This window comes from Sceloporus undulatus, chromosome 1 (genome assembly GCF_019175285.1).
Source record: "Sceloporus undulatus isolate JIND9_A2432 ecotype Alabama chromosome 1, SceUnd_v1.1, whole genome shotgun sequence".
Classification (NCBI taxonomy): Eukaryota; Metazoa; Chordata; class Lepidosauria; order Squamata; family Phrynosomatidae; genus Sceloporus; species Sceloporus undulatus.
In genome coordinates, this window is record NC_056522.1 from 214,883,145 (window position 1) to 215,000,423 (window position 117,279).

The following is a 117,279-nucleotide window of genomic DNA, read 5'->3' on the forward strand; positions in this document are numbered from 1 at the left end:
GGTTGCTTTTAAAGTATGTTATTTCACACACACACACACACACACACACACACACACACACACACACACACACTTCAATTGTTTTAATCATTTGAAATTAGTAAAAATGACTAATTCTCTTAATTATTTTCAAAAGTAAGATACTAAAATAAAATACACATCACAGTTTTGACTAATACTGCTGAGATATGGAGACCAGAGAGTAAATTACAAAAAGGTACTAAATGTCCTTCAAAACGAAATAATTAAAAACACAATTGAGGCAAGCATCCATAAGAACCTGTTTATGGTTCTTTTTAAGAGCAGACTACCATGTAAAAATGTATTTCCAAATTTGCTTCTTTGGGATTTTAAAGGCAGGATAGATTATGAGTAAATAGCAAATGGCATATATGACTACCATTTCTAAAAAGTATTTGTTGGTTAAAAACAGAAAATTAAAGAAATGTTAGCAGGATTTTATAAATGCAGTAGTAAATGTGAGGGTATATTTCAGTTGCTCTGAAGAAATATAATGCATATGTTAGAGAGTTTGCTAACCTTTTGGCCAGTGTTGGCAAGGGATTGATTTTGATAACCCGCAATAGAACCATATTTGATATAATCTGATATAAAGGTCTCATTTGTCTTATGGAATTCTGGAATGAATGGTGTCATTGTTGCCACTGATAAGAAACAAATGGAGCAAACTAATTGCCTACTAAGCATGCAGAAATCAAATTTCTTGAGTTCATTTACACAAGAGGATTAGTATCACACCTGGCTAGTAGGGAATTCAAAACTGAAGGTACAGAGATCTCAAGAAGATATGCTACTTGTGAGGTACAGAGCTGCACGCTCTCTGAATAATGAACCACACAGTCTAAATGTATATCATCTTTGTCCATGGAGGCCCAAATAAGCCTGGTGGCTCAGAACACCTTTTACCAGCATTGGGTGGCACACTGGCTGTAACTTTTCTTGGACTGGAGTAGCATGGCTACATGGAGGCAAAATAGAAAGAGACCTTGCAGTTAGACTACTGAAATGCACCGCACGCAGGCTTCCCCTTATGACTGGTTCAGAAGCTGTTGCTGCAGAATGTTTGGGCTAAGCTATTGAATAGGGTGACCCATCAGCAGTATATCATAGCTTTGCTGAAGGAGCAGTACTGGGGCAGGTTTAAGTTTTTAAATAATAAAATTATCTTTATTTTTTTATGAACTAGCAGAAACTAGCCAGAGTAACAATGAGAGAAAATATTGGGCAGGGAGTTCCACAGTATGCATAATAACATTCTTTGATCTTTCCAGTAGAATTTGCTTCTCTGCAAAAGGAACACAAAATATCTTAGGGGTGAAACACACCGCCCTGAAGTCGCCCCTTCTGAAGATAGATTGGGACTGTGACAACTTCACGCCATGGCCCCAATCCACCTTTTTGCAGGCTGAAAAAGAAGTGGCACAGAAGCCAGCTTTACCCACTCTGTCACAAACGGTAGACACTCTGACAATGTGCAGCATATATACGCCGCCCCACTGGAGCTCGCAGAAGCCAGCCCATGTGTGTGCAGCCAGGCAGCTGGAAGCTGGCTTCTAGGCAGCTTCAGAGTGTATGGCATCAAAACGCTGCACTCTGAAGCCACCCAAATGGCTGAACAAAGGGACAATCTGTTTTGCCCCTACTGTAAACAGGAGACATACTGTATCAGAGAAGGGACTCATTGCGGTACATAGAATTGGGAATCCTGTAAACCAGTGTTCAAATATTAAATGTATTGTGTAATACTGTGAGTTATGATCAATGTCCCCTGGCAGCATCTAAATATATTATAATAAAATTTAATCTTCTTGTGATCTTTTTTGCCTGAGGAAAGCCTATGGAATTCTTGGGATCATTATAAGTCAACAGGCAACTTGAAGGCACATATACACACACATAGAGTACAAAGCAATGGTGGTTCAAAACATTATGGCTCTGACCTCAGTGTGTCAGTCTTCACTTGCCCAACGGCATGAGCACAATTTACCATCAGAGAAATGGGTGCAAATTCCTGTTTGTTTCCCACTCCTTTGCCCCTTGTAACTCAAGAAAAGGGATGCGAGTCTACATATATGCCTCTCTTGTCAAACAGTATGTACAGAAATCCTTGGCTCTGAAAAAAATTCTTATTATATCACTTTTAGGCTCCATTACATTTTGTAATTCATTCAGCTCTAGCATGTCTACGATTAATAAATTCTAGAACCACAATTGTCCTCAGGTTAAATGAAATTTAGTATGCTCTTTCAGAACTTGCTTTTAAACTATTAGTCTTTTTGTTGCTCACTACAAGCCCAAGCAAGCAAATTTTAAATCTTTTCTGAGATTTAAAAGCAATATACTTTGCTTGCATTACTCATTTTGTTGCTGTTATTTGGAAGGCAGAGGGGGGGGGGTTACTGCTTACCTTAACTACACATGTTGTCTGCACACCCTCCAGCACTTCACAAATGAAAATTGGAGCATGTGAGGCCAAGCAACATCAGTACATTGTCAAGATGGCAAACATTGTTGAAGAAAAACATATAAACAGGGAGAGGGTGCAGCAGTTTCCTTGAGCCTAATGGGAAGGCAAGATTTCACTCCCTCCTTGTTCTCCTACACATTAAATGCAAATGACTTCTGTACTTTAAGCTCAGTTTGCATCAATTGAAGTAAGCTGAAAACAAAGGGGAAAAGTTGGAAGAGGAGAGAGAAACTGTTGTTGTTGTTAGCTGCCCTCGAGTTGCTTCCGACTCATGGTGACCCCATGGATGAGGCATCTCCAAGAATCCCTATCCTCCACTGCCCTGCCCAGATCCTCCAAGCCCTTGCCCACAACCCCCCCTGATTGAGTCTATCCATCTGGTTTGCGGTCATCCTCTCTTTCTTCTTTCCTTTACCTTTCCTAGCATTATTGTTTTTTCTAGTGATCCATGCCTTCTCATTATATGGCCAAAGTACGATAGTCTCAAGTTGATCATCTTTGCTTCCAAGGAGAGTCCTGGTCTGATCTGTTCAAGAACCCATTTGTTTGTCTTCTTGGCTGTCCATGGTATCCTAAGTACTCCTCTCCAGCACCACATTTCAAATGAGCTGATTTTCTTTCTGTCTGCTTCCTTCACTATCCAGCTCTCACATTCATACATGGTAATCAGGAATACAATGGCCTGAACGATTCTGACTTTAGTGCTCCGTTGTATGTCTTTGCTCTTCAGTATCTTGTCTAGTTCTTTCATAGCTGCCCTTCCCATCCCTAGTCTTCTTCTTATTTCTTGACGGCAGTCTCCATTCTGATCAATGTTTGATCCTAGATATGGGAATTCTTTAACTATTTCAATTTCCTCATTGTCTAGATTGAATATGTGTATTTCTTCTGTGGTCATTATTTTTGTTTTTGTTTTTTAATGTTCAGCATCAGACCTGCCTTTGCACTTTCATCTTTGACCTTCCTTAGTAACTGTTCCAATTCCTGAATGTCTTCTGCTAATATTATGGTGTCATCTGCATAGCTTAGATTCTTAATGTTGCTTCCTCCTATTGTCACTCCTCCTTTTTCTGATTCTATTTCTGCTTTTCTTATGATAGTTTCAGCATATAAGTTAAATAAATAAATAAATAAATAAATAAATAATATTTTTACCATGCCTCTCTGTCAAAAAGACAATCAAGCCGGCTTACAATTAAGAAGAAAACATAAAAAAGTAAAGTGATAGGATGCAGCCTTGCCTGACCCCTTTGCATATTGGGAACCACTTTGTTTTCCCTTAATTCTGTTCTGACGATGGCTTTTTGTCCTTGGTACAGATTCCTCATCAGGACTATCAGATGTAGTGGCACGCAAAAGTCTTTGAGTGCATTCCATAGCTTTTCATGATCTATACAATCAGATGCTTTGCTGTAATCTATAAAACACGTGCTGATTCTTTTTTTGAATTCTTTGGTGCAGTCCATAAGCCACTGCATGTTTGTAATGTGGTCTCTAGTACCCTTTCCTCTTCTGAATTCTGCTTACACCTCTGGGATTTCTCTCTCCATTTATTGTTGGAGTCTATGCTGCACAATTTTGAGCATGTGAGATTAATGCTATTGTCATATAGTTGCTGCAGTCTTTTGTATCTCCTTTCTTGTGGATTGGTATGTATATTAAGCATTTCCAGTCTGTTGGCCACTGCTTTGTTTTCTATATTTGTTGGCATATTTCAGTTAGCATTAAAGTTGTACCTGTCTGTAGGCACTATAGCAGTTCAATGGGGATATCATCTATTCCTAGGAATTTATTTTCCCCCCATATCCTTTATTTCAGATTCCACTTCACTTCTTAGAATTTGGGGTTTGTCTTCATATGGCTCCTCATTCCAAATATCATTCATTCCATCATCTCTTTTGTATAACTCTTTTGTGTATTGACTCCAGCATCTTTTTATTTCTTCTTTTTCCTGTATAATTTTTTTTTCTGAATAGAGCATCCCTGCCCTTGGTTTAAACTTGGTTTTAATTTCTTGGATCTTTTGATAGAGGTCTCTCATTCATCTCTTTTTGTTGTTACTTCTATTTCTTTGCACTGATCATTGTAGCATTTCTCCTTATCCCTGCATGTCAGACGTTGGACAGTTGTGTTCATACTTCTGGCTTTGTTCGTATCTCTCTTTGCTTTTGCTTTTCTTCTTTCTTTTATTGCATGAAGTGTTTCATTTGTAATCTATTGTTTCTTATTCTATCTTTCTTTTTGGCCACTGTTAGTGGGTTGTTTTTTTGTTTGCTTGTTTGTTTGTTTTTGCATCCATCCTTAATTATTTCTTTGACTTCTGTCAACAGTTCTTCAGGTTCCCTGTCGATTATACTCAATAGTTCAGATCCATTTCTTACATTGTCCTTGAATTCATCTGAAATGTTATTCAGGTCATAATTTGGTGTAATGTTGGTTTTTGCTTTCTTCTTCAGCTTAACTCTGATTTTTGTTATGAGTAATTCATGGTCTGTGCCACAATCAGCTTCTGGTCTAGTTTTGGTCACAAGGATAGAGCTTCTATATCTTCTATTTCTAGTTATGTAGTCTATCTGGTTTTTATCTTTACCATCTGATGATGACCAGGTATATAGTTGTATGAAACAGGTATTTGCAATGGATACATTTTTAGCCTCACAGAATTCTATCAGACATTGTCCTGTTTTATTTCTTATTCCTAATCCAAATCTTTCTACTGTTTTTGATTCTTCTTTGCTGCCAACTTTAGCATTTAAATCTCCAATGATTAGTTTGAAATCTTGTGATGATATGTTGTCAATTTCTTCCTGGATTGCGTAATAAAAATCTCTCAATTTTCTCTTCATCTGCATCTGTGGTTGGCGCATATACATGGATTATTGTGATGTTTATAGGTTTATCCTGAAGCTTGATTGATAATAAATGGTCTGACTTTGAATTGTATAGTATGAAAGCCACCTCATTTCTCGTGTTTTTTTTTTTTCATTTCCTGAATAGATTACTGTATAGTTGTCTGAGTCAAAGTGACCCATTCCTGACCATTTTAACTTACTCACTCCTAGTATTGGTATATTCATGTATTCCATTTCCTTCTTTACTATATAAAGAAACTACTATGTAGAGAAACTGGGACCTTTTAAAAGGAGCTGAAAAGTGAGACAACAGAGGGTTGATTGGAATGGTCTCTGCCAAATTGAGACAGTTGGAAGTTATGTGTCCAGAGGGATTTTCTTTTTTCTTCTTGTTATTTTAAACTTTAAAGCAAAGTTCTTGCATTGCTCAATGAGCACAGGACTTAGGCTGCTACAGGCCAAGTCATTCATCAGCATAGACTAGAGCAGTGGTACTGAAATATTTTACCCTTGGTACCACCCTTTGCATCTACATGCGAACATTGTGCAACCTCTATACTCAACAAAGTAGATGAATAAAAATATGTTGTTTATTTAGTATGTGTCTTTTCATTTGCACATTCATTTATATTCATATTTCAACATTTTATAAGGAAATAGCGGTTCAAATTAGAAGAGTTTTATTTAAGTAAATTCAATATTTAACTCAATGTATATAAAAATTTTACATACAAAAGTGTTTGGGAAGAAGAGGAGGAGGAGGGAACAGGGACTCTGAGTTGCACCCCCGAGCAACTTTCACACACACACACACACACACACACCCATGGGTCCTGCCCTACTGTTTGAGAATCACTGAACTCTTGGATACTCCAAGAGGAGATACTAGCACATAAAGAATCTTCATAGCATCCCCATACAATAGTTGTGATAGATTTTAGCCCTCATCATTGGGACAGGCCTTTAAGCAGAGTGAGGCAGCCACTTCAGGTAGCAAATTTTGAATGTCACAAAAAGGCAGCAAGTAGTAATTTGTTGTTTTACTGCTAGAGAAAGGGAGAGTTGTTCATGGGATTTTCTGGCTTGTGTGGCAAAATAACTTGGACAGTTTTACGTATTGCTCACCTTGACTTGAGTGATTGTGAAATGCCCCTGCTACTCTGCTTCAGGCAGTATAATGGCCTAGACCTGTCCCCAATGAGATTCTGCTCTGTAATATTTCTTATTCTCAAAATTAGATTCTTATTTCACAAGTCTTTTTGGCTCACACTTCTTTATCAGAATGTGCCTATCTCTTTTAAAGTATGGTTGCTTGCTCTGCAAGTTTTCTGGATGTTAGGAATTGTATTTATTGTTTGTGGAGATTTCTCCCTACCCATTGGGGCACCGTTAAAAAACACTGTTCACGCATGCCTTCCATCATGATGGATACATTCTCAGCTTTGGATGTGAAAAAAATAATCAGCTCTACAATGGAAGATATTTTTGAAAAAGAAAATAATTGGCTGCAAGGCGAATGAATGAAGCACAAACCTGTTGAAAGATTTATTGTGACCAAACAGCTAACAATGCTTCCTGTTGGCACTTATAATTTACATGGATATATGATATAGCTTTAAACAGGAAAGCAGCTGCCTCCATGCCAGTGCTCCAGGAACTGGCCTTCATGATGACTGTCAAACAGAAACACAGTATGGGGGTTATAGATAAGCAGTTTGTGGTAGAGGTGTAACACTAACCACAAACTGCTTATCCATGACCCCTATACTGTTTGTGTGTCAGTTCAAATCCCTTGCTTTTAGATTGTGTACTTGGTGCTATCTAGTGAACAAGACATTAACATATTTCTTTTCCTTCTATTATTCTCTCTCTCGCTCTCTCTCTCTCTGTGTGTGCGTGCGCACATGCTTTCAGGTCATCTGTCAACTGACATTGGCCCCATGAATTTCATAGGGTTTTCTCGGGCAAGGAATACTCAGAAGTGGTTTTGTTAGTTCTTCCCTCTGAAATGTACTCTACAGCACCTGATATTCATTGGCAATTTCCCATTCAGGTATTAACCAGGGCTGACCTGCATAGCTTCCAAGAACAGACAGAATCTGGTGCCTTTAGAGTATTTAGGAATTGCCTAAAGCAGGGGGTGGGCACTGCAACCATCCAAATGTTTTGAATAGCAGCTGCCATAATTTTTCACTATTGACTATACAGTTGTCCCTCCATTTTTGTGGACTTCAAATCAGCGTCCCTCACCCGTTCATGGGCAGCAAACAGAGGGGGACAAGATGCGGCACACAGCATCATTCAAGCCAATGGGGCTTGACTAATGGCAATTTTCTGTTTTCGCAGGGGAAGGGGTCCAGAATTGGTTGCAGTTGATGTATTCCTTGTTAATTCTTTGTTTTTAATCTCTGGGTGTTAACACAACTTTTTTGAGTCTAAGCCCTAACCTGGCATTAGCTGGGACCACACACAGTGCACAGACACACCTGGTGCCCTGTCTACTTACTCTACCCACTATACATATCTACAAGTTGGTCAGGGATGTGGGGTGAGTTTAAGTTTTAAGTTTTCTTCCCTGCCCATTGAGACATAGGAATCACTGTGCACACATGAGAGGAGCACTTGGATTCCCATTTTGCCATTCCCTCTTTCTTTCCCACAAATTTGTCAGGGGCTTGCTTTGCTTGTCAACCCCCCCCCCCGTGTGATTTAGACAATCGTACAACAGACCTTGAAATTACTAACTGCAAAAGAGAAACACTCTGAATCCCAAGAGAAGTTACTTTACTGCTGCTAATGGGAGTTTACATTTTACTGCCATTTATCTTGCTCCCCACATGGCCAAAACCGGAGGGGGGGGGGGAGGAGGAGTGGCTTCTTTCTGCATTGAGATCCCTCCAAATCAACTGAAGAGAGACATCATCTGATACAAAATGTAGGCCTGTGTCACTAACACCATCACTTTCCCTCTCCTCTATGGTGTGTGTGTGTGTATATATATAGATAGATAGATAGATAGATAGATAGAGAGAGAGAGAGAGAGAGAGAGAGTGTGTGTGTAATGAAGAAGCCAGTGGAGTTTCAAAAACCTGCATGATGTCTTTTTGGGCATTTTGGTTGGCCAATAAAGGTATTGCTCTTTATTGAACTGTGGCCTTTGCTTTTTAATATTTGTTGCAATTGTTGTGTGCCTTCAGGTCATTTGCTACTAATGGCAACTCCATCAAAGAGAGAAGAAGGAAACTATCATGGAGTTTCCTTGGCAAGATATGTTCAGAGGAGGTTTGTAAAGGGCCTTAGTAAATCAACACTGGCATTAGCTTTGTTGAGTCACTCAAGACTAACAGTTAAATTTAGGCCCTAATGTTGTTAAGAGCAAAAAATTCTTTGCTCAATTGTTACATACCACATGCATAATTGTTTACCCTGCCAGCAATATTTCCCTATTTTGCTAAGAGCACCAAATGTTCTTCACATGTAGAAGAAAGTGTACTCTATGTCCTTTTGTGCACCCAGTGTTTGTCCCAAGCTCTGGCCAGCAGAGATGGACATATCAGCCTGCATCTACCTCAAGTTGATGTTTTTAATTGTTGCCTGCTTATTTTAACCAATTCTATATATACATATTTTGTAGATTGTATGCCATTGGTAGGTTTTATTTTTATGGATTTGATCATTTGTATGTACAGCTTTGTGTACATTTACAGCGCTGCAGAAATAAACAACAACAACAACAATAATAATGTCAAAAGTGTCTAATCATATGTCCTTTCCCTTATTTTCTGCTATTTCCTTTTTTAAAATAAACAGTAAAAATTGCATTTAAAATGTATTTTCCCCTGCCATAATTTCTACATGTAGTATTCCCTAAAATATTCACTTTTTTACACAGTTTTTCAGTCTAAAATTTCATTGCAACATTTTGAGGAGTGCATATTCCACAATTATGTCCTCATGTGTATATTAGGATGTCATCACAGCAGCTTGCTATTTCACTGCAATGATGTTATTGAAGGAAATGGAAACATACCAATTTGGGAATATTCCTTATCACATTTCTCTGCAATAGTGCCAAGGTGCTGCTTTTGGCATCTGTATGGTCCTATGTTCTCTCTTCTGCACAATACTGATAACTCGGGCCTTCCTGTCTTATGACTGGCCCAGCATGCCTTTTGTTTTTTGTTTTTATTTTTACCCCAATTGAACAACTATGGGAAAAGAGAGAGAGAGAGAGAAGAGAAGACAAAATAAACAGAATTGGAAACAGCTTGCTTAGGAATAGCAAGGGGGAGGTGAGAGAGGGGTTGAGGAGCAGAATCACACCTCCTCATACCAGGTGACTACCTGAGAAGTGGAACTGCAGCAGAAGACACTTATCACAAAGAAATCCATAATGGAAAAGCAGTGCAACTGGAAGCATTGACAGGTTTTCCTTGTCAATGAAAAGGAGTGCTCCAGAAACCGATGGAATGCAAAGCAGCAACAGGATAGACCGAATGTTGTGTGATAACTACCAACCAAAGACACTTTTATCCTGTTGAAATTCCAGTTTGCTACCCTGGTGTGATAAAATCCTTAGTCAGAGAAGTCCAAATTGGTTGTAAATAGTTAAAATTGTGTGTATGTGGTTTTTTAAAATCAGCATAATAAAATGTTATTTCATGTGTCTGAAAAAAATACATCAGAGCTGTTTGCAACATAAGTTTTTTAAAAATACATTAAAATATATGGTAACACAGAGATTTCAGCTGAAACATTTATAATCAGGAATTCAAAAATATAAACAGTTTGTAAACTGGGCATCCTGTTCAGTCAGGGAAGGTCTGGGTGAAGAGTTATGTATTAAAGAGGGAAAGAATTCCCAGGGAGAAGGGAATTCCAAAAAATGGAGAAGGCCAGCTTGCTTGTTGTCTCCACAGGGCAACATAATTTAATTAATTTAAAATAATTAATAATTTGTTTTATTTATATACCGCTATTCCAAAGATCATAGCGGTGAACAGCAAGTAAGCTAATTAGCAAGTAAGCTAATTTGCCCCCAACAGTCTGGGTACTCATTTGGGCGACCTCGGAAGGATGCAAGCCTGAGTCAAGCTTGGGCCCTTTTGCTGGTCTTGAACTCGCAACCTTGTGGTTTTGAGTGAATGGCTGCAGTACAGGCATTTAACCACTGCGCCACCAGGACCTGCTACAATTGTATGCCACCAGAGAAGGTGAGGTTCAGTTATAGTGGGACCTGCCACCCTTTAATCTCCCACTAGCTCACTCTTAGTGGATTACTGGTGCCAGCTTCACAAGCAGCCTAATATGTGGAGTTTAAAGGATGGAATATTAAGAGTGTGGGGTGAGTAGGAAGGAAGAGGGCTGGGTGGGAGGGGGACAGCTGGCCAAATTTTGCTTGGCTTACTTCCCAAATGTAGAGGAAATGGCTTGTCTTATTTCTATGTCAATGTAATGTGGAGAGAGGATTTGATCATTTATGTTGCTCATATCTGTTTATACACTTTTTCTCTCTCTAGTTACACATTTTCATATGCAACAGCAAGAACTCTACAGAGCATTATAAATGGAGCTTCACTAAATTATATTCACCAAAATCAGTTATCTATTCTGTGTCTTTTCCCACCCTCCACTCCTGACTCTTAATGCACTATCACATTATACTGAGGCTACAGTCCTGCACACTGATACCTCAGAGCACACTTCATGGAAATCAGTGGGGTTCCTCTCTAAATAGGCATGTACAAGATTCTCTTGGGATGTTGAGCTCAGTGAGCTACCCACTAAACTCCCTGCACTTCCTTTCTGAGTGGTCTTGTGATTACAAACCACATCCTCTCACAGATATTTTGCATATTAAAATATATAGGAGCATCTAGGTCAGCAGTGCGTGGCATGTCGCCTGTTTTGGGTCCCCACACATCCTCTGCAGACCAGACCACCCTTTCTTGGACCAGAAAAAAAAAGTGAATCTCCACTCCGTCTAGGAGAAGCTATCCATCTTTCAAATACATTAGCCCCCTCTCATTGTTTAACATTAAAAAAAAAAAATCTTGATTTTTCGAAACTAGAAGTAGACTTTGGCAGATTTTCTCCCTCCCTCTTGTTTGTTATTTAGCCATGGCAGTTAAAGTGGTGTCAAACTGTATTCATTCTGCAGTGTGGCAGCAGCCCCAGGGTTGCCTGGGGTGAGTGCACACAGATGTGCTACAGAGTGGATCTTTGTGCCCTTTGCAATCCAAAGCTGACTGGCTTCAAATGTGCCAAAAAGCTGTTTCAGGAAAGTACCTCTAAGCATATGCAAAATATTTCCTCTTCACCCCCTGAGAACTGCAGCTGTCCCTCACACTAGGCCATTAGGATTAAGGAGCAGAGCTTCCACATCAGATGTATTATTTCAATTAAGATCTATGCCAGCCCTCTTACAAAAACTTGGGGTGGATGGGAAAAGCAAACAGCTTCAGCGAAAGAGCATTAATTTCATCATTGACAGTGCTCCTGTTTCTGTAGGTACAGAGGAGCAAACCTCATTGAAAGCAGTGGGATTTTCTTTCCTGAGGAAGGAAACATGAAGGTGGCTGGACCTGATAAAGCAACAACATTTTCATTCTATTCTTGTTGCTGAATTGCCACTTTTGTTGTTTTACACTCATCCTAATCTGTGCCCCAAAGACGAGGTAGCCAGCATGTTTTGGAGACTTGGTTTTGTACTAGGGGTGCATCTACAGTGTAGAAATAATGCAGTTTGACACCACTTTCAGTGCTGTCGCTCCATCCTATGGAACCCTGGGATTTGTACTTTTACAAGGTCTTTAGCTTTCTCTGCCATGGAGGGCTGGTGCCTCTCAAAACTACAGATCCCAGGATTCTGTAGGAGCCACAGCAGTGAAAGTGACATCAAACGGCATTATTTCTACATTGTAGATGTGCCCTAGGACTCTGGGAGCTCAGGGATCAAAACCCAGCTCAGCCATGGAAACCCACTGACCGACCTCAGGGTGGCCAAGTCACACACTTTCTCTCAGCTTAAGGATAAGGCAATGCCAAGCCTCCTCTGAAGCAATCTTGCCAAGAGAACTCTGTGAGAGGGGTCAGAAGTTGGGAGCTGACTTGAAGGCATGTGACAATAAGAAGCCATCAAGACCCAGCGTGACCAGTCTTCTTTTTCAGGACATATCCTACATTTCAATCTTGTGTCCAGGAGGAAGTCCAAAATATCCTCCATTTGGAGCGTGACTAAGAACCCCACTAACACAACGTTTGCTTGGCAGCCTGTCCTCAGAGCAAATAGGGAGATAGGATGGCTCCTTCTAAAGTTCTTTTTCCTAGCAGCAGCAGACAAAATTTACCCTCAGAGTTCGGGAGGTGTTTGTTTCTGGGAGGGGAAAAGGACAGCAAATGTCTATTGGCTGCTTTAGGATACAATGTAAATGTTGAAAAGGTTTTCTTATTAATTTCAGCCCAATGGACAAATGAATGGAATAATTTAAATGTAGATTCACTCAAGGGTTTGTTGCTAGCAAAGGAGTTTATCACACAGGAGGAATTTCTCTTAATTTACATGAATTCAAATTGCACTCAAACTGACTTCCCATTGCCTGAAATTGTGTGTGGTAGTCTATCACACAATAATGTTAAACCCCATGATTGCATTCAGATTGCCATTGGATTATACTTCCAATTTTCCTTGTCTGATAAACTCCAAAGTATAATTTTAAGCCTTTGTCTTGTTCAGAGTTCTATAAGTACACTGCAAGCCGAGGCGTTTTAACCAAAGATGAGTTTCTCAGAAAAAATATGGTTAAGAACCTAATAAAGTACATCTCCATGGCTTGGGCCCAACCTACTTAAGGGAGCGCCTCTTTCCGTATAATCTGCCCTGTACCCTCGGATCCTCTGGGAGGAATTTGTTGCAGTCCACAAAGACCAGATTGATGGCAACCTCCCAAAGGACTTTTTCTGCAATCGCTCCCACTTTATTGAGTGGCCTGCTGGACGAGATCCGCCAAATTACCAACCTAGAAAGCATCAAGAAAGCTGTCAAGACGGATCTCTTCCAGCAGGCCTTCCCAGAATAGAACCCGGCCATGTAACGCTCTCCCCACAGACATAGATAAGCGAAGACTCTGCCCACCGTTATTTTATTGTATTATTGTTTTTAGATTTTATTGTTTGTAATTTTAATGGATAGAGCTGTTTAATCCTTTTTTAAGGGAGTGGGAATTGTATAATTGTATTTTTTAAAGATTGTACACCACTTTGATTGTGGTAACAAAAAAGGGATATAAATTAAAGTGTTATTATATTTATTTTATTATAATATAAAACAAACTATGGGCCTGAACAGACAGGCCAAAATAAAGCTGCTTCGGGTCACTTTGGAGGTATGCTGTTTAAATGCTGCATGTATCCTAAGAGGCCAGAAGCCTAAGGACTAGCCCTAAGGACTGGAGCGCAGCTTTGGCGCAGCTTCTGGCCTCATAAGATGCATGTGTAATTTGGAATGTCCTCTCTTTTTCTTGAATGGCTTCCATTTTGTGGTGTCTTGTTCTCCTTTGAGGTCAGGACAGCTGGTCACTCTGGTCAGGCAGGTCTTGCAGTGCTGGTTAAGAAGGAAAAATGCCTAATAGCCTCTCAGGGTGGCATCTCTTTCTAGAGACTGAACACTCCTTGTGCCACCTGTGCAAAAATGGAGCAGGAGGGTTGAGAGAAAGAGTGCTACCTTGTCTCTGGGGCACAGATTAGGAAGAGTGTAAAACAACAAAAGCAACAATTCAGCCACAAGAACAAAATGAAAATTTCCTTGCTTTTTCAGGCTCAGGCACCTTCATGTTTCCTTCCTCAGGAAAGAAAATCCCACTGGTTTCAGTGGGGTTTGCTGCACTACCTACAGAAACAGGAGCACGGTTTCTGACAAAAGTCATGCTCTTTCGCTGAAGCTGTTTGCTTTTGCCACCCACCCCAAGTCTTTGGAAGAGGGCTGGCATAAATCTTAATTGAAATAAGGCATCTGATGTAGAATCTCTGCTCCTTAATCCAAATGGCCTGTAAAGACTTTTTAAAATGTTAAAGTTTAACCAGTTTAAAATCGTATTCTATTTTTTAAATGAAAGATCTTTGCAAGATTGTAATTGTTTAATACCATTTCAATTGTCATTTTGTTTTTGTAGGTTTTTAACTGAGCTCTGTTTTTTTAGACTGTGAAGCTGCTTTGGGTCCCAGTCTTGGGAGGAAGGCAGGATAGAAATAAATATAATAATAATAATAATAATAATAATAATAATAATAATGTGAACATGTGGCAAGATGTGATTTTTTTTTAAAGGGAAAATTTAATTTTTAAAAAGCAAACCAAACCCGAGGCCTCTCTTTTCTCCTTCCACTGAGCCTCGCCCCATTCAAACCATCTCTTCAGCATTTTAAAGGGAGGCAGAGGAGGGCCACAGCCTATTTCTGCCCAAAGGCTGACGTTTGGAGAGCAATGGTGTCACTCCCCACTCAGGGCTTTACCTACTGCTGTCCCCAACCCTTGCACCCTCCTAGTGAAGCCCCTGGCACTTGGGTTTCCAAGGGGGGGAAGAGGAAAGAGAAAGAAAGAAAGAAAGAAAGAAAGAAAGAAAGAAAGAAAGGCGACCTAGCTAGGAGCTCTCTTTCGCTTCCCCTGACAGGCGCGCCAAATGCCAACCCTTCTTCTCTTCTCCCCACACAAGTTCCACCGGCTGAGTGGCGCCCGCCCCACGCCCACGTCCCCCCAAAACTCGGCTCTGCCTGGGCTCCCTCTCTTTCCCCCTCATTTTCCCACTTGACAGAAGCCTCTGGCTCCACTTGACTGACTAGGGACCCCTTCACCGGGGGGGGGGGGCAGAGTCCTCCCCGCTAAATGTAGGCTGTTCCAGGGGGAAAAGGAGGAGGACCTTGCCCAATAAACAAGCTTCAAGCACACTCTCCCTCTCTCTCTCTCACACACACAGATATGACTGACTAGAGACCCCTATATATAGTCAAGTGTGTGTGTGTATATACTTGACTGACCGACTGACTGACTAGAGACGCCTTAATATGTATATCTATATATAAAAACTTGACTGACCGGCCGGCAGACTTGAGGCCTATATATATATATGTATATGTGTGTGTGTGTGTGTGTGTGTATAAAATGGGTCTCTAGTCAGTCAGTCAGTCTATATATATATACACACACACACTTATACAGAGGTCTCTAGTTGGTTGGTCAAGAGTGTTTGTGTGTGTGTGTGTGTGTGTGTGTGTATAACACACACACACACACACACACACACAATTGACTGGCCGATTGACTGACTGGAGGCCCCTTACTCAGGGTGACCAGAGTCCTCACCTCAAAGGAGGACCAGGCACCACCAATTGTAGGCAGTTCCAGAAACAAAAAATGGAGGACACTGCCCACTAAACAAGCTCCAAACCCTGCTATGTCTATATGTATATCTCCATGCTTCTTGGTCCTGCTCCAGGTGGAGGACCTTTCGAAATGCCTTCTGGAGAGAGAGAGAGAGAGAAGGCTGAAAGGTGGAAGGTGTCCTGGAAAAGGCAGGTAGATCGTTTTCGAATCTGGGGAGACCTGGGTTCGAGTCACACTCTCTCAGCCTCCTTAGGGGAAGGCAATGGCTAACCTCCTCTGAAGAAGCCTTGCCAAGAAAACCTCAGGACAGGTTCGCCTTCCCGACCCCCCCTCCCGGCCCATCTCTGGGCTCCTCCTTCCTCCCTTCCCTCCTTTTCTTTCTTTCTTTCTTTCTTTCTTTCTTTCTTTCTTTCTCTCCCCTGCCAGGGTGGCCTCTCTGAGGAGTTTGCCCCCAGCCTTAGCCAGGGCCACCTCTCCAATAATGTTTAACTTGACGCGGGGCTCCTCCTCCTCCTCCTCCTCCTCCTGCTGCTGCTGCTGCTGTTGAGAGGACTCCGGGGCTCAGGCGGGCGAAAAAGGGGGAAAGCAAGCAGCCCCTTCCTCCTGCTGCTGGTGCTGCTTGGCCTCTGGCGGGGCCAGGTGGGCTCCCTGGAAGCTCCTACCATGAAGGTCAGTCCCTGACTTCCTCGCCTCCCCAACTCTGCTGCCTCTGGGCTTTTGGCAAGGACTCGAGGACTTTGTTGGAGGACTCTGGGGACCAGGGCTTAGGCTGGGAATTAGGAAAGCCTCAGAAGAGGGAGCTCATCATAACAAGCCCCCCCCCCCTCGAAGGAACTGGCCAAGAAAACCCAGCCAGCCCTTGCTTGGGGCACCTTACTGGATGCCAAGGAGGCACAGAAGGGCCAGCCTTTGCCCGGGTCTGGGTTTGCCTCTGTTTTGTGTGTCACACCGTGGGAACTCCCTTTTCTCAGGCATGCTGGCTTTCTAATCTCTTTCCCTGTCTAAATGCAGCCCTGCTAAGTTCCTCCAGCTGCCAACTTCTCCCACGTGTGTGAGTGAAGGAGACACCCACTCTGGGCTATCAGGGGGACAGAGAGAGGGGCTGCACACACACACTAAGCCAGGTTGACACCGCTTTAACTCAGGTTAGGCAGACATCCTCCTTCTCCAGGACCTGCCCTACATTTCAGCCAGGAGGAATTCCAGAAGGTCCTCCATTTGGAGCATGGCTTCATTTATTTCTTTAATGGGTGTTTTGAGCATGCTTATTGGGGAGTGTCCTCCATTTTTTGTTTCTGGAACTGCCTGCTATTGGTGGTGCCTGGTCCTCCTTTGAGGTGAGGACCTCTGGTCACCCTGGCTAAGGGGTCTTCAGTCAGTCTCTCAGTCAGACAAGTCCAGCTTTCTGTAAGTGCTTTGAGGTTTTATTTCCTAATGTCCTCTATTTTTCTTGAATGCCCCACATCCTTTGAGGTTACGACTTTAACCCTGCTTTAATTGCCATGGCTCCATGCTATGGCATCCTGGGATTTATTGTTTGGTGAGATATTTAGCCATCTCTTCTGTTAGAGAGCTCTGGTGTCACAAAAACAAAAGGAAACAAAACAAAACAACAACTCCATAGCATGGGCCCATGGCAGTTTAAGGGGTGTCATCCTGGATTATTTCCACAGTGTGGACGCAGCTTTTGGCAGAGCCAGGCTCCAATCCTCACTTAGGTCACATTGGGACAGTTGGTTCATCTCAGCCTGAGCTGCCCCGCAGGGTTGTTGTGAAGAGAAAGTGGAAAGGAGAAGAGCCAGGCCTGTTACCTTGAGCACATTGGGAGGAGATCATCAGTAAATCAATAAATAGGTGATGGGATAATTGAAAGAGAGGTTCCTTTATTGTGAGCATGTGTTACAGCATGGGTTTATCCCATATAGGAGTCAGCTCTAGGGACCTCTCCACTAAAGTATAGTTTTATCTACTGAATACTTACTTTCTTAGATGCTAGATGAATTCTCTATATAACATTGAAGTAAGTCTTACTTTCACCTTACCAATGTATCCTGTTTCTTTACTAGAAGCTCAGATATACACTGCTGGAATGCATGGTGCTGCTATGCTTAATATATAAACTACCAATTTCACTAATGTCCAACAATCCCTACATCTGGAATTAAGGAGATGAGCTGTCAGGCTTGAGTCCCAGCCTATACTTGAAAAACAATACTTTAAAACAATGGCTACAAAACTGCAAAGTTCTTTTTATTGACCTCTTCAAACTCTGTACATCTGGGCTTATATTATTTTCATATGAGTCTTGAAAAACTACCTATAGCTGCTCTCTTGCATAGTGCCTTCTGAGTATGGGCTGTCTTGTAAAGGCAGGATAAGAAGAGGAGGATAAGGATGAATGCAGGATGGGAAAATGGAAATGCAAGATAAGAAAATAAGTGTACACTGTGTAAGATTCTGTTGGAAAATCATTGCATTCTCTCTCCCCCTCCTCAGATAGACAGGATTTTCCCTGCATGCAAACTCAGCTGTCTTCCCTCTTCAAAACATGCCATTTGGTCCTACTGAATCACAGGGGCAATAAATACCTTTGTAAATTGGTAAGCAAATCATGTGATTCAGCTAACTTCCTTTAGGAAGTTTTTCTCACAAAAAGAAATTTTCCTGCTACTCTCCCGGTCTCCCATCTCCCTACTCTGTCAACTTTCTTCCTAAAGATGGTGAGATAAAGATTTCTTCTTTTACCTGAACTATTAATTAGATATCTAGGGGTAGGTGTGTTGGCCATATAGCAAATCCTGTAACATCCAAACAATGATACTTTTATGGGGCCGACAAAAATGCACAATGACATGTAGCAAGCTTTTGAAGTCACACTGGCTGCTTCATCAGGCAAACAGGAGAAAAAAATTGAAGATGTTAGTCGCAGACCTGCATTTCTGTTTCTGGTCTTAGCTCAGATGGTTGGGAGGGCTATTTGCAGGCTGGCTCCTCCCTCTTTGGCCACGGGTGAATTTTCAAAGTCAATGAAATTTAGTGTCCATTTGCAATTCAAGAAAATGTTTCTTGGAATCCAGCATGTCTCCTTCCTTTCTGCTTAATATATAAACTACCAATTTCACTAAATTCCAACAATCCCCACATCTGGAATGTAGGCTCCTTTGTAGGTAGAGAATCTGTCATTAGATAGGTTAGGATGTAGCCTCAATGAATATGTAGATTCAAGCCATTAGTAAAGTTTTGTTTTTAAATTAATAGTTGTTTCTGTTGTCTTTGAGTCAGCCTCAGTCCTTGGGGAGCATTGTTAAATAAAGTCAGGTTTCTGCTGCTCTGCTAATTTAAAAGCTAGACCCTGACAGACTTGGCTTTGATATTTTGATATTTTGGTTGCCTTAACAAAGGCTGAAGTCTTTGGAAACTTGAATCCCCAACAGTTTCACATTCACATTACAGACTGATATGCAGTGAGATCTTAGAGTGAGTTAGGTACACGTTATTGTTTTTGTTGTTGTTATTATCCACCCACCAGTTGATCTGGACTCATGGCAATGCTGTAGATGATACATCTTCAAGACTTCCTATGCTCCACTGCTCTGCTCAGATCCTGCAAATTCATGGCCTTCTTAGTAGAGTCCATCCATCTAGCATGTGGTCTTCCTCTCCTTCTGCTTCCCTCCACCTTTCCTAGCATTGTTTTTTCCACTGTCGGGCCTCCTCATGATGTGGCCAAAGTATGACATCCTCAGTCTTGTCATCATGGCTTCAAGAGAGATTTCTGGTTTGATCTGCTCTAGGACCCATTTGTTTGACTTCTTGGCCCACTGAAATTTGTGGCTTTAGACATTTCCTTTTCTTTATTTATCTAGTGTCTTTGGGATGATTTACAAATGTTAAAAATGGAAATAATGAATAAAATTGCATGTTTTACAATAAAAACAAGTAAAAAATCCAAAGGATGTCAAAATGTTAAAATATTGCAAGTTAACAGCTACTATTAAAACTTAACAATATCGACAAAGGCAGAAAATTTCGACATGGCAATGTCTCGCTCATAGGAGTGCAGAGCTATGTACCAAGTAACTTGAGCCTGATAAGTGGTTATCAGACAAAGTACTGATATGACAGATCAAAGGTCTATGAGTTAATATGGAGACAATTCCCATCAGGCAGATGAAATACCCTTGTAGATTGGTTGCAAAACCAGATTTAAACTTAGAAGGCTCCACCATTCCCACTGAATGCTTTTTTTCAAGTTATGTTTTGTTGTATTACTTATATGTGAGTAAAATCACACCAATTCTAAGGTTACATTTACTCCACAGCGGTTGAAATCAACATGTATATTTGTTCATCAGTCAGACAAAGAATAAAACCCAGTACTGAAACCTCCTCAGTGGAAAAAAGGGGAATGATTTGGATGATGATCATGGTAGTCCTGGTTTTGTACTGTTTCAGGGATAGGCAACTTGTGATCCAGCAGATGTTGTTGAACTGCAGATCCCACAAGCACTATTGGCTAAACTGGCTGGAGCTAATGAGAGTCAGAGTGTAACAGCAGCTGGAAAGCCATACTCATCTGCCATTTTATGGCAGGAATCATCTACTTTAGTTGGTCTTGCACCAATTATGTTGGTTTGATTATTCTTGGATTAGATATTGTTTCCCGGTTTCAGAGATGGTCTAGTACAGGGGTGGGGAATGTATGGCCCTCCAGATGTTATTGGATTGCAACTGTGATCTGCTTTAGCTGATCTGATAAGATGATGGGAGTTGAAATCTAACAGCATCTGGAGGACCACACATTTGCCACCCCTGGTCTAGAACAAAGCACTATTCAAGGCCCCTTTATAAATCTGCCCAAGAACCTGATTAGAAAGGTAGAATATTGTTTTTGTTTTTTTAAAAAATAGCATCACATTTCAAAAATAGAAATATTGTCTAAGATGAGAGGTGAGAAATGCTCTTCAGATACTATGCCAGTGGTAATGATATAATTTTGGAGACAGTGCCATGTGGTTCTTACACACACTGCATGGTTAAACTGAAAATTCACTATGCAAGATGTGGTGGTGGACATCTATCTAGGTACAGATTCAATCCAGTTGTGGATGATAAAGCGATCCATGGCTCATAGTCATGGTGACTGTATACTACTCCTGTAGCTGCATCCGCACTGCAGAAATAATGCAGTTTGACACTACGTTATCTGCTATGGCTCAGTGCTATGGAATTCTGGGAACTATAGTTTTGCAAGACATTTAGCCTTGTCTGTCAGAGAGCTCTGGTGCCACAACAAACTACAGTTCCCAGAATTCCATAACATTGAGCAATGGCAGTTAAAGTGGCACCAGACCTGATTATTTATGCAGTGTGAATGCAGCCAGAATGGCAGTTGCTGGAAAGAAACACCGGGAGTGGAATGTTGGTCCCTCCCATCCCCTGAGACTGGGTCTCCCATTGTGGCATCTGATAGGAAACAGGATGTTGGATTAGAGAGGTTTAATCCAGCAGTACAATTGCAGTGTTTTCACATGCTTCTAACTCATGTCTTCATTTCTTTTTTTCCAGACCACACTGAAATATCTGTTTGGGTTCCTTGCAATTGCCATTGTCATTACAGCCATAGTTCTTTCTATAGTTTTGATGACAAACCAAGGTAAGTTTGGAGTGTTGGCCATCTGTTCATAGGCAGCATTATTTATTTATTTTGTATGCTGCCTTTCTCCCAGAAGGGAACCAAGATGGCTCACCGATTTAAATTTTTTTTAAAAAAATTACAATAAAATTTAAAACAATTAAAGTAATCTAAGAACACCATAAAAGCACATATAATACAAAATGTTAAAAGCATAACTAAAACACACCTCCTTAAAAACCATCCTGATATGATTATATATCAAACACCTGCTTAAATAAAAATGTTTTGATTTGCCACCAAAAAGCAAGCAGGGAGGGGAGCAGCCTAGTCTTCCATGGAAGGGAGTTCCGGAGGGTGGGAGCAGCCACCAAGAAGGCTCTCTCTTGTATCTTCACTAAGTGAGCCTGTGATGGTGGTGGGACTGAGCGAAGCCTTCCTCCAAAGATTCTGGCAGGTTCATATGGGGTGATAAGTTTCTTCAATAAGTCATTTGGGAAACCTGAGATCTGTTCATACTACACAAATATAGATCTTACTATGTTCCACTGGTGTTGATCCTTGGACTTTAATCATGAAAGACACAGGTTCTGTGACTGAACTACAGTAGAGTCAGTGATGTGACAAGGAAGGGAAGTGGGACGGACATTTTTTTTGACAGCAATAACTCTCCTATAACCTGTCATTAACTACTCCAGGCTGTTTTGCTCTCAATTTAGCTACAGTACTACTTTCAATTGGATGGGAGAGAAAACACTTAGATATAGGGACTGTGGGGGCATAGATGGTGTCTAGGGGAAGCATGCTACACTGTTCAGCTGGTTGTCCGTTTAATATTAAAACTGATCCCTCCATCCCTACCTTTCCACAAGACTGGAGTATGCACTCAATTGAACGCACAATGTGCTGCAATTTAATTAGTTTACCTTTCTGACTTACTTATGTCAGTGGAAAACAGATACATCCCAACATGCCTTCAGATGCCCTGGAGGGTTAGGGGACCTTGTGAGGCAGATTTTGGGAAGGTTTGGGGGAGCATCAAGGACAAGGAGAAGAGAAGAAATTCTCATTGCATAACTGTAGGTGGATATTCACTTGCTTTAAGTTGGTTTCAGCTCAGAGATTTAACCCACTGTATCTAGTTAGGAGGGTCGGGGTGTCTCAGCGGTTAAGATGCTGACTCTGATGATCGGCAGGTTGGCAGTTCAAGGTCCAAGTGCTGCATGATGGGGTGAGCTCCCATCAGTAGTCCCAGCTTCTGCCAACCTAGGAGTTTGAAAGCATGCAAAAATACAAGTAGATAAATAGGTACCACTTTGGTGAGAAGGTAACAGCGTTCGACATGACCACGGAAGTAATCTTTGACAACAATTGCTCCCTCAGTGTAGTCATGGAAATTAGCACTGCCCCCTACAGTTGGACACAACTACACAATCTTGTCAAAGGTGAAACCTTTACCTTTATCTTGTTAGAGCTTCGTATGTACTGTGTACTTAAACAGGAAATAAGATTTAAGTTCAGGCTCGGTTACTCAGAGATTTTGTGCTGCATGTTTGATTGAGAAGGAGGACAGTGGCATCCCAAGAACCAATTGATTCATTCTAGCATAGACTTTGTATGGTGAAGAGAGCATACAATGAAAGCAGATTCTTGTTTATCATTCTTGGGTCTTAAGGTGCTATAGATCATTCTTTTATTCTTTTTTTTGGGGGGGGGGCATTTGTGTCAGTGGACAATTCTTCTTTAGACTACATGTATAACCGCATTCCCCAAAGTATGAAATAAAATATGTTACACAGAAATTATAAGTACTTGGGATAGCCCTGAATACATTGCAGGAAAGCATGATCTTTCTTTGTTTCTAAAATGTCAGTGCTTGCAATGCTACTTAATAATAATAATAATAATTTGTTTTATTTATATACGGCTATTCCAAAGATCATAGCGGTGAACAGCAAGTAAGCTAATTAACAAGTAAGCTAATTTGCCCCCAACAGTCTGGGTCCTCATTTTAGCGACCTCGGAAGGATGCAAGCCTGAGTCGAGCTTGGGCCCTTTTGCTGGTCTTGAACTCGCAACCTTGTGGTTTTGAGTGAATGGCTGCAGTACAGGCATTTAACCACTGCGCCACCAGGGTGCCACCAGGGTTCCTTAATTGCAGCCACCTTTTTCTATCACTCCGTTTGGCATTTCAATAGTAATTTGTTATCAGTACCCGTTACTGTGTTTGTAATGTAACTTACTGCATTCATTACTTTTGCATCGTTTTTGTTTTTAAAAAAAGCTCAGGGCTGAGAAGGAAGTATCATAATACTAGAAATGTGCATTGAAAACCCTTTGAATGTCTAAAATGCCAATTAGCTTCCGGGCTCAATACAAGTGTTGGTTATCACCTATAAAGCCCTACGTGGCTTGGGCCCGAGTTACTTGAGGGCGCGCCTCTCCCTACATAATCTGCCCCGCACACTCAGAACAACAGGCAAATATCTATTGGAATATCCTAGGGAGAGATTGTCTGCAACTCACCAACAAGCATTTACATCTACTGCTCCTGCATGTTGAAATGGACTCACTGAGGAGATTCATCTCAGTTCTTCCTTGGAAGCCTTTAAGAAAGCGTTGAAGACTCACCTATTCCGCTTGGCATATCCCCCTGATCCTTCATAGAGATAATTATCCTCCTACCCCACCATCCTCCAATGTTATAAGTATCTGTGATGTTAATTTGTAATTATGAGATTGTTAAGATGTTAGATTGTGAGCTTTCAGTATGTTTTTATAGGATGTTTTTATACGAGGTTTTTAGTGGAATGTTTTTTATTATATATTATGCTGTAATACAATGTGTTGTACATCTGTATTCGCCTGTGAACCGCTTTGATCTCCTAGGAATAGTTGTATAAAAATAAAGATTTATTATTATATATTATTATTATTATTTTAAAGAAACTTCAAAAACTATGGTTATATAGTAATATAATAAAGGATAAATATCATGATAGTGTTTTGATCATTTTGTTTCCACACTTTTATATTAATTTTGAAATTTTATTTTATTATGCTATTGTTATCCCCAGAAGTACTTTTTACATATAACTATGTTATTTTTTTGCTTGCATTCCAAGCTCTGGGTTCTGTAATTTTGTATAGGTAACATTTGTAACAATGCTCTAAAAACAATTGCATAATCAAGTTTTTAGTAGATTAATTTTTCTATATGGAAAAATGAAATGTAGGACTTGAAATTATTGTGCCACCTATAAAATTGTGTTAATGTTGCATTCACAGCTTGTCTATGTTAGAATTTTGCAGCTGCAGAAATGTTAATGCTTCCTTGTAAATCTTCATAGTTTCCACATTCTGGACATTCATTGTACATTATTATTTTCTTCTCTATCTACAAATTTAATATATTTTTAAAAATATAATAACTTCAGCTTCCTTTCTGAAAATTCAGAGCAATTAATAGCAACTACATTGCACGGATAAGTAGAAAATTAATGATGCAGTTAACTGAATCCTGGAATGCATTTCTGCTGAAAGACAAGCAAATTGTGACAGTGCAATATTTGTGTAGCCGAGATATGTCATAATCATACAGAAAGAAAGCTCCACTTTTTGTCAGCAAAAGGCTTGTTCCGAAATATTTAAACAATTGATGTTAATTTAACATTTTTCTAGTTCTGCATTACAGGAGCCCATTCAAATTACATTGACTGCCAAGTATGGTTATTCAAATTATTTTTTAGCCAAAAGACTTGTGTAACTGTTTACTACATTTTTGTCATGCCTCTATATGGATGTCAGAATATTTAATTGTAATACTATATTTTGAGATGTATCCTACATAAGGCAAAAGACAGAAAAGTACCTTCCAAGTACAGAGTACAAACAAGTACAGCACACAACTTGCATGCCAGCTGTTACCCTCTTCAGAGCAATCACACCTTGCTTCTAACATGCAAACTGGACCACTAGATATGGTTTACATAAACGCTTCTTTTGAAGATAGTCCAGAAGCTGCAACTGGTACTAAAAGCAGTATCTTGAATATTAGTGAGACCCAGGAAGCCTGAAAATTGAATCCCAGCCTTGCACTAATTCCTAGTAATTTCCGGGTCCAAATCAAAATACTGATTTTAAATCCCTAAATGTCTTAGGACCAAGTCTGTTGGGTTTTTTTATTCCTGGGGGGAGGGCTGCTTGTATGCTTGCTTGTTTGTTATTTTATTTCTGCCTCACCTTTCTCCCTGCAGATGGCACGAAGGCACTCTTTAGCAATGAAATGAATAAAACAAATATAGTTAAAGCTGATGAATTAAGAAATCTGAGAGAGTGAAAAGGAACTGAAATAATTTTTAAAAAAAAAAACCAAGCTCTTTTTTTTTTTTTTAAAAGAGCCCTGGTGGCACAGTGGTTAAATGCCTGTACTGCAGCCACTCACTCAAAACCATAAGATTGTGAGTCCAAGAACAGTGAAAGGGCTCAAGCTTGACTCAGGCTTGCATCTTCCGAGGTCGCTAAAATGAGTACCCAGATTGTTGGGAGCAATTAGCTTACAGTTGTAAACTGCTTAGACACTGCTTAGGCAGTATGAAGCGGTATAGAAATGAAACTTGTTTGTTTTCCTTTGCCCATAAAATCGAGCATCTTTCTTGAGTGCATACTGTAAAGAAAGATCAGGTTGGTATGCACAAAAGAAAGAGCCTTCTTAGTGGTGGGACCAAAATGGTTGAACTATCTTTCTAGTAATCAGGTAAAATTTGAAGATATTTTTTCCTTTTCAGTTTTGTTTTTTTCTGCATCAAATAGCTTATGTATCGGAAAGCTGCTTCTGAATGTATTTTTGTCTGTGAGTGAGGATGCAGTGGCTCAAGTGGTTAAGATGCTGACTCTGTTGATAAGAGATCGACAGGTTGGCAGTTCAAGGCCTGGGTGCCACATGATGGCGTGAGCTCCCATCACTAGTCCCAGTTTCTGCCAACCTATCAGTTTGAAAGCATGCAAATGCTGGTAGATAAATAGGTACCACTCCAGTGGGAAGGTGAACAGCATTCTGTGCAATCCTCCTGGCCACATGATCATGGAGTAGTCTCTGACAATGCTGGCTCTTTGGCTTAGTAAAGGAGATGAGCACTGCCCCCTATGGGCAGCCACAACTTGACAATCTGGTTAATAGGGAATACCTTTACCTTTACATCAAATAGTTTATGTATCTGAGAGCTGCTTCTGAATGTATTTTGTCTGTGAGTGCTGGAATTTTTATCTTTCATTTTCCTCTTTTTTAAATTATATGGCACTATCTGAAAGTGTAGTTCCAAGATGTAAATAAAAACATTTTAAATAAATAATAGTACAGCCTGTGACGGGATCTAAAGAAAGAGTTTATGTCAGTTTCCCTTGAAGATTTTTGTATGTGTGAGAGAGACAGACAGGGCTTTTTTTGTTTTGGTTTCTGCAACATTTCTGCTCTAATTTCGCATTAAGCAAAGTACACTCACAAAAAAGGCTGAAAAGCTGTAGTGAACATATGACCCTATTATCAGAATGGACTTTGATCCTGCTTAAGATTTGCTTGAGATTGCAGCAGCATTTTAACCCTTTTCATAATGAGGAACTGAATCAGTGTTCAAAAGGATGTGGTGCAAAAAGAAGTTTATTAAAATTACACAGCAATGTTTCAAGTTATCTAGACTGTGTTTAGTAACTTACATTCTTCCTAATCCATATTGCTTCTCCCCCAAGTTTCTGTTTGTTTCATCTTCCATCAGTGAGTGATGGGAGGGCTATTTCCAGGTGAGGTTGTTACTATGGCATCCACCTGCCTCATTCACTGAATTTTATGAGGAGCTTCAGATCTTTTGCTTCTAACCTGACCTTCTTCTGCTTCTGTCATTTTCCATTACTGCAGAAAGTCTATTAGGGAAGAAAAAAAGACAGAAAGCTGTACCATTCCATCCAATAGCTACAGTGAAGGGATTTCTGCAAGCTACAGGAAACGAGATTCCACCTCAACATTAGGAGAAACATCCTGACAGTAAGGGCTGTTCGACAGTGGAACAAACTCCCTCAGAGTGTAGTGGAAACTCCTTCCTTAGAGGTTTTTAAACAGAGGCTGGATGGCCATCTGTTGGGGATGCTTTGATTCAGATTTCCTGCATGGCAGGGAGTTGGACTGGATGGCCCTTGCGGTCTCTTCCAACTCTATGATTCTAAATGTCCTGGGTGTAGTTGTTATTTCAGTGATGCTTTATAAACCAACATGATAAAGAGGGCATCAGTATATTGTAGATGCATATAAAACATTATGCCCCTTGCCTAGCATTCTATGAGCAAACCAGTGTGCAGCTAGCCAAGGGCTATTGCTGTAGATTAGGCAAAAATGTAGTTCAACAAGAGTATAAATGAGTGTTTCCAAAAAAGAGAAAATGTATACTATTTTTAAAATTAATTGGAAGTGAAAACCATGCTTGCAACATAAATGTTTACTTATAGTCTGTATAAGAGCAGAAATACAGCACATTTTTAATGCTGAATCAGGTCACTGAACTTAGTACTGCCTACACTGACTGAGAGTGGTTCCCCCATTTTTCCCGGTCTTCCGATAGACCTACTTGGGTCGATCCTTGGACTTTCATCATGGAAGACATGGTTTTTATGACTGAGCTACAGTGGAATTAATGATGTGATAATGTACACACCTTTATGTTTTTGCATGAGTCAGAAGGTGTGCCTTCTGATTATGAGGAAAACAAACCCAAAGGTGTATATGACAGGCAGTTTCCTTAAGGACATAGGAAAATAATTAATGGAGATTATTTGGAATAATTCAAGTCAGCATATTAACATCCTATACATGTTTATTCAGAGGTAAACCTCATTGAATTCCATGGTATTTAATCCCATGTAAATAAAAACAGGTTATAGCCTTATATATGCAAAACTGTAGATAGTAGCTTTTTCTGTGAGTGGGTGCTTTTGGCTCTCAACAACCCTCTGTTATCTAATTTATTTCTCACAGCACATGTTTTGTATGTAGAGATTTGCTGAGGTGGAGTGGGCTGGGCTACATGATTTGGATCGGCTGTTGAAGATTAGTTGCATCTGGCATACTTGCCCCTGTTTTTAACTGCTAGCCTTTCCTGTTGGTTGTTTATATTTTGAATGGTTGGAAGCTACTCTGAGCACTGCAAATTGTTGCTACTGTTTAACAAGTGGAAGCCTCAGGGGAAGGCAATGACAAACCTCCTCTGAACATATCTTGATAAGAAAACCCCATGATAGTTTCTTCTTAGGGTGGACGTAGGTTTGAAATGACACAAAAACAAAGCTTCAACATACTTTTTAATGGGTTTTTCGGGGTATGTGGCCATATTCTAGAAAAGTTTATTCCTGACGTTTCGCCAGCATCTGTGGCTGGCATCTTTCTCTGAAGATGCCAGTCACAGATGCTGGTGAAACATCAGGAATAAACTCTTCTAGAACATGGCCACATACCCCCCCCTCCAAAACCACAAAATCCATGGATGCCGGCCATGAAAGCCTTCAATTTCACAAAAAAAGTGGCAACTAAAATCCATTCTCACTTTCCTGTGCAAGAGAAGTACAGCTCTCAGAAAATATGTAAGTGTTCCAACCATCACTTCTTTCTCTGTTATGTGGAAGTCTGAACTCAAGCACATTAGTGAAGTCCACTAGCCATAATTCCCCAAACACTTAAATTTCCAGATAGTCAATGTTTCATTTTGCAGGCTGGTGTCTCTGACATGCCCCTGTGACTTTGTCAAGGTGCTGCTTCAATTCAAATTCACAACTAGTAGGCTAGATGGTCCCTTGGTATGACTCATTATAGGGCAAGCGAATGGCACACAGGGACACCATCTACACTTTGCATACAGGATGTTCAAAGTTTGTCCCTGAAATTTCTAAGTAAAGTATCCCAGACAGATGAGCTAGGAAAGGCTGCAGCTGAACCTAGGGTTACAAACAAAAAACCATAGTACAGTAATCATTGCTGAGTTAGATGGATGGCTTAGTATCTGACAATACCTTACTTAGACAACATAGTGCCTCCCCAAGATGTTTTGAATTACAGCCACCATTAGCCAGCATGGCAAAACAATTATTATGAAAGTTGTAGTTCAAAACATCTGGAATAGACCAAGTTGCCGATGCCTTGCATTGGCTTATAATTTTATAATCCTCACCCTCTTCTTAGCATCTTCCATTTTCCAAATGTTTTATATTTCACACCCTCTCACTTATGCAGAAGATAGTGTTCTTCACCAGACATGCTGTTGTTTCACAAAACATTGCTTTTTGTGCAAACATTTTCACCAAAGACGTTCCAAAATGTGAAGAATTATTTTTAAAAAGTGAAAAAAGGCTTGCAATTTTGCTCAGTAGGGAGAAAATGTTTGAAATTTTCATTCTTGTGTAGAAGGGTTAAATAAGTAAAGATTTATCACCCTAATGGTGGTATATGGTAGGGGTTGGAGTCCAGCAACTGAAGTTACACATCTCTATGATGGTTCCATTAATTGTTGACATGGTAAGAAAAAGAAAATTGTGAGCACTAAATATATTGTGTTCATTTACATTTTATTTGTAGAACATGGATATATTATTCTATTTTGTGTGGGGAATTTAATATACTTTTTTTGTTTTGTCTTTTCACCTAAGTAGTTTTAATTTCTGAAAAAGAAGTGAGAAGGGAAAACAGGAAATGAGGAAAAAATGGTGATCAGTGTCCCCTGATGATAGTTGTAATAAAGGAATTGAACACAAACTTAACAATGTTCTCATTTTTTTTTCTTTTTCATTGTATTTTTTTAGTGTGTTAAAAAAGGAAATGCCCCTGATAATGAATTCCATGGAACTGACATGGCCTTCATATGAACATGTTCATTAAAGACAGCTAGGGCATAATTGTTTTTAAAAAGGCATTGAAATGAAGTGAGCGTTAATATGGAAGCCTTTGCTTTACACAACCAAGAGTCCTGCTTAACTGTAGAGGTCTGGAGCTTAGAAGACAAATTTGAGCAATATGTTAGGTCCATGTTTGAATCCATTCAAAATTTATAAATGAAGGAGTGAGAGCACATGTTTCTCCATTGCTTACCTTCTTTTCTCATTCTCCAAGCCACCAGTCACTGGATTAGCTCATGTATTTAGGTAAAGATTTGTGATTATTTTTTTTAATTTATTTTAGCCCACCTTTCTCTCAGTATAGAATCTAAAGCAGCTTACAACAAATAAAAACAAAATGAAGCTAAAATGTTATTAATATAGATGCTAAAAAGCATGTAAACAGGTCTATTAAAAGCACAATGTTAAAACAGTATAAACACATTTTCATGTATTATATAATATAAAATCCAAGAATCAGTCATGTAACATACATTGATTTTATATGTATTTTAAGAGCTCTCCCCTTCCGCCAAAATTTGTTATGATAAAAGAAAGATTTGTACTAAATGGCCAGGAAAGAGGCTGAATCCAAGCAGAAGCATTAATCCAGAAAGCAGAAGAGAAAACAGAACAACTGATAGAAGTGAGAGATAGTGTAAGGAGATTTGGAGCCTGGAGCAGCAATACAGCAGCCAACTAAAATAATTTATTAATTTTATTTAGTGGAAAACTATGTATCCCCCTTTTCCAAAGTCATGATTATAAAAACCAACATAGAAACTAAACAGAAAAATCAGTTGAATAAGAACAGCATTAACAAACATCACGTAGGAACACTTCTAGCTGGACAGCAATGCAGTTTAAATTTGAAAGTGGACTGAAAAAAATGCAGGAGCAGCATAATAAAAACACACAGGACAAGATCTTGTCTTGAAGATACAGTATAAATCTGCATGCAGAGTTAAACTTTAAACGTGCGATCCAAGCCTTGCCCAAGTGGCAGTGTTACAGAACTGGACCAAGACAAGTGTTCATTAAACATTCATGTACATTGTACCATTCACATCCATATACATTATGCATCCATATATGCTGTGTATCCATACACCATTTTATTTATTTATTTATTTCATTTTATTTCATTTCATTTTTATACCGCCTTTCTCCCAAAGGGACCCAAGGTGGCTCAAAAGATAAAAACATTTTTTAAAACTTTACAATAAAAATTTAAAAACAGTTAACATCATCTAATTAAAATAGTATAAAATTAACATAAAAACAAAGTTAAAAATATAATTAAAACTCACACCCCATATAAAAACTACCCTGTTATGATTATTATGTTTAAAAGCCTGACTAATTAAAATGCTTTTACTTGCTGGCAAGAGGCAAGCAAGGACAGGGGCCAGCCTAGCCTAGCCTCCCATGAAAGGGAGTTCTAGTGGGTGGAAGCAGCCACTGAAAAGGCACTCTCCTGTGTCCTCATCAAGCAAGCCTGTGATGGTGGCGGGACCAGGAGAAAGCCTTCTTCTGAAGATCTTTGCAGATGATACCAAATTAGGGGGAATAGCTAATACCCCAGAGGACAGGATCAAGATTCAAAATGACCTGAATAGACTAGAAAGCTGGGCCAAAGCTAACAAAATGAAATTCAACACGGAGAAATGTAAGGTATTGCACTTAGGGCGGAAAAATAAAATGCACAGATATAGGATGGGTGACACCTGGCTGAATGAAACTACGTGTGAAAGGGATCTAGGAGTCCAAGTAGACCACAAGTTGAACATGAGTGAACAGTGTGATGCGGCAGCTAAAAAGGCCAATGCTATTTTAGGGTGCATCAATAGAAGTATAGTGTCTAGATCAAGAGAAGTAATAGTGCCACTGTATTCTGCTCTGGTCAGGCCCCACCTAGAATATTGTGTCCAGTTCTGGGCGCCACAATTCAGAAAGGACATTGAGAAACTGGAGCGTGTCCAAAGGAGGGCGACAAAAATGGTGAAAGGTCTGGAAACCATGCCCTATGAGGAACGACTTAGGGAGCTGGGGATGTTTAGCCTGGAGAAAAGAAGGTTAAGAGGTGATATGATCGCCCTGTTTAAATATTTAAAGGGATGTCATATTGAAGAGGGAGCAAGCTTGTTTTCTGCTGCTCCAGAGAACAGGACCCGGAACAATGGATGCAAGCTGCAGGAAAAGAGATTCCACCTGAACATTAGGAGGAACTTCCTGACAGTTAGGGCTGTTCGACAATGGAATGCACTCCCTCGGAGGGTGATAGAGTCTCCTTCCTTGGAGGTCTTTAAACAGAGGCTGGATGGCCATCTGTCAGGGATGCTTTGATTTGGATTTCCTGCATGGCAGGGGGTTGGACTGGATGGCCCTAGTGGTCTCTTCCAACTCTATGATTCTATGATTCTATGATTCTATGATCTTAGGGCTCTAGCAGGTTCGCTTCCACAAACTGGAAGCATGAGTCCAGATGTTCCACATTAGACAATGGCTTCTGCAGGGAAATTTATGCATGTGTAAAATGCCCACAGGATTCCAGCCACAATGTACTCAACTCAAATATCTTCATACAATTTAGTCTGCTGTTCAGTTAGCTACAAATTTTAATGTACATTGTTACTGGGATGATTTGTGATCCATTTATTCATTCTGGCTTTTTGATGTGCAGTCTCTCTGGAAACCACTTTCAAAGCAGTCTCAGGAGTTTCCAGTTTGGGTAAAATCTGGCTTAGGAGGAGGAGGAAATTGTTCTAGATTGCTCAAACAACAACAAATAAGGAATAGGCCAAAAACATATATGAAAACACAATATCCAGTCAAAGCGGCTAAAGATCTACTGAGGAAATGCACAGACCAGGTGCATTTGGTGAGAGACACCATGCATAGTTGATTCTATGATAATTTTTCATAAGGCTTCAAGTCAGGATGAGAGAGCTGGAGGGCTTTATTTTAATAAAGAACATATGTGTAGTGGGCATAATGGAGACCAGGTAGGATGAAGAGAATTAGTGGGGTATGACCATACTTTGTAGCAGGTTTGAGCAACTGTTGGGAGCTGCTTTGCCTCCCCAGCAGCCCTGGAGGATTGTAGTCCTTGCCATATATTCCTCAACAATTTTTTACTCCTACATGTCCTCCAACCCCTCTAAGGAAAATAAGGGCAATTTTGGTTTTGGAATTCTTGGGGCCATTTTAGTTCTAGGAGAGTCCTTTTTTTCCAATCGGAAGTGTCCTGGGAGTTGAAAGTTAAAGTGGTCTCTGCCTCACCATCATATCACTTGAACAGCTTTTGTCCCTAATCTTCCCCTATGCAGTTTGTAGCACACTATCTATTGTGAGTGGCCAACATGGTCAGTTGCATTGCCTATTCCACCTGGAGATCTTGGAAGTTTAATTCAACATATTTGGAGGGTACCAAGTTGGGAAAATATGTTGCAAACATAATTGTAACTAAGGGGCTGTACAGATGAGAAGAAAGGGGTAGCCCTTTTTCCTCTGGATCATTGCCGTGGTAACCACATGGGCGCAGCAATAATCTGCTCTAAAAAGGAGCAGCGAAATGCAGCTCTTTTCCGTGCCACTGCCAAGGCACCATTAATGTCCTGGAGTGGCCTGGTGATGTATCTTGTACACCACGCCGTTTGGACATGGCACCCAAGGCACATCATTGGCGTGTGCTCTGTGTAAATGTGTGTGCACCAAAATGGCACCAGGAGAAGGCGGAGTATGCGGATGCACTGCTCTCCCAAGCCCTAATTTTGGCCCCAGGCTGCTGCAAAGTGGTGGTCTGTACCAGGCCTAAGTCATTTTATTTGCAGATTTTATATTCAGCATTGAGGTATAAGGCAGAATACTTTGGTGAGATGCCACGCCACAGCAGTCTTACCTTTTCTTTCTTGTTGACAGATATTCCTGATCAACGTAGGAAATTTACTCTACAGGATTATTTGAGTGATAATTTTCAATACAAATCGTACAACTTGCAGTGGATTTCAGGTAACCAGCATTTTATTTCTAGAGTGTATTTTCTGACACATGCAAAAAAAAAAAAAAAAAAAAAAAACAATCTGTATAGCCCCTTGATTACTTAATGAATGACTATTTTCTCTTTTCCCCCCCTTTAGGAAATCAATATCTCCACACAAGGCAAAACAATATCCTTCTCTTTGATGTTGACAAAGGATCAGAGATCACAGTCTTACCAAATATAACATTAGTAGGTTTTAATGAATATTGTATGTTTTAGCCCCTGAGTTTACATCCATGGTTTTCTTATGTAACATTTTTATTCTTATGTCAACAGGCCAGTTATAATAGTACTGAAGCAATTTTGTCATCTGACCAAAAATATGCTCTCCTGCGATACAATTATGAGAAGGTACTTATGAAGTAAACTTTTCTCTTAACATTTTATATTAGTAAAAAGTTCAGGTTTTTTATTTTATTTTACTGTGTTTTGGCCTATTTACCCATTGATTGATATTTTGCAGGATTTCTAGGCCAATTTATTACCCACCAGGATAGCTAAAATGCCACTCAAAGAGATGCTGCCTCTTCTTTATTCAGAATCCAATTTATGTGATATCATCAGCTTAAAAATGTGTATATTTTGCACACGTAATATAAATTATGTAAACATGACCTATTTTTCTAGTTCTTAGTTTGGAAATAGAAGGTTTTGCAATCAATCAACCTCTATATCTTTGCAACATAGCACTGGAATTTTGGAATTTGTGTTCTCTGTGTGTGAGAGAGAGGGAGGTAGGGAGGTATTTGTAAGGACAATTATATTGTGGGGAGGTATGGGTAGGTGATATGCAATGTCATGTGAACTAAGAGGCAAAACAGACAGACGGAAAGGATGGCTTGAAGCCGCCCCTTCTAAAGATGGATTGGGGCTGTGACAAACACACACCACAGCCCAAATCCACTTTGCAGCCAGCCAAAAAAGGAGCGGTAAAAATCCACTCCTTTTTTGGCCAAAGAAAAGGTGGCTTTTCCCACCTCACTATTGCCCCATGGCGGCTTCAAGCACTCTGGCAGCATGTGGCATATAAATGCCATGCTACCAGAGCTCCTTGAAGCCACCCACATCTGGGCAGCTGCCTGATTTCCAGGTGGTTTCGGGGTGGCATGGGAGTGTGCAGCATATAAACACTGCACTCCCAAGCTGCCTGGTTGGTGGCTTTGAAGAGGCATCTGTTCTGCTCTAAGTCTGTCCAGGGGCTGTATGGTTTGCTTGGCCATGCTCTCACTGCAATAGAGCCATCATCTGAGTGTTCTAACTGCCCTGTGAAAGGCTTGATTCGTTGAGCAAATATATTTCCAGCCCCTTGGATCACGGTCTTAGACCCAATAATTGGGGTCTTAATTTGTTATCACTTCTACAGTGACACTGGGGTGAAATGAGGAAATTGAATGCCAGATTGACTTCTTCTTCATCTTGTCCCCCACCCCTTATGTTCAAATGCTTCTCTTGTAGGTGTGGAGGCACTCATACAATGCATCATACCACATCTATGATTTGAGCAGTAGGTCAGTAACACTGCTGTCTTATCAAAGTATCACAGTGACAATATGAATCACAGTACTCTGACTTTTTTCTTTGTGTTTTCCTTTCTCCTTAGTTCCTTAGTACCTGGCAAGGCACTTCCTACAAATATTCAGTACATATCCTGGTCACCTGTTGGTCATAAATTGGTTAGTAAAAATCATGCAGCCCACCCATCTGCCATAGACACATGACCCTTCCTTCTAGTACTAAGTGAGGTCTTCCTGTACGTATGTGTATGCAGCCAGAATTATATCACTCATGCAAGAGAGATACATTGGTAGAAGTGACATTACCCTAAGATCTGTATATATCCAAGAAAGTGGATTTAAGGTTTAAAGAAAATTGGATTTAAGATTTAAAGAAAAATCTAGTGGGAAAACAGCCCAAAACAATCTTTAATGGACTCAGTAACACAGGGTATTGAGTAAGATTTTTTTTTTTAAATTACAACAAAAACCCCAACCAAGCCAAGCCAAAACCAAACAAAAGAGAACAAACCTGAAATTCTAACAGCTGGATAAAATGGGGGAGGGGGTACAAAGATCTTAAAAGGGAGAATGATCTATTTAATTGTCTGGATGGGTAATTTGTAGCTTTATGCTGAACACTAACATTGCTTATTAACTACTGAGCATGAGGAAACCATGGGGAGGATGGTAGCTGGGAAGAACCTTTAAAACAACCTCCAGCACAGAGAACATCTCCAGTTACAGGCTGATATGTAAAATGAATGTACTTGTAAAGTAGCTGAGGGGGAAAAAAGTGATATTGAAGGGCTATAAAACCAGCATTATCTGTTCTGTTTATGGCAGGCCTATGTTTCGAATAACAACATTTACATCAGAGAAATGCCAAATGCTTCTGATATACAGATCACCAAAAATGGCGAAGAAAACAGAATTTTTAATGGATTATCAGATTGGGTATATGAAGGTAACTATTGCATAAGAATACCATTTTGTTGAGAGCCAGTTTGGTGTACTGGCTTGAGTGTTGGACTAAGACTCTGGATGATCATGGTCTGAATCCCCACTCAGCCATGGAATTTCACTGGGAACTGGGCAAGTCACATTCTGTCAGCCTCAGAAAGCAATGACAATCTCTCAGTGAATAATCTTGCCAAGAAAACCTTTTAGAGATTCATTTTTGGGTCACTCTAAGTCAAAAATGTCTTGGAGTGCACAACGACAACAAACCATATTGCCACCTAATATTGAATTTATATAATTTCTGTTGTCTTTTACAGTTAAGAACTCATAAAAAGAGTCCTAATTTCGTAATCACCTGTGAGATTATTATAATCATCTATCACTCATCATTAAATAAAATCAGTCCAGTCCCTAACCTTTCCAGTCTCAGTCTGTTTACAATTTTATCTCTCCCTCTGTTTATATCCTCTTTCTGATCAATCTACCTCTCTATTGAAATGTTAATACAGTCAGCCCTTCTTATACATGGATTTTTTTATACACTTATTCAAGCATCCACGGTTTGAAAATGTATAAATTTCAAATATCAAACCTTGATTTTCCAATTTTTACAAGGGACACCATTTTGCTATGTCATTATATTTAATGGAATTTGAACATCCATGAATTTTTTTATCCATAGGGGATCTTGGAAGCAAACCCCAGCGTATAACAAGGGTCCACTGTATATTAATTGATAGTATCGCTTCTGTTTTATTTTCCAAGATTTTAATTTTAGCCTTGGAAAATTGTTGTTTTTAACTTCCTCCATTTATTTTCCCATAATAGTGTTACATTTTGCCAATCTTTGTTGTTTTTCTTCAGTGTTGTTGTTCAATAACATTGTCAACTTATCCATTTTCATCATCTCAAATAACTTTAAGAGCCAGCTGTCTTATGAGGGTATTCTCTACCGTTCCACATTCTAGCATATACAGTTCTTGTATAACATAATTCTCCAGAATTTCTTTTCTTACTTGTCATTTATCGGGTGTAACATATTCAGTAAATATATTTCTGGCTCCATAGGGTATTGGCAATATTATGATATAGCTGTCATTTGGCATAATGGAAATAACTTCACATGCTTTTCTCCATTCCCTTCTCATTCACATGTAGAAGAGAACTTTAGATAGAAGTGTTTGCTTTTACTTTGTGGCACACCATCATTTGCAACAATAACAAAGAAAGTCTCCCAAGCCATGTTTTGATTGTGGTTTGCGGTCCTGGTTTGTTGGCAATATTTACCAAATTCAGATGAAATTACAAACTATAGTTGCCTCAAATTAAAAAGCAAACTTTCTAATCTGTTCTCCAGGCACATGGAGTAGAAAGGCTTGACACAGTTCATTCATAAACCTCCAAAATACGTTGCAGGCGTGTTTGAAATTATCTTATATAATTTATTTCTGTATAATGTAATGCAATTGTTCCAATGCATTCACCATCTTTCATGCTGACATGGGTTCTTCACTCACTTTGGCCATTATGATAATCTTTCATGTGTTAAGTTTAAAAAGTATTCTTACCACCAAGATTCCCTGGGTTTCCAGTGACAAAGTTGGATTCACAATTAACCCTAAGGTAAACACCTCATTTTGAAATATGTAAAGCACTTACTTACAGGGCCTTCAAGTTTTTGTGATTAAATAGATTATCCATGTGAATTACAGCTACACAGACATGCATGTCCATCTTTTTTTGGGGGAAAGGGGAAATTATTTGCCTATGTTGATGTTCTATGAATGCTGAATATGAATGCTGAATACAACTGCATAGTTGAATTGTTAACATTTTATATAGTATGTCTTACATGCAAGTCATATATTTGGCAGTTGATGTGTGCCTTTAAATGCAGATCTATCCTGATTAAATGCAAAGTATAGGAGATCTGATTGAAAGAGTGAAGTGAGCAATGGGATAATACATAGTGAATTCTTTGATGTTCTGTGTCTTCATATAATTTCTGACTTATGGCAGCCCTTAGGCAAACCTATCATTGGCAAGATTTGGTTAGAGAGGTTTGCCTTTGCCTTTGCCTTCGCCTTCCTCTGAGGCTGAGAGAGTATGGGGATTATCACATGGGGTTAAAAAATGGAAGAAGAGTGGAACAATACCATAGTTACATCATAATTGTGTGAAGATTATTACATGACGTTGCACCTATCCTCTATTTCTCACATCAGGAAACCGTTATTGCCACATAACTTCTTATTAATGATAAAATTCCATGAATAACTAGCCAATAACATTGTAATTGCACAATTAAGGGGTGTGAAAGCAAATAATGATTCATTCACCCTATTGCGGAGCTGACTTCATAGCCATTTCCTCTTCTCCTGCCAATTCCCAAATTCCTGTTTGGCAAATGAACTTCCTCCAAATAATGTGGCATTTGTAAGATCATTGTCATCTTACAGATTTCTGTATTATTTACTGGAATCTTGCACACTCTGTTGTGAGAAATGTTTTTATTCCCCTTGTTTTTATATATTTTGCTTAATAATGCTCCATTGCTGCAACTCTTGCAATAATAAGCATGAGAACAAGAGCAATATTTCTCTTCTAAATATGCGTGCATGGAATTTTGCACTTCCAATGCAGCAATGAAAAGGCTTTTCATGAGTGGAACACAAAAACATTTTCCGTTTTTGTCCTGACATTTACACGTAATTGTGAAACTGTGTGGAAAAATAGAGTTATAGTACTAATGTTCTGTTCATTGCCACTAATGAACCCTGGTCTCCAGAGTAATGGTCCAATGTTCAAACCACTTCACCCTGCTGGCTCTCTAATATGAATTGTACTCTTCTCCTTTTACCTTTCATCACCATGTTCCATTTTGTCACTTTCCCTTTAATTTGTTTTGATATAAATGCAACTGGAAGAAAAAAGAATGAGCAGAAGGGGAGGTCAGTGAAAGTCAAAAAGTGAATTAGCCCTGTTCACCTATACTGTCCTTTTACTTTCTAAAATATATATGGAACAATTACTGTTTTCCCATATTGTTTGGGCCTTGGTGAAGAGGATAAATCTGATATATTTCTAATGTCAGGCTTTCCTTTTACATTTTGAAATGTCTGGATCACTTTTCATATTTGGTGCTAATTCTGTTTTTTTCCTTTTTGACTGTCTCCTTAAGGAGATGTCTGATGATGATGATGATGATGATGATGATGATGATAGTACCAAATCACAATAAATTAGTGTGTTAGAATTTGCTATTCATTATTGAAGCCAGATTTCCATAGCACAGTATTTTCAAAAAAGGGCTTGTGAATCTTCAGTTACTGTATTGATCACAACATAGGGGAAGCATTCTGAATATTAGTAGCTAAACTTCCATTTGAAATGATGTACAGATTAATAAGAACAATGTTTCAGGGCAGAAGCCAGCTTAGCAACCATTGCTTCAAAAGAACACATTTGCATCTCTTTCAGAGGAAATGTTTGGCACTCATTCTGCTCTGTGGTGGTCTCCAAATGGCACTTTTTTAGCATATGCAGAGATTAATGATACTGAAGTTCCAGTTATCGAGTATTCGTTTTATTCAGAAGATACGCTGCAGTATCCAAAGACCATTAAAATCCCATATCCTAAGGTCTGTGTTATTTATTAAACATGATTGTTGAGCAGTTTGATTAAGAGAATAGTCACATTTAATCAGTTGCTGCTAACAAAAATATTGTCTGTCTCTCCTCAACAGCTTGCTGTGATTATTGTGACTTAAGTCAATAGCATCTGGCAGCATTGAAGTATTATATTATCTCTACAGAAACAGGAAATACAAATGCAATTTAGGGCTTTGGAATTTTAAAAGTTTCTGAAATGGCTTATTGAAATCCATTTTGGTGAGGATTGGATGAAGGAGAATCCCCTCTTCTCCCTAGATCATTTATCTGACTGGGTCACTTTTTTCTTTGCACAGGCTACTTCCAGAAATGGAACAGGGTCATATCTGTCTTAACAGAGAAAGAGATGGCTATAAATTCAGATCTCTTTCTGATATAATTTTGCACAGAAAAAGTTGTAATGCTATTCTATTAGGACGTAAACCTGATCAGCTTGAAATGCAAATTCTCTGTTAAAAAACTGTACTGTAATGTGGCCCTTTCTCTTGGCTCTCTCCTTCCATCTCTGTCTCTCAATTTTCATTTGAGCCAGCTATGCCTGAATTGCATGAATACTATCAAAATGTATGTTTTTTTTCCATCTGTGTGCACACAGACATGTGGTTATCTTCTGCAAATAGATGCCACAGAGCAATCTCAAGTCCAGAGAATAGGGTCTTTCCCCATTACTTGAGTAAAAAACAACCTCTTTTGAAAACATCAGTCCAAAATACACTACAGAAATAATCCAGTTTGAGACTGCTTTAACTGCCCTGGCTCGGGGCTAGGGAATTAGGGAAATTTTAGTTTATTGTGACACCAGAGTCTCTGCCCAAGAAGGCTAAATGTCTCACAAAACTACAGTTCCCAGAAATCCCTAGCATTGAGCCAGAGCAGTTAAAGCGGTCTCAAACTGGATTATTTCTGCAGTGTGTTTTGGACCATCATTAGCATTTCACTGGAATCTCCCATACAGTATATACGTATGGTGCATGGTCATATCCTTATGGAATGAAGGTGGATCATGCAAATAGTTTGCCCTAATATAACACAAAACATTACCTCCCTTCATTCTTCAGATGGAAAAATCAAGGCTGAAGCACCATCTGCCTTTTCCTTTCCCTTACTTAACTGAGCTGAGATAAGAGGACCCCAAAAATAATTTTCTCGTGTCATAGGTCTGGAACAGGCAGAGGGATGTGTGTGCATGTGTGTAGATACATGTACACTAATGGGATTTTAGGTAAGCACTACTACGGGTTTTTTGTGTGTATCCTACCTTGAACCCCCCCCCCATAGTCCTCTGAAGCATGAAAGCAGTGAAATAAGTAGCATAATTGCTGTTGGATTGCTCCTCCTTGTAGCTACGTGGGTTTGTCCTTTCTGTGTTGGCTAATTTGCTTAATGGAATGCTCCTTAGTGTCTGAGGTCATAGAACTGTGTGTGTCTGGAATTGTTTTTCATTTTAAAAAACAGTACTTTGCAAAAAATTATGGGGAGAGTATAACATACTCCATCAGTTGCTCCCACACTGATAGAATAGTATTTCCTTTTTAACATAAAATTAAATGTTCTGTGTTGGCTTTGCAGATAGTTTTCAAAGGGTCTGTGTACTTTTTAACAGAATTTGATAACTTTTTTTTCTTTCCTTCATGATGTTTTTATTATTTTTATGTTGTGACTTAAAAGTAAAACTACTTTCAGTTGATTGTACTTTTATAATGGATACATGGCTGTATGTAGAATCTAAATTGTGGTATGAAGTGTTGTAACTTTTTCTAGGCAGGTGCTACGAATCCAACCATAAGGCTGTTTATTGTGAATACCCAATCTCTTCCCAGTGTCAATACCACTGAAATTGTTGCACCATCAAGCATAAAATCTGGGTATGTGCCAAAATTGTAGTAAAATTTGTTTTGTTGATTTGTATAATTGAACAACATTGTAACAATATAAAAGGGTTCAGTTTTTTTAAAGTATTTATTTTATTAAAAGTAGAACAAACAGCTGGTGGTGGGTTGATTATAATGTAACATGATCTTTCTTTTCAATATATATTCAGCTGGAATTAAGATCCATATTAATGCCATAACAAAGCTGGAATTTTGATGTTTGTAATGATTAATATTATAGGAAACTACACACTATGAATTCATATTTAAGTCGGGAAAAGTGACAAAATCAAGATACCACTATAAGAAATTATAAGATCACAATTTGTTGTAGTGGCATCTTGATTTTGTCACTTTCCCCGCCTTAAATATATGTGTAATCTTAGCACTCAAGATTGCCTGTAGCTACATTTTACAAGACATTCAGGGGAAAGGAGAAATGACATAGAATGAGCAGATTGTTGAATTATTGCTACTGGAGTTGTATGACCTACTGCACTTCTTCTGGTCTTGAACTTGTCCCCATCCACAGTAAAGATGTGATTGGTTTGGGACAATGAACTGGACTGAGAGCAATATGTTAAATACCGTAATCTTGTTCAGTTTTTATAGTAAACATTCAGGGCTTAATACAATCTCCTATTTCTTAGTTGTTTAGGCATATGACAGAAGACAAATACTGTATTTGTGGACTTTCCCATTCAGTCTGAGTGGTATGGGGCAGCTTTTACCATTTGTCCCTTTTCACATGAAGCTGTCCCTCTCAATTGAAAACCAAAAGAGGAAACTCTTGCAGACAGTTTTGCTCTGTGTGTGTTCTGGCTTTACTGTTATTTTTATTATTTATTAGGAACAGAAAACATGCAACAGGGAAGAATGTAATTTAATACACATAACACATTCATTTTCAGCTTTTTCTTTTCTTTTCATTTTTGCCTTTTGCATTCAGTGTTAGTTTTAATACTGGCTTTTGGATAATCTGTGTCTGGATTATTAAATTTGGATTATTCAGTTTTTGGAAGAATGAACCTGCATTTAACCCTCGTCCAGGCAGATAAATGACTTCTGTCAAGTTTTTAAAATCTGTCATCTTATCTAACTGCAGTAAGAATCCCAACGTACTGGCGAGTATAAAATGCTTCAAGACCATGGGATTGTCACAATACCCGCATGCCTCAAACTAGAAAAGTTCACATAGAGCCATAGCATTGGAAGGGATCCCAGGGGTCACCTAGTCTAAGCCTTTGTCAGGAATCCACAGCTGAAGCACTCTGACAGATGGCCATCCCACCTCTGTTTAAAAACTTTCACCAAGGAGGTTCCACCACCTGCTGAGGTAGTCTGTTCCACTGTCAAAAAACTCTTACCATTAACATGAAGTGGAATATTTGTTTTGAGTAGCTGTCAGCCCTCCTTATTTGCAAAAATTGTAACAAACACAAATGCAATAGATTTGTTCAGACCATTTCATCCCACCTGCTTTTTACTATTAAAGCAACAACAACAAATGTACATAGCAGGTGGCTGAAACTTGAGGACAGTACTTACAACTTTTTGGGTGACAATGTCATAAAATGCCTACCTGGTAGGTCTAGTTCTTTATGAATTCTATAGTAAAATTCAATTCTGAGGGACTAAAATGTCCCATCTGCCTGTATAAGGGTTAAAATTGAGTCTCATCTTTTGATGCTGAACAATAAAATCCCAAAACATGTTGTTTAGATTTATTTCCTTATGAGGGCAATGTTTGTTTGTGCTGATTAGAGTTGGTATCCCTAGACACTCATATCCATGGCCTAGGAAAAGGGCAAAGCATACTTATAGACAGTTGGAAGTATTTGAAAAGATTTGTGTATTTATTGCAGAGGTAATGAAAGAAGCTAGTTTATCTATTCCACAATTTTAGGGCTACAGTGTAAAAAAAGATGCAAACTATTATATGCAGTTATCCACGATATAATAAACATTTATAAGTTCTTATTCCATGAAGTTAATGACACACAACACAGCATTATAAAATACCAAATGATGTGTAGCAGATATTGTAAGTGTATATGTCAAGTGTTCAGAGAAATATAAATGCAAACCATTGCATTTTAGAATTGAGATTTGAGTGCATTTATAGTTACATACTTAGAATCCTGTTTTTATGTCCAGGGATCACTACTTGAGTGTTGTAACATGGGTGGCGAATGAGAGAATCTGCCTTCAGTGGCTCAGAAGAATTCAGAATTTTTCAGTTCTTGGCATATGTGACTTCGCTAGACAAAATGGAACATGGCAATGCCCTGAGGTATGCAAGGGGTTGTCAACTTTAGGGAGACAATGAAAAAAAGAAAATTCTTTACATATCAGCTTTTGGACTTGGGAAATGGGGCAGAACTAGATAAAATTTTAGTAGTCACTTATAACAGTGGGAATTTAATTTAATTTTTCCCTTTCAGGAAAAGCAGCATATTGAAGAGAGTAAAACTGGTTGGATTGGCAGGGTAAGTGTCCATTCATATATAAGCTGCCTTCTTGGACCAGGTCTGCTAAAAACCCAAATAAATATGTTGCACAGTTCATGTCTACAATGTTAATTTTCCTTTACGAAAGATAGCTGGGAAATGGCATTTTCCAGTGGACAAATGGAAAAAGAGGTACTTAGCTCCAAATGCTCCAGTTCCTCCTTGGGTTCCACTCCAACATATGTGAGGCAAATATTGGTCCATAAAGTGGTAGAGTTAAACACAGTTCTGCGTATTCGTGCATATGCTTACCTGGGAGCATATATCACTGAATATAATAGAGTGTTTGTCTGAGCAGACGTGAATAGACTTGTGGTGTAAGTTCCTTTATTGACTCCACAATCATCCATCTGGAATGAAATCAGATAAAATCTTGTTGAGATGTAATTAAAACAACAAAACTTGTAACAGCAGTGACACTATTGTTCTAAAAAGAGAGGTAGCTGAGTTGCCAGGTTTATTAAGTGTCCACATTCTGTTTCTGAAGAAAAATGGGATAAAATAATGGCATGGTATGATTTTTTTAAAAATGTGTGTCACACTGTTCACTTTTCGCTTGCAAGCCATGTCTTTTTACATTTTTGTTTTCCTGAGGAAAGCTTTCAAAAACACACCAAGTGAGGAAGGAAGCAGCACAGCAGGGATAAAATCTACACCAGAAAGATGGGAGATAATCCCACCTGCTGTCAAGCTTGTTCAGGAAGGGAAAGACCTTACAACTAACACATTTTTGCTTCTACACCATAAAGTCTCAGTCAGCAACATGATGAGCAGACTGTGTATGTTGTGAACAGTTATGCAAAAGAAAAGAAAAAAATGGAAGTGTGAGTGTACTATAAAGTAGCAATAGAGGAGATATTATTCCTCCCCCCCCCTCCTTTTTGATGTATACTCTATGACAGTCCAACCGGCAACTATTCTGTCAACAAACCAAAGCTACATATCATTATTCTGTTGCACAAGGGTCAGAAACTCTTTTTAAAAAATAAAATGTTGACCCATGGGAAAAATCAATCAGAAGCCAGAGCCAGAACTAACAGTAGGCAACCCTTCAGTAAAATACATGAATCTTCAGAAGAGGGCCAATCTAAACATATATTGTGTCAGCTAGAAGGCAAAGAGAAATCTAAGGGGGGTTGTGGAGAAATATAATTTTGATCACTAAAAAAAGGAAATTATTGTAGTGGTATTTCTTAATTCCTTCCTTCCATTTCAGACACTTCTCTGCAGGCTATTCTGAAATGCCCCAAAGCCACTTTGTATCATTCAAAAGACTTGCTCCTCAACCCATTTTCTAGTCTTAACTAGGATTGACCTATTGAATGAATGGGAATTGGCACAAGTGCTGGCTTTACAACTCAGCTACTGATTTGACAGTCCTGTTCTGGTTGAGAGTAGTAGTTGGATTTAGATCATGGATTTCTGCTGTTTTTGTCTTGCCTTTCATTCTGATTTTCAGTGGGTAAAACAATAACCACAATTATGCATATTTACATACCTTTCCCTGAGTCCATTGGAGTGCAGAGGCTTAGAGCCTTGCTGCTGCTGTTATTATTGTTGTTGTGTGCTTTCTTGTCACCTGCAGCTTATGGCAACTCCAAGGCAAATCTATAATGGTGTTTTCTTGGTAAGATTTATTCAGATGGAGTTTGCCTGGTCTCCAGTGTCAAAGTCCAATACTCAAACCACTACACCATGTTGGGTCCTATTAGAGCCTTGAGCTTGCTGTTGTTGTTTGCCTTCAAGTTGTTTCCAACTTAATGGCAACCCTATGGTGGGGTTTTCTTGGCAAGTTTCTTCAGAGAGGGATTGCCATTGCCATCCTCTGAGGCTGAGAGTATATGACTTGCCCAAGGTCACCCAGTGGGTTTTCATCTCCAAGTGAGGATTTCAAGCCTGCATTCTGGAGACACAGTCCATTGTTCAGATCACTAAACTTCACTGGGTCTCCCTTTAGAGCTTTGCTGGCTATTGCAGGCCGTATACACCTGCATGAACTGGCCCAGGCTCTGAGATCTTCAAAAGAGGCCCATCTCTCCATCCCACCACCATCACAAACTTGGTTAGTGGGGACGTGAAAAAGGACCTTTTCGGTGGCTGCCCCTAGACTCTGGAACTCCCTGCTCAGGGAGACCAGAATGGCTCCTTCCTTGTTGGCCTTCTGCTATCAGGCTAAGACCTTCTTGTTCAGATAGGTGTTTAAAATAGAAAGTTTTAAAAGAACATCCTGGAGGTATTGTATTATTTTAAAGTGTATGATTTTAAGTGCTTTTTTCTTTTTCAATTGTATTCTGTTTTTAAACAAATTATCTATTTTAATATTGTAGTAGTTTAATTCCTTTTAAACTGTCATTTTTGTAAGTTTTACAAAAATGACAGTTTAAAAGGAATTAAACTACTACAATATTAAAATAGATAATTTGTTTAAAAACAATTAAATTTGTTCTAATTACATAGCAGCAATCTTGCCCCAGCTAACAGAGGCTTCAGAGCAAGTCAAGAAAGCACCAGCTGAGCACTGCCAATCCTCCCAGCCCTCCCAGTACCAACCAGTTTGCTCTGGTGAAGTGACGGCCCAGCCTCCACCCCGGGGCATCAGGGCAGAAATACAAATGGAACAGGATCCAAAACCAGTATCACTTACATGCATTGGGCGCAGCAATTCTTCCCACACAACACAAGAGAACATAAACATTGCATGTGGGTTTGCTCAAAATGATCTATGCCAACGGAACAAACAACGGAAAGCAGGGAAGGATTATACAGGTGAATCAAGAACAACTGAAGACACTGAAGGAAGCCTACCTGGAACACAAAGTATCATGGATAAAACCCCTCAGTATGAAGTAGCTTCCCTGATTGTCAACCCTGCAAAACCTGAAGGCCCTCACACCCGCTTGCAATACTGGCCTGTCTCCTGCACAGGGAGAGGTGCGTGTGTGAACTGCATTCAAGTAACACAGGCCTCAGTTGCATACTGAGCAGGAAGGAGTCCTTCATCCTCTTGCACATTCCCCTAGAAAGCAAGCACCACGGGGACAGTGGAAGAGGCCCTGTTATTGCTGAGATGCCAAACAGCAACCCTGAGCTTCCTGAACGTGAAAAAGTTTTAAACTGTATTGTGTTGTTAAACTGTACAGCATGTTGACTCTCCATTTTGGAAATAGGATTTTCACTGATTTCCTGCTCCTTTTGTAGCTCTTAGTGCCACTTTTTCCAATGGAGTATATTTTCAATAAATGGAAGGCTAACTTAGGGTTAAACGGCATGTTGCATTAAACATACAGGCTATACTTTTTATGTCCTTTAAAAAAGGCACCTTAAAAGTAAGAGAATGAAAGAACCTGATCAAAAGTGGAAGTGCAACACCACCAGTTAAGGTTAAGCCCCCACTGCCAAAAGACAAATACTCCAGTGTCCCACTGGCTATAGTATTTGTTGTCAATAAAATACTGTACAACTGCAAAGATCAAGTTGTGTTTGCACTGACTGGTCAATACTGCTCTTTTCACTTACCAATTTGAAATAAGAAGTGTTCTGTAACTGAAAACATAGAATCACTGAACACTAGTGTTACTTTTATTTGTTTGTTTGTTTACAAATATCTATAATCTGCTTATGTCTGAAAAAATTCAAAGCAGTGTACAACAATAATCAAACTTACAATATATTTAGGGCTTCATCCTGAAATAATTCTCACATGCTTCCAACTCGGTAGGCAGTGGAATAACCAGCAAAAGCTTCTGGGTCATTTATTTATTTAGTTAAAAAAGGAATTTGTTGTTGTAAAACTGGGAAGAAATGGCTATCCAGTTCAGTGGCCAGTTGCAATTAGTGGCAGCTGATGGATTCCATGTACCGAGGCAGTCCATCCATAATTACCTTGCTATTTTTATCATGATTTTGTTCTGTTGGGCAATATCATACACTTTTCTAGAAATATTATGCCCTTTGAATGGAAAAGTTCAACATTTCCTTCCTGAATCAGAAAAATGTGGTGGTACTTGCATTTCCCCAATACTATTGTATCAATTATTGTCAACATATGAAGCTAAATTGAAAGGACTGCTGAACATTAATTCTTTTTTTCCAGTTTCAGCCATCTGAACCTTACTTTTCATATGACAGAATTAGCTATTACAAAATCATCAGTGACATAAATGGCTATAAACACATCCACTACACTGACAGCACAGGGGTAAGTGACATATGTGTTACTGATTTCTGTTCGCATATCACGAAGATTACATAATCACATTTTATCTACTATTTTATATTTTAGAAGACGATACCTGTTACAAATGGACCATGGGAGGTAATCAGCATAGCCGCTCTAACAAATAATTATATGTGAGTTTCTGTTGAATTGTGTAAGTGTTAGTGTATTGAAATAAGGGTTGTGAGGAGTACTCAAATACTATTTATTTATTTACTTAATGGACTTTTATCCTGTCTTTCTCCCAATATGAGATCTAAAGCAGCTTACAGCGTAAATATAATAATTCATTAGTATTTGCTAAAGAAAGCACTTCATTTAGAAATTAAAACTGTCTTGTCTCTGTTTCAAAAGGTTCAAGCATCATATTAGTTTTCCACATCGATGAATGTACTGTATAGACAATTGTTTTTGCCCTGTACTACTACAGGGAATAGTTGAAAAGTTACAATACAAAATAAATATTAATAGCTCGGGGGTGATGTGCTCTGCCACCTATGCTGATTCTACTATTCCCAAGGATGGACAGGCCAAGACATTTCTCTTGGTCTCACCACCATCACCAGCACATTCCATGAGGACATGGGAGAGGGCCTTCTTGGTGACTGCTCTCATTTGTTAAAATGGAACCAAACTAGTTGTGCAGATTTAATCAATAACTTTTTTGTTTGCTTCACAGATACTTTATCAGTAATGAATTTGAAAGTATGCCAGGAGGGAGAAATCTTTATAAGTAAGCTATTTTAAATCAAAGCTATTGAATGCTAAGAAAAAAATCCAGTTAATTACCATGTTTTCATTTTTAAAAAAGGTTAAAAACTAAAGTTTTAACTCTAACATTTTAAAAAGCATTAAAGATTAAAATACTATGTGTTTTGAGATTTTAAAATTGTCATAAGCCTTTTAATGTGGCCAGGTGAACCAGAAATATGTTGTTGTTGTTAAAGTTTATTTATATAGCGCTGTATATTTACACAGCGCTTTACATAATGAACAATTTAAAGAACAAAACAAAATTATAAATCTTGGCATCTATACAGCACACTGATATGAGTGAGGCTGAGCTTTGCTTAGAATTGGGTATTGCATGATATATTTTTTTGGGTCTGGTCAGGCTGTAGCCTGAATCCTATTAATTAGTCTCAACTAGAATTGGCTTATTGAATTCATTGGTGAATTCCATGGTTTGCCTGGTTTACTCTACTTGCAACTAATTGTAGGATTCAAGCCTATGTGTTGGATCTTAACAGAATAGATTTTGAGGGTAGTACCCCCAAAACACACTATTTAGCAAACTAGTTTGTATTGTGCCTTAAAAATGAAGTGTTACCACATGGTGCATAGTTGTTTAACACAGAGACATGCCTACACACACATACACACAAACACAAAATATTTGACATGAAACAGGGTCACTGTGTCTCTCTCATGATTTATGATTATGTTGTTAAACAAATAAAAAGTGTAAATTTCCTGATACATATAAAACACTCTAGCAAAACTGAAAATAGTAAGGATGACAGATTTTGCACTCCAGCCAGTGCTTATGCTAGCTGGGGAATTCTAGGAGGTGTGTTCCAAAAAGGGAAATATCTCAAGCTCTGAGAATATCAGTATGAAAAGTATATAGAACAGCTTAATAAAGCTCTTAAGGAAAGAAAAATATGCAAATATGAAAAATAGAGATTGTATGACAGCCATGGAAATGATGAGAAGAATTTAGAGATTATAGTGAAACTCCTTTTCTACCAGTTAATCCTTGTCTTTTTTTTTTTTTTAAACAGGACAGAATAGAAAAAGCATTTGTGCTAGTGGAATCCTTTAAAAACAAGTGGCATTTAATCAGAATTAGCTTTGTTTGAACTCTTGATGAAACTGTGATTGGATTAGATATTTATGAAATGTTCTTTTGCCTTTCTCTTTTTCCCATTTGTGCAGAGTGGAGTTAAAAAATGGGTTTCCAAAAACATGCATTAGCTGTAATCTAAACAAAGAAAGGTGTCAGTATTATTCAGCATCCTTCAGCACAGATGCAAGATACTATATACTGAATTGCTATGGTGAGTACAGCTAATTCTATCTGAGAGAAACATGACTCGATATTCAGGATTCTAATAAATTCAGGAAGCTTTCCTCTTATGGTTTGACAGTTACTGAGAGTATTATTGCATATCCCTGTTCCCATTTATGTCTGAAGAGGGCTCCATAGTCTACATTTTTTCAACTACTTATTAGGTAGTCTGAGGTTATCAGGTTTTTGGTTCAAACTCTAGATCTCAGAGATAGGCAATCCATGATCCCTCAGATGTTGTCTTCGTTACCAGCACAGCTAATGGGTGGGGATTATGGGAATTGCAGTTCAGCATCTGACGGACCACATGTTCCTCATCAGTGTCACAGATATTCTTACATGGTTCTCATAAAGCATGAGACGTGCAGCAATAGAGTCTGTGAATGAATGGCTTCATGTGCATGTGCCCAAACTTGCCCTTGTGCTTAATGGAGTTTTCTGGATCACAACGAATAACAGCTTACTTGGTTTTAATTTCATCTGACTTTTAAACACATAATAAACAAGTATGTAATATTTCCTGAGTTTGTGTTGCTGTAGGCACTCATCCAGAAAATCCAGACTTCAATTTCCCTTAAAGAGGTGGAAGAAAAACACTGAAACATACAGCTCCACTTCCTAATCATTTCCTGTTCATTTGAACAGATCGCCACCTAACTATTTAGATGGATACAGTTTGTTCTAGATTGTTTTTTTATTTGTTTGTTTGTTTATTTGCTCATTAAATGCAGAGCTTCCTCCTTAGTTTTCTTCTTTGAGATATTCATTTTTCCCAGGCCCAACCCTCAAACGATTGTACTGGTTTTATCACTGCTGTTCTGATTACTGTTTTAAATGCAGTCATATGTGTATCATGAGCATCTTTTAAAGCTTTCTTTTCGTGGTGTAAAAGGTAGTGAGGGCAATAAGTAGGGTATTCAGAAAAGGGCTGTCATTTTTCTTCTGCCACCTAGAATGAACAGAAGGTCAGACTTTGGGGCGGGGGGGGGGTCCATCTGGGAGTTAAAGGAAGCAGAAGAAGGCTGAAGGGAGGTCACATACTTGAAATGTTAGGTAGTCTGCATAAAGCCTCAAGACAATGGTTTTTTTTCTTCCCATATCTCCCTCAGACTTGGCCTCTGCATGAATTCCTCAATATGGTTTCAAGTAAAATTAGGTGCAAGAGTCAACTGGTATAGTGGTATGACTGTTGGAGTATGACTCTGGAGAACAGGGTTCCAATTCCTGCTTGGCTGTGGATACCCCCTGGGTGCTCTTGAGCAAGTCACACTCTCTCAGCTTCAGAGGAGGGCAAAGTCAAACCTCTCTAAACAAATCTTGCCAAGAAAACCCCATGTCAAGTTTTCCTTAGATCCGACATAGATTGGAAACAACTTGAAGGCAATTGACTCTTTTTAAATTGACTCTATACAGGCATAACAAAATTAAATGCATTTTCTATATGCCTTAGTTAAAAATGAAGAAATCACAATTTTAACACTTTGTTCATAACAGGTCCTGGCCTGCCCTATTTCACCTTGCACAACAGCAGTACAGATCAAGGTATTTTAACTTTATTTTCCTCCTTAAGTCTATAAGTACATAATATTTGTGGATATTTACTGTTTGCAATGCAAATTACAATTCAGCAACATCTAGAAGGCCACAGGTTTACCACCCCATTACAACTTAATTAATTTTAATTTAATTTGTTTTATTTTACTTACTACTGGATATGGCTAGGGATGATGAAAGGCCTGCCCCAACAACATCTTGAAGATCTCAAGTTGGTTTTGAGTTTCTAAATTCTCTGCCCATAGCATGGCAGATGTTTTTATGTGAGTACTTCTTGCATCTACCCACCTGACTTCATACTTCCCAGTTCTCTATGCATAAAATGACTAGACACTTTTCTGTCCACAACTGCAGACTCTGGGGAAACAACTGACCATTCACTTTGTTAAAAGATAATAAATAGGATTGACCTTGTGATTTGCAGACACAGAACTGGGCTGATAGTATGGTAGAATTATAGAAACATGGAATTGGAAGTGGGGCCTAGAGAGGAAAGGTCATGAACATTTGAAGATAGTGACAGAAGTCCTCTGAAAGTCATTATAAATATGCTTGGGGAAAGCATTTTGTGAGTATGGCAAATATTATTGGCGTTGTTGATATTGTTCAGAGCTTGGAAGATTTATATTTTTGGACTACAGCTCCCAGAAATACAAAGCTAGCATGAGGAATTCTAAGGGTAGTCCAAAAGAGTAATTTTCCAAGCTCTGCTGGCTTTCTATTCCATAGCATAGTAGGGAACATATGGAGAGTTGTGACATCTCATTTTCAGTATGATTCATTTTAAAGCAAATCCATAACAAGGAAGTGTCAGTGTCAGAGAAGTTAGGTTTTGTATTGGAGGCCGAACAATTTTAAGCATGCCACATCTCCTCCAGTTGCATGTTCTTTTTCTGAGGCTTTCACCCTATTCTCATCTCTCTCACCCTAATGACTGCTTACACATCTGTTATTCTGAGTGGCTACTCCCACACTCTGGAACTGCCTTCCACAGAAGGCTAGGTTGGCCCCTTCTCTGCTTTCCTTTCACTGGCAGGCAAAGGCCTTTTTGTTTAAGTGGGCTTTTAATGTGTAAGCAGGGATACTGCTTATTAGAGTGTTTTATTTAAAACTTTTGTATATTTTTAAATGATTTATGTGGTGACTTTAATTGTTTTTAAGATTTTATTGTGAAGATTTTTTAAATTGACTCTATCTGGAAGAAGCCTTGGGCCCCGCTCTAGAAGATAGGTGAAATAAAATAGTATTGATATTTGAGCCATTTTCTTCATTTTGATTCTTCTGGACAATCATGTGTGGGCCCTTTCTACCTAATGGGGTGACATTTGAATATGAAAGGTCCAAGTGAATAGAAACCAGCTCCACTATAGCACCTACAAATGAGATCTAATATTTTTTGTTTCCTTTCTGCTACCCCCTTTTTTAAAATTTGGAGATTGGGGCAGAATAAACTACTGAACTCCAGCAAATGTGGAAAGCCTACTGTATTTTTGTAGAATTTTGTGTTTAGGCTTATACTTTAAACATCATTCTTTCAGTAAAGGTTAATCTCAACTCCCCTTTCTTTGTAGTTTCAAAGGTCCTGGAAAACAATACAGACTTTGAAAATTTGCTGAAGGATATCCAGATGCCCTCTAAAATACTAAAAAGTATTCCACTGCATGGAGAAAGTAAGTTTACAAGCAAACTATAGCTTTTAATAAAACTGAACAAAGTAAAATCTTTAAAATTTGAGTCAGCAGTGTGATGCAGCAGCTAAAAAAGCCAATGTGATTCTAAGCTGCATCAATAGGCATATAGTGTCTAGATTGAGGGAAGTAGTAATATGACTCCCTTCTGTTTTGGTGAGACCTCACCTGTAATACTGTGTCCACGTACAGGGACCACAGTTCAAGAGGGATATTGACAAGGTGGAATGTTTCCAGAAGAGGACAACCAAAATGATAAAAGATCTGGAAACCATGCCCTGTTTGGAACAGCTTAGGGAGCTTGGTATGTTTAGCCTGGAAAGGAGAAAATTAAGGGGTGACATGATAGCCATGTTTAAATATTTGAAGGGGTATCATACTGAGGATTGAGTAAACCTGTTTTCTGCTGCTCCAGAGAGCAGGACATGGAGCTATGGATTCAAACTACAGGAAAAGAGATTCCATCTAAACCCATGAAGAACTTTCTGACAGTAAGAGCTGTTTGACAGTGGAATACACTGCCTTGGAGTGTCATGGAGTCTCCTTCTTTGGAAGATTTTAAACAAAGACTGGATGACCCTTTGTTAGGAATGTTTAATTGTGCATTCCTGCATGGCAGTCTCTTCTAACTCCATGATTCTCTGATTCTAAAATATTGTTTCCATAGAACAGATATACATTCAGAATATTCTTGTGAAGTTCAAATTTGTGAGAGTATTGAAAGGGACTTCCTTTAATGTAATACTTGACCCTGCTGCCTAAGAGAAGGTGAATTGGTTAGCCTGCCACATGCAAGGTGCAATGATCCTTGAAGCAGCCACCTTATGCTCAGTGGTCAAGAGAATGAGCTCTGAGCAAGTTGCCATGTATGGATAGTGGAAAACAGTGCTGTATTTGCTCAATTTAAGGTAGAGGCTTTTTCAGATACCATATATGCTGGTCCAGCAAATTCAGCATAACTGGAAAATGCAAAAGAGTTGTAATTACCTTGGAATTTGTATCTTTGATGGATATTTCTTTGTTTTATTACTTTACCACACAAAGCGTATGCAGACTCCTTGCCTAGATTTTCATAAAACTGTAAATAAGTCTTTCACATAGTTTTGAGATGGATGGATGGATGAATTTCTGTTGCAGAGATGAAGTTACCCCTTTGCCTGATCAATGCAAGTAACTAACATGTCCTGTGCCTCAATTGGTCCTGCTTTCCCCCTTACCACTGTCACACTGTTTATAAGCCTAGAACATTGCTGAGCAGAAGGGGTTCCAGACAGTTCTTTCAAAATGTTTCTGTGATGTGTTTGGTATGATATATATACTTGTTACATTGGAGTACCCAGTTGAATTCAGACAGACTTGCTTCCTAGGAGACATATGGAATCTTAACACACAGGAGATTACCGCACTACACTCTTATAGTGTTGCTAATTCCACCTTAACTGCTCTAGCTGGATCCTGTTTTATTCTGGGATTTTCAGTTTAAGGAGGGGCATTTAGAATTCTCAGCCAGAGAGCTCTTAGGCCTCATTCAACTATAAACCTCAGAATGCAACAGGACTCAACCACAGCAATTAAAGTGCTATAAGAGTGTAGTGTGGGAATCTAGTCAGGCTCATTGCCCAACAAATTCTAAAAGGAAGCACATTTTTCTTCTAATGCATTCTAGGATGCTTCCACACTGAAGAATTAATGGAATTTGACACCACTTTATCTGTCATGATTCCATTTTCTTCTTTTTTTTTCTTTTTTTGGAATCCTGGGAATTGTAATTTGTTGTGGTACCAAAGCACTGGCAGAGAAGACTAAATATCTCACAAAACTACAAATTCTAGAATTCTGTAGCATTGAGCCATGACATTTAAAGCAGAGTCAAACTGCATTAATTCTGCAGTGTAGGTGCAGCCCTAACTTGCTTTTCTGACATACATCTGAGGAAGTAGGCTCAAGTCTATAAAAGCTCATGCTACCAACTTCTTTCTTTCAGTTAGTCTCAAAGATGCTGCAAGTTCCCTTCACATACTTCCCTGTCTGAAGTTTCTGTTCTATCTACATTCATTGCCTATATATCCTTGCTCTGCCTCCTGTATCCTTTTTTAAACAGGGTGTTTAAAAAAGAATGGTGCAAAGTGGCTGTGGAGGCTGCCTCTTTTACAGCCATTCCACATGCTGCAGCCCCAATCTGGTCTTTGCAGAGTGCAAAAAGGAGCCGCAAAAAGCCACTCTTTTTTGCACCCTACAAAGGGTGTGATGGCCGTGGACATGCCTTTTCGGCACTCCTTCAGCGCTGCACCAGAGGAGCCCCATGACGCTGTGCACCACAGCCCCAAAGTAAAGCTGTTAGTTTACACCATTCTTTTTTCATCACCCTATATTTGTGTTTCTTTCTGAAGTAATATTTTTACTATGCCAAAATATGTAATCTAAAAGAAGGAAAATTTTGAAATGTAAAAATGGCCTCCATCTTTTATGCTCATATCAATCTAATCTTTTTCTCTCCTGTTGCTTTGCCTCTCCCAGTTAGGAGCTAATAGGTAAGACAGATTCCTTTGGTTTACTACACAGCACTGCGCATTTAAGCATATTTTCACATTACAGTAACCTTTCAACAATACAGAGTCACAAGCAACACTGCTACTTATAAGAGGGTTGTCCTTTTTTGGTTACAAGAGTCTATAAAGAATTTACATTTCAAGAATAACATAATAAGTGGGAGCAAGAGCACTTTGCTAGTCTAATGGGTTACAGTTACAAGTTACCTTTAAAAGTAACCTTTTATGAGAAAATTTTCATGCATTTTAGAGGCATTTTGATACATATTTGTCGAGTCTTATGCCATCTCTAATTAATCATAAGCCCCCCCCCCCCGTCAAAGAAAAGAAAATAATAGAAAAGTAAATAGCAATGCAGCAAAATAGTTGCCAAATACTGTAATAAAAATGTCAACCCCCAGGCTTATTCTCATGTTACAATCCCATTCATGATTTGCCTCATTACATATATATGTAAAACTAACCATCCCTCATTCTCTTAAAGTACCAAGACTTTCATTTCATCTTGATTGTACACATTTGACAGTATGCCCCACCACCTGTACTGAAATCTGAAATAGGCTTCTTGACGTTCTGCTAACTTAAACATCTCTTGGGGCTTATTCTTGTGTTGTACTCCCATTCATGATTTGCCTCATTACTTCCTCTGATCAACACTTCCCATCATGTTCTGCTAGTCTGCACATGACACCTATCTGCAGCACCCACACATACTTCACCTTTTCATTCTTCAGCTTGCAAGCCATTCATTTTTGTTTTTCTGAAGCAGTAATATCCTGAATAAATGCAGTTAGCAACAGAGTAGTTAAATATGAGTTATACTGTGGCATAATAAAGGTTTAAGCTTGGCCAGGACGCTCGGTTTCACACTTACGCCAAAATTCATTGGGAGTGGCTTTGGCATATACTTCCTTCCAGTGCTCTGGTGCTTTCCAAGGGCATGTCTACACAGGCCAATTAAATTGCCCCACCACTACCACCCTGACATATCTAAATGACACAGGGCCAAATCCCCAATTCAAGTGTAAACTATCTTCATGGCATGAGGCCAATTATGCAAAGAATTTGTGCTTTTCCTGGTTAAAAATCATCACCTTTTGTTCCAGATTTTGCAAGAAAATCCAGAACACTCCACAGTTATGCAGGGAGGCTGTTTACATTCATGTCCTGCTGTTCCATCCGGTGGCACTGCACCTGGCATGAACCACTCCGACGTAGGTCATGATAAGGTGCCCAGCCATGTGATTGAAACTCATTTTCGACCTCCAGCAGTGGTAGTGCCAGGTGGCACAGTGGGAGATGTGTGTAGACAGCTGTGCAGCATCACTCTGGAGTGTGGAGGTAATGGGAGAAATTCATGACAGCTCTGAGGCCAGAATATTCCAAGATCAGCCCATAGTATTCTGGCCAGTGTAGACAAGCCCCCCCCCCCCCTTGCCCATCAGTGTGTGATGAATCTGTTTCAAGTTTTACACAAATTTCAAGGGAATTGTCCAGGGTGCTGAATTCAAACTCAAAGGGGGTTAGCAGCTTCAATCACTGCTTTACAATTCAGATTAAAAATCAGAGTGAATTCACTGATTCACAGAGATGGGAACCACCAGCCACTGGTTTTCCCGGACTAGTCCAGGCTTATATATTCTGTAGTCAGCAAGAAGACCAAAGATCAGTTTTTTTGTGTCACCATATAATAACTGCCAGTTGTTGAGACTCTTGTTAACAGTAGTAGACTAATAGCACAATCCTGTGCTTTTTTTACTGAGAAATAAATTCCACTGGGTTTGCTGAGGATTACTCTGGGTTAAGAGTGCACAAAATTCAAGCCTAAGTGGTCAGAATGTTACTATGGTGACTATACAAGAGGAAGAAGGCCACAACAATTGAGTTGAGTGAAAAAACATTTTAAGGATGTGAGTCACTCACAAAATTTGGTTTGGACCCCTATTTGGTGATTCAGAAAAAAAGCAGAGTTTGGCTCGGACTGGTGCAGGAGCTGCCCAATCCATTTTTTTCCTGAATCCAAGAAATCTAAGATCTTCATGCCTCCCATTGAATGCTACTAGAAAGCACTGGCACAGCTGGAGGAGAGAGGCCAGGAGAGCTGCACCTTTAAAATGCAGGCTCCGCGCCCAGGACCATCACCCCACTGGCACAGAAACACCTGAGCCCACCTGGCTGAACCAGCCCAGAGAACATCATCAGCCAGAGTGGTTATTAGGCTGGATGTTTGTTGTTGTTGTTGTTATTATTATTAGTGTATTAACTATGGAGAGAGATGGCAACAGGCTGAGGGAGATTACTGTTAATATATCTATTTTAAGCATGTAATCTGTACTTGTTTGTTATTTTGTTGTCGGGGGAGAGTTGGTAATTGTTATATTGCCTATTATGTTATGTTATGATAGATTATATGTCATGTGATGTTGTTTTATGTTATTGTGCTGCCATGGAAGTGCTGGGGATTGCCATTTAAATTATTATGCTATGTATTGTGCTATGCATTTCAGATCTTGTACTCTGTATTGTTTTTTATTTTTTGTATAATTACTTTATTGTTATCATATGTCTGTGATGTTTTTGATGGTTGGTGTATTTTGTATTTTTGATGCCTTTGTTTTGTAATCTGCCTTGATTCCGCAAGGAAAAGACAGAATATAATAATAATAATAATAATAATAATAATAATAATAATAATAATTATTATTATTATTATTATTATTATTATTATTATTATTATTATTGTTATTATTAGTTTCCCTGCCCACCCCTCTCCTCATATTTACTAGAACTGGATGAAATTTGTAGGCATCACATATCCACCTCACTGAGGGAATTACAGACTCTGACAGTTAGATGCTTTGTGAAGCATGCTTTTTAAAAAATAATAAATACCACCAATGACTTATTATTGTTGCTTGGCCAAATTAAATGAAATCTGTGGGCACAGATAACTTTACATCTTTCAGGTGAATAGGTTCAGGGGTCTGTGTGTAAGGGCTGTGTCTAGAGTGTAGAAGTTGCCAAATAAGAAAACAAAAAAGGGGGATGAATTTATTCCTTTTTCAGAAGGATGGCTGTGGCAGCCCGAATGTTATAGTGAATGGAAAACATTTTAAGCCTGTCCTGCTTTCTGCTCAGTTGACACTAAAGCCACATGGGTGAAAGGAGTTGATGGTGGATGTGGTGCATATAGTGTCAGAAGAAGGACATGGACATCCAGAATTGTCAAAGCAAGCACTTGCTGCTATACCTTCAGGTCTCACAGAGACCACAAAGACTCTTTTTAACATAGCTGCTCTTGGGAGATGTAGCTAGTGAAAAGCACTGAGCACTGAGTGAATTTTGCAAAATTTTGGTAAAATTTCCCTTCACCAAAACACTGGGTCTGGTTTTACAAGGATTCTTAAGTGTGATTGAAATGAAGAGGTGTCACTCACAAAATGACAATTCCAACCCAAATGCATAATGTTTGAGAGGCACACAGTATCACTCTGGGTCCAAATTTCTAACAGATCATCAGGACTCCAGAAGTGAACTGCTCCAAAGGAATCCCACTTTGATTTGGACATCTCTTGGGTCTGCCTGAGTCAACTCAGTTTGATTCAGGATTTGTCCACAAGTGGAGCGCATTCATGTACTAGTTATTTAGTTGTGTCAGTAATAAGTTTCTGTATTTGTTTTCAGATTTCTGGTATCAAATGATCTTGCCACCTCATTTTGATGAATCAAAGAAATACCCCCTGCTCATTGACGTGTAAGTGGCCATTCTTGGTTATTTATTTATTGAGTGCCTGAAGTTCTGTACATGCTGTATGGAAGCTCCCTTTCTAATACATACCAGCTCAGAGCTTGGAAAAGTTACCTTTTTGGCTCTAGCTCCCAGAGTCCTTCAGCCAACATGGCTGGTAAAAATACCGGAGATGAGAAGTTGAAGGCTTTCATGGCTGGCATCCATAGTTTTTTGTGGGTTTTTCGGGCTGTGGGTCTAGCAGTTTCTTCCTGACGTTTCGCCAGCATCTGTGGCTGGCATCTTCAGAGAATGTTTGCCTGGAAAGGACTTGGCTATATATATTGTGTGTCCTGCCTTTCCAGGTCACACAGTAAATATATCGCCAAGTCCTTTCCAGGCAAACATTCTCTGAAGATGCCAGCCACAGATGTTGGTGAAACATCAGGAAGAAACTCTGCCAGAATATGGCCACATAGCCCGAAAAACCCACAAAAAAACCACTGGAGATGAGTTTTTTAAAGTTTAATTTGATTCTGTTCCTTCCCCACTTATTTGCCTCATTTTCTCTTGTTTGACCAGCCTCCATGAATGACTGGAGCCATTTTGATTTAAATTATAATTGAGTTGCCATCAAGCAGTTTGTATTAATGTAAAATTATAGTAATAGAAAATGGAGATAGAGTAGTTTACTGTGAATTGTCATTTTAGCCAATGTAAGGTTTATGTTTGCATTATAAACTCCAAACGATATGTGGGGGGAAAGCAGGGTAAGAACTGTTTGAAGACATTGTATGCAGAATCAGTGAACACCAAAGAATAATAAGAAATAACCTCAGTTAAGTTCTTAAATGTGACTTTCCCAGAAGGTGTTGATTTTTCTTTTGCATTCACTGCTGTCATTAGAAAGCAAGGGTAATGAGGAGATGCTCATTAGCTTGGAGGGCAAGGAGTCAGGATTTTTCTGAAAACAGCTGGTTTGTTTGTTCTCTTGAGACCAGTCCAGCTTATTAAAGACCATCTTATTAAAATCAATTGAAACTCTCCTACTGACATCAGTAGATGATCTCTAGATCAAGGCTGTAATGTGGCATGGAAACAATTAACTTAGAACACAATGACCAAACATTACAGGTAAAAGAGGAAGAACGAGGATTAGAAATTTGTAACCCTTATGTGTTGCACAATTAGCAGATAAACAATGGCAGTGTTCTTACTTATCTTGCAAAAGCAATTCAGAAACATAGCAAGACATATTTGCTGGACCCTGAACATATGCTCCTGAATCCTTTCCTCCTTCACACTCCTCTGCACATATTAATGTATTTGCATTAATTACCCATCTTCCTCTAATTGCAAATTACAGAAATTTGTGTTTCATATTACGTAGGACACAAATATTCTGTATTGGCTGGAAATTGGCTGTCATACGTAATAATACATCATACATAGTTGTAATTGTTTTGGTTTTCTGTAGTTCTCTTAATTTGTATTTTAAGCTTCATTATATTACATAATTATCACTGGGATTATTAATTTTTGCTTAAAATTGCAATGGCAATAAAGGACAATGACATTGCTTATTAATATTCTGAACATCAAAAGTTATTCTTGTTATGTCTTGTTAATTTATCTGAAATTTGACGTGTAGCTTTAGGACAACATATGAAAAAAATGAATGTGGGCATGATGTTTTAATAAGAGTGTATTTCAGTAGCAAAAAATAAATAAGTAGAGTGGAGAACAAAATCAAACCTGAGGGTTTCTCAGTTATACTGCAATGAAAGCAAGAATGATTTTTCCCCAGAGACCTTATTATAGCAAAAGAAAACTTTCTTGGAGAACTTTTGGGGAATTATATGGTTATGAGAATCTGTCATTTTGGGAGATGATTGTACTCTTCAACAGCCAGTTGCATGGGCTGATAACATGAAAATACCGGTATGACTTCTACCACTAGCATGTTGACACAAAACTTGAGAAAAAGGCTGGCACTATACTTGAGTGGCATCTTGATATACTGCTATTACAGTATATGCCTCCCTGCCTTTGCTGCTCCTGTCTGGTATTGCTGCTGGCATTCATCAACACTTGGATCTTCTTGGCAATACTCCTGCATCTGGACAACATTGTCTTGTGTTGTCCACAGTTGGAGATAAGGAACTGAGTGGCTGCCATATCCAGTTTTCAACAATGCTATGTTCAACTTTGATTCTGGGCACTGTATTTTCAGAAATAAAACATAGGAATTGTCCAGCACTTAATAAGAACTGCTTGTCTCTCATTCCATTAGTGTTGTACATTGCCAGGGATGTCTGGCAGGGGAAGTAGGCAAGGCCTGAAAGAAGAGGGCTGTAACACTGCCGACAAGGTGCCTGACTGCACCTATTTGAAGGGATGACCAAAGCAGAACGTAATGCTACTAATACTTCCCTTGATGCAGACACTGTATTCATATTGATCCAACCTTAGGATTGTATTGGCTTTCTTAGCTGGTGTATCACATTGCTGACACACAGTCCCCTAAGACTCCTAGATCCCTTTTGCATGTACTGCTGTCAAGCCAGGTGTCACCCATCCTATATCTCTGCATGTCATTTTTACTGACCAAGTGTAGTATGTTATAAGACTTCCTGTTGAGATTCATTTTGTTAGTTTTAGCCCAGTTTTCTAATCTGTGAAGGTCATTTTGAATTCTGATCCTGTCATCTGGGGTATTAGAATGCTGCAGTACCGACATTTAACCACTGCACCACCAGGGCTCCTTTCTGGAACTCTTCTGTTCCAGCTACATTTGCCTGTTTAATCTGGCAAACTGCATAAATAAATAAGATCCCATACATAAAATCACCTGAAATTCTCTCCACAGATATGCAGGGCCCTGCAGTCAGAAAGCTGATGCGGCCTACCGGATCAATTGGGCTACATACCTGGCAAGTACAGAGGAGATTATTGTGGCTAGTTTTGATGGCAGAGGAAGTGGATATCAAGGAGACAAAATCATGCATGCAATATATCGAAGACTGGGCACCTATGAAATTGAAGATCAGATCTTGGCAACTAAGTAAGCATATGCTAAAGTATTCCAGTATTTCCCCTGCTCCTTTATGTGCTAGTATTCCTTTGTAGCAAATGTGTCATGAAAAATAAAGATGACTAGGAAAGGACTTTTTTCATTGGAAGTTGTACCAAAGATTAAATTTTAAAAATATTTTATCAAACCTGTCCTCTGGGAAGCTTTGTGTGTCCGCACAAGTGTGTGTGTTTGTGCCTTCAAGTTACCTGTCAATTTATGGTGACCCCATGAATTTCAAAGGGTTTTCTTAGGCAGGGAATACTCAGAGGTGGTTTTGCCAATTCCTTCCTCTGAGATATAGCCTACAGAACATGATACTTGTCAGCAGTCCCCCAACCAAGTACTAACCAGGGCTGACCCTGCTTAGCTTCCCAGATCAGATGGGATCTGGTGCCTTCAGGATATTTAGGCCCAAACACAGAGTGAGGAACTGTAAACGATTCATGGGGGCATGCATTTTCTTGAGCATGTATACAGTCTGTGTATTTTCTGTTTTTTCTTAGAAAATTTTCTGAAATGAGCTTTGTTGATAAGACAAGAATAGGTATCTGGGGCTGGGTAAGTATTAAAATTAATCTTCCTCATAGTGGCAAAGCTAAGTGATTAAAGAGAAATATTGTACTTAGGCTGCAATTAGAGAGAAATGAGATTGGGGAATTTTAGCTTCACTGGTGTTCCCTCTCTGATTTTACCTTCTCTTCCAGAACAAAGGAAGAAAGTGCAGCTTTTCTTTGGCTCTGAGCAAAACAACATTATTATCTCACTAGTAAGAGATAAGACTGGACTTTCCTGTTCAGCAGTAGAGAAAAATGAGCAGGGAAACCTCGCTATCTCTTATCTCTGGTTTTTTCCTGCCCTCCCTCAGCAGTCCCTCAAGTGCTTAATTGTTCTATGCTTTATTGTGTATGAATAGAAATATTGCTATGACATCAGGGGTAGAAATTTTGGAGAAGATGGAAAGGCCTTGGGAAGCAGTGGTCTGCCATTTGCCTGTTCTTGGGAGTGACCCGGAAGGAAATATGGCCACTGAAGGAGAGATCAATTCCCTTATACCTGTTGTTAAAATATAATTGGGGGCTCTTTCACATACACAGTTATGGCAGTATGATTCCATTTTAACTGCTATGACTGCCTCCTATGGAATCCTGTGGTTTGTAGTTTGGTTAAATGCCCCAGAGGCTGAGATATCCAAATGCCCCTCTGTAGACTACCAATTTCAGGATTCCACAGGATTGAATCATTGCAGTTAAAGTGGTACCAAAGTATTATAATTGTGCAATGGGAAAGGGACTTGGAACTAAACAGAGTGGCTTATGACTGAATAAACATGCTTTGGATATTGCTGTCACTGGACTGGAGAATCTGACTGAGATGGATGAGGCCTAAAACCATAGAAACCAGTATCTTTTGATATACTATGTGTGTGTGTGTGTGTGTGTGTATGTGTGTTTGTGTGTGTGTGTGTGTGTGTGTGTGTGTGTGTATATATATATATATATGTGTCTAAAATTTCGGTTAAAAATTGACTCAAAAAGCCTGAGCCGACCTATCCATAGGTCAATGTAATACTGTATTTTAACTCATATATATATTATATATGTGCGCTGAAAGGCAAGAGTATAATCTGTCCAAGGAGCACTGAGCCCCTTCTATTCTCTCATCCATCCAGCCTTTAGTATGAGCACAAATAGTTATGCCTGCTGGAATTTTGTAAGTTTTTTGGCATTGTTTTCCTTTGCTTCATCCTTCACATCTTTCATTAAACACCCCTAAGATTTACCCTCGACTTGTCCACAGGTCATATCAAAATCCATAATTTTGGTCCCAAAACTTGCCCTCGACTTACATATGAGGTTAATTTATAGTCTAATCCAGTAGTAATTGGTGACCAACCTCCTAGGTAACAGTGCAGTTGAGGCTGAAAGGAATTCCTACCTGTACCTTTAAACACTGGGAGCTGGCAGTGGAAGATACACTGCAAATGCACATGGTTATTGATTAAATAGCTATTCTGACATGAGTCTGTATGGAGTCTATCTGGCCCTCAAAACTTTCCTAAACGGTTAAAGTGGCCCTTAGTCTCCACCACTCCTGCTCAAAATGTATGGGTGAGGTTTCCTGGAGCTACCTTGATGTTCCCTGTTACCTGGGTCTCTCTGTTGTAACATGGGGTGGCAGTTTGCACACATGTCCTGCTGTACCACCCAACACAACTGCCACAACAAAAGTCGTTCTCTGAACAAGACTCCCAGCATCAGTCACACGGCTGGATACCTTATTCTGGCCTCAGAGTGAGTGACTTGCCACCACTGCCATGGTGTCAGAGGGCACAGTGGGACACATTGTAAACAGCCTCCCCACATTGCAGCGGAGGGCTCTGGGTTTTCTGTGATGATCTGGAGCAAAATGTGAGTTATTTAAACCCAGTTTAAGGGGGACATATGGCAGGTTTGGTGCTGAATTGGCCAGATGTCATCTGGACAGTTTACACCAAAAATTGCAATTGGGCCCTGCATTGTCAGGACTGCTCGTCATGATGACAGCAGGCGAGGACATTATATTAGACCCTGTGGACAACTCCTCAAGTTATTGCTTGGAACTGAGTTATGGTGCAGTAACTCGCTGACCACAAAAGTAATTTCTGAACAGGTGGTCATTCATTCCTATGCAAGCTGAAGCACAGGCAAAATTGGAAAAACTTGGGAAACGTTTTTTCACATGCACACATACACACTGAGAGAGCAACAGGTCTGATTTAAATGATAGCATGTCTTTCTTCCTAGTCATATGGTGGCTATGTGTCATCCATGGTGCTGGGATCAGGAAGTGGAGTGTTCAAGTGTGGAATAGCTGTTGCTCCTGTGTCACGCTGGCAATATTATGGTATGTGATTCTTTCTAGGTATTTAATGGAAAGTTGTTTTGCAAAGTGTTACAAAACCATACTTTCACATATTATATCTTTCTTGCATTGCGAAGGTGTTTAGCATGTTTACGATGTAAAAGAAATGTTATATTCATTTCATACTCCTTCCCAAATAAACTGCCATTTGGTCTGCCTTCATGAACTCATGTGAGGCGTTACACAGTGTCCCTGGATCATATTTTCCACTGAAAAACTTGGATGTGAAAAGGAAAATAATCTGCTTAACCTTTAAAAAGCACAAAATTACTTAATATTTGAAATTTTACTATAATGCAAATGTCTGCATTTGCATTCTTCAAAAGTGCCATGTGTTCTAAAGTGTTGAGGGATCATTTCTGAATGTCATAAAAATTCATTAACACTACTACTAACTTCCTTTGCTTTAGAGTGAGCTCTGAAGAGAGAGAGGTCACAAATTTAATTCTTAACTGGAATATTTGAATCATGTTGCTGATCCCCTCTTGTATAATTAACTTGAATAAAAAGAATTAATATTGATATGCTTGATTTCTTTTAAAAATCTCCTCAAGGTGCTTTTAAGATCCTGCTTCTTATATCTTACTTTTTCAAAAACTGGAATTAATAGACAATGTAAAAGAACCAAAGTGTGGGGGAAGCTCTTGACTCCCTTCACCAAGGAAGACCTTGGGTCTTAGGTTATTTTTTCATTGAGAGGGCTTTTAATTTTCGTTAAGGGCTCACTACATCCCTCCTATCCTCACCATCATTTGAGCATTGTGCAATTCTTTTCACCCATAGTCACAAATCTGTGTTTGCTCTTGTGAAAAATCTTTTACTCTGCCTACAACTTAGGTCCAAAAGACACTGCAGAAGTAATAGAGTTTGAGACCACTTTAACTGTCCTGGCTCAGTGCTAGGGAATTGGCTTCCTATGGCATATACCTGGTTTCTACCATTGGTTTTTGTCAAAAGAGTTGTTGTTATTGTTGTGGTTATTGTTTGGGGTTCTTGAAACAATACAAAAACCATCTGCAAAATTAGCATGAGTGTGTGAGCCAGTGATCTCTTTCAAATTGTACACAACTCTTCAGTAGAATATAGTGAAAGAACAGAAATTTCCCCCCTAAATAAGGCACATCTACTGAAGTGGTTGTATAACAGCAAACAGATGGCTCTATGACAGGAAATGGCAAGAAGAGGGAAGCTAAGACCTTGAGAAGCCTGAATAACCTCCTGATTTAAGATGGCCAGATGAATTGGGATTCTGATCCTATATACTCATTTAGCATAATATAAATATACCAGTGTAGTTATGCTGGACCTGCAGTTGGACAACCAATTACACAATAGGGCACCAATTGTGAAATACTTGATTAACTCTATATCCACCAAGTCAAAAGTCAGAGAAGAGTCTCTCTCTCTCTCTCTGCCTCTCTTTCTGTGCACATGCTTGTGGAACAGCTGGCTGTGCTAAGAACTGCACATGCAACCTAGCTATCTTTGCACTCGTGTAGTGCTGCAATAGGATTTTTGAATATGTAGAGACTATGTCTCATTTATGCAGGACTACTAACTGCAGATCTTGTAGGATACATTTACAGAAAGTTCCAGTCACCATTCACTGTACTTGCAAAAAAAAAGTCATTATTCTAATTGTACTAGTCCACTAAAATATCCTTGGCCAGAAAGAGGAAACTTCTGTCTTCTGCTCTTCTTAAGGCCGGGAATATAAAAGTGTAGGAGAAGCATGGAAGCAAAGAAGTGTACTTGTTGGGAAAGTATAGAAGTGAAAGATTATGAGTTAAATTAGGTTAGGAAGGCCAGGATTCAAAAGTGCAAACTGTGTTTTGATGATATCCATTACCTCTTCATGAATGTCGTTGGGGCGGAATGCAGACGGGCATAAATCTTTATTGATTGGTTCATGTAACTAGTTTCATAAATTGAGCCTTAGAATAGTGGATATTGGTTGGGAAAGATGAATTCTTTCTCCATCTTTTACACAGTGTATCTCGCTGACTGGAGAGCTTTCTCTATTGACTTTTATCTCTGAAACTCTATTATTATTATTATTATTATTATTATTATTATTATTATTATTATTATTATTATTATTAACCTTTATTTATGAAACACTGTAAATTTACACAGCGCTGTACATACACTCTTTTTAATTAGATAGTTCCCTGCCCTCGGGCTTACAATCTAAAAAGACATGACACAAAAGGAGAAGGGAGTGGTGGAGGGAAAGGGTAAGAGGTCCAGCAGTTCCTCTCTACCTCTGAGGCCTGGACCAAGGCAGATGGACTGGAGGGAGGGCTTGGCTTCATAATGGATGGTTACAGCTACCTTATACCCTGTCTTAGCTATCTGAGCTTATGTTCTGTTTTGAATATATTTGGTCTATTCCTCATCACCACTCATCTGAACTTCTTCAAATTAATCTTTAAAACACACACACACACAAACCAACAACAACAACTACAACTCAGTGGCTTGGATCCCAACTGTGTTTTGTCCACTTGCACACTTTGAAATCTGTTCCAGAAGGTCCTGCTGCCCAGAGAAGAGGGCAGAAGGGCTGCAAGGGGGAAAGGAATTCACAAAAGCCTACTTACACAAGCAGCAGTGTCTCTTGACTCCACTGGATCCAAGTCTGAGGGGGGTGGGAATTTCTAGAACTATGAAAATGGAAATAGAATGAAGGTTGGTGTTGTATTGTTTGGGAATATTAATGCCAGCTCAAGACCACATGTGCCCATCAAAATGGGCTGGAAGTGGGAAGGTCACTAGACCTCAGAACAGATAACTTGAGTGTGTGTCCTAATTGTTTACATCATGTTATCATTTTTTTTAAAATTCAGTGCATTTCAAGAATATACAACAACAACAACAACATTGAACAAAATTAACAATATGATGGGGAGGGAAAATGCAGGAAATACTGAATTGTATTAATACTGGATTGTATTTAAAACGTACTAAAGGAAGTACCCTTTTCTTCTTAATATTGCTATAATTCACTCACCATTATTGGCACAGTGCAACTACTGTTTTATTTACAGTTACTAAACATTTTATTGCTTTCACACATCAATACTAACTGAAATCTGCATATCACCTTGCCCAGTGCTTTGAAAATTTAGATCAAGGGACATAATTTTTAGAGAGAACTGGGCAAATAGTACAAGGACTCAACAGTGGAAGGAGGGAAATCTTAAATAAGCACCGGAGGGGGGGGGGGGACCTGTGGTTGCTAACTAATGCACAGAGCTTGGGAAATAAACAAGATGAACTTGAATTTTCAACACACCAAAGCAAATAAAGATATAGTAGGCATTCTGAAACCTAATGGGATAAGTTTCATTATTGGAATGTAGTAATAGAGGGGTATAATCTATTTCAGAGAAATAGACCATACAGGAAAGAAGGAGGAGGAGAAGTAGTATATGTCAAGAATATTTAAACCTGTGAAGAGATCCATGTGTTAAATCCTAGGAGCATCCATGTCACAATTAAGGGAGAGAGAAACAACAGGGATGTCATTGTGGATATCTACTACAGAACTTTAAACCAGACTGAGGACTTGGATGATGCATTCAAAAAGGAGAAGTGCAGTAGTAATGGGAGATTTCAGTGATCCAGATATTTTTTGGCTGTCAACCTCTGTCAAGAATATAAAGTCCAAAACACTTCTCATTTGCCTTGCAGACAGTTTCATTGTCCAGAAGGTGGAAGAGTCAAAAAGGGGAACAGCTATTTCAGATCAGACCCTAACCAACAGTGATGGCCTGGTTAATGGGGTGGAAGTGACAGGATCTTTAGGTGGGAGTGACCATGTTCTCCTGGAGTTTGTTATACAGCAGAAAAGGGAGGCACACATTCTAGACTGTAAGAATCTGATTTCAGAAATTTTGGTAAATACTGGCAGTGATTCCATAGTCAGGAATACTAACTGAGAAGCGGATTCATGAGCTTGGTATATAAAGGGAATGTTATGGATGTAGCATATCTTGATTTCAGAAAGACCTTTCACAAGTCCCCTCCCCCATGATATCCTTGCAAAAAAGCTAGTAAAATGTGGGCCAGACAATGCTAACCTTAAGTGGATTTGTAATTGGTTGACTGACTGGCTCCTCTTCATCCTGGAGAAAAATAACCAGTGGGGTGCCACAGGTTCTGTCCAGTGATATTCAACATCTTTATAAATGGCTTGGATGATGGAATAGGGGGTATGCTTATTAAATTTGCAGATGATGCCAAATTAATAGTTAGCTACCCAGAGGATAGGATCACAATTCAAAATGCCCTTGACAGATTAGCGAGCTTAGCCAAGGCTAGCAAAATGAATTTCACTGAGAAATGTAAGGTACTACACTTTGACTGTATCTTCCTGCATGGCAGGGAGTTGGATTGATGGCCCTTGTAGTCTCTTGCTCCCATCAGTATTGCATAAGAATGTGAAGATTATCACATGACATGGTTATCCCATGAATAAAGAGGCATTCTAGCACTTTTTATTCATGGGAATTGTTCACTGGATAATCATGGGATAATAGCAATGTTGAGCAATGTGGTGTGATAATCTTCACATTATTGCGCGATATTGATGCCGCTATGCTCCTGTCTTTTTTGCCAGTCTGATAAAGACCTTTGAGTCTAAATGTGGCTGTCTAAGAACATTTATTTTTTCGTAAAATGGTACACTGATTGTCCTCATGTAATAATGAATCCATTAACTTGGTAAACGTGACAGGAAGAATCCTCACCTTTAAAATAAGAGCGTTTGACAGCATTGCTCTCTTTTCTCTCCCACTTCCAGATTCTATATACACTGAACGCTACATGTGTCTTCCCAAAGAAAATGATAACCTGTATAACTATGAGGTAAGGAAGTATCTTTAACATACAGTTTTATAGTTGCAAAAATACATTGTGCACAGAATCCATTGTGTGAGAGAACTTGTGCTCATGCAGTGTGACTTCTTCCACTGCAGCATTTGATGTCCCTCATATATCTCCTCTGGGAGAATGTGGGAGCTGGAACTGTCTCCTTCTGAATTCTCTTCACTGAATACCATCTTCCAATTTGCTTCTGGAAGGCAGCATCATTCACAATTTTTATAAGGAGCATATGTTTATTATTGTCTGATGGGTATTGCTAATATATTCCACATGATTTCTGAGTGAATGAATTGTGTTTTCTGTCCAAGAATGCTATAGAAATTCTGGCTCCTGCAGTTGTTTTTGAGTTTGGATTATGCATGTGCTTTGATATAATGTAAACATCTGGATTTCTTATAAGTGTCTATTGCAAAACTATATATGTGCTACAGATGATAGATTTGCTATGTTTGTTGTTAAACCCATGTCATCCAAATTCATGCATTAGCAGAAGCAATTTTTAACATCTGCTCCTATGTTGTATATACTTTAAGTGCCACTTCACTGTGAGAGCAGTGATAGATAGAGATTTGAATTGCAAGTGCATATAGGCTGAGTTGATATGATAACCAGCCATTTATCATGTGAAGCACCCTCTCTGATGTGTTTTTGAAGGAACGACGTGTACAACTGCTTGCATATATGTACTGAGCACAACATGCTTCCAGATTACTGGAATATTTTCAGCCATTGTCAGGTGATCATCTTGACATGCATGCATCCTTTATTGGAGAAAAGTAGCATAACTGGTTTTACAGGACTGCTGTCAAATTTCTGTGGTGAGAATTATTCATGTGAGAGGGGGGTGGGATCATCAGGCAGCCATTTCTCAATCAACAGGGGAAAGGACCCCACTTCATTCCAGCAGCTATTTACTGTTAAGTGGGATTTGGGGAACTTTCACAGCCCCTATGTCGCTCCTAAACTAGGACTTACATAGGTATGGTGAATATGTAGCAGATATGAATGCATAACTGCAGGCTACAAATTTGTAAAGGCCAAGAGGATTCCTGATCTTGTTTTCCAGTGTCCCTGTCTGCAGTATCTTGGGGCACTGCCAGGCTACAAAGGTAGGTTTGATAGTCAGTCCTGACTGTGATAATAGAGCTCTATCATCAGTGGTTGCATCTGCACTGCAAAATCAATAGTTTGATAATGCTTTAACTGCCATGGCTCAATGCTGTTGAATTCTGGGATTTGTAGTTTTGTGAGATATTTAGCCTTCTCTATCAGAGCACTTTGGTGCCACAACACAACAAACCACAAATCCCAGGATTCCATAGGGTGGAGCCATGAAAGATAAAGCAGTGTCAGACTGGTTTAATTCTGCAGTGTAGCAGAAGCCATAGCTACAGAATCTTGGCTGATGCTTTCTGTAGATCTGAAAATAGGCCCGGAGAAGCTCAGCAGATTTTAAAAATAAGGACAGATTTAGAGTTGTATGAAAACACATGCAACACAACCCCAGTGATCATTTTTGTAAAGGCAAAACTGCCTTGGGTGAAATTGGCAGATGTAACAGTAGGATATGTTTAATCCTTCTCCAATCCCCAATTTTTCTTTTGTAATCCTGCACCAACTATATTTGCTTTTGTAAAACATACATCCAGAACTCCACATGGAAAAAGATAAGCAGGGTGAATTTTTAGTGTGTGTAAATGTGGGGGACTGTTAAGCGCCCACTCTCTCCCCACTGCTTCTCCTCTCCTGTTGACCCCTTATGAAATAGCTTTTCTTTAACATAGCTGTTGTGCTTTTGTTAAATCTGTTTGCATTTAAGATGTAGTTCTCTCTTAAAATAAAAGGAGAATGGCAAAATCTGGTTTTTAAAATGGTGCAGTTAAGCCTTTGTCCAAATGACTTATGCAAAGTGATAAAGGCCATAATGGTGATATTGGTGATATATTCTTTTTATTAGCAAGCATATTTGAGTTTTAAGAATTGTTGTTACAGCAGGCCCTCCACATTCACTGGGGTTAGGGATCTAGGACCCCCCATGGAAGTGGAAAAAATGCAAATAAAATACACTGTTCTTGTTTTTTTTTACCTGAGACAACATCTCTCTATGAATCTCTAGGTCCTCCAGTGCAGAGGCTGGTCATACAATTGTGCTGAAGGACCTACAAACGCCTAGAGAAGTGTTCTCTCTAGGATTTTCTTGGTCCTCCAGGGCAATGTCTGGTGAAAGTTAGCCATAGAGTCATGCTGGAGGACTTAGAGATTCCTAGAGAGAGCATATTAATCAAATCCTCAAATAATAAATTCTGGAAAAGTCAAAGCTGCAAATATGGAGGGCTGACTGTACATCAGGCGATACTTTCTGGGAAGTCTTAGGCAAGTCGTGCTCTCACTGCGATGGTATTGCACTGTCTGACTGAGATACAATAAACTAATCCCCAGATATTCTGCAACTGAGCCAGTGGCGGCTGGTGGCATCCACATTACTGCTGTTTGTGAATCCAGTCTGGGTTTCCAAACTTTACAGGAGCTATCTCAGGTGCTGAATCTATTTAGGAAGAAACTACTTCTGTTTAAATATTAGAGCAGATTTAGTACCCATGACCTAGAAGCCAGCAGCCACTATTGTTTGCTAATGGGCTGGCACAAATGAAATTCATTAGCAGAGAGTACAAAGTGAGAGGAAAGTAAAACAGTTGCAAATGCAGACTGCTACAAACAACACACAGTAAAAGAACAGGCTCATTATTATTATTATTAACCTTTGTTAAAGGTTATTAATCTCAGCTTTGGTTGTTAGAGATTTCTTTGTACTAGATTTTCCAGCTGCCATTCTCAGGACATAATATTACTAACACAATCAAAAGAGATTTTGACTCTTTTGCTTATTTTCCCCTCCTGTCAACGGCTTCAGTGATTTATGGACTACCTCTAAGCTTTCTGATCTGATCGACCCAATTTTGATGCCTCACTCCCACACCCCACAGCCCAGTCGTCATTCCTTTTGATTTGGGATTTTTGGTTGGTGAATAACGTGGGGTTCTATGAAGGCAGACTGAGTGGTAGCAGATCTGTGAGGTGGCACTTATGTAAATGGAAGTCTCTTAACTTGCTACAGATTGAAATGTTAGTGCTCTGGGTGCACAATGTCACTCTGCAACTTCGCAGCACAGATGGCACCAGAGGACTGTGTAATCTCTTTGTGCCAGGAGTCGAATTTTCTTGGCGCAGCATCCATTGCTGGCAGTGTCCACGTTGAAACTGCCAGTACCAAAGAGCTAAAGGTTTCCAATGTGTTACTCAGAGGATTAAATTGGAGAGTTTGCAAGCAGGCTGTGTGTGTGTGTGTGTGTGTGTGTGTGTGCACGTGAGTGCGCGTGCATGTGTAGAAATAGTAATCAAACTGTTGCAGTGTATCACATCCCTTAAATGTGGAAAAATGAACACTCTGTTTGATTCATGATAACGATAACATAAGTCAAGGAGAAAGACAAATTTCTTGATATAATAAACCAGTAAGGGTGGATTCAACTCTTTTCCATGGACCCAGGATTCTGATTTTCTTGGAACAAGGGTTCACCATATTTCTACTTCCCTCTACATTGTACAGTCTACAAAGAAGGAAGGGCATGGCCCTTGCAAGGGTCATACCCTTCCCTTTAAATTAGTTAAATTAAGAACCTAGTCCTACAGATTGGTCTTAGATCCACCAATACAAGTCCTTTCATTGTTTTAGCTAAAAAGAATAATATGCTAGACAGACACATATACTATGCTAAAGAATTTAGACAATTATTTGTTTTAAAAAAGGGGGGGAAAGGAATGAATTTAGTGTCATTCTAAAGCCATCTATTAATTGTGTTGTGCTAGGATGGTGCTCTGATCCTACCACTGCTTAGTTATGTATGGCTTTACTATTTCATTAGAGCTGTTCTTAAAAGTTAATACACAAACCCTGCCTAACTGAAAATGACCTCATCCTTTGCCCTGTAGCACATGCACACTACAGAACTATAGCACTATTATTTCACTTTAACTGTCTTGATTCTGTCCTATGGAATCCTGGAATTAGTAGTTCAGAAAAAAGCATTTAGAATTCTGAGTGCTGCAGTGCCTCTGACCAAATTACAAGCCATGACAGTTAAAATGAAATAAGGCACTACAATTCTGCAGTGTGAATGATCCTGGGGGCTTCCTTGAGATTCCATGGGATTCAGTATAAGAAGACAAAGAGCAGTATTGCAAAGGTCCTGATCCTAGCAGAACTGAGCATGAATTTGACTCCCTCCAACAAGTTCTGTATTTCCCAATCTAATGTGATCTGCTTGTTAAGTGCCAAGACACAGGTGTAGGCTTCAAATCAGTTCAAATAATGGCACCAAGACAAAGATTTGGTCATTTCTAAATGCTGAAAACCTGTACAGACTGGTAGTAACACCTGTTTCTTAGAGCCTGAACTAGGGGAATGTGATGCAGGGTGATAGTCTAATACATCTGCTAGTAGCATTTATTATCATATGTTCAGAGGAAACAAAATCTGACAGCATAAAATTATTTCATGTCGAAGTGTTCAGAATAAGAACAAAAATTAAAAGAGAGTACTAAAAAGAGGGTAAGATTTCAGTTTTGTACGCAAGCATTTTTCAGTCTGTAAAAGAAAGATTTGAGTAATACTCATTGTTCCCACTACCAACCCTCATGACTATATTTCTTGGACTTTTTTTTGCTTCTAGAAGACTGAACCAAGCACACAGCAGCATTATTGCTGATGAGGCAATATGAGTACCAGGTAGACAATAGCTTTAGTCAGGTATCAATGTCCTTGACCTGACCTGTATGTTCAATGCACCACTTTTTATGTCATCATGAGAACGATTCCATGCTGGAGTGGACTAAATATGTGTAGCTTGAGAGGTCTACTACATGACTCATAATGGTAAAGACTTCTAATGTAAAGTTATGCAGGTAGAAGTCCTGTTTGTGAAACTATCACTGGTGAATTTGGGAAGGCCGTTCCCTAATATGACTATGCTGTCTGTCTTAAGCAGATAAAGGGCTGAAGCAGGCCAGCAGCTTGGAGCCTTTGGCCACTCCAGCTGCAATTGGGCCATGACTGGCTGGAGACCGCAACAACTGGATGGCCTGGTCTGAAAGCCAGCCACCACTGTGGTCACAAATGGGCCTCTGGGAGAGTGCAGCTTTCTGCTGCTCTTTTTTCTGGTGTCTTTGGGCCGCCTTAGGCAGACTCAGAGCAACTTCTGGCTGCGCTGGGGGCATGCATTGTCTGTATGCCATGCCCCCAAAGCGGCCGGAAGCTGCACCTTTTGGCCTGTACTGTTTTGGGCCTCTACACATTTCACTGTAATCATCATGAACTCAGTTCAGAATATGGGTGTGCAGCACACATGTTGGCACAAAGCAAGTATTTCATGCACAGTGGCTGACCATGAAAATTGGGGGAACTTCATGTTGGGTCACTAGTCTTTAATGAGACACGATGAGGTATGTGGGATACTCTGAGGCCTGATTCACACAAGAATGTACATTATTTAATTAGTGCTTGCTTGATGCTTGATAGCTGTATGTGTAAACTTCCATTGGAAATAATTGCATTTTGAGATGATGTGAGATGTTGTGACAATTCTGTCTGTGGTGTTATATATGAAATCTCCCCTTTGCGCACATGAGTCATCACTTGCATATGGCATTCATCATACAAATGTGTGTGAACCAGCCCTGGATAATCACCTTTTGTAGACCAAAAGCATGCTTGCCATTAAGCTATGGGGAATGCTTGCTCTCTTTGGAACTCAGAAGCTGCAGACTTCAGCTATGACGACAAAATTCAAATCGAGGCCTGCTAGTCTGCATTTCTCTTTACCTAACAGTGTTTATACATGACCACAAGGCTATTCCTAAATTTTATCCCACTGAATTAAAAGAGGAAGATAGATTGGGAGGCTATTGCAGCACAGTGAAAAAAGCAAGAAATAACTAAAACGTCTGTTTACATGCACATGAACATTTCCCTGTGTGGTTCTCTGCACTGGAGGCTAGAGGAAGACAAGAATCCAGGAGGTGAAAACTGAAACCCTGGGAAGTACAAGAGCAGGCCTGAAGGAAACTGGACTGACAAGTGAAAGGAAAAGGGAAAAGACTGAAAGGAGAGCTGTCTTTAAGACGGGAGGGAATGATGATGCAAATACTACTTGTCATGGGCTGCCAGGAGAGCATGCACCAGGGGTGACTGTTAAACTTGTGAAAGAGGTTGTTTTGCAGCTCTCTCTTGAATTTGATATGCCGTTGGCAAGTATTTGAAGCAGTCATACATTTGGCAATCTTCTGCTAGCAGATTTGAAATGTTCAGTCCTCAAGAACTGCTGCATCATTAGGTTATGCAAAACAGGGTACAATTTTTGTAAATATGCCATCTTGTACTGATATGACATTTGTTCTATTATCCAAGAAATATGCCAAAAGGAGAGAGACCTTCAGCTCCCAGCCAAACATTAACTTGTTTGTTGGGCACTGTGATAATATGTTGACTGCTGTTTGATCTGTTCACAAAGCCAGTTCTCCTTGCACTGACCCTAGAGCTAAAGCGTAGCAGGGGGCAGCAAAGAATTTCTCCCGCTCAACTCAGTGAAAGCAAAGTACTTATGCAGAGGCTTACTTGCCTACAGAAACTCTCAGAGGCCTATTTCTCTGCATCATTTGTGCAACTTTTGGGTGGAGACGTGGAGCTTAGTTACTCAGTTCAAAGGTGGCTAAGTTCATCCCATAAAAATTACACTAAATTCAGCAGATGTTGCTTAATGAATAATATCTTGTTACAATTAGTTTTGGTTGTTCTTTAATTCTTGGGAATGCCTTATATGCATGTTTTCTGTGTGTAAAGATCATACCGGGGGGGGGGAGGTCAGTTGTGTCCAGAAAATAAATGAATGATTGTCTACATGTGGTTTCTATTATGCACTTTTTCTGGGGATAAGATGATCTATAATTTATTAGACCCTATGCAAGTCTATGCTAGTATTTACTAGTCTGCAGTGGGGAGTCTGGGAGAAGGAAGTCAAAGACTCAAGAGAAATACAATTACAAAAGCTGCCCAGTTAGTAACGTCCATTTGCACAGATATTCATTGTTACATATGCAATCTGCAACAGCTGAAGAGTGGTGCTGTCAGCTTGAAGACACCACTGAAAGCATAAGCAAGATACATTCTTCTTCAGCTGCCGAAGTAGAAGCTGGTGCTATCAAAGCAGCCAGTACTGTCCATCTGTTCAGTGTGGTATGTCAGGCCTTCTTGCTACCAAGAAGAAACACACAGAGTCTGCTAGGGTTGAACACAGTGTACAACTACAGATTCATGGTCACAGAGTCCACAAAGGACTTCCACTCCCAGCAATTTACCATTTGACTCGGGACACGTGGGTTTTTGAGGCTGATTAGAACATCAGAGGGTTTCAAGGGAATGTGCTGAAGCACCCCGCATGCAGTGTACTGTCCCATTTCCCTCCCAGATACAGCTTTGTATTAGATTCTCATTATAAAGTGTCTGATTTTGAGAATGCACCTATATATGGCAATATAGGGCCCAAACAGACAGCCAAAATAAAGCCGCTTTGGGTCACTTTGGAGGTACACTGTTTAAATGACACAGCTGCACTCCAGTGCTTAGGACTGGAGCATGGCTTTGGCATGGCTTCTCGCCTCTTAGGACATGCACATCATTTAAACAACATACCTCCAAAGTGACCCGAAGCAGCTTTATTTTGGCCTTTCTGTTCGGGCTCATAGTTACTTTTGTAGTATACAGTATTTTCATCCACTGAGATTGCCCAGGGAAAGTTGAGAGGACTGTAGTATTATGGATATTGTGGCCCTGTCCATATAGTTCTGTTGGCTAAAGGAAGTACAAAAGTTGGAGGGAAATGTTACTGGCAAAGTAAAGTGGTCCCTTCCCTTATTATTATTATTATTATTATTATTATTATTATTATTATTATTATTATTATTAATCTTTATTTATAAAGCACTGTAAATTTACACAGCGCTGTACATACAATCTTTATAATTAGACAGTTCCCTGCCCTCAGGCTTACAATCTAAAAAGACATGATACAAAAGGAGAAGGGAGTGGTGGCGGGGAAGGGGATGAGGGCCAGCAGTTCTACTCTACCTCCGAGGTCTGGACCAAGGGAGATGGACTGGAGGGAGGGCTTGGCTTCTTAATGGATGGTTAATCTTCCACCAGGGGTAGAACAGGGGATCTGTTACATAGGTAGGATAGGCACAGGGAACCATATTGATATGAACCATATATATTACACATAGCATTTGTAATTTTTATAATGAGTTAAGCAACAACCTACTTATGCTGCTAGTATTCACTGGGAAGCAGGCTACAACTGAAACTAATTATGGTTTTTTTTTTGTGTTTACATTTTTAAAAATAAGAATTCTACAGTCATGGCCAGAGCACGAAACTTCCGAGACATTCAATATCTACTGATCCATGGAACAGCAGATGGTGAGACTCTCAAAACAAGGCATCATATGTGATACAGGGCAATCACTCTTGCTACTTGCAAAAGGAAAATAAAATGAGGAAAACAGTGACACACTCTTGAGGACAACATTGCTCATTGCAGGATCTTTGTTAGCTAGCAAGGTGGGCGGGACAGTTTGTTTTAGAGCTAGCATAAGTCAGAAATAACTCAAAGGCACACAACAACAAAGGGGGGCTGAAGAATGGTTTCCCAGCTCAGATGTTTGGGTTTCTCTCGCCCACCCCAAGCTATCCAACCCCTGGCAGTCTTCACTGTAACCACATAACAATATGCATTACACAGTATTTTTTCTGTTGTTGTTTTTTAATTCCCAGATAATGTTCATTTCCAGCAAGGAGCCCAGATCTCAAAAGCTCTGGTTGATGCGGAGGTGGATTTCCAAGCAATGGTATGTGCTAAATGTCTTTATGTTCTAAATGAAGAGCTATGAGAGAAAAAAGCTCTGTTTTTTAAAAGTGCATATAATAAGTGACCAACCTCAATCAGGAGAAAATGAAAAATATGGAAACATGAGATATTGCTGCACACGCTTTCTCCAAAATCAAGTCTGATCAAGGAAATAAGGAATTCTGTTCAGTCTCAGTTGCAGCACATGTCTGGGTGCAAAAAAAACCTGTACTTCAGCCCTAAACAGAGAACACAGGAACCTTTGGCCATGCAATGCTGGTGAATCTCTTGCTGAGCTATGACTTCCCCCCCCCAAAAAAAAGATTGGAAGTGCCACTACAAAAGAGAACACCTTCAAAACTGAAAGACACTATCAGGCCCACTCTTGTAATCTAAACATTGAAGTCCATCATGGCTGAAAAAGGTGTCCTGTGGAGCCTTTCTTTTGCTGATCTGCAGTCCAGATGGCTGATAACTGTTTATTTAGTAGTTATATTTATATTCTGCCTTTCTCTCTATGAGCTGAAAATCGTGCAGATATCTCTGTCCCTCCACACTCTAGCCTCACAACACTGTGAGTAGAAGGAGGCAAGGATAGGAAGGAAACTGTGCTTATAGACAAGTTACATTCTGGACTCTCGATTCCCTGAAGATGCCAAAAACCATGTGCTCCTCAAGTCCCCTTGGCCTTGATGGTGGCATGCTGTGTGTGTAGCCATGGTGGTTTGGCCATGTGCATTGGGGTGAATGGGGTGGAGAATTCTGCAGATGCTCAAATCCACTGAAGGCAAACTTGCAGTTGTGACAGGAAGACTGTATTAAAGTTTTCCAGTGTTATTGCTTTATAATTGCTGTTACATAATCTGATACCTTCTTTTTCTTCTTGTCTCCAGTGGTATACAGACAAAGATCACGGAATTGGAGGCCATGCTCACAGCCATATTTACACCCATATGAGCCATTTTATCAAGCAGTGTTTTGCATTGTCATAACACCTTTTGCTTCTCATGCACATATTTTATGAAGGTTTCTAAAAGAACAGTGTCCTAGGTTAATGGTCTCATGTTTCAGTCAACCGAGACAGTGATTTCTAAGAATACTTGAATGAAGATTTTTTTATTATTTTTGCAATTCCAGTAAATAGAAACCAAAGATCAGCATTACTCTACTTACCACACAAGGAGGAGATACTCCATTCTCTTCTCTGTGGAGGCATATTTTGCATTTTCATTAAAGAGTGAGTGGACCAAAAATCTTCCTTCTGGACAGGACAATGGAGCACAGCCATGTGTACATGAACCATAGGATTCCAGCAGCCCTATTTATCTGAGTTTATTTTGTCGATATGTAAGTGTTGCTCTTATGAAACAAAGTGTGACTTGCACTTATGTGAGTTTTGTTATAAGTTAGAGGAAATTACATGAAGCACTGTTTCATTTGTATGCACAATAGAAGTTTAAGTGTGATAATTTCAGCAGATATGATTCAGCTTTTAGATGGGAGAAGCTGAAAGTGAAAATACCCCTCTAAAATACCTTGGCTGGTTTCATCTGATCATGTAAGGGCAGAGCAAGATGTGATTTGAGAGCTCTATAATTAGGTTTACTTGCAATTAAAAATTTAAAAGAACCCACTTGAAAAGGGGAAAATCTAAAATTGGTATGAACCACAATTAAAAATAAATATTGGATCAGAGGAACAATTCATCTGTTTCTTTCCCATGTCTTCATCAGTGAATGAAGCCAGATCCAGAGCTTGGTGATGGCAGAACACTTTGAGGATGCTAAATCTGAACCTTGCCAGTGGGCACTGATCAAAATACTCAAGCCATTGGCCATTGTGTTAGCAAAGGACTAAATCACTGCAACTGAACTGTGAATAATTACATCTTACAAGCCTTAGGACTTTCACAAATCTGAATCTTGTAGTGGGCTTGCAAAAAAATATATATGTTACTTTGTTTTTTAAAATATAAGCAGAGAGATCTTGAGACATTCTGAGAGCATATACTACCAACTTCTTTCTCTCAGTCAGTCTCAAAGATCCCCTTGCATATTGATCCAGACTAACATGGCTGTGTTAAAAATATATGGGTTGGATTTAGCATTTGCCTTCTGTTGACAAAAGGGTTCCACTCATGGAAAATGGAATCTATCACACTGTGGTTGTGAATGAAGCCAGGGTGGGGCTTAGATACTGCAGTCAGGGCAGGTATGTGACTAGTCATTAGACAAGATTCAAACGTTCTATTTACAAGGCATGATTCTCTGCCAGCATAGCTATGCTAGTGGTCCAGGTGGAAGATGATGGGTGCATAAGAGCCACTGGAGATTTTTGGGTGCAGCTCCACCACTCTACCCCCAGCCACTGATTGTGCATCCAGGATTCCTAGCACACGTGGGGAGAAAAAGCAGCAATCATCAAACACCTAGACACGGGTAGGAACTGTTTCTTCAGTTCCAAATATGCAAGGACTACTAGATGACTTTTGTGACTAGGAGGAAGGGGATGAGGCTGCCTCTGGGAGCCTCTGGCTAACTTTGCACACCCAAGGGTAATGGTGTTCCACATGGAGGTATAGGATGCCTCTTTCCAAAATAGCCGTAAAAGAGCTTCTACTGATACTACCAGGATTCTGGCCATTCTTTGCAGATTACTCTCTTTTCTAGGCAGCTAAAGTGCAACACCAGACTAGAATAGGAACCAATCTCGGTGTGCATCAAAGCATCAATTAAAGTGTAGGGGAATATCCTGTTTTGCTCTTTTTCATACAACATAAACATTCTGCTGGTGCATTAGAAAGAGAAATCTATAAGAAATAATACGGTACCTTCAGCTCTTGTGAGCAGTTTTATGTGATTCTAGCAGTTTACGGCTTCACTCTTTTTCAGTGCATACAATTCCCATTTGGATTATACTGCCCAGTTATGAAATTCCATATTACTACTTACCAATGTGCCTTAGAACATACTGATCAAGTTCTTGAGATTTTTGGTCCCCCTCTCCCTGGCTCAACTTTGTACATTACCAACATAATCCTCAGACATAAATCTCATTATATTTGAAGGATAGTGCGTATGGAATTTGCATAGTATGTTGTCCTGCAAATGTAGCTGTTTAAAACATAATATAATAAAGCTATATTTGTGATATGAGATTAAATGTTTTGTGTTCATTTCAGAAAACAAACTTGGGCTTCATATGCTTTACAAACCTACTTATTCTTTAGAAATGCCTTAAATAACAGGAAATTATAACAATTTATTCTTTGTAAATTAGTAGAGAATTTAATCTAGTGAATAATATTAGCAGGCTGGCTTGCATAATTGTAACAGTTCTTACTGGTATGTAAGAAAGCTTGCTGTGAGTGTGTTAACTCTTATGGGATCAGTAGAAAGCCTAGTTGCTACATGTGGTCATTTCCCTGGTTTGGTGAACTGTTAGTGATTTTGGATGGAAACCTAGACTAGACAAAGGCTAGTGACAAATATATATCAAAGAAGAGGAGAACTTTGATGGACAAAGAAAATGTATTCTGTTTTCAAAATATTTATACTGTGTGTAGGAAGCTAAAGAATGACAAATTACACACTGAATTTAAAATCCTGACTCTGTTGGACCCTGTTTGTGTTAGGAAGCATCCCTATAACACACACACACACATTACCATGTCCGATATTATTAGTATTTCTTAAGAGAAGTTGCAGCCAGATGCCTGAAGTTTAACATAACAAATAAATTTGCTAAAAACAAAATAATTCATGAAGCCCAATCATTTACATGCTTTGTTTACCACTGGACAGGCACACACTGCAGCTTTAAGGTTTAAAAGTACTGCTGAGATTTCTTATCATGAAAGATATAAGAGCTTTAAATTAAATCTTCAAATTTTAAATAACCCTGTGCAATTTACTTCTGCACAGTGACTCTGTTTCAAATATTTTGTATTGCTTGACTCAGGTTTTAAAACTATGGGGAACTTAAAATTAGGATATGTATTTTGTTTCATGGGAGCCAGTGTGGTATAAGGCTTGGCATGTTGGATTAAGACCATAGGAAACTAGGGTTCAAATTCCTGCTCAGCCATGTAAACTCACTGGGTGTCCTAGGGCAAGTCACATTATCCCAGCATTGGAGAAAGGCAAAGGCAAACCTTTAAATAAATCTTGACAACAAAACCCTAGGTTAGGGTTGTCACAAGTCAGCATTGGCTTGTAGACATATAAAAACAGTCATTTAGTTTAAGCTAAATTTAGGACAGTTGCTGAGAATGTTACACAAGTCTAGTGTGTCACAGCATAATCTATTTTGATTTATATATGAAACAATACTATGGACTTCCTTTTTCTCTTAATTCCTCCCCCTTTTCTCTAGGCTTCTAATCTACATTTGTGTGTGTGTGTGTGTGTGAAATTGTGCTTGGTCTTTTACACATCAGGTCCTTTTACTGCTGACAGAGGTTTCCATGCTCCCATGTTTCCTCTCATTCATTTGGTGGGAATGTGTTAGGATGCTGCTAGTTTCTTTTTTGTTGCTGTTTGCCTTCAAGTTGTTTTTGACTTATAGTGACCCTAAGGCAAAGCTATTACTGAGTTTTCTGGGGCTGAGAGTGTGTGACTCAACCAAAGTCACCCAGTGGGTGTCCATGGCTGAGCGGGGAATCGAACCCTGGTCTCCAAAATCATAGTCTAACACTGAAACCACAACACCATGCTGGTATCAAAGTCATTATATGAAAGTTTTAACTAGATATAGATTTTGGCTGCCTGCAAGCACAAGTACATGCACACTCAAAACCCCATATGCAATGATCTAAATCCAGGTACAGGTTTTTCACTCAAACCATTGTGAGTAGGGATTTAAAAAAATGTTTTCTCAGTTTTGCATCTTATACCTTCAGTAAAACAGTGCACTGGTGGTGATGGGTGACCACTCTCTTGTAAAGGGGATGGTGACCCTGTTCCAGCTTTTAATCCAATAATTAAAACAGCTTTCAGAGTACTATACCTATTGGGCAGCAGGGGATGGGAACATTGTTTTCAGCACTTTGACTAGTTTTGAAATCAACCACCATAGGTCATAACTGAGGAAATTTGGTGACATAGGCAAGGTCTGTTGCTGGCTTGCAGAGTCTATATTCATAAATGCCTTGCATTATATATTAAGCCAACAAGAGGGTATGAACCAAGGTGGCATCTGATTCACCCATCCCCAGCAACACCCACCTAGGAAGTTTGCAGTAATTGCTGCTGACACTGTGTGATCATGTTGTGCACTTTTGTAGCCAACCCAGTTGCAAGACCCATGAAGAGAAGTTTGTTTGCCAGGACTGCGTCAAGGAATTTTGCTGCCTGAAGCAAATCAGAAAATGGCGCTCCTGGCTGCAAGAGGTAATCAATTAATTTTGGCACATGAGTCATTCAAACCCAACAAGCACAACCTCCCCATGCCCATCAATTTAAAAAAATGCAACAACCCCTTAAATTCCATGGTCAGTGCCAACTAGAGCAAACCCAAAGAATCAACCTAGTCTCTGGAGCAGCAGAAAACAAACTTGCTCCCTCCTCAATATGACATCCCTTCAAATATTTAGCCCAGTTTAAATATTTGAAGGGATGTCATATTGAGGAGGGAGCAAGCTTGTTTTTTGCTGCTCCAGAGACTAGGACCCGGAGCAACAGATGCAAGCTGCAGGAAAAGAGATTCCACCTCAACATTAGGAGGAACTTCCTGACAGTAAGGGCTGTTCGACAGTGGAACAAACTTCCTAGGAGTGTAGTGGAGTCTCCCTCCTTGGAGGTCTTCAAACAGAGGCTGGATGGCCATCTGTCAGGGATGCTTTGATTGTGATTTCCTGCATGGCAGGGAGTTGGACTGGATGGCCCTTGTGATCTCTTCCATCTCTACGATTCTGTGGCGGGTTACAGACGGGCAGGGGAAGACGTCTTGAAGGTGTCTTCCCTTGAATACGGAGCCTCCAGACCGCCCGCCCCGGGGGCGTGGCTAAGGTGTATGGGGCTTCCACATGGGGGGCAGTGAAGACGCCTCACCTGGGGCCATTTCTTACCCGCAGTTTCCATACCGCCACCTTGCAGGACGTTGCAAAGAGAGAGGCAGCTTCCTCACGGGCGGCCAGAAACGTGGCTTTTTTTTCTTTTGCCGGCTGGCGGATGCGCCGCTGCGCAGCTGCGGCGCTCAGCACCGGTGGCAGAAAGCATATGTGCACATTTAAAGCACCCAGGCCCCTTTAAACTTTCCCCCCGCCCTACCCAAGAACAATGGTGGACTCCTGCCAGCTGGTGATCAGCTGGTGTTGGCATCCTTGTCCGCTTGCACGTTGCTAGTGTCACCAGCATCATGGATGCCTCCTCTCCTTTGGTCCCCGTGCTCTTGCTGAATCTGCAATGCACAGCCACAGCTGTCGCCGCTGCCACCGCTGTCCCCCTGCCATCCCCCATCACCTCCCTTGTACATATGTAAATATTTAAAGTTTTAGCGTTTTTTTATTGTTAAGTGAAAATGGCACAGGAATGTGTGTAGGGGTTCACTTTAAATTCCAAACTTTCAACAATTCTAGCAGCACATGCGTACATGTTGCTCTAGGGTTAGGGTTACGAGCATTAAAATAGAGTGCAGCTGTGCTGCAGCTTCCACATCTGCATGGCATCTGACGCTCTAATTAGAGCCTCGGTGCAAACTGCGCATGTTCCAGGGCCCCGACTCATTATGCGACGCAGCAGACACGGAGCTTTTAAATGGGCCACTTAAATTAGCGGCGTAACAATTCTGGCGTACCGGTGTAGCAGCTTATAGACGGAGATGTGCAGTTGTGCAGTATATAGAAAAGCAGCGGGGAAAAGCGGCACCTTTTCAATGCCGCTTTTTCCCGCTTGGGGCGTGCAGGCGGCGTGTTCATGACGGCATTCAAGTAAGGGCCGTCTGAAGGCTACACCTTCATGACATCATGAACACACCCCTTTTTGCCCGTCTGTAACCCGCCCAAGATTCTATGATTCTAATTGAATTTACTTCTATGTTGACTCACTACTCAACCATCGATTCTGTGTGTCTATTCTAGTTGGGACTAACCAACAGGATTTCAGTCAGTTACAAATTAAGTAGCTAACAACATACTTGCCCTTTCATGACACCCAAAATCATCTGCCTGTGTTGGCTGCCCAACTAGACTTAACAGCAGGACCTGCCCTCCCCTTACACACACCTGTTCGCACTCATGGCTTCATCACAGAGGATCAGAAAAACTGCACTCTACTTGCAGAAAGGACAAACCCCAGGACAGGTGATGTGTAAATATAAACATGAAGAACAGTTAGGATAAATATTTTATTTCCACATAACATCTCTTAAGATGTGAAAAACACAGTATTCTATTCACAGGTACACTTTATTTAAACTTTCGTAATAAATTACATCCAAGAAATTCAGCAATTTGTGGCCAAGAAATATGAAATTAAAAGTAAATATAGTACTAATATTTGCAGTTTACTCTCTCTTTTTTGTGATTTCAAAATGTTGAGATTAACATTGGAGTAGCAATGAAATTCAAACAAAAAACAGTGTAACTGTTTTTAAAAAACCTCAGAAATACTGAGCAGAAATAATGCAGTGTCATTCAATACACTGATTTTGTAGGATCCAGAAACCTAGATAGGCGAGGTTTTTTCTTATTTGATTTGTTCGTTTTGATACAGAACATCAGCAATTTATGTAACACAACAGCAGTCTCATTCCAGGCCCAAATGTGCACTGCACTGCTATTCCATACTCACCTTCAAACAACTGGAATGTTACAAACAGATCTTCAAGTACACAGTAACAAAAATTTCAATCTTAGTGCGGTTGTACTTTCCTCTAAACTTATACATACATTTTTATCCTGCACTTTTATTTCTTTGAATAAATACAATAATAGCATTTGCAGCATATGAACAATTTGGATGATGCTAAAAAGAATTTTCTAAGAGAAACCTCTGTAGACCAAAAAGGAACGCTAGAAACAATTGATTTTTCATTCCATCCATCTGATTAAGCCTATGTTTTGGCACAAAAACAGCTGGTGGGATGTTGTGTTTAAAGCAACAAGGCATATGAAAAGGGGCTAGCCTGGGCTCACACTTTGCTAGTCCAGAACTGGAAGCAACCTGTGCAGATGGGTGTTGCCCATTTTTTAGGGCCCAAGGAAGGCCCTGTCCAGCTCCTGCTGTCGGTGCTGTGCTTTTGGCAGCTACTTTGCAGCTGCCATTACAAGAGAGGATGGCAAAACTATATAGTGCCTTTCAGAGACGCACCTTGGCATTTATTCTGGGCTGATGGCAACCAGGTTTTCCATTGACTATCTCTCTACTGCCTGCAATCATTGGGTATCTTTGTCTCTTGCTTACTCAGTGTCAGACGGACAGTCTGAAGTTGAGTAAGCAACCAACCAAAAGGGACTAAAGCATTCCATTGGACAATCTTGGATTTGATGTGTTAAAAGGGTTCAATTAAAGCATTTCCAAGTTGCCTTTATCCAAGAAACCATTCTTTCCTACAAAATCCCTGCATGACTACACATATCAAATATATGAATTTGCCAGATTTATGAAGGAGAGAACAGCTCTGCTCAGAACCTGATGTGCATCACTCACTTCAATGGAAAGGTCAGTTCAGCATGTGCAAGGACCTCTAACACCATTACCAACAAACAGGTCTCTCAGCTAGGCTGATGCTCATACCCCACTGACCATGTACAGAATCCCCCTCTAGCAATGCCAGCATAAGCCACCCTATTTGCTATAAGGGCTGTACAGTGTGCCTGTGCCATATGCAGGTTTCAGCCTATGGTGAAGCTGCACTGTATTAAAAAGAATGGTGTGCACATACACATTTTTTGCCTTATGTGGGAGGGGGGTCCAGAACAGATCCCCCACATAAGGGGAGGGCCCACTGTACATGGCTGTAGAAATTAGCTAAGGATTATTCCCCCACTCCATTGGGCAACTCTGAAAAGTCACAAGCTGCTTTTATGAGATCAGAAGCACAGCCCTGGACACTGAAACAATGTCAGTTCCTTGATATTCTAATGCACTTTTGTAAAATCTGATTTTTCAAAAACAAAAATAAAAACTAATTAACACCCCCTCAAAAAAAAAACCAATTAAAAACTTACCAAAGCAAACTGTAAAATGTTTGATATTGACTCTTTTATTTTAATTACAATCCAGTCCTCTACCACCCACACAGGGTGCCCATTTCTCCCCTCATCCCTTTCCAAGATATACAACCAAGCTCTTGACTGCTACCTTCCAAGGGATTGCCAACTGTACCTCTGCAAAGATCCAGCTATACTGTTTCCCTCCTGTACACATTTCATCACATTCTACACACAGCCATTAGTTGTGCATATTTCAAGCTCATGTGTATGAGGATTGTGGGGAGAAACAGTATGGCTAGATCACAGTATTCAACCCTCCTACTGTAGATGGTGGTTGGTGCTTTGCTGTTCACTACTTCAGTATGTCTTGGCTAAAAATGGCCAAAGGAAAAATGAAGGAGGGGAAAAAAGGGTTTCACTGTATTTCCTTGGAATTCTTCCCAGTTCCCTACTGGAGAAAAACTAGAGAGAAATCCTGTACAGAGGATGGTTTTGCTGTTTTCTACCATTAAAAACCACAGTTTGGCTAAAATTATACTCTTAGCATGACAATACAATCTATATGACATATACAAAATGGGCCTGAATTCCAACCTCTGTGGGAATGCTTGGCTTTCACATTAAAACTAAAATTAAACTCTAAGGATTTTATCACACAGGGGGAAATTGGGGGTTTAAACAGACATTTTCCAGGGACAGTCGCACAATCATGGCAAATATTTTCACACATATTGCACCTAGAGAGGACTTATCCCAGGAAGAACCAGGAATGCTCCGGGAACAAATCATTCACAGGATTTCCCTGTGAATGATCTGTTGCTGGAGCATTCCTGGTTCCCCCTGGGATAAATCCTCTCTAACCACAATATCATGTGAAAATATTTGCTGCAATTGTGTGACTGTCCCCAGAAAATGCCTGTTTAAAACTCCCCAATTTTCCCCATGTGATGAACTCCTGTGAAAGGCCATGTAGAAATTCTGCTTTGTTTTGCAGAATTAGAGCTTTATGTCAATAACATGGCCCCTGAATTCTGTTTCAGAACTCCCATTCATTTAAGTGGAATTGTGATTCCAAGATGAATTTGCATTAAGAAATACAATCAAAATACGATCTAACATATTTCAGCCCTGCTGATATCAGTGGAAGAGTTAAGCACATGCCCAAGTGACTTCCTCCAAAATCCATGCAATTCAAAATGCTTAACTCTGGCTAGATGTTCTCCAAAGTTTATTGACCACCTACAAATGCATTTAAATGCAAAAGCATTTTTAAAAATAACAGACATTATTAATGAAATAAAAATATACATATCATTTATACCTGGATCAAATCAGCACTTATCTATAACCAGATAAGTGCAGAACATCATGAAGGAATGTAAAGATAGTATTCAGAGATTTCTAAGCATCCATGGGCTCACTGACCAACCCTGGGAGAAACAGAAGAAATCTTACTGCCCTGTTCTGTAAAGGACTTTAAGCTGGAAAGCTAGGGAAAAAATGTGGCTTGTTTACCACCACAATGCAGCTGTTAAACTCACCACTGCAACATTTAGTACAGTACAGTATAAGATATTGTAATAACAGCTTGCTTTCACAACAAATACTGTATGAATATTGCACATCAATAGATGTGGCTTTTCTTCCAAACAATATGAGAGAATGTTTAACTATAGTCTATGTATATATTATAATACTTTATTTTTCCAGTTACATATAAATTTAAATATTAAATATCCAGTATTAAATCAAGGAAAATTGCACAAATATAGGGTCTGATCCTGTAAGTCTCTCTCACACACATACACACACACCAGCACTCACACAGTCCCATACACACATACATAAAAGCCATTATTTAAATGCAGGGAAGGGAGTCATTCTTATGATTAAGTTTGCGGGACTGAAATGCTCCTGGTTTTAAAAATAGCTCTAAAACTAATATTTCTTTGTTACCTTGGGTCTCTTGAAATAGCTGGCTGAAAGCTAAGCTAGAAAAAAAATGGGGCGCTATTTCAAGTTGGCTTTCAGAGATGGAGAAAGCTATAACCATACATTGCACAGGCAAAGTAGAACAACTACAGTCCAAACCTCTTGTGAAAGAAGTTTGAACAGAAACATTCCTCATTTCTGGAATGGATGACACAAGTTCAAAGGGGTCTTGTACCCCAGCAAGGAAAGCACATGATCTCTTCACTGGCTATGGTCAATTTCAGCAAGGGTTATGGCCATTGTGGATAAACAAGACAGTGAACTGAAGCACATATTGCACTACTTACATTACCAGTGCTACTGTAGAGGAAGGACAGGTTGCACAATAAATTGATCAAACCGGGTACAGTTATGATTGTGGCACTCCTCGCAGTTGCTTATATATTAAAAAAAACAAATTGAAGAGTACATCATAGACAAGTCTCGCGGTCCACACCTTTCCCTGAGTCAGCTTTCTTCTCTTTTCGGCTTTCAGTGCTATGATGGGAGAAAAGAAGAAGAAGTCTTGCTGTTGAACAGCACACAACCCAACCATTTTTGCTTTTGCATCTTTAAAGGAAGGGGAGCCATCTGCCAAGCAACATCATTTGCCTTGGCGTTTCATGCTGCAAGGCACAGTCTGGATAAGGCAGAGCGGAAATGCCATTGCTGTGTATGCATGTGTGTAATGTATGGCTATGAAGAACATCAGTCTACAGCATCAGTAAAGAGGAAGGCAAAGAACATCATTTTTGAACTATAATGAAATGCAAAATTAACTGACATATAAATCTGCAAGCATGCAAGCAAAATAATAATAATAAAAGATCACTGCACAGGGTTTAAATGGCAACTATTTGCTTTGCAAATGACAACTGGTCATATTTTTTAATGCTGGCATTTTCAGTTGCACAAACAAGAAGCTGAATAATTGAGTGGTTATGATCTCCATCCTCTCCGCTTCCTATCAAAGGCATTAGTGGACTCACTCACTTAGTCAGTTCTCTTAGCCAGACAGCACAGACACTATGGTGAAGATGCACTTCTCACTACCTAGTATCGGCGTAAGATTTGTACATTTCATCATGCTGGGTGTGGGTGTGGGAGCATAGTAAAGTCTTAGGCTGCACCTGCATGAACCACTCTCTTTTCTAGTCATACTTCTTGGTCTTTGCATGTAACCTCTGTTCCTTGGCCCAGTTTTACAGACTCCACCACAAAGTACAACACACAAATTACCTATCAGGGATCCACTTAACAACAGGGTCAAAAGGTAGACAAGGACACTTGCACACAACCAGGTCAACAGGTCTCCATCTTTCTACTACTACTGATATGATAGCCCTGTTTAAATATTTGAAGGGATGTCATATTGAGGAGGGAGCAAGCTTGTTTTCTGCTGCTCCAGAGACTAGGACCCAGAGCAATGGATGCAAGCTGCAAGAAAAGAGATTCCACCTCAACATTAGGAGGAACTTCCTGACAGTAAGGGCTGTTCGACAGTGGAACATACACTCCCTCAATGGAGAGTGGTGGAGTCTCCCTCCTTGGAGGTCTTTAAACAGAGGCTGGGTGGCAATCTGTCGAGGATGCTTTGATTGTGATTTTCTGCATGGCAGGGGGTTGGACTGGATGGCCCTTGAGGTCTCTTCCAACTCTACGATTCTATGATTCTACTAAAAGGTAGCTGGGCTATTTAGTCAGGCTCTTTTCACACGTCACATGGAAACTTTATTCAGAAGGGTACAATTTCATGTTCCAGTGTAGCATGTGTGAGTGGAGCCAGAAGGCTCCAGGCCAGCCAACAACAGCAGCTTCCAACTCCATCAACATCCTCTGCTGGAAAGGAGCATGCAGATCAAATGAAGAGGGTCGCTATTAGTTGCCCCACCTACATAATTGCTTCTGATCCTGGTGGGAATTGTGAAGCTCTCCAGATGTTAGACAGCAGCCTCCAGCAGGCCTAACCAGCATGACCAATGGTGAGGAATGCTAGGAATTACAGTCCAACAGTGTCTGAAGAACTGCACAAATTCCAACCAGCTTTAGTCACACAAGTTCATGGCACAGCACCATGGGCAAGGGAGCTTCTCTCCCCTCCTTTTATGTATGTTTGTTTATATGTAAGGGAGTCAGACAGTGGCTCATGCATGATGCAATGGACAGCAGTGTCTCATCCCAAAATGGTGGTGTGGAGGTGCTCCCCTTCACCCAGTCCATGAACTGCCTGTGGATAAAGAGTGTTTTCTTTGCTTTTGAATGAAATGGACCATATCACAATTTGTCAGTTGGCTGGTTGCAATGGCAGACTGACTTCCTTGCTGTCAGGGGATTGTGCACATAGATGGCCATTTCCTATATTTTGCAGAGGGAGGGTGGCTGGAGTAGAGGGAAGGTGGAAAAGTCAACAACTCCCAGTCATCATGGCCAGTGACCATAATGGCCAGGTGATTTTGAGAGTTTGGTCTTAAGTAAAACTTTGAGCCTTTGGTTCTTCTTGTGATCTGTATCAAGATAACTCAGGAAGAATTAAAGGCACAATTTATTGTTAATGAAGAACTTCCTTTTCCTGGAAATGGGATACAGACTTCCTGGAGCATACAGTACTCTAGGACAGGGCTACTCAAAGTGTAGTCTACTAATCTACAGAGAGTTTCCAGGAAAGAAGGAAATAGTTACAGTCAATGGCCATAAATATGGCAAATAGCTCTGGCACATTGGGAAATAAACCCTGTTAGTCACTCACATCAGATAGCTTAAGAAGTACTGCTCTAAGAAATCCCATTGGGCCATATATATATTGATTTTTATAAACAATATATTTTTAATAATTTTGTGCATGAAACAAAATATGTGCACACTGAATCATCAGAAAGCAAAGGTGTCACTAATTCAGCCACTCATGAAAAAAAGTTTTGCTTTTCAGAATATTTCAGATTTTGGAATTCTGGATAAAGGATACTCGAACCTGTATATACAATGAGGCCTTAGTCAGCAAAAAATTGCAGAATATCAACACAAAGGCCCCTACCTTTTCCCTACCTTTTTCTACTTATTTGGTTTTTAATTTGGTCTACAGACCTAGTCGTAAGAATTTAAGGACACTAGGTAAAGATTCTTACTAGTGTAAGAAAGGGGTGATATGATAAACCTTTCTATCATGAAATTATGCTGTTTCCATAGAAGAGGAAGAGCGGGTACACTCTCCCCAAAAGAAGAAGCATGACAGCAGTTGATGGGCTATAATTAACAATTCAATACTGCTTGCTGCACCTGATCACAGGCTGCACAGTGGATATGCACATATCCCCCAACTGTCTTGATTTGGCAAGGGCAGCCCCTCTGCTATCCCACTTTTCCCAGCAGCTTTTAAAATGTTCCAGTTTCTCTCTATTCTTCACATTTCCTCCCTCTGCCCTCAGCTTACCTCAGTTGCTGCAATTGGAAGGTCAAAGTACAAAAGTAAGAGGAATAAGAGGAGAGGAGGTGACAGGACATTGACCTTTTTCAGTAGGTTTAGGCAAAAGCGAGCTGCTTGTGTGCCCTTTCTCATTAATAATGTCGGCCATTTGACCAAACTTTGATGTTGCTTGGCCACATGTCCTGGTTTTCATCTATGAAATGTTGGAGTGTTCGCATGCATAGTGGGTAGTTTGGCACCCCAGGAGACCCTGCAACAAGCAATCAGCTGATGAAATGCTAGCATCATGCCCATCTAGACACTGTTTCAGCCTGAATGGAACTTTAGGACCTGATGCACCACAGTGAGAACTATTTTATAAATTCTTTTTAAAACAAAAATCCCATATATTATAGCATGACATTCCATAACTATTTTTTTTATAGTTTGAAAGCACTCCTTACTTTGTGGATAGGGAAGATGCAGCCCTTGTCAGATTGCCTCTGCCCCTGGCAGCATAGCCAGCAACGTGAAATTCTGGGAGGTGGAGCCTCATAGTATTTTGGAAGGCCACATATTCCCCAACCCTACCTGACTGCATTGTACCTTTAATTATAATCAAAGCAAAATTTCATTGAAGAAACCAAATTACGCGGGGGGGGGGGGGATAAACATTTTAATGCTTTTCTAAAAGTTTTGCTATTATGGTTTGGTTTGATGTTCTCTTGCAAGAATATCTAGTCTTGTATGTACATGCAATTAGCTGGATCTCAACTCAGTCACACTTAGAGTAGAACCTCTGAAATGATTGGGAAACTCCCTAAGGGAAGCTTGTGTGGCCCTTTCCCTGTGGTTCTTTTACCAGCAGGTAGGGACCTTTATATTCAGGTAGTACTTGGCAACCAATTGGCTGCTGAGGAAGGGGATTTTTTTAAAATGAATGACTGCTATGTTTTATCTATTCCTCTTTTAATTGTTATTATCTTAGAATGTACGCCTTGGGCAGGCTTTTATTTACTCCTAATTTTACCGACTTTGTACAGCGCTGTGTATAATTACAGCGCTATAGAAATAAAGTTTAATAATAATAATAATAATAATTTTCTTTTTTTTATTGGTGTGTTTTAAATTGTGTTTCAGTGTAACTGTGTTTTAAACATCTGAACTCCATTTTACGTTTCAGTTGTTCCTTCTATTCAATTTTATGGTGAGCTATCCTGAGTTCTATTTTTGACAGGAAGATAGAATGCTGGACCTTATCCTCTTCCCCTCAATCATTCCCTTCTCCTTTTGTGTTGTGTCTTCTTAGATTGTAAGCATGAAGGCAGGGAACCGTCTAATTAAATGATTTTATGTACAGTGCTGTGTAAATTTACAGCGCTTTATAAATAAAGCTTAATAATAATAATAATAATAATAATAATAATAATAATAATAATAGACTATAAATCCAATAACTATAGGATATAAATCCAATAACTACTCTAACAACGTATTGTACAGACACTGTGGACTGCTAAAAAGAAAAATAAATGGGTCCTAGAGCACATCAAGCTTTAAATCTCCCTAAAAGCCAAGATGACTAAAGTGAGACTGTCACACTTTGGCTGTATCATGAGAAGGCACGACTCACTAGAAAATACAGTAATGAAAAGGAGCCTTGGTGGTGCAGTGATTAAATGCCAGTACTGCAGTGCTCACAGCAACAAGGATGTGAGTTTGATCCTGCAGGGCTCCAGGGTCTACTCAGCCTTTCATAGGTTGGTAAAATGAGTGCTCAGCTTGTTGGGGGCAATTGGCTTACACACTGTAAACTGCTTAAGGAGTGGTAGTTCACTGATAAGCAGTATAGAAATTACTTACTATTGCTATTGATAAGGTAAAGGCAGTAGAAAAAGAGGAAAACTGCATTCCAGATGAATAGGCTTATAATGAAAGGGTGACTTGGAGGTCTCTCATTAAAGAGGTTGCTGTAAGCTGAAGTCAACTTGATGACAGTTAACCAAACAAAGTAATAATACGTAGTGAGATCTTGTAGCACCTTTGAGAAGTTGGCAGCATGAGCTTTTGTAGACTTCAGTCTACTTCCTCATATGCATTTCGTAGACTGAAGTCTACAAAAGCTCATGCTACCAACGTCTTTCTTTCAGTCCATGGCCCATGCCTTAGTGATCTCACGACTTGATTACTGTAACATCCTTCTGGCAGGGCTTCCTCTTTCTCACCTCCATCCTTTAATTTCTGTCCAGCATTCAGCTGCATGCATTATCACATTCGCCCACTGCTCTGACCATATCTCTCCTTTGCTGGCATCCCTTCACTGGCTCCCCCTCCCTTTCTGCATTCAGTATAAGCTCCTGCTGTCCACGTTTAAAGCCCTCCATGGGCTGACCCCTCCTTACTTATCAGACCTTCTTTCTCCTCACCTTCCCACTAGGGCCCTCTGTTCTGGTAGTCAAGCTCTACTGTCCCAGCCCAGGATTTCCTCTGCCCCATCTCAGATTCGCCCCTTTTCATTTGCTGCCCCTCACTCCTGGAAACTTCTTTCCCCCTGAACAAGAGCCATCACTTCTTTAACCAGCTTCAAAATGGAGTTGAAGACCGTCCTGTTCAGAGAAGCGTTCCCAGTCCTTGCATAATTGTCGCTTGCCTCCCTGGATGAAGATTAACCATCCATTATGAAGCCAAGCTCTCCCTCCAGTCCATCTGCCTTGGTCCAGGTCTTGGAGGTAGAGAGGAACTGCTGGACCTCATCCGCTTCCCCACCACTACTCCCTTCTCCTTTTGTGTGGTGTCTTTTTAGATTGTAAGCCTGAGGGCAGGGAACTGTCTAATTAAAAAGACTGTATGTACAGCGCTGTGTAAATTTACAGCGTTTTATAAATAAAGGTTAATAATAAATAATAATAAGTTAATATCAAAGGTTCTACTAGATCTCTCCACATACTGATTCTACAGACTAATATGGCTATTTCTTTGATTTAAACAAAGTAATAATTTATTAAAGTCCTGTTATTTCAGTGGGTCTACTGTATGGATGACTAAGTCAGGATCCAACCCATTACATTCTTCCTATCTATAATCCATTCATATGTAGGGATGTGGCAAAATGGTCAAGGTGTTTTGTTAAGATCAGATGGAGCTGTTATCCTTCTGCTGCTATGTTGAGCATTAGGCATGAGCCACTGTTTAGTTTACCGCCAGGCGCACCAAAGGAAAATGGGCACCAAAGCTGGCCTCTCTCAATTCACTCTGTTCAGTTTAGTGCAGCCTCTAACAGGGAGGCAATCATCTAAAGAATGCTGCTGCCCAGAAGGTCATCCTTGCTTTTATATCACCAGCCCTGCAGGTACTTTCATACAACTAAGCAAACAATAGTTGTTGCTGCACTCTTAATGCACAGGTTATTATATAACATGAATAGGGAGCAATTTTCCTGTTACATTTCTCAGGTTCCTACAGCAATCTCCCTTTCCCGATCTAAAAGGAGGGAGAAACATAATCCTGAGTGCTCAGCAGTAATTCCTTCTCCTTTGCCCAGGCTTTGATTCAAATTCAGCTGCCTAGCTTCTCCTCACCCTAGTGGGGCAGACTGTTCTATTGTTGTTGCTACTAAACACATGCTGTGTAGCCCCCATGTTAAATACAGGGTGTCTGAAAATTATCTTTACAATTTAAATTCTATATATAGCATTGAATTCTATATAAAACTGAAATTTTCTAGATAGAAAAATAATTTTCTGACACCTTGTACAAAAGCCTGGATCTTGTTTGTACCTTTGTTGTTGTTGTATGCCTTCAAGTCAACTTATGGTGAGCATATAATGGAATTTTCTGGGACTGAGAGTGTGCCCAAGGTCACCCAGTGGGTTTTCATGGCCAAGTGGGAATTCAAACCTTGGTCTCCAGAGTCCTAGTCCACCACTCAAACCACCCCACATGACCCATGTCAGGGAATCAAGGGCTCAGCAACATTTGGGAAAACCCCATATTGGGAAAAGTTGTCTTCCATTCACAAAAAAGCAGGAGACTACCATGCCATGCAACCTATATTGTTGGCAGGGTCATTGCTTGGCCTGGATCCATGAAGCCCTGCACTAAATATGGCTAATATATATATATATATATATATATTCTTACAGGGATACTGTAGATATATATTTGCATGTATATGTTTTATAATGATATAAGTCCTTAGAGCTTGGACACCAACTGCTCTAAGAATCACCTTCACATAATATATATATACACATACATACACCCCTGAGCTGCAGGTAAAAACTTGGACCGTGCTTCTCTGCCTGAACTGATCCTCTTGTTTATGCTGCTCAGGGAGAGGAAAAACACTGCAGAAGCAACATGCCATTTTGGGGGGACAAAATGTCAGGAGACAAGAGGAGTCCCTTCACACAGTTCAGTCACTGAATTCAGATTACAGTGGATAATTTTTCCAGTACATTGGATATCTGGAAGAGATTGTTACAGTTTACATTTGAGGTGAGCAACAACACTGAGTAGATGAATGTGTTTGTTTGTTGATAATAGAAGAACCAATGCAAGCAGCTCTCCCAATGTGCTTTTCATGCCATTATTGTAAATTTTGTCTCCCCAAAATTTACACACAGTTAAGTCAGCTAACTTTTCCAAAAGACACCATTCAGTAGCAAACAAGGGAGAGATCTGGGAAGAGGGTCTTACCTTTGGGGAATCAGCTTCGAGAGAGATTAGGAAGGGGAGCTTAGGGTAAAAATGTGAATAGTAAAACAATTAAGTAGAAAATCATGTCAATTCAAACTGAAGGGCATCTGGAGGAAATCAGCAGTTAAACACGATTGCATATATGCTTGATTAAAGGTAGTAAATACAGATGTCACAAGAAAAGTGGGTGACTACTTTTATAGTTTCCCAGTTATCCTAAGTTGCAACTTGACCCCATCTAGACACAATAGTCTGCACAGAGGAGAACTGGGATAAGGACTCACTAGCATGCTCTTCTCCCTTTCACTCAACACACATTGCAACACCTACACCTTCAGCATTTCCTACCCAGCCATCCTTCCTGATCCAGACTCAAGCTACTTGGAGCCCATATTCTCATAGGGAAAGGAGAGCCAACCTTTGGTTAGTTCTAGGCCAGTCTTTCTGTGGTTTAGTGCTTGTGTGGTTCTCTTAAATCAATAGTGGAAAACTAGTGCCCCTTCAGATGTTGCTGAAATATATCCTATCTGTCCAGTGGACACACTGGAAGCTGATGGAAGCAACAGTCCAACACCTAAAAAGCCACAGATCCCCTACTCCTGCTTTAAGTAATATTTCTGGCTACACTTACCAAGCCTTTATTCTGAAGAAATGGAAACATGGTCATTTATTTTATTATAACTGAGAGATCAGCTGCCCTTGGTCTCAATTGTTACCCTGGACTATTTCCATACCAGTGGCTCACTCTACAAACTAGAATAGAGGGAAATGTCTTCACGGTTGCTTTCTCCCCCTCTTCCCTCCATTATCCATCACATATTTGCAATGTGATCCCTGGTGTCTTTTCCTTTCCTGACTCCAGCTAGTACCTCAGGGATTTCATATTCCATATATGATAGGAGTCTTTGCTGCAGGATTTTGCTTCTTCTCTCTGCCCCCTGACCACAAACATAGAATCTGGAGACAATCACAGCATTAGAACAGGGTTAAGGACAGAATGAATAATTTATCTGAAAAATGTATGGTTCTCCTTCTGCAATTTTAAAAAGAGGGTGGGGAGGAGACAGAGGTAAGGATTTCTTTTGTATCCCACCAACTTCTGAAGTTGCTTCCATATAGAGATTTCTACCAGTGATGGGCATAAACCACCACAGATAGTTTGTTCTGATTCTTACTCTAAATTCCCATGATGATCCTTGCTAGTCCAAATAGACTAGCAGATCAGTGTGGAGGACACACTGGCTGTGATTAAAAACAACAACAACAGCAACCCAACAAAACCATGCCAGCTAGTATACAATCACTTGGGAAAATGGGGAGGACTGATGGAAAAGAAAGTATGTGCATGGCAATTGAGAAAAAATCATTTGTTTGGCCTATGGCCCCCAGAATACATCAGTCAATTTGGCCAGTGGTCGTAATTGCTAGGGGATTCTGGCTGCTGTGACCCCCCCTCCAAAAAAAAAAAAAAACCACAATGTTTCTGAGCTTTCAAACTGCTTGAGCTCCTTATAGTTTATAGCATCACAAAGGAAGGAAAGTCTGAGCAGCAGGGACCCTGAATAGGAGCACACTTACAAAAAGATGGGAATATACAGTGCAACCTTTCCACCATAGACCCCACTTGTGCAGCCTAAATGGATACTACTATAATATTCACACTTCCTTTCCCTACTGTTTTCAGAACTCAGGTTGGCATTGTTGGAGGCAAAGAAAGAGGATTTCATACTGATGAAGATTCAAAAGGTTCACCTGATGCAGCAGCTGAGTTTGTGCATTTGTGAGAAAAGTGAGTCTATGATAAAATGAGGCTGCTGTGTTATCATGCTAACCTGAGTTTAAATACCGAACATTTACTAGTAGGGTGACATTTTTATTTATCTTTAGCTGCTTTGACAGCAGCTTTCTTTCAAGGATGTGGTATAAGTAGAAAATTTTTAAAAACCTTTTAGAAGGAAAGCTGGACTCCTTATCCTTGGCATTCTCTGATATCAACAGTGTCTTCCACACAGCTGTTTTTGACATTTCATCAGAAATATTTATTACAGATGGGTCATCTCTAGAATAAAATAAGAACACAAACAAATACAACAAAATATTGTTATCTACATTCTGGTGAGATCAATGAACTGAAAGAAGTCCACAGATGTCAATATCAGGGAAGGCTATCAGAAGCGGACTAATAGCTTTGAGAGGCGGTCTTTAACTGCAGAAATAATACAGGGAGAGGTTTTAAAGACAGCATCTCCCCTAGTCATTAGCTTATATTTTATATGGTATATGGGTGTATGTTGTGTTTTTATTTTTTCTTTGTATTGGATGTTGTGTTTTGAATATATGTGTGTGTGTGTGTGTGTGTGAGAGAGAGAGAAGATATTGTTTGGAAAAAATAAAGAAAGACAACATCCCCAAGTTACCTGTTTCAAACCAGACTAATTCAATCAATAGTGTGATTTTTATTTTTAAAATTCTTTTTAAAAAGTTGGGAGAACCAATCACAATTATATTATATCAGTTCTATGCAGAGTTTGGAAACAATGTCTTTCAGGACTACATGCTGACTGGGGGATTCTGGGAGTTGTAATTCCACAAAGTAACTTTTCTAAGTCCTGATTACATCACACTAGTTTTAGCCATAACATACCAAAGAGATGAATGGAAGTCATTTTAATTTTTGAAAAGCAGTGTAGATTTAAAAGGTTTACCTGTAGTGTCCTTCAAGTGGTAACTGCACTGTCGCTTCCTCTTCCATTGCTAACATACTTTGCTCCTCCTAGGATAAAAGCACAGAAGCGTAAGCAAACTTGTTTTTGCTTGCAGTTGTTTCCATATTGGAAACAGAACAAAACAAAATAAAACAAGGGTATCATTTATTTTCTTCTCTCTCCCAAATTTTCCACTATAGTCAAAGGCTTTCATGGCTGGCATCCATAGTTTTTGTGGGGTTTTTTGGGCTATGTGGCCATGTTCTAGTTCCTGATGTTTCACCAGCATCTGTGGCTGGCATCTTCAGAGAATGCTGGCATGGCAGTGTGAGGTGTGTGTGTGTGTGTGTGTGTAAGAGAGAGAGAGAGGAAAGAGGAAAGAAGTCGGGAGGGAGAGGCCTCGGCATGGGCCCAGACCTCTCTTTCTCAGGCCTGCCCTCTCCCTCAGTGGGCTCCCCGGACAGTCCTCCTCTTCTCGGACCTCCCCTTTACTCCAAAGGGCTCTTCGGAGTCCTTTGAGGGGAAGGGAAGGGAGGCAGGGCAGGAAAGGAAAGGACTTGACAAAGGTAAGTAGGGAACGAGGGAGAGAAGGGAGGAAGAAGGAGGGAGGGGAGAGGCGAGGGGCGTCGGATAATCCAGAGTGTCGGTTAACCGAAGGTTGGTTAACCGAGACTCTACTGTATACACACACACCACCACCACCACCACCACCACCATGCCAGCATTCTCTGAAAATGCCAGCCAAAGATTCTGGCGAAATATCAGGAACAAACTCTTCTAGAACATGGCCACATAGCCTGAAAACCCCACAAAAAACTATGTTTACTGTAGGTTGAAAAAAACACACACAAACAACATGGCTGTTCGACAGTGGAATGCACTCCCTCGGAGTGTAGTGGAGTCTCCCTCCTTGGAGGTCTTCAAACGGAGGCTGGATGGCCATCTGTCAGGGATGCTTTGATTTGGATTTCCTGCATGGCAGGGGGTTGGACTGGATGGCCCTAGTGGTCTCTTCCAACTCTACGATTCTATGATTCTATGATCTCAAAGAACGTTGCTTTTAACAATTCCTTTTTAAGTGAACTATCGAGCATCAAAAATGAGAAAACAAGTTTTAAAAGATAATTCTTAAAGGAAGCTTATCCAGGAGAGCAATGTGGGTGTCATTATCCAGCACTCCAACTTTCAATGCCCCAGAAACACTTTGGTTGGGGGTGCTGTCAGGCTGTTAAGGTAGGTGTTGGGGGTGGCATCTTCAAGCATAACTATGGCGACAAAGCTCTATTATCATAGTTACACTGACAGTGCAGGATTGTGACCACTGTTTCTAGATAGCCACATTTTTTGGGCCAAGATTGCTGTTTTCTTCAGAAAAAATAAAAACCTCTTACTAAAAGAATGCACAATAAATATACAGTATTTCACAAAACCGAGCAATCTTGCACAAAAATGTTTGTTTGCAAGATTGTTTTTGTAAAAGATTCCATTTAGGTGCAAGAGTTTTTGCACAATATTTTTTTGCTCAGAGAACAGGAATCTTGCACACGCAAAATACCACGCATTTGTTTAGAAGCAGTGCTTTTCACACAAAACCCCACAATTCTCATGCAATCTCCCCTCTCATCCCTCCCCCCCCCCCGGCCATATATTTTTGTGCATAATATTTTCCCCTTATAACTGAGAATGTGTGAATACTGAGCAAAAACTGCACAGAAAATTCACAGTAGAAAGAAAAATGTGGAAAGTATGCATCTTCACTTGCAAGGACAAAATACTCAAATGTTTGCATGCCTAATACACATAGAAATACATCCCAGTTCACTCACTGCAGGGCCATCTGCCTTTAAAAAAAACTTATCAGGGGCATTTGCTTTCTTAATTTGTAAAGTAGCTATTTAAAACAGTACTGACATTTAAAAAATCAATCCAAGCGAACAACTGGGTGATCCAGGTTCAGGCAGGGGAGATACAGTACTTGTACACAACTGCAGAGCACTACCAGCTCTCACATACTAGGAAAGGGTATGAGGATAGCCTCACGAGCTCTTCTCACTCAAGCAAGAATCATTGCAAACAGCCACTGGCAGGTAATAACTACTGACACTATGGAGTTTATCACACGCCTTACCTTCCGCTCTGCTCTTATCACCCTAACGTTACCGATCTGTGATGGGAGCCTACTGGTAGGATCGCGGATGGCACTATTAAAGGGGAACGCTTCTCTTTTCATCATGGAAGCATTCTCATAATTGTTAGGAAAAGGGCCCTTTTTAAATAACAGATCAAATCATTATTTAAAAAGGGCCCTTTTTCTAACAATTACGATAATGCTTCCATGACGAAAACAGAAGCGTCCCCCTTTAAAAGCGCCATCCGCGATCCCACCAGGAGGCTCCCGTCGCAGATCGGTGATGTTGGGGTGATGAGAGCAGAGCGGAAGGTAAGGAGTGTAATAAACTCCTATGATGAAGCTGATTTGTGTGAAACCAGGCCTTCAAAATGCCGGGGTGGATACAGACTTGTGAGATCAATGTAGGCCTCCTTGGATTCAACAACTGATCTTAACTTCCATTATATCCCACTGATCTCATTCAGTTCTCTTGCGAAATAGAGTCCTGAGAAAATGCACAATGTGCAATTAAATAGTGACTGGACAACAAAGGGTCACTGTCAGCCATGATGACAAGGCATTTTCACCAGTGCTGAGTCATGGGAAGTGATAAACAAAATATCTATGTAAGGCCAGTATAAAGTTGGAAAGAACAGGAGCAAAATCTGGGACTGTCTGGTCTTTTTAATCAGTCTGGATGTGCCTTTAGACCAGGTCTAATGCATTATGCTGAGAGATGGCTGCTGACCTTTCCAAAGAAATTCCATTGTCAGGTAGCGTGGCTGTAGAAGCTCAAATTTACATTAGGATTTAACATGGACCATTGCAAGAATTAAATGCTGTTTCTTGCCTTGATGTTTCAGGCTCATCACAGCTGGGACATTTTTTTCATATATTGAAAAGCATGTCACAGAATGAGAATCTGGAACCAGTCAAATCAGCTTTCTAAAAATATCTTCTCACCTCCGTTTCTATTTGTACGTAGAACCCATTTCTATTTTTAAAACCAGAATAATTATGCCTTTCTAATTACATCCCGGGGACTCTGTCACCATTTTTATTCCTAGTTAATTTTGTCATTTCCAAGCTTCACAGATTCCCAGATTTTTGACAACTGAGCTGCTTTAATAATAGCCTCAAATATTTTGCAATGACATTTTTAAAAATATCCTCAAAAAGACAAAATGAAAAAAAAATGAAACTAGATGGGAAAGGAATATATCATTCTAGTTTTGCTTTCTGTCATTTTCAGGTCTAGAAAGAACCACACACACATATAAATGATATATGAAAATAAAAACAGGCCAAAAAACAATGGATTTTTGTGACAGTTACAAAGGCTAAAAAAGGGCTTATTATTATTTCTTTGCACTATGAGTGAAGGTATCAGTGAGAGAGTCATATCTAAGCTGGGCATGGACTGCATAACTGCAAGAATTTCCTTGGGGAAAAGGTGAATTGGAAACAGAAAACAGGCAACTAATTTGTGCTCTCTATGGAAGAGCTTGGAAAAGAGCCTGAAACCCCAGCTGGCATGGTTACTAGCTATTCTGGCTAGGGAATGATGGATAGGGAGTGTCCTAAACTAACTTTTTCAAGCTCTTCCTACTCAATGCAAAAGAAGTTACCAGAGTCACCAACAACTTCATCCCTCCAAGCAGGTGATTAACTATGGATGGATTGGGCCTTTAATGGGTTAAATAGCATTCTGGCTGGAATCGTCCCCATGGTTTCTGCCAAGGTAATACTCCATTACACAAGCATGAGGCATATTTTTGTGGCAGCAGGAAAATGGAAGAGAAAGCCATCTCAAAAGCCAGCAGCTCAGAAGCCAGCAGGGCAGCTTTCTCTCTTGACAGAAATGACTTCCTATGCCATCCTCTCCTATGCCAGGGCATCTGTGGTCATTTTACCCCTGCTGCTTATGCTGATGCTGCCATTTAGATTGACACAATTACATCATCCACAAGGAGCACAGCCTCAAATCAGACCCCTAATCCAGCTCTCCTTGCCCCAAATGGAGAAAAACACACCATTCACATGAAAAAGTGATCAAAAGATTAAGGAAGTAAGTTTCTTCTCACTGTGAGATAGTCTTCAAAAAGGGCATTTTTCTAAGACTTTTGAAGCTTTCCATACCTTGTGCAATCTCATGGAATCATCGCTCCCTCTACCATCACTGAATCATCTCAAGGGGGGTGGATTTCCTATGAACAGAAACTTTGCGTTCATAGGAAATCCACTCCCCTTGAGACAATTCAGGGATGATAGAGGGAACGACGATTCCATGATGATTGAGGAAGCGTACCAAGCATTCAGACACGCGCACTTCCTCCATGTTAAAGGTATGTTTTTGGGACATTTTACCAGCGATTGCACTAGGTATGGAAATCTTCCATGTAGTTTGGGATTTATTCTGTGCAAAATTTGCATATGTTTGTTTTGTGCAGAAAACAACATATAGGCAGCCTTCCATATCCATTGATTATTTATCCACAGATTAACGCATCCACAGCTTGAAAATATTTTTTAAAAAATAAACTCCAAAAAACAAGTTACACAGACATACAAACCTAAAAGGCAAAGCTGAGATTCCTACTGGAGGTTTTTTTTTTCCACACAGAAAAGCCCAGGATAACAATTCTATAAGGGAATGAAGGATGCCTACCTCTTTTTCAGCATCTTCAAGTTTTTTCTTCTTGCTCTCTGGCATCAAATCATCCAGCCAGCTCAGCTCCCGTTTGGTAAAAAATAAGTCCATGAGTTTTCTAACGAACACCAATGCCAAGACCTGGTTAGAACATTTATCACATGTTAAGATAGCACCAACAGATACACAAATTCCACAGACCTGCTCCAGCAATCATTTTGACAAATGCATTCCATTCATGTACCACCACTGAACACAAATTGAATAAATAAAATAATGTTTCCACTGTATTTTAAACTGTTTTGAATTTGCTTTTATCAGTAATGCTATTTAATTTGTGAAATCTAAGCTGGCATCCATAGTTTTTTGTGGGGTTTTCAGGCTATGAGGCCATGTTCTAGAAGAGTTTGTTCCTGTTTTTTTTTTTAATTTTATTATTATTCAAAATTATCCAAACCACCTCCCGGAATGGGCACTCAGGAGCTGCCCTTGGAGCTTCTTTCCTTCCAGGTCCCTTCCTTCCAGCCAAGGGAGGGCCAAGCCTGACACCTGGGTGGAAGGGAGCTCTGAGGGCAGTGCTCTGGAGTGCCCATTCCTGGAGGGGGCTCTGGGGCCTGGCTGGGTGAGCAGGGGAGCCTCAGCAGGTCTGGAGCCAAAATGGACCGTGAGGTCATCCAGCCAGGACCAAGGGCACCCTCCAGGAATGGGGACTCCAGACTGCTGCCCTCAGAGCTTCCTTCCAGCCAGGTCCCTTCCTTCCAGCAAGAGAGGCCCTGGATGGAATTATAGTGCATTTATTTCATTTTTCATTTCACTATGTGGCATTTAGCTAAAATTCTAGCTGCAAACCAAATTTGAAAAATACAAATACACTAAAAACATTTTTATTGCTCTTTACATATCCCAGGGACTTGACTCTTCCTATCTCTGTTTTCTAGCAATGTAACATTATCTAATAATAGGGTTCTCACTCAACCAACCATCCAATTTTGCTTTGAGGAAGAATGTGACTGCTACAGAAATCAAATCCATACCATCATAGGGAACACAATGGCAGCTCTTGAAGCTTTGATCACCCACAGCAGCACCAGACAGCTCAGTTGGATTACTGTGAAGAGATGGACTTTTCTGAGAGGAACGTGCCTCAGGTAGATGAAGTCTGGCTGATGTTTGGCAGGCATCCAGAATAACTTGATTCTGTCAAAAAGCTTGGCAAAGGGTAAAGCACACTTTAAATTTCTGCAGCACCAACATGGGAACAGAGTCACTGACCTAGAGCATAGGTGGTGAATCTGATGGGCCTGACAGTCAGATGTGGGGTTGACAGCCAGGACATGTGCCCTAGTTATGTAGACACACATCCACACACCACATTCTAATCCAGATCCCTGGAAGGAAGGAAAGGCCTTAAAACTTGCCATCCATCCAGTAATCACCCTGCGAAAGAAGGCATAATGGGTGACTCACCTAATGTATGCTCTTTCCCCATACGCTTGGTTATGCTAGAAAACTAGGCCTAAGGAATTGGTTTGGATGGGGAACAAACTAAACAAAGTACCTTTCTTTGCATGCTCTCACTAGAGCTAGTGGCAGCATCATGCAGGAGGTGATGGTGTGACCAGGTATCTCCAACCGCCCACAGATGTGGACCCCATAGGTCACATTTGTTTGCAGGTTGCCCCCCCCCACACATATATACAAGAGTTCTCCAAATGAAACATTTAAAACGGGGTCATACAGCTTTCCAGATGGTGTTGAACTGCAAATGCAAACAGCCTTGAGTACCACAGCTAATGGTGAAAAGTGATTGGAAGTGCAATGCAACCTTCAGAGGGGTGCATAATTCCCACCTTTGTTTAAAAAGAACGATGGTAACCTTAATCTCAAAATGGTACTCAAAAGACAAATAGTGACCATTTACAGTGGCTGCCATGGGCCACAACTTTCAGGAGGCTGCCATGATTTCATCTTTCCAGTACAAAAAGCATTTTTTTTGTTACAAATAAGTGTTTACATCAGGCAGTGGATCTTATGATACCATCAGACCACGAAGAAATGAAGGGAGAGAAGGAAAAAGAGGGAAAACAAGATGATCTGTATTTAATCCATCTATACATGTGATGTGCAGTTATGTTTCAGTTTTGCATTAAAATGTTTTAAAATATGACTATAGTTTCTTTAAACATAATACACATAACTTTAAAACAGGGATACGGATCAGTTAGTCCTGCAAGTCCCAGCAGCCCTAACCAATATAGCCAGTGATGAGGAATGCTGGGTATTTTAGTCTAACAACATTTGGAGGGCCACATGATTCCAACTATGAAGTCAAAACCATAGACTGGCAAGATTTTAGGTAAGTGTGTCCCAAGTCAAATCTAAAGCAGCTCAGCCTTACTCAACATGACACTTCAGTTACAATGAAAACAAATCTCATCATCCAAACCATTATGTTAATTGGGCTCATTTGAGATGGTGTCATTTAGAGCCCAACTTTTCTAGAAGGTTCCAGAAGTCTAGGGAAAGCTGTAATAATCTGTGCTACAGAACAGAGCTGCATAATGTCTTACAGTGGTTTGCCCTGTAGACTGATAAGTAGATGGGGCAGGGTTCTGAAGAAGAGGCAGGACACAGGGAAGATTATAGATGTGCCTTACCATCTCACTGCAGATTATGAGCCCTGCTTCTCCTATCTAGTACTGTCTAGATGTGGGATGGAAAGAATACTCATTGTTATTATTCACTCCGAGGTCAAAAATGGGTTTCCTGAAAGTCCAGAAACCTGGCCAGGAGGAATAATAGAGTAGTGAAAATCGTGTGCAAATTTCCCCAAATATTCAAATTTTCTAATGATGTGGAGGAACTATTTTGTATAGAAAAACACATTTTTTTTCAGCAAAACATGCCACAGGTTTCTGTGACAGTGACTGTTAACTCTCCCGATGATTTTGGGTAGTAAAGGCTTAGGGAGGGAAAAGGTTTGTGTACTGCCAGCAAAAGGTTGGATTAGCGGTTTTTTTCCATCCGATGGCAAAATGAAACAATTCATGGACTTTTCTGAAAAAAATAAAAAAGCTAGAGAAATTTCCGGGACAGCCTATCTGAATGGGTGCAAATTTTATTTATTTTATTTTTCCTTTCTTTGCCTTGTGTAAACTAAACCACATTCGATGCATTTCAGCCTCCTCTTCTCACAGGCTGCTGCAGCTTCTTGATGGCTCTAAGTTCTTTTTCTGTTTTTGTTCTGCCCTCTTGTCAGTCAGGCTCTTGTGTCAGCCTGTGCTGATGTGGTTAACTGAAGATGTAGGGAGTTGCTGCCAAACTTGTGTGTGTGTGTGTGTGTGTGGTGTGTGTGTGTGTGTGATTTGATTCCCCCCACCCCTTTTCCTTTCTTTCAGCCCTTCAGCATGTAAGAGTCAGATGGTTTTCCTGGCTGCCCTCCTTCCTTAATGCATATCCCTGTTCGTTTCTTATTTATTTATTTGGTGGGTCTGATGGAGCATCATCACCTGTTGCCACACTCTTTTCTCCCGTATGTCAGTTTCTTTAGGTTTCTGCATGTGTCGAGCAAAAACAATCCACGTACTGCTTAAAGACACTCTTTGCCCTTGTGAGGCTTTTGTCCCTTTTGATGTTGGAGGACTGAGAGGACGTAAGGGCTTATGTTTGAATGAAAAAATAGATTACATATTTTCATAGCGAATATACCCTGGATGTGGCTACAAGGGTCATGTGGACTCGATTCTCTATATTTATTCCTTCCCTGTGCTGTGGTGGTGTTGATGAACAAGCAACTACAAAACCATTTAAATTGACAATTCTTAACTCCATGTGATATGGATCCATCCAGGTACCAAGCAGCTTTCTTCTCTTCACACCTGCATCCCCCCAAATCTGCTTTAAAAGAGAGCTGAGAGGAGGAAAGATTTGCCTAATGTCTCTACAGGTGGGCAGACATATTTGATAACAGGACACATGATTACACCAGTGTAGAAAACCTGTAGCATTTCAGATATGTTGGACTTCTTCTGTGCTTATCGTCTCCAACCAGCAAAACCAAGGATGATGTGAATTTCAGTCAAAAAACATCTGGAGGCTCAGAGGTTATCCAGCCTTGACTTATTGCTGGCTCCTAGTACTTTTTGCATATTAATTCATTGTTTGAATTTTGTTCAGTATGAATTTGATAGTGATACTATGCTGAAATCCTGTTGGGGACTTATGTCTCTGTAAATCAACTTAATCTGTGGGGAATTAGAACTGTGCCGTTGTAGATAGTTCCTATCCAGTAGTCCTGCTGTTAGTTATCTATGTTGTGGAGCCGGCAAAGTGCCTGATACACACTGAGTGTGTGCACATTTTCGGTATGTGAGCACATTGGTGTTATACATCCAGTGTTCATTGTGTACTGATGTGCTTTGGGGTCCAATGCTCATTGGGTTTCTTGCTGGTGTCCTGTTACACACTTTCACAATTCGAAAAGATTTCTTAGCACCTCTGTTACCTAGCCTAAGTTCTAAGTAAATATGTAATGTGTGGGGTCATACAGGCTTCTTGCATATTATTGTTATTTCATTTCTGGATGTCATTTTTCTAAAAAGGGACTCAAGACATCTGACAAAGTTTACAAAACTCTAAAGAAACAATGTAAAACCAACGTACAATGTAAAGCAACACTTCTTCTCTAAGAAGGAAGCATAGGAATAATGGATAAATCAGCCAGTCACTTTCCACCAAATATTGACCATAAGGCACTGAAAGATCATAATATCAGGGACAAGTGAAACTCATGGGGGGAGCATTGAGTAAGGGGGCTGGTGGTTCCCTTTTTCAGTGGGTGGACAAGTCCAGTATTAGTTTAAATTAGTTTAATTGGGGTTATCTAAATGCTGAACCTTGTTATTCATGTAGGTCAGCACTTGGACATCACTTTAAAATTCTGGATAAAAATCCAGAGTTGATTCACATTGCACTGATATGGAAGCCTCCAACCACAGCTGGGGAGCTCCAGCTCTGTCTTGTTACCACCTTCCAAACCTCTCCCTAGAATAATCTCTAAATACAGAATGCTGAAAGACAAGTGGATTCAGCAAGCAATTATCCCAGTAGGAATTAGCACATCTTGTTATATAACAGTGGGAAATCTTGTCTGTCAGGGAGCTCTGGTTGCTCACCGTGGACAGGATTTTTGTTGTGTTGTTGTTTTGCTGTTTTGTTGCTTTAAGTACAGATAATTTGAAGGCTAAAATCCAGTGTATAAATTATATTCAAAGTGCAGGTTATGACCTATAAATGTCCTATATGGGCTTAGGCACTACACTTCAAGGTATGATTGGTGGCACATTAAATAGGAACTTCTGAGTGGCTGTTTCTAGACTCTGGACTCCCTTCCTGGCAGCTAGAATGGCCCATTCATTGTTGCCCTTCTTTCAGCCAGATGAAGACTTTTTTGGAAAAAAATCAGACAACCTTTCAGAACTAAGGCTTTTAAACAAAGCCCCATTCATACTGAGCTATTGCACTGGATGGAACGGTTAGATCCAGATTCCTCCCCCTGAATCTCTTCGAAGCAAAGTGCCGACTATTTATCCTGATTGCCATTAGCTCTGGGAAGAGTTCTCATTTGCTGAACTGGCTTAAAAAAGGCTCCTTTGCTATCAATCAAATTCTCTTGCTTCCGCTTTCGTCAAGGTATGTTTCTTACAGTGATTGGGCAACTGGAGGGGTGATTTACCCTTCCCCGCCCTCTTTTTTTTTTTAAAATAGGCACCAGTATGCGCTATTTTGTCAAATTTAAAAACTCCTCTGTGTGTGTGTGTTATGGGTATTTGGGTCACTGCAGGTTATGATCTTCTCTTGGCCCCGTTTTCCAACCCCCAAATGCAATCTAATGCATCCTCCCTCCTTGCCACACTAGAGTGCCTCACTACACATTAATTATTATTATTATTATTAATTTCTCACCTCGGAATGCCAGAATAGGATGTCATGCATCCTTGTTTTTCCTCACTAACCCCTGAATCCTTACAGACAGTAGCAAAATCATTCTGTATCAATTTGCCAATTGGAAAGAACAGTTTGTAACACTTGCATTGTGCTTCACAAAGAAAAAAAGCCTCCGCTGCAAAGTGCCATGCTGCTGGAAGCAAGGAAATAAAAGGGAAAGGAACAGGCGCAGCCACATTCTTATCTATATATCTGTCTACCTGTAGCAAAAAACATGTGCATAGTCTGTCAAAAATAATTTAAAAAAAAAGAGAGAGGAGAGAGAAAGATGCCTGGTGCAAGAGCGGAGGCTTGCTCCACCTGTACCCTCCCTCTGACCTACCCTGAACTTGACCCTTTATTCTGCGCCTTCCTTCTCTCCTCCTGCTCTTTAGCAGATTGCCCTCATGCCCTCCTCCTTCCCCCTGGCTCTTCATCCTCCTTCTCCTCCTCCGTCACCGATTCTCTTGGCACCCCTTTGGCTCCTACTTTCCTCCTGCTCCCTGCTCCGTACCCCGATTGCCCTCCATTGCCCTCTTCTCCCCTTGCCTGGCTCTTCATCCCCAGCCTCACTCTTGGCACCCTTTCTCCAGTTCCGCCCTTGCCCTAAACCCTCCCCTGAACTTGCCCCAATCATGATCGAGGCAAGTTCATCTTTGCCAAACCATTTCCCCCCAAAAGATACACTTTTAACCCACTCCAATGACCCTGCTAAGGGACTTGCCCTAAAATGGACGTGGAAGCCTCGAATTCTCTTGTGGGAGATTGGGGAAAATGAACTCACATGCATAAGTTGGTTCCTGATCCCGGTAAAAGGTAGTTGAATGGCCAAAGTGTTGCAAATGCTGTATGATTTTGAATTGCATGTGTAACTTTACAAAAAAGGTATATGTTTCTAATAAGGCTAATTTTAATTGATTTTTTTTTGTTGACTTTTGTATGTTTTTAATTGTACATTGGGCCCTTGGTCTCTGCGGAGTTTGGTTCCAGGATCCACTGTGGATGCAAAACTGGGATGCCCAGTCCCATTATATATAACCGGGTAGTAAATGGTGTCCCTTATATAAATGGCAAAATCAAGCTTTGCTTTTTGTATTTTCCTTTTTTGTTGTTTTGTTTTTGTTTTTTGTGTGTGAATATTTTGATGCCATGGATGCAGAATCCATGGCTATGGAGGGTGCTGTAATCTTTTAAATTTGTTTCCTGTCTTGGACCCTGTTTGGGGAAAAGGCTGGATATAATAAAGATGATGATGATGATTGTGATGATGATGATGATGATGATGCCACTGCACACAAGGAGTGGAGAGAAGGGCCAAGGTACCTGAAAATAGGTCTTTCCAAATGGTTCATGTGCTTTTCATTCAGTCCGTGCATTGCTACACAATCTGCACATTAGGGTGCCTGCTGCACAAATGTTTACCCAGGCCAAGCCAGGATAAACCTTTATCTGTGTAACATTTTCCCTTTCTCTGTCTCTTTTTTGTTTGTTTTTACAGAGGCTGTGGCTATCACCTGGATTTGCTGTGTTGGCCCTCATGCTTGGTGTCTGCTCTCTCATGGGTCTGCCATGGTTTGTTGCTGCCACTGTCCTCTCCATTTTCATGTAACAGCTTAAAGCTGGAGTCAGAATGTTCTGCTCCAGGGGAGCAGCCCAATTTCTTGGCATACGTGAACAACGGGTCACAGGGCTCATGATATTTGTTCTCATGGGTCATCTGTTTTTTTGACCAGAATTCTTAAGGTAGGTTCCTGATTTGGAAGCCAAGGATCTTGTAGATTATTTTTATATTATGATTTTAATCTGAATGTGTTACCTGTTTTGTCATGAGAAAATCTTTCTTTTTCTTAGCTGGCTAAGATTCTATCCTGTTCATACCAATGTTGGATCATTTACTTTTCCTCTCTCCGATCCCTGTTCAATTCTGAATCTCTACACTTTAGTTAATTACTTAAGTTACTAACTTTAAGTTAAGTAAAATTTAAGTTAGTTTTAAAAATCCCAGTAGAGTGTGGGAAGTCCTTTGTATAAGATCCTGGGTATCTGTTGCCCATTTGAGCTGGCAGTACTAGATGGGAAGGACTGATAGTCTGATTTAAAATAAGGCATTTCGATTCTTTCAAGTAGGCACTTTACAGCACTAATAGACTAATTCGGTCTTTGTAGAAATGCAGTAGGCGCAGTCTCCTGCCAGTTACAACCTGCCATCATCTATGGCTGAACAAACCTTACAGATGACCTTATAAAATACACATGGCTTTTGTGCATGTCCATATGGTGATTTTATTTCCTTTGCCACACAATTCTGCTTTGAAGAAGACCCAAGATGAGCTGCTGCTCACTCTAGCCTTCTTCAACTTGCAGCCTTTATGATTTGGCATAGCTCATGTCCTTGCCAGCCGCATAGCCGGTGGTGAGGGTAGTTTAGTTTAAAAGACTGTGAGATCACAGCTTAGTATCCCCACATTGCTTTGAAGAGGGATATCAGTTATCTATTCACTCTACTGTTGGTATTAGGTTCATGTCACAACCAGAGATGCATGCTTGTGACATTGACCTACCTATGTGACCATACTGTTGTAGAACCAGTGTTTGGAAAACTTGGATCCCCCAGTAAGGTGAGGTTTGACTGTATTTGATTATGGAAAGAACCTTCAGTTGAATACTGCAGGCAAAAACTCATCAGTACCTAAATTATGGTAGTTTTCTTCTCATAGTGGGAGAAAACAAATATTCTCTGCAGTATTCTTCCATTATTCAAACATTTTGAAGTGTTGGAGAAAGAATTATGTGCATAGAAAACACATTTTTGTGCATAAAAACCTGTTTTCTGTGCAGGTGAGGGTTTGTGCAGTAAACAGTCACTGTCACAGAAACCTGTGGCATGTTTTGCTGAAAAAAGTTTCCTACAGTTTCCGTGGCCAAGATGGTTGGGGGATTTGGGAATTGTAGTGCAACATGGTTGGTGTTGTGATGGTCTGGGCTTGAAGCTGCACTGAGTTTAGCAGAAGGGCATAATGCACATATTTTGGGAAAATAGGCTGTTTGTTTGTTTGTTTAATTGTATCCCACCTTTCTCTTGCTATGGGATCCAAAGTAGCTAGACCTTTGATTAAAACAAAGTATGGCTAAAATTGGATGGTAAAAGGTTTTCAAAAACACCACATTAAAACAGCATAGACATTCAAAAAGTAAAAATCAAAGTCACTATCATATAAGAACTGATAGTCAGCATGGTGTAGTGGTTTGACATCAGACTGTGACTCCAGAGACCAGGGTTCAGTTCTTCTCTGGCCATGGAATGCACTGGAAATGACTTGAAGGCACACAACAACAAAATATCAGGACATACACCGTAACTACAGATTTGGGGTGAAATGAGCATGAAGAAATATACAGCTGCTTTCCTATATGCCTAGTTGCACTCCGTTAATTTCATATGTTTTGCCAATGTTATCTCCTTTTTATGATTTTCATGAATGATAACCAGTTGTTCTTTTTCCTCTTCTTTCAGTTTTTTTCCCATGCCAGTCTTTACGGGTATTTCTGTAATGGGTGCCTCTTCTCTAAAAGGAATTCAGGTAAAGTTTGTATGTAGAATATTCTTCCTCTGTGGTTTTGTAGCCCTTTCACCTTATGATGGTGTGACTCTACACTATGAAGTTTTAACAGAAATTAAAAAATGTGAAATGAAGATTAAATGAATCAATTACAGTGCGGCCGCGTTATACGCGGCTTTGAGCTTATATGCTCAAGCTGCTCGGAGGGCGCAGGGCACAGGGGGCAGCACGTTCCATTCGGATGAATGGGTGCACGCTTGTGGTGTGCGCCCGTTGCCGCAGGCACGCGCCCCATTCACTTGATGGGCTCAAGCTAGGCAGTTCGCCTTACACCGGGTGTGTGTGTGTGTCCGGAATGGATCCCCCACGTAAGGTGAGGTTTGACTGTATTTGAATTATGGAAAAGAACCCTCAGTATGAATACTGCAGGCAAAACTCATCGTACGAAATTATGGTGTTTTTCTTCTCATGTGGGAGAAAACAAATATTCCTCTGCAGTATTCTTCATTATTCAAACCTTTTGAAGTGTTGGAGAGATTATGCTGCATAGAAAAACCATTTTGTGCATAAAACCTGTTTTCTGTGCAGAGTGAGGGTTTGTGCAAG

General features: G+C 39.9%; 2 protein-coding genes across 3 annotated transcripts in view; one reads left to right on the plus strand and one right to left on the minus strand.

Moving 5' to 3' along the window:
* The first annotated feature begins 16,218 nt into the window (after window positions 1-16,218).
* Window positions 16,219-83,597, plus strand: DPP4 (dipeptidyl peptidase 4). Of its 2 annotated transcripts, XM_042463951.1 has the most exons (26): window positions 16,226-16,387; window positions 21,287-21,374; window positions 34,182-34,271; window positions 34,400-34,491; window positions 34,579-34,653; window positions 35,758-35,810; window positions 35,903-35,975; window positions 36,642-36,762; window positions 40,239-40,399; window positions 42,192-42,295; window positions 44,459-44,594; window positions 44,746-44,790; window positions 48,905-49,009; window positions 49,094-49,161; window positions 49,707-49,760; window positions 50,966-51,087; window positions 52,593-52,640; window positions 54,224-54,322; window positions 60,574-60,643; window positions 63,486-63,680; window positions 64,196-64,250; window positions 66,476-66,575; window positions 71,401-71,465; window positions 79,941-80,013; window positions 80,368-80,441; window positions 81,334-83,597. In XM_042463951.1, the coding sequence occupies exons 1-26, from the start codon at window positions 16,382-16,384 to the stop codon at window positions 81,430-81,432; spliced, it is 2,271 nt and encodes a 756-aa protein (XP_042319885.1). In that variant the 5' UTR covers window positions 16,226-16,381; the 3' UTR covers window positions 81,433-83,597. The 2 variants fall into 2 exon arrangements, 1 of the variants encoding a protein (XP_042319885.1); XR_006103575.1 differs by lacking the exons at window positions 64,196-64,250; window positions 66,476-66,575; window positions 81,334-83,597 and having other exon boundaries at window positions 16,219-16,387; window positions 80,368-80,428.
* Window positions 83,598-90,485: 6,888 nt separating this feature from the next.
* The window catches only part of SLC4A10 (solute carrier family 4 member 10), a 221,870-nt gene continuing 195,076 nt past the window's right edge, over window positions 90,486-117,279 (minus strand). The window contains 5 exon segments of the mRNA XM_042475963.1: window positions 90,486-92,063; window positions 101,609-101,722; window positions 102,369-102,436; window positions 107,147-107,269; window positions 108,163-108,336. Coding sequence (XP_042331897.1) covers window positions 91,997-92,063; window positions 101,609-101,722; window positions 102,369-102,436; window positions 107,147-107,269; window positions 108,163-108,336 — 546 coding nt within the window. The 3' untranslated portion in view covers window positions 90,486-91,996.

Excerpts from the sequence above, each read along its gene's own strand:
- DPP4 (XM_042463951.1), top strand. Across the intron at positions 36,763-40,238 it reads ATCAGATTGGGTATATGAAG|AGGAAATGTTTGGCACTCAT; the intron begins GTAACTATTGCA and ends CATCTCTTTCAG. Across the intron at positions 49,761-50,965 it reads GGAGGGAGAAATCTTTATAA|AGTGGAGTTAAAAAATGGGT; the intron begins GTAAGCTATTTT and ends CCATTTGTGCAG.